Source organism: Suncus etruscus, chromosome 11 (assembly GCF_024139225.1).
Source record: "Suncus etruscus isolate mSunEtr1 chromosome 11, mSunEtr1.pri.cur, whole genome shotgun sequence".
Taxonomy (NCBI): Eukaryota; Metazoa; Chordata; class Mammalia; order Eulipotyphla; family Soricidae; genus Suncus; species Suncus etruscus.
Genome location: NC_064858.1, coordinates 2254934 through 2370000, shown reverse-complemented (window position 1 = coordinate 2370000; position 115067 = coordinate 2254934). Strand labels below are relative to the sequence as shown.

General features: G+C 52.6%; 2 protein-coding genes across 3 annotated transcripts; both read left to right on the top strand.

Moving 5' to 3' along the window:
* Positions 1-12573: 12573 nt before the first annotated feature.
* Positions 12574-34925, top strand: ALDH1A3 (aldehyde dehydrogenase 1 family member A3). 2 transcript variants are annotated; one of them, XM_049782691.1, is made up of 13 exons: positions 12574-12672; positions 20037-20141; positions 20564-20704; positions 22456-22585; positions 24441-24502; positions 24872-25000; positions 25211-25324; positions 27541-27643; positions 30074-30258; positions 30666-30830; positions 31467-31624; positions 33174-33248; positions 34838-34925. In XM_049782691.1, the coding sequence occupies exons 1-13, from the start codon at positions 12574-12576 to the stop codon at positions 34908-34910; spliced, it is 1539 nt and encodes a 512-aa protein (XP_049638648.1). In that variant the 3' UTR covers positions 34911-34925. The 2 variants fall into 2 exon arrangements, with proteins under 2 accessions (XP_049638648.1, XP_049638650.1); XM_049782693.1 differs by lacking the exons at positions 22456-22585; positions 24441-24502; positions 24872-25000.
* A 7454-nt stretch (positions 34926-42379) lies between these two features.
* On the top strand, positions 42380-100437 carry LRRK1 (leucine rich repeat kinase 1). The gene is given in 48 exon segments (XM_049782663.1): positions 42380-42454; positions 45434-45574; positions 51712-51860; positions 53258-53429; positions 55833-56012; positions 56617-56765; positions 65976-66166; positions 66168-66200; positions 66738-66865; positions 66964-67127; positions 67895-68032; positions 69394-69459; positions 69461-69481; positions 69483-69508; positions 70560-70633; positions 72033-72162; positions 72483-72595; positions 73608-73822; positions 74877-75041; positions 77074-77246; positions 77686-77695; positions 77698-77813; positions 77982-78001; positions 78004-78081; positions 78084-78139; positions 79371-79421; positions 79424-79509; positions 79511-79672; positions 79768-79882; positions 79884-79952; positions 80295-80338; positions 80340-80373; positions 80375-80407; positions 80409-80458; positions 81920-81926; positions 82858-82891; positions 82894-82989; positions 84400-84619; positions 85055-85221; positions 86452-86649; positions 90248-90525; positions 91458-91652; positions 93720-93868; positions 94370-94487; positions 95775-95891; positions 97302-98104; positions 98295-98393; positions 100081-100437. Coding segments are annotated over 47 exon segments (5967 nt in total). The 5' UTR covers positions 42380-42454; positions 45434-45477; the 3' UTR covers positions 100259-100437.
* The last annotated feature ends 14630 nt before the right edge of the window (positions 100438-115067 follow it).

Below are 115067 nucleotides of genomic sequence, written 5' to 3'. Positions count from 1 at the left end.
AGTGAAGTGAGAGCTCGTGTGTTGCCAGCCAGAACCCATGAGAATTTTGTGTGTCTGCTCCTACTGTTGTCCAAGAAAATTCGAAAGAGGACTGCTCATTTTCTGCCTATTATTTGATAGTAATAAAAGGGAAGAGTTGGGGCCGGAGAGATAGCACAGCAGTAAGGCGTTTGCCTTGCATGCAGAAGATCACTGGTTCAAATCCCGGCATCCTATATGGTCCCCCGAGCCTGCCGGGGGTGATTTCTGAGCGTAGAGCCAGGAATAACCCCTGAGCATTGCCAGGTGTGACCCAAAAACAAAAACAAAAAAGGGAAGAGTTTCAAGCTCCTGCTGGGGATCAGGCCCAGTTCTAGCATTTAAGCAAAAACCATCCCAGGCCTCACAGTGGACATTGTGTGGGCAGCAGGTGGAGTTTTTGACTTGAGTCTGAGTCCCAGGACTAGAGATCTGTTGTGGGAGCAAATGTCCCTGAACTGCAGGTGGCAATCGGCAACTTTTCTTTCTCCTGAGTCTTAGTGTTGCTGGTGTCCTTCTGTTGGTCTGATTCAGTATCTCTTGTGAGACACTGTCAGGAAGGGGGAGGCCAGGTGGCCGGATGCTAATGAGGCAGTTGTTCAAAATGGCGCAGGGCTGATTGTTCAAGATGACACTGGGCTGATTATCCAACATAGCGCTAGACTAGTTGATCAAGATGGCAATGAGCTGGTTGTCCAAGATGGCACTGGGCTGATTATCCAAGATGGCGCTAGGCTAGTTGATCAAGACGGCAATGAGCTGACTGTCCAATATGGCACTGAGCTGGTTGTCCAACATGGTGCTAGACTAGTTGATCAAGATGGCAATGAGCTGGTTGTTCAAGATGGCACTGGGATGGTTGTCCAAGATGGCACTGGGATGGTTGTCCAAGATGACGCTGGGCTAATTATCCAAGATGGCGCTAGGCTAGTTGATCAAGATGGCAATGAGCTGGCTGTCCAATATGGCTCTGAGCTGGTTGTCCAACATGGCGCTAGGCTAGTTGATCAAGATGGCAATGAGCTGGTTGTCCAAGATGACACTGGGCTGGTTGTCCAAGATGGCGCTGGGCTGATTATCCAAGATGGCGCTAGGCTAGTTGATCAAGATGGCAATGAGCTGGTTTTCCAATATGGCACTGGGCTGATTGTTCAAGATGGCTCTAGGCTGATTGTTCGAGATGGCACTAGGATGATATGATAGTCAGGCATGGCACTGAGATCAGTCATGAGAAATGACCTCCCGAAGGGCTGTTCCTGAGCTGGGGGAAGCCAGAGTTCTGCCCAGGGCAGTGAGCAGTGCCAGGACAGTGCAAATGTGGGAGCCAGGAGCTTTCAACCCATGTTGGCCTTTCTGGCCAAGAAGGAGCCCTGAGCACCATATTTCCAAGATGAAGGCAACTAGAGAAAGGTAGTGACCAGAGGCAGGGCCAGGCACACTCCCTCAGCCTCAGTGACAGCTCCCACTGCTCCATTCCAGCATGGGAATCTGGGCCCTGTGACTCATGAGCCCAGATGGGAACTTCCAGCCAGTGCCTCACTGACCCCGCCCGTAGTTCCTCTCTGAGGAATTCCCCTCTCTCTTGTACAGGTAAGACAGGAAGTGAGCCCACATGGGAGGAGGAAGTCGGGGAGGAAGCTTCCAGGGCCCAGAAAGAACCTGAACAGAAGTTTCCTTAGGCCACTAGCCTCTCTCAAGCCCTTTTCTCAGGAGTTTGGAAGCAGCCCCTGGCATGAAAGAATTTACATCCATGATGTACATCAGGAAATCATCCACTATGATCAGGAAGAGGTAGATGGGCCAGCTGCACCTCCCACTGCACCTCTGTGTTCCCAACCCCAAATAAGGCCCCTCTATCTTCAGGGGGTACCCCATTCCTTCCCTTATGAAGGTCAGCACAAAGGAAGTTGCTAGATCATTTGAGAAAAAGCTGAGGGGACCAAGCTGGACCATACAGTATATGTTCAAGACCCCAAGGCTTCATCTAAAAACATGGATGTTTGGGGTCAGAGGAAGAGCACAGCAAGGAGGGCATTTGCCTTGTATGAGGCTGACCTAGGTTCACTCCTCACCCTCCCATGTGGTCCCCTGAGTCTGCCAGGAATAATTTCTGAGCACAGAGCCAGGAGTAGTCCCTGAGCACCACCAGTATGGCCCCTAAAAAGAGGTGTTTAATGCTTCTGTTGGACAATAAATGCAGACCAGCCAGGGAATGAAAAGATGGAGTCTCTCTCCTGTTGATTGTTTATTGGGAGGAGGGGTACACCCAGGGGTGCTCAGGGATGACTCTAAACTCTGTGCTCAGGATCATTCTTGACAGTGCTTGTGGCTGTCAGGGTTCTAACATGGGTCAGCCATGTGCAAGGCCAGTGCCCTTTCCTGCTGGACTATTCCTCCCAAGAACAAGTTTCTATTTTTCCTCCTGTTCAGCTCTATGGTAGACACCCTTCTATTTCTCTCTTTTTCTTTTCCTTTTTTTAAAATAATTAAAGCACCATGATTGCAAACATGTTTGTAGTTGGGTTTCCATCATAAAAAAGAACACCACTTTCTTCACCAGTATAACATTCCTACCACCAATACTCCCCATCTCTCCCCCACCACCCCCTACCTGTATTCGAGACAGGCATTCAATTTCTCTCCCTCACTACCATTGTCATGCAGTTGTTAGTGTAGTTATTTCTCCAACTGTACTCACTACTCTTTGTGGTATGCTTCATCTCGTGGGCCGGTCCTTCCAGCCCTCGTCTCTATAAGGAGAAGGGTTTTTTGTTTTGTTTTGTTTTCATTCCTCTCTGGATGTTTAAATCAGAAGAATTCCAGTTTTTGTTTAGATGTTGATTTTATTTTATTTTAGACACTATGATGGACAATATTGATAACGAGGTCTTGTGCGTAAAGAAGCATCCCAGTATCAAATTCCCTGCCCAAGTGACTTTTCCCTCTCCATGAGTTCAAGTCTCCCATCCCACCCCAGTTCCCACCAGTCCAACCCCATACACACACACACACACACACACACACACACACACACACACACACACACACACACACACGGAGGAATAGGGTTCAAACCAAACACTAGTTCCATGTTTATACTGCCTCTTAGGAATTGTTATTCCATACTGTCTTTTAAGACACACAAAAACTCAAAATTTTCCTCTCCCTTGAGGAAACACAGTTCCCAAACTCGAGATTCGTTGTGCTCAGCTTGGAGGTGCTCCCAAGGATCTGACCTCCCAGCATCCTGAGGACCAGCTCCAGATCAAGGAGATGGACTTGGGGCTGAGTGGTTCTCTGCTCTTTGGGCATGTATGGCCCAAACAAGTCTTGGGTGTCTGAATTTATGAATAAGACTTTATTCAGACCAGCCTGAGGCAGGTCTGTCTTGGGTAGGTTGGGGTGGGGATGCTCCAAGGAGCAGAAATGGCTGATAGGGGACCAAAGTGATAGAACAGCAGGGAAGGAAGGTGTTCACCTTGCATGAGGCTGACCTGGATTTGGTCCTTGACACTCTGCATAGTCCCCTGTGTACTGCCAGGAGAGATCCCTGAGCATCGCCAAGTGTGACCCCAAAACTAAAAAAGAAAAAAAGACAGGGCAGGCGCTGGTGAGGTGGCGCTAGAGGTAAGATGTCTGCCTTGCAAGCGCTAGCCAAGGAAGGACCACGGTTCGATCCCCCGGCGTCCCATATGGTCCCCCAAGCCAGGGGTGATTTCTGAGCACTTAGCCAGGAGTAACCCCTGAGCATCTAACGGGTGTGGCCTAAAAAACAAAAACAAAACAAAAAAGAAAAAAGACAGGGCAGATAGAAGACAAGAATCATAAATCCTGTTGTCTGGACACAGTTCAAGCTGCATACCCCCACAGACATGAGAGAGGGGCCATTTTTGATCACTTGAAACCAATACAGTCTGTTACAATGCTATTGCCTGGCCTGGAGCAAGTTCCTTCATTTGAAATTCCTTCCTATGCAAATCTTTCCCCTTTGGGTCTGGCTTACATCAGAAACCGGGTCCAGAGTTGTCATCTAGCAGGAAGGAAATTGCCTCAAACACAGCAGCCCCTCAAACCGGCACCATACATGTCTCTCCTCAAACGCTACTTCAAATGAAGCCTGAGTAACAGCCAGGATGGTCTGCCTGAGCACAGCCAAGTGGGGGCCCTAAATCGTGATGACCAAAGATGAGAAGAAAAGGGAGCCTCTCTCATTGTTGGTGCAAATGTGAAAGGCCCAGCCACCGGTCAGGACAAACTGGAGGATATAGCAAGTATGGGACATTTTCTTGTACTGATCAGAGTCTTCCCAGCAACCCAGCAATTCTGCAGAAAATCCTCATGAGGGGCAGATACCTGACAGTTCTGGCAGTTCTGGCAGCTGAGACCTGGAAACAGCCTGTGTGCCCAAAACAGGATACATAATGTTGCTACTGCTCGATGATGGAACTCGGAGGCAGCCTATGGCAGCAGACATCAGAATCATTGAATTAAGGGGTCAGAGCTATAGCACAGCATTAGGGCATTTGCCTTGCATGTGGCCAACCCAGTTCAATTCCTGGCAGCTCACATGGTCTCCCAAGACTACCAGAAGCGATTTCTGAGCTCAGGAGTAACCCCTGAGTGCTGCTGCCGGGTATGACCCCCCCCCAAATTGGGGAATTTGTAAGAAGGGAAGTCCCAGAGGGGACAGCCGAGGGATGAACCATTGGCTGGTAACCTGAAATGATCCTCAGTGAAAGGCAGAACCCAGTGGTCAAGAACATTGTCTGGGATAACGAGTGGGGGATTATCCAAGCCACCCTGGGAGCTGATGGAGAGTCTTTGCAGTTTAGTGTCAAAGCCAAGGACAGAACAATGGTACACACACCCCCTGGGAAGGTCTATTTCTCAGAAACCGTCAGCCTGCATGAGGTGCCCCATTTCACAGAGGAAGCAAAGGGCTCAGAGGGTAAGCAGATGGCCCAAAGGGTAAGGCACAGGCTCTGAGTTCTCGAGTACACCTAACCCAGGTGTACCCCTCTCTTAACTTTCATGGTCCAAGCATGGCCTGGTGGGGTCCCCAAGTTGAAGCTAGGATATCCCAAATATCCTATTTCACTACTGAATCGTTGCAGCTTCTCTGCCAAATTTTTTTGTTTACACGTAAGAAAGTTTAGCTAATGTGTTTGACAATGTATATTTGGGTTGTGACCACCAGTTTAATATCTTGAATTTTGTTTTGTTTTGTTTTGGGGCCACACCCAGCGATGCTCAGGGCTGACTGCCCAGCCTCCCTCCTTTTAATCATGCTGTTATTACTTTAGAAATATTCATGAGGGGGGACCCGGAGAGATAGCACAGTGGCGTTTGCCTTGCAAGCAGCTGATCCAAGACCAAAGGTGGTTGGTTCAAATCCCGGTGTCCCATATGGTCCCCCGTGCCTGCCAGGAGCTATTTCTGAGCAGACAGCCAGGAGTAACCCCTGAGCACCGCCAGGTGTGGCCCCAAAAACCAAAAAAGAAAAGAAAAGAAAAAAGAAATATTCATGAGGGGCCAGAGCCATAGTACAGAGGTAGGGCTTTTGCCTGGCATGCAGAAAACCAGGAACAAATGTGGGTTTGATCCCTGGCATCCCATATGGTCCCTTGAGCCTGCCAGGAGTGATTTCTGAGTGCAGAGCCAGAGTAATCACTGAATGCTGCTGTGTGTGGTCCCAAAACAAACAAAAAATTCATGATTAAACTGTGTCTTTTGGGCAAGATTAGGGTGCGTGGGCTTGTCACAAATCTTGGACAAAGGGAATAGCCCAGGCCCAGGCACAGATGGACAGCCTGGGCCATGGCGGGTCGGGATGCTTCACCTCTCTCTGAAGCTGTGATGAGCAGCGTTGGAACAAAAGACGGATGGGAACCAGTTTGGGGACTGAACTAGACGGGCAAGGGCGTGGCGGCTGTGTGGGTGAACAGGCCCTTTATGCCGGTAGGAGTTCAGAGCCTCTCACCTGCGTGGGCTGGGCTGGGAGCGGATGGGGAAGTTTCTAAGACCTTCGGAGAAGAGAAGAGGCGGGGTTGGGAGGCGGCCCAAAGGGTAAGGCACAGGCTCTGAGTTCAAGAGTACATACAGCTGGTCCAGGTATATTCCTCTCTTACCCTTCATGGCCCGAGCATCCATTTCTCTGAACCAGCCTACCAGGCATTGGGAGGTCTTTACTCGAGAGTCACCGCAGAGTGGGAGTCACCATCCTGGTGACTGCAGGGGAAACTGAGGCACAAGTATTTAAAACATGAGATTGTGGGGCCGAACTGAGAGCACAGCAGGGAGGATGCTTACCTTGCATTGGCTAACTCAGGTTCGATTCCCGGCATCCCATAGGTTTCCTGAGCCTTCCAGAGGGATTCCTGAGCTCAAAGCAAGGAGTAACCCCTGAGTGAAGCAGGGTGTGTTCCAAAAACAAAAAAACCAACAAGAAATATTTAAAAACCCCATGAGGCCGATCTGTGCCTGGGTGGTGCTGTCCTGGTCTGGTCCTGTTGTTCTCCAGCATTCACACACCTGTTTCCTGCAGCCCTTACCCCAGGGAACCCCGGGTGGAGGGAACTCACCAGGTGAGAAGCTCTGGTACGCCCCTCCCGTCTTGGAACCCAGTTTAGGACCCAGGCCAGACTGAAGTTTGGGAGTTCCTAGTTACCCTTTAATGTGTCTTTGGGGAGATCCCAGTGATGACATCTCACGCAACTCAGACCTCTAGTGGCCAGGCGAGGAATCGCGGGGCACCACTGGCCTTGGGCAAGCAGGTGCAAAGGTTGGATGGGGTCAAAATGCTGAACCCTGCTCCCTTCCCTTCCACCCCGTGTCCTGCCTAGGCACTGGAAGAGGCTCGAAGCCAGTCAAAGCCTTGACTGCCCCCACCTAATGTTCAGCTCTGTTGTAAATGCTCTTTTTTTGGCGGGAGTCATACCCAGTGGTGCTCAGGGATTGGTTCTCCCTGGCTCTTGCTCATGAAACACTTCTGGCAGCTCAGGGGACCCCGCAAGGTGCATATGCACGTGATCTAACATAGGTCACTGGATATGCAAAATGTAGCCCTGAAGGGGATGGAATAGCATCCACTCCATGCTTCCGATCAGTACCCAAGCTTTTCTCAGCTGCAAGATGTGACCCAGTCACTTCACCAGAAGGTTCCCTAGAGTCAGGGGCAGTTTTCAAAGAGCCAGGACAGGACGCCCACGCCCAGCAGGCAGCATGGAAACGTACCCGGATGCGGTGGTGTCCCATTACTCATGGCTGATCACAGAAGAAGTCCTGACCTGCTTTTATAAGAGACGTTCTGATCACGGGGGTAGCTGACTAATTTTCACACCGCAAAGGCAAGACTTCAAGACACTCGTCAGGCTGCGTTCAGAGACCACAGACATCATTAACCCTCCCGGACCTCCCCGTCCTTGTGGCCACCCCGAGCCACCATCGAGGACAAGGTCCCTCAGTAAGGGGAAGGGGGAGCTTCTGATGGAAAAGCAGGAGGGAAATCTGTCACCGAGGCAGTTAGCTGGCTGTGAGAGGGAGTTGCCAAGCCTTAAAGCACTCAAATTAGTTTTCAAACATTTGGGGTTTGGCAAAGCGCATCTGTCTAAGCCCCCTTTCCCGACATTTTTATGCCCATGTGAATTTCCAGGGAAATTTAATATGTATGTTTCTGATTCACTGAGGCTTAACTCAGCACAATTGTTTGGGGAAGAGCCGCTTTGCATCCAAGAACCCTGTCTTTTTATTTTTATTTTGTATAAGCCCCCTTAAATGAATTTCCTTCTAACCAGGAAACTCATTTTTGTCTAGAATAAACTGAACTCAAACCTCACACGAATTCATGTTGTGTCCGGAACACAGATTCCTTGAATTTGGAAGGTTCTGGAACGTTTGCCCCTGAAAAAATATAGAGATGTGGGCATCAAGAAGGGGGAAGGTCTGTGAAGCTTCTTGACATTGTGTGAATTTTCAAATCTTTTTTTGGGGGGAGGGGTCGGAGGGGAACTCATCTGGTGCTTTCCAGGGGCTACTCCTGGTTCTGTGCTCAGGGGTCACTCCAGGCACTACTTGGGGAAACAGGGGTCTGCTTCGTGCTAAGCAAGTCCCTGTCCTGGTTCTCTGGCTCAAGTCTGACTTGTTAATCTCTGGAGACTGAGTTGTCCTGGCTTAGAATTTAGAGGACTTCCCCCAACCAGGTGGCCATGTTAGGTCACTCAGCTTTAGTGTTTTTCCTGGAGGAGTTGAAAAAGGGCTGGTGTTTATAAGCACATTTGGGGGATGGACTTTGTCCCATGAGACTCCCCTAACAGTCTCTTTCTTGAGGGGGGCCACACCAAGTGGCGTTCAGGGGTTACTCCTGGCTCTGCACTCAGAAATCGCTCCTGACAGGCTCGAGGGACCATATGCGATGCCGGGATTGGGATTCAAACCACCATCTGTCCTGGATCGGCTGAATGCAAGGCAAACACCCTACCACTGTGCTATCTCTCCAGCCCATCCCCTAAGAGTCTTTACCCCCGCCACCCCCTGGGGATCAAGTGGTCAATACAGGCCACTAATTCAATGGTGGGACTTGGGATCCCATTCACCGATCCTGTTCTGGCATGAGCTTTGTTTTTATTATTTTTGGTTTGCTTGTTTCGCTAAGAGCCTGAGCACAGAATGTTCAGGGCACTCGACCCCGTGACAAAAACCAAGTGGCGACGGTGATAAGAGTGTTGTAGCGGACTGAGTCTCCTATCCAAGGGTGACATCAGCACCCCCCTCGAGCAGGGAAGTTTGTTTTTCTAGTTCTGGGGGAATGAGGTGGAGTCCTTAAGTGGCCAGCTGTAACCTTAGGGCGAGGTTCACAAACCACACACAACTCAAGCTCTAAGATTGCCCTTAAGTAGGGGAACCCAAGGAAGGGGACGTGGGCAGAGTGGCTGCTGTCAGGGAACTGGGAGGGGAGTACAGGCTCTTATTCTATTTCTGCTTTCATGCCCTTTAAGGTACTTTGTCTGGGGGTCAGAGTGGTGGCGCAGTGGTAAAGCAACTGCCTTGCGCGTGCTAGCCTAGGACGGACCTCGGTTCCATCCCCCCCCCCCCCCCCCCCCGTGTCCCATATGGTCTCCCAAGCCAGGAGTGATTTCTGAGCGCATAGCCAGAAGTGATTTCTGAGCACATAGCCAGGAGTAACCCCTGAGTATCACCTGGTGTGCCCCTACCCCCAAAAAGATACTTTTCTGGTTGTCTGGTCATAATGTGGTTGCTGGGGCACTAGCCCTCACCTTTTTTTTTTTTTTTTTTTTTTTTTTTTTTAGTTTTTGGTTGTTAGGTCACACCTGGCAGCACTCAGGGGTTCCTCCTGGCTCTACCTCAGAAATTGCTCCTGGCAGGCTCAGGGCACCATATGGATGCTGGGACTCGAACCACCAACCTTCTGCATGCAAGGCAAATGCCTTTCCTCCATCCTATCTCTCCGGTCCTGCTTTTCTTTCTTTTTTTTTTTTTTTCTTCTTTTTTTGGGGGATGATTTTTGGGCCACATCTGGTGATGCTCAGGGGTTACTCCTGGCTCTGTGCTCAGAAATTGCTCCTGGCTTGGGGAACCATATGGGGCACTAGGGTATCAAACCGTGATCCGTCCTGGATCAGCTGCATGCAAGGCAATGCCCTACAGCTGTGCCATCGCTCTGGCCCCTGTGTGGCTCTTCTTGGCTTCTGTGTTCCACTCCCAACTCCAGCCTGTCTGACAGTTAACTTCTGCCAGGCCCAGATCCGTGTGTAAGGCCACACCTCACAGCACAGAACTGAACCAGAGGGGTGCCAAGGTCCGGCCAATCTCTGGTGCAGTTGCTGCTACCTGGATTGTTTCTCCTTGAGTCCCTGTGGAGGGGATAAGAACGTGGAGACCCCCCTTCAACCATAACAAGACTAGGTTACTCCAAAAAGTGACCATTCTGGGGCTTCTGAGCCACCTTCATCACTTCCCTTTGCTCTGTCTGACGGCAAGCTGACCTTCCATCTTTACCCTTGTTCTTTATTGGGGCTCATTCTAGACCTCTTTTGGGAACTCTCCCAGCAGTGCCCAGGACTTCTCCCCGCTCAGTGCTCAGGGGACCATGCAGTGCCAGGATAGAATCCTGGGATCCAACATACGAAGTCCCAGTGCTGATCCCCAGAACCTCTTCCCCCAACCCTCCAACATTTTCAAGGCTTTTTCCCTGGTCCCCAGACATTTCTACAGCATCTTCCCCAGCCCCCAAACATTTTCATGGCCTCTTTCCCAGCTCCCTGAAATTTTCACTCTGTGTGTGTGTGTGTGTGTGTGTGTGTGTGTGTGTGTGTGTGTGTGTGTGTTTCCAGCTCGGAAGCTGCACAGCCTGTCATTTCAACCTGGATCCTCCACCAGGCCCCAAGTCCCATCCATGGGACAAATAAAATCAATGTTTGGGGGCATTGACCAAATATGTTGACCAAGGGAAGCTTCCAGAAGTCAGAGAAAAAACAAGAGACCTGAGACTTCCCAGAAGGAACAACTGCCCTGGATGGGAGCTGCCACTGGGTTGCAGAGGAACAGGACGTGGGGGCAATTTGACCATGTGACAGTTTGTACGAGCAGGGACCCTGCAGGCTGAGCTGCTCCAGATTGTAAAACGGGGAGGAATGCAGTCAGGATGGGCCTCAGACCCTCTGCGAGAGGACATGCCCCACACCCCCATGCACACACACACACACACACACACACACACACCGGCTGTCTGATTCTTTCTCTGCTGGGAGGTTTGGGCAAGTTCCCGCGTGCCTCGGTTTACTCACCTGTAAAATGGGCCCAAGCATTGCCTGGTCTCTTGCCCTCAGGAGCACCTCGCACCAGGTCAGAGATGGCCCCAGAGTGGGCAGGTAGGCAGGGCCCTCTGGACATGCGCTGGTACCCGGTGGCCCTGGGTGGGGACTGTCCTCCTCACCCCAGGCTCCTCCCGCTCTCTAAAGGGACGAGCCCAGGCAGAATGAGAGCGCAATGGGGAGAACATTTGCTCTGCGCACAGCTGTCCCAGATTTAATCCCCAACGTCCCGTAGGGGCCTTGAGCACTGCTAGGAGTGATGCAGAGCCAGAAGTAACCCCTGAGCAAAGCCAGTTGTGGCCCAAAACCAAAATAAAAGTAACCAAAGGGGAAGAGTCCTGCCTGAGCTAACCCCTGCTAGCAATGACGCCATTCCCCCTACGAATCCCCCAGATCTGGGGAGAATGTTGGGATCGGCTTCTGTGCCTGCTTCAGTGGGGGGCCGATCCCAGGTCCCACTGTAGCAGGACTGTGGCAGCCACAGGGCCTTTCTGGGGATCATTTCCATAGAGTGGTAGGGACACGAACAAACACACACACACACACACACACACACACACAGCCCTCAGGACAGGGCAAAGGGCCTGTTGGTCATGAGTGGAAGCAGCCTGGATCAGACCAGACCACCCCCGGACAGGTCAGAGCCCTGAGGGAGACAGACAAACTGACAGAAATAGAGGGAGACAGATGGGGCCAGAGAGATAGTGTGGAGGTAGGGTGTTTGCCTTGCATGCAGAAGGACGGTGGTTCAATCCTGGCATCCCATAGGGTCCCCAGTGCCTGCCAGGGGTGATTTCTGAGAGTAGAGCCAGGAGTAGGCCCTGAGAGCTGCAGGATGTGACACAAAAACAAACAAAAATTTAAGAAATAGAGGGAGACAGAGACAAACAGGAGAAAGAAACAGGGAAAGAGACAGAGAAATCAGGAGAGAGAGGGGGGCGGGAGGGGAAGGGAGGGAAGGAGACAGACAGACTAGCAGACAAGCAGTCAGAAAGACAGACAGACAGACAGACAGACAGACAGACAGAGAAATCCTGGAGGGGAAGATGCGTCTGGACAGTCCCTCACCCCGGTCCCCTCCTCACCCAAATCCGTCCCAGCCCAGCCCAGCCCGGCCCGGCCCGGCAAGAGGCAAATGGGGCTGCTTCGGGGGAAATTCCGGCCGCGCCTTCGAGGGTGCAGGCTTGGGACTGGGATTGGAACTGCGGTTCGGGACCTGGGCGGCCGCAGATTCCGGGGCCCCCGTGGGCAGGCGGGCGCGAATCTCGGGGTCCACCTCTGGAGCGAGCGGGGATCCTGGGGCCCCCCTCTCCAGCAGGCGAAGATCCCGGGTGCCCCCTCTCCAGCAAGCAAGGGTCCCGGGGTCCCCCCCACTCCAGCAGGCAAGGATCTCGGGGTCCCCCTCTCCATCAAGCAAGTATCCAGGGGGTCCCCGACTCCAGCGGGCGAAGATCCCGGGGTCCCCCCTCTCGGGCGCGCTCCGCAGGTGCTGCGGGACTTCCGGGGCGTTGCGCTCCAGGGCTCCCCGCGGGGTCCGGCGGGCGGGCGGGCGCGCGGGGGCCGGGCTGGGGTGCGGCCGCGCCTCCCCTTCCCCTTCCCCGCAGCCAATGGGACGCCCCCTCGGGCGCCCCATCAAGCCATAAAGCGGGGCGCTGTCACCCCGGAGCAGCTGCGCCCGGAGCCGGTGGACACTCCGGGCTGAGCGCGCCGTCGCGCACCCGCGGTCATGGCCACCCCGAACGGCGCGCGGGACCCGGGGCAGCCCGCGGGGAAGGCGCCCGCCCTGCCGCGCCCGCTCCGCAGCCTGGAGGTCAAGTTCACGCAGGTGAGCGCAGCGCAGGAGCCCCGCGATTCCCGGAGCTGGGGACCCCGAGGCCCGCGCAGCCCCAGAGGTCCCCAGGTCCCCGGGGCGCGGGGAAGGAGGTGGCTGAGCCCGGGAGACCGGGGGCGCACGCCGGAGCCTCCCTGCACCCCTGGGTCTGACTCAGGTTTCGGGGGGACACTGCCAGGAGCGCGGTGCCAAGGTGCCCGCAAAGACGGGGTGCTCGAGCGCTTCTAACCTGGGTGCACCTTGATGCGTAAAAGTCGCCCGCGCCCTGGCCAACCCCGCAGTGTTGGTACAGCCTGGTGCCACCCCACCAAGAAGCTGCCTCCGGCCCCCCACGACAGGCTCAGACCTGGGGAGCCTCCCTGGACCGGGCCAGGGCTCCCTTGCGCGTCCCTCTGCACCCTGGCACAACCCCCTGGAGATGGATGGTCTTTGCGCCCAAGGGCAGAGCGGCACCGCTCTTGGGGCTGCAGGGGGGGACTTGAGGTGCAGGCCGAGCAGTCCAGGGCCTTTGGCTCTCCATGCCCTTCTCGCTTTCCCTTTTTCTTCTCCCTCTTCCCCTCCATTCCAGCTGACTGCCACTGGCTTAGAAAATTCCCTGCCCTCACCCCCCCCCCATCAATTTTACTTTCAAAAGTAGCAATTACGTCTCTCAAATCGTTTTAATCAGACGGAGAAAGTGGCGGGCCACTCTGTGTGGCCTTCAGATTTCGGGGGGTTCTTGGCACTTGCTGGCGGCCCCGGGAGCTCTGATCACAGGACTCGCAAATTAACTGTTCTCAGTCTCTGTAATCAGCGCTCAGGGCGTTTAAAAAGACTGTTTCCTCGGTCCCCATCAGCCTCCCAGAGAAATTCCAGCGCCAATTGTGGGAAGTGTGTGAGCGGCGCCTACAAAAGTTGGGTAGTTTTGTTTTTTTTTAAGACTTTTACCACTGGTGTTTGAGGCTCCATTTGAGTTCTGGGGTTCATAAGCTGCCCCTGATTGTTCTGAGGCAGGGTCGAGTGGTCTGTGGTGAGTCTTGGTTGTTCCAGACCAGGGCCTGAGGGTGCCTGGGATAACCTGGAAGTGATCAGGGGGGGACCCTGGGATGCCAGTGTGAAGACTGGCAGGCTGCATGCAAGGCTAGTTAGTGCCTCCGTCTCTCTTACTGTCTCTCAGGCCTTTAATTCTTTTTTTTTTTACATTTATTATTTGTTTATGTTTGGGGGTCACACCCGGCAGCTCTCAGGGGTCACTCCTGGCTGTGCTCAGAAATATCTCTTGGCAGGCTTGGGGACCATATAGTATGCCTGGGATCCAACCTAGTTCAGTTTGCAAGGCAACAGCCCTATCGCTGTGCTATTGCTCTGGCCCCCCTTCATTTCTTTTTGACAGATATTAAATATAGCATTTAATATAGATATAGATAGCATTTCCTGTCTGTTTTTGAGTCCCTCAGTGGGAAGTTAGTCTTCTACACTAAAAAATCAAAATGTGGGGGGCCAGAGTGATAGGATCATGGGGCAAGGAGGGCTGTCTTGGCCTTGCAAGCGGCCAACCCAGGTTGGATCGCCATGTCTCCCGGCCAGCTCTGAGATCAGAGCCAGGAGTCACTCCTGAGTAGACCCAGGTGTGGCACCAAACTAAAACCCCATTGTAGGTGAGCACTGACCTGACAGTGCTCCAGAGCTTATGTCTGCTTAGTGTTCCAGGTCTTACTGCTGGCAAGCTCAGAGTGACCTGAGGTCTGGGCGGAACCTAGGTCTGCCTCCTGCCAATGGTTCCATCCAGCCCTCGAGGTTCCATCCAGCCCTCACGGCTTTTCCCAAGCAAGTTCGTGTGTGCTTGGACTGCCAGAGAAGCTCCCTGCTGACCTGTCAAAGTTGCTTCCTTCCGTGTCCCAGGACAGGGAATGGATTTGGCAAGGAGGTGCAGACAAAGCCATAAACCTGCAAAGCCAGGGTCCCTCTGCACCCCCTTCCAGGATTCTGAGCCCTCACTCTAAGAGGTTCTGGGAAGGGGGTGGGACCCTTCAAGCTCTGGAGCAAGCAGCCGGAGTACAGCAGGAAGGGCATTTGTCTTCCATGCAGCTTACCCGGGTTCCAGCCCCGGCATCCCACAGGGTCCCTCAAGTATAGTTATGAGTGATCTCTGAGCACAGAGCCTTGAGTCAGCCCTGACCAGTATAGGTCAGAAAATTTCTAGAGGCGCCGGAGAGAGAGCACAGAGATAAGGCATTTGCCTAGCACGTAGCCAACACAGGACAGACCCTGGTTTGATCCCTGATATTTCATATAGTCCCTCGAGCCTGCCAGGAGAGATTTCTGAGCCCAGAACCAGGAGTGACTCCTGAGGTCCACTGAGTGTGACCCAAAAACCAAAAAAAGAAAAGAAAATCTTTGGGACAGGGTGCTTAGAGAGCCCCTTCATGGAAGGGCAGAGGAAGGAGTGGGAGGAAGGGGGACCCTGGGCAGGGCAGAGTGTCAGGTGGGCCAGTGTGTGTGTGGGAAGATAATGTTTGTCCTTCTACAAACTTGACTCCTGGGGCCGGAAAGATGCCAAGAGCAGCCACTTTGTGTATGGAACCCCCACAATTTGGAATCCCTGTGGCTGCTAGCTGGACCCCCAAAGCATACAGCAAAATCCTGAGTCAATATGGTCTTTCTGTTAAAAAAATAAGACGGTGGTGTTGGGGCATCTCAAAGGGAGTGGGGGCTGCCGCTTCCCAGGTCACTCCAATGTCTCCAAGGCTGACTCCTCTTTTGAAGGTTCATTTTATGGGAAATCATTGTTGTTGTTGTTGTTGTTGTTTGGGGGGAGTCATACCCGGCATCGCTTAGAGGTTACTCCTGACTCTACGCTCAGAGTCTCTCCTGGCAGGCTCGGGGGACCATATGGGATGCCGGGATTCAAACCACCGTCCTTCTGCATCTAAAGCAAATGCCTTACCTTCATGCTATCTCTCCGGCCCCTGTTGTTGTTGTTGTTGTTGTTTTTAATTATTTCCTTTTTATTTTTATTTTATTTGGTGTTTGGGTCACACTTGACAGTGCTCAGGGGTTACTCCTGGCTCTGAGCTCAGATTACTCTTGGCAAGCTCAGGGGACCCTATGAGATGCTGGGGATCAAACCCAGGTCGGCAAATGCCCTCCACGCTGTGCTCTTGCTCCATCCCAGTTTTGCTTTGTTCTCACATGCAGGACCCCCATCTCAGAGGCTCTGCCCTCAAACTTCGCTTTAGGGAACCTCCCTTCCTCTCCTTACCGAATTCCTGTCTCCAGCAGAGATTCTCCCGGAATATTTCCCAACCCATAAAAACCCTATTTCCCCCTCCGAATTTCCTTAAAAGCAAACGAGCTCAGCACACAGTCAGGGGAGAAGTAACTCACTCGTGCGCCCTCCAACTTTCCTCCCACCATTTCCTCAAAACTTTTCTGGTCACCCTGAGCGGGTTGCTGGGCCTGCACAATCCCCTCTGCCCCTCCTAATTTGGCAAAAGTGATTTTTCTCTCTCTTTCTAAGAGGCCCCCCGATCCCCGAGGCTGGCAGAACACATGTTTTGAGCCTGAGACCCCATTTGGGGCTCTGCATCCCTTGGCAGGCATGATTCCTTAACTTGGGTCTCAGTGGGGACACAGTGAGCTTGAAGAAAAGGGGGCACAGCTACCTGGGTTCCCGCTTCATGGTTTTGTGGGCCCTGATGGGCTTCTTTTCCTGGAGAGGCCTGCAGGGAGGGGGCCATCTGCAAACAGCTCTGGGAGGTTCAGTCTGGCCTCCTAGCCTGGTTTCTCTTGTCTCCCCCACCTTCTCATCTTCCCTGCCCCCGAGATGGACCCAGTCAGCAGTTTTCCCTGCCAGTCTATTATCTGAGCCACGAAATTTCATCCCAGGCAGCTCACCTAACTTCTCGCCGCCACCGTTTCTGCCGCTTCCCCCAGTAGACTTGCTGCCTGGTAAAAGGGTGCCCTTGGGTTTGGTTTCAGCAGAAGAATTACCTGTAATTGAGCCCAACTCACTGCTCCCTTCCCCGGGCCCCTCCTGCCCGAGGCTCACTCAGAGCTTCCAGAAATGCAGCTTCTGAGCCGACTGTCCCCCACTTCCCCTAGAAGCCCCCCCCCACTGTATCCCGCGTGGGAGTCCGTCCCCTCTGTCCAGGAAGAGTCGTGGAAGTGGTTACGGCCAACAGCGGCTGCAGGGTCTCTGGGGGGCTTTGCAGGAAAAGTGAGGGGAGAAGGCTGGGCAGGAAGCCTCCTGCACACTGGCCCACTGGGGGACATGGGAGTGAACCCTGGCAGGGCACGGAGAGATCTAGAAGCAGCAGCCGGAGGCAGGTGGGGGTGGCTGAGCTTCCTCTGGGCCTGTGGTGAAGGTTCTCTTATGGGCTCCGTCCAGCCCTTCGAGGCCACCATGCAAGGTTGGGACACGGTGTCCTCTGCTCTGGCAGCGGGTGTGGAGTTTATGGGTCTGGGGAGAAAATGCAGCTGTCAGGAACATGAGCCCATAGTGGGCCCCATTTTCCCTTTTCTTTTCTCTCTCTCTCTCTCTCTCTTTTTTTTTTTTTTTTTTTTTGGTTTTTGGGTCACACCCGGCAGTGCTCAGGGGTCACTCCTGGTTCCACGCTCAGAAATCGCAACTGGCAGGCATGGGGGACCACATGGGACGCCGGGATTTGAACCTCTGTCCTTCTGCATGAAAGGCAAACGCCTTGCCTCCATGCTATCTCTCCGGCCCCCTCTGTCCCCCTTTCTATCCCGCATCTCCATCCCCCCCATCTCCATTTCTCCATGTTGCCTAGAGCTCCAAGCACCTCAGGGGTGGCTCATGATCCCCGTGCCTCAATGTCCAAACCGTCATAATCTTGCAGCTCAGAATTCACTGATCCAGCCCTGGCACCGAGTGATGCCAGTCGTGGCTTGGGCTTGCCCTTGAGCACTTTTGAGGGACACCTCCCTCTAGTAAATTAATTTTGCTTTATCTGTCCCTACTTTATTCCCCAAAGCCATCTTTTTAAAGAAAGTCTCACTTTTCAGGCAATTCAATGTCGAAGAAACAAAGGGAATAGAGTTAATGGGCCACTGGATAAATAACGGCTTCTTTTTACTTTGCTTTATTGTTTTCTTTTTTCTTTTTTTTCTTTTTCTTTTTTTTTTTTTTTTTTTTTTTTTTTGTTTTTTGGGCCACACCCAGTGGTGCTCAGGGGTTACTCCTGGCTGTCTGCTCAGAAATAACTCCTATGGGACACCGGGATTCGAACCAACCACCTTTGGTCCTGGGTCGGCTGCTTGCAAGGCAAACGCCGCTGTGCTATCTCTCCGGGCCCATATTGTTTTATTTTTTCAAAAAAATTTTAGTTGGGGGAGTTTGGGCTACACCTATATGTGATCAGGAACACTACTAGCTCTGCACTCAGCGATCACTCCTAGTGGAACCTAGGGGATCCTATGGGGTGCCAGGGATCGAACCTGGGTCAGCCCAAGCTCAGTAACTGCCCTGACCTCTTCACTCACCGTCCAGCACATGATGCGTTATTCTTTTTGTTTTGTTTTGTTTTGAGTCACACCCAGCAGTGCTCAGGGGTCACTCCTGGCTCTATGCTCAGAAATCGCTGCTGGTAGGCTCAAGAGGGGACCCTATAAATACACTATGGCATTCGAACCACCGTCCTTCTGCATGCGAGGCAAATGCCTACCTCCATGCTATCTGCCTGGCCCCTGATGTCTTATTCTTGATTCCTTTTTTCAATGTGTTCTAGACATGAGGGGTGGAGGGGCTCTGACGCAGAAATGTCAGTTCTTGGGTTCTGCTGTTTCTGTTGATATCATCAGAACATTCCCTCTTCCTGGTATTGATCTTCGTATTCCAACACTTTTTTTTATTACACTCCACAGGAAAATTGCCATTTGTTTTGAAAATTGCCATTTTAAAGAGTGTAAATTCTGATGGGTCGATGAGGCTGGTTTCCTGATGATCCATAGGGCAGCTGGAGGTTGGAAGAAAAGTGGGCACTTTACTATTCATCTTCCCCCAAATCTAAGCATTTTACTCCATAACTTGCTATTAGCTCTTGAGCTCAGCTGAGCCTCTGCTAACCCATGCCGTTACTTTAAAAAAAAATGAAATAAAAAACAATGCTTTAGGGGCTGGAGAGGTAGCATGGAGGTAAGGTGTTTGCCTTGCATGCAGAAGGATGGTGGTTTGAATCCTGGAAACCTCATACAGTCCCCAGGCCCTGCCAGGAGCGATTTCTGAGCATAGTGCCAGGAGTGGCCCCTGAGCATTGCTAGGTGTGACAAAAACAATCAATCAAACAAAAATGCTTCAAAGCTGGGGCCATAGCATCACAGAAAGGGTTGCATACAGTCAACCTGGGCTCGATCGCCTAGGGTCTTCTGAGCCCACCAGGAGTACTTTCTGATCTCAAAGCCAGAAGTAACCCCTGAGCACTGCTGGTGTGGACCCCCACACCACCCCCCAAAAAAGAAAAAGCTTCAGAAAAAGTTCAAACAACTGCCATTCTGTTAGGAGAAAAGAGAAATTCCTTGCAAATGGGTGAAATGAAGAAACTTGGCTTTGGTTTTTGTTTCGTTTTGGGGTCACACCCAGAGGCACAGAGGGGTCACTCCTGGCTCTGTGTTTAGGGATCGTCACTTCTGGCAGGCTCAGGGGACACTGTGGGATATCAGTGACCAAACCTGGGTCTGTCATGTGCAAGGCAAATGCCCTTTCCCGTGTTCTAGCACTCCAGCCCAAGTGAAGAGATAAGACTTCATTTCTAGGGCTGGAGTGCTAGCACAGTGATAGGGCGTTTGCCTTGCATGCTGCCGACCCAGACACACCTGGGTTCGATCCCTGGCATTTCATATGGTTCCCCGAGCCTGCCAGGAGCAATTTCTGAGTGCAGAGCCAGGAGTCATCCCTGAGCACCACCAGGTGTGGCCCCAAAACAAAAGACTTCGTTTCTGAGCAGGTCCCCCTTAGATATGTAGTAGCCCCTTCTCCCAGGTCATCTCTGTACAGTGAGGCTCTAAGGACTTATAGGAGAGCAGGGTTCAGGGATAGGGGACACAGATGTCACTTAAGTCTTCTTGGCCTGAGGGAATGACAGGTTTTTTTTTGTTTTTTGGGGTTTTTTTTGTTTTGTTTTGTTTTGTTTTTTTTTTTTTTTTGGTTTTTGGGCCACACCCGGTGTTGCTCAGGGGTTACTCCTGGCTGTCTGCTCAGAAATAGCTCCTGGCAGGCACGGGGGACCATATGGGACACCGGGATTCGAACCAACCACCTTTGGTCCTGGATCGGCGGCTTGCAAGGCAAACGCCGCTGTGCTATCTCTCCAGGCCCAGGAATGACAGTTTCTATGTCACCTATTTCCCGCCCTGCTCAGATCTTCATCAACAACGAATGGCACAAATCCGAGAGCGGGAAGAAGTTCGCCACATACAACCCGACCACACTCGAGAAGATATGTGAAGTAGAGGAAGGAGATAAGGTGGGTTTGCTGACCCCCTCAGAGGGGCTCAGTTACAGGGAGCAGCAGATTAGGCAGCGGTTCCCATATAGTATCCCCAGCCTGCCAGAAGCGATTTCTGAATGCAGAGCCAGGAATAACCTCTGAGCACTGCTGGGTGTGTCCCAAAAACCAAACAAAAAATTATAGAAAGATGTGCATCTTCTGAGGGTCCAGACTCAGGCTGGGAGGGCGAAAAGATGAGTCAGTGAAGAGGAGAGAGAGAGAGTGGGAGAACAGTTCTGAGCTGCTCAGGTTCCATTCCTGTCCCCCAACACTGCCCAAGTCCAGCCCTGCTCTCCCCCGCCCGGCACAATGCCCCCAGACTCTGCCTTCCTTCCCGCATCTGGTCACCACAGCAGATGCCCCCAGGTGACTCTGCTCTGTCGTTCTTGGCCATGCAGGCTGACGTGGACAAGGCGGTGGCAGCGGCCCACGAGGCCTTCCAGCGGGGCTCCCCCTGGCGCAGGCTGGACGCCCTGAGTCGAGGCTACCTGCTGCACCAGCTGGCCGACCTGGTAGAGAGGGACCGCGCCCTGCTGGCAGTGAGTACCGTGCTAGTGTGCCCGGGGACAACCATCACCTTCTTGGCAGCACAATCTGTCCTGGGGGTCCCAGAGGACTCTCTGCTGCCCTCTGGGATCCCAATGGTTGGGACCACAAATGGGGAACTGGGGGGCTTTTGTGCCCTAGAAATGGGTTGACTCTTACTTCTAGGTTTGGTTTATCCTGGACGAAGGGCGGAGGGAAAAGCCCTGAACACTGTCCCCTACTTTCCTGTCTGCTCAGAGGCTGCAGGGATGGTGCTGGGAGCACGTGGGACTCCATCTATGCCCCTGACCTTGAGCTCTGTGGCCTCACGCTGGCACTTCCAGACAGAAGCAGATGTGGAGGGTCAGCCCAAGGGGATGACGGGCCACTCAGTCCTTGTGCCCTGTGACAGCCACATCCAGCAGGGCTGGGTTCTGGGGGGCAGGGGAAGGGCACTTCCTGGGCGGGTTCAGCACAATCTCATGGGGGCCTCAGGGTCTGGGGACAAAGGGATCTCTGAGCCCCCTGGAAAGAGACAAGAATCCGGCCATTGTGGGCTCCACTCTGCCCTCGGCGGGGCCGGAACACCCACCAACAGCTGTCTGGGGACCATCACGCCTTTGTGCAGCCTGCAGACCTGCTTCTTCAGGAAGAAGCCAGAACCTTCCAGAGTTTTCTGGGCATGCACACAGCCCAGTGGGGTGGGGGAAAAGGGGAAAGGCCACGGGATAATGGTACATAGTCTCTCATGAGACTTCCCCCATCCATCTTGCACCCAGCGCAGACCATTCTCAGAGCCACTACCAGACCAGAGGAGCTTGGAAGTTAAAACAGTCCTTTGACTCTGAGCTTTCTGGCCCCTCCTCTCCCCTTCCCTTTCCTTTTCTTCTCCCTTCATTCCTTTTTATTTAGGGCACCCACTTGGTGTTGCTCAGGGGCTACTCCAGGTTCTGTGCTCAGGAAGAGCATCTGACAGTGCCCAGGGAACCACACAGGACTGAGGGTCAAACCAGAAGCCTTGAGTATATGAAGCCTGTGCCCGGCCCTCTGAGGCATTTCTTCAGCTCCAGATTTTTTTGCAATGTCTTGGAGCGGTGGGGCTGGGCACCCTGGGTTCAATCCCTGGCATCTCAGGGTTTCCTGCACCTCTAGGAGTGACTCCCAAACAAGAAGAAATGACAGGGAGTTTTTTTCCCCAAGAAAATAGAAGCACAGGGGTCATACAGTAGTATGAGGTTAGGGTACACCCTGTGGGCTCCCAAGCCCAGATTGACCACTGGCTCCCCATAACCCTAAGCATTGCTGCTTGTTGGGGATCTGAAGCGAGCATATCCTCAGGGCCTGCACTGACCACTGACTGGCCAGCACAGTCCCATAAGAGCAGTCTTGGGGGGCACCCTGAGCAATGTGGGGTGGTACTTACATGTGTGCTACAAGCCCACCTTAGAACCCCCAAATCATCAGAGCAGAATCTCCCTTTCGCAGATACGCGTGATAGGAAAACACCCTAGATGGCCAGAGCCATAGTGACAAGAGGACCTGGAATGCTAGCACAGCAGGGAGGGCGCTTGCCTTGCACGCAGCCAGCCCCGTCCAATCCCCGTCACCCCTAGGGTCCCCAAGCTTGCCAGGAATGATTCTCAAGCGCAGAGCCAGGAGTAACCACTGAGCATCACTGAGTTTGGCCCAGGGGAAAGAATGTTGTGAGCAGTAAAGAGGGCAGGGCAGGGCAGTGGGCAGTGACGCTGACCCCACCCCTCCCCAGACGCTGGAGACCCTGGACACCGGGAAGCCCTTCCTTCATGCATACTTCGTAGACCTGGAGGGCTGCATCCGGACGCTGCGGTACTTCGCGGGCTGGGCGGACAAGATCCAGGGAAAGACCATCCCCACTGGTGAGTGACCCTCCAAGGGGGCTTGGCTTCCCCTCACACCCCCTCCTCACACACCCATCCAGCCCCCAGAAAGATACTCCGCAGGAGGATCCTTCTTCTAAAGACACTTGCTTTAGAAATTGGTTTAATAGGGGGCCGGAGTGATAGTACAGCAGTAAGGCAATTGCCTTGCATGGGGCCCACCTGGGATGGACCCAGGTTTGATTCTAGGTATCCCATAAGATCCTCTGAGCCTGCCAGGAGCAATTTCTGAGTGCAGAGCCAGGATTAACCCCTGAGCATCACCAGATACAGCAAAATAACGGAAGGAAGGAAGGAAGGAAGGAAGGAAGGAAGGAAGGAAGGAAGGAAGGAAGGAAGGAAGGAAGGAAGGAAGGAAGGAAGGAAGGAAGGAAGGAGGGAGGGAGGGAGGGAGGGAGAGAGGGAAGGAAGGAAGGAAGGAAGGAAGGAAGGAAGGAAGGAAGGAAGGAAGGAAGGAAGGAAGGAAGGAAGGAAGGAAGGGAGGGAGGGAGGGAGGGAGGGAGGGAGGGAGGGAGGGGGGGGGAGGGAGGGAGGGAGGAAGGAAGGAAGGAAGGAAGGAAGGAAGGAAGGAAGGAAGGAAGGAAGGGAGGGAGGGAGGGAGGGAGGGAGGGAGGGAGGGAGGGAGGGAGGGAGGGGGGGGGAGGGAGGGAGGGAGGAAGGAAGGAAGGAAGGAAGGAAGGAAGGAAGGAAGGAAGGAAGGAAGGAAGGAAGGAAGGAAGGAGGAAGGAAGGAAGGAAGGAGGAAGGAAGGAAGGAAGGAAGGAAGGAAGGAAGGAAGGAAGGAGGAAGGAAGGAAGGAAGGAGGAAGGAAGGAAGGAAGGAGGAAGGAAGGAAGGAAGGAAGGAGGAAGGAAGGAAGGAAGGAAGGAAGGAAGGAAGGAAGGAAGGAGGAAGGAAGGAAGGAAGGAAGGAAGGAAGGAAGGAAGGAAGGAAGGAAGGAAGGAAGGAAGGAAGGGAGGGAGGGAGGGAGAGAGGGAAGGAAGGAAGGAAGGAAGGAAGGAAGGAAGGAAGGAAGGAAGGAAGGAAGGGAGGAAGGGAGGGAGGGAGGGAGGGAGGGAGGGAGGAAAGGAGGGAGGGAGGGGAAGGAAAAGGAAGGAGAAGGAAGGAAGGGAGGGAGGGAAGGTGGGAGGGAAGGTGGGAGGGAAGGAGGGAGGGAAGGAGGGAGGGAGGGGAAGGAAAAGGAAGGAGAAGGAAGGGAGGGAGGGGAAGGAAAAGGAAGGAGAAGGAAGAAGGGAGGGAGGAAGGAAGGAAAAGGAAGGAAGAAGGGAGGAAGGGAGGAAGGAAGGAAGGAAGGAAGGAAGGAAGGAAGGAAGGAAGGAAGGAAGGAAGGAAGGAAGGAAGGAAGGAAGGGAGGGAGGGAGGGAGGGAGGAAAGGAGGGAGGGAGGGGAAGGAAAAGGAAGGAGAAGGAAGGAAGGGAGGGAGGGGAAGGAAAAGGAAGGAGAAGGAAGAAGGGAGGGAGGAAGGAAGGAAGGAAGGAAGGAAGGAAGGAAGGAAGGAAGGAAGGGAGGGAGGGAGGGAGGGAGGGAGGGAGGGAAGGTGGGAGGGAAGGTGGGAGGGAAGGAGGGAGGGGAAGGAAAAGGAAGAAGGAAGGAAGGGAGGGAGGGGAAGGAAAAGGAAGGAGAAGGAAGAAGGGAGGGAGGGAGGAAGGAAGGAAGGAAGGAAGGAAGGAAGGAAGGAAGGAAGGAAGGAAGGAAGGAAGGAAGGAAGGAAGGAAGGAAGGAAGGAAGGAAGGAAGGAAGGAAGGAAGGAAGGAAGGAAGGAAAGGCAAACGCCCGCCCTGCTCTGCTATCACTCCAGTTCCTCTTGTCAGCCGGCCCCTCTCACCTCTCTTGCAGACGACAATGTGGTGTGTTTCACCAGGCACGAACCCATCGGGGTTTGCGGCGCCATCACACCTGTAAGTCCTAACCCACCCGGCCACTCCCGGGGTTCTGGGGTCCCTGGGGGCAGAGAGAAAGAACCAGGAAGGATTCCTGTCAGAGTCTTCTGAGACAGGTCATCCCATGACGTGCTCAAACCAATCACTGGAAGTGCCTCAAGCCCCAGAACTTGAGGCCAAGGGTCTCCAAGACCTTGGGAGAGGAGGATGCAGCCCTGATCGCTGGATCCACTTTGCAGCCAGCTCAGACAGGATTGCACTTCTATGCGACCTGTGACAGTGCTCTCCTAGGCTACCCGTTAAACCCCAAACCTCGAGGAGCATCCTGTGCGAGGGGAGGGTCCATAATGTAGGGCAGATCCCCCCATAACCTCTGACCCTTTGCAGTGGAACTTCCCGCTGCTGATGCTGGTGTGGAAACTGGCACCGGCGTTGTGCTGTGGAAACACCGTGGTGGTGAAGCCAGCAGAACAGACGCCCCTCACCGCGCTGCACCTGGGCTCCCTGATCAAGGAGGTAAGACAGCGAGAGCCCTGCAGGGAGGGCACCGGCCTTGCACGATGCCGTTCGGGTTCCAGCCCTGGCACCACGTAGGTTCCCACAAGCTCACCAGGAGTGATGTCTGAGCACAGAGCCAGGAGTAAACCCTGAGCATTGACAGCTGGGTGGACCCTAACCCCATTCCTCCCTTCACCTGTCTCTGCCCGGCACCATCTCCTTTTCCAGGTTGGGTTCCCACCGGGCGTGGTGAACATCGTTCCTGGCTTTGGGCCCACGGTGGGAGCCGCGATCTCTTCACACCCGCAGATCACCAAGATCGCCTTCACAGGTTCCACAGAGGTGAGCAACCTCACAGCCTCAACCCAGACCACCAGCAGCTGCTGTGGCGACGGGACCGGCCTGTTTCCTTCCCTTGGAGCATGGCCTTGTTGTCTGTTTCTGCAGGTTTTGAGGCAGGAGCTGGCAGTGAGACGGGAGGTGCAGGCTCTGCCTCGAAGGGGTCTCAGTTCTGCATGGAAGGGGGTCTCGTCTCTATGTAGTCACCACAGGGTCCTTGAGCCAGACCCAGGAGTGGCCTCTGACTCTCGAAGGCCAACTCAGCATGCCAGAATGCCCTGGGTTGGGTTGGGTTGAGTTCCAGCCCACAGGGTCCAGAGCATGATGGGCACAACCGTGGGGGTCCTTGAGTGCTTCTGGGGTGGCCTGAGACATGTGGATGGGACATCCCTATCTCCTGAGCACCTCCAGAAATGTCCCCTGAAACTTACACATCAAAGAACCCAAATGCAGCCCATGGCTATGACAGCTACTGTGGGAGAACAGATGGGGAAGCCTGCACCTGCCCACTCTCCCCAGGCTCCTCCCAGTTCCTGGGTGCTTCAGCGAGGGGCAACCACCCCACCCCCTTGAGACATCACCAATTATGGGGCATACCTCAGGGAGAAAGGTTTCAGAGGCCCCGATCTTGGACCTGGGGCCAGCAGGTAGAGACGACATCTGTGTTCAGGCGCCTTCATTATGGGATGCTGCACCCAGCCCCTGCTGGGCTGGCTCAACTGCCCACACAGAACATTCGAAGACCGCTGATCATGCCACTTGCTGTGCCCATCCTTGGTCCCCTCCCACCCTCTTTACCCACTACCCCCAAAGGAGTCCATTTCTTTTTGGTCTATTTTGTGGCTGGAAAAGAAAGGCATCTCCAGAGCACTGGGGTTCGACTCAGAATCTGGGTGTCCCCAACCCCGTCCTTCCCACCTCCAGATCTTGAGATACTAAGTTTTTCAAGCTGGAAATGCTTACTTTGGGGCAGGGGCTCAGTCAGTGTTACCTGGGCAATGCTACCATCTGGGAAAGGGGTAGTAGAGGTAGGGTAAGTTAGGGTTAGGGTCAGGGTCAGGGTGAGGGTTAGGGTTGATTAGGCTTAATGTTAAGGTTTGGTTTGGAGCTAGGGTTAGAGTTAGGGTTTGAGTTGTTTAGGGTTAGAGGTGTAGGGTTTGGGTTTGAGTTAAGGTTAGGGTTTGGTGTCGGTTATATTTTAGGGTTCTTATTAGGCCTTGGAAAGGGTGGATTGGATTAGGGTTAGCGTTGAGTTGTTTCAGTTTAGAGCATTAGGGTTAGTGATGGGGTTAAGTTATGTTTTAGTGTGTCTGGAGAGATGGCTCACCAGTAGGTCACTTGCCTTGCATGCAGCCAACTCGGGAAGAAACCAGTTTGATTCCTGGCATCCCATATAGTACCCCAGCCTGCCAGGGGTGATTTCTGAGTGTAGAGCCAGGAGTAATCCCTGTGTGCCACTGGGTGTGGCCCAAAAATCAATCAATCATTCAATCAATCAATAAAGTTTAAAACTAGTTATGTTTTGGTGTCCCTATTAGGTCTTGGGAATTGTTGTGTTAGGGTTGGGGTTAGAATTAAGATGATTATGATCAATGTTAGGGCTTGAGTTGAAGTTAAGTCAGGGTTTGGGGTAGATTATATTTTACAATCCCATTAGGCCTTGGAAAGTGTTGGTTAGGGTCCGGGTTGAGTTTTTCGGGTTAGAGGATTGGGGTTAGTCATGGGGTTAAGTTTTGGTGTCCCTGTTAGGCCTTAGAAAGTCTTGCATTGGGTTAAGTTAGGGTTAGGGCTAGTGTTTGGGTTGGGGTTAATCTTTTGGTGTCCCTATTAGGCCTTGGGAATTGTTGGGTCTCTCTCCAGCCGTCCTAATCTTTCACCCAGCCACAGCACAAGCCCAGTCGCAGGTCCTGTCCAAACTGAGCCCTGTTACTTCTCCTGTGTCCCCACTCTTCTGAATGTCTCTCCATTATCCGACCCCCTGCTGGCCCGGGGCCCCTGGGAGGCTGATCCCCTGGTTAGCCATGTCTAGGAAAGCTTCCAATCCCCACACCCCCAGTGAGACAACTTGCACTCACATTTCGGTGAGCTCCATCTTCTGGCGGAGCAGGATGGAGAGACAGGGGTTGGGGCCTGGGCACATTCCCCAGTTGGCTGCCTCTGGGGCTCAGCTAGCGTGTCTGGGTCACGCCGCCATCTCATCTGCTCCGTTTGCTCCTGAGGTTGGGAAACTGGTGAAGGAAGCCGCCTCCCGCAGCAACCTGAAGAGGGTGACCCTGGAGCTGGGCGGCAAGAACCCCTGTATCGTGTGTGCCGATGCTGACTGTGAGTCCCCCAGACCCTGCGTGTCACGGGGTAGGGCTTGGGTCGGAGTTAGGCTTCGGTAAGGGGTTGTGCTTAGGGTTAGGGGTTAGGTGTTAGTGCTTTTGGTTAGGGTTAGGTTAGGATAGGGCTTAGGGGTTAGGGTTTAGTGTTTATAGTTAGGAGTTAGCATTTACGGTTAGGATTATGGATAGGATTAAAGATTAGGGGTTAGGGGTTATCACTTAGGGTTAGGGTTTGGTTACTTTTTAGGGTTTAGGGTTAGGGTTAGGGTGAGGTTGAGGGTTAGAGTTAGAGGTTAGCTTTTAGATAGGCAAAAGCACATAATTCTCTGTGTCTTGGTATCTTCCTGTCTCTGGCCTCTCCCTATCTCTGGATTTTTCTGCCTCTGTGGCCTCTACCTGCCTCTCTGAGCTCTGTCTCTCTGTCTCTGTCTCTCTCTGTCTCTGTCTCTGTCTCTCTCTCTCTCTCTCTCTTTCTCTTTCTCTTTTTCTCTCTCTCTCTCTTTTCTCTTTCCTTGTCTCTGAACTCTCTCTTCATCTCAGGATTCTCACTGCAGTGTCCTTTCCTGGCCACCTCATGATTTTTCTCTGCACAGTCAGATCTGTGCCTTCAGCACACCCCAAGGCGTGGTTTTAAAGTGCCGCTTTTCCACCACCTCTGTGTGCCCCTAGGTGTATAGGAAGAAGTCTATTAATTCAGGTTAACATGGTTTTTAGTTGGCACACAGAAAGGGGCACAGGGAGAGGCAAGAGCTATGGCGAGACCTCCTTGGTCTGCTGGATATACGTGGTCCCAAAACTGAATAAGTCTGCTCCTGCTGAAGAAAATTTTGTTCCTGGGTCACGTTGATGTGTTGAGATGTGGCAGGAGACTAGCGGTGGAGCTGAAAGAGACCAAACCCCACTTGAGGCTGGAGTACGTGCCTTCGTGAATAATCCCAGTCTGGATCCCTATTGCCTGCAACCACCCCAATATTGTTGGGAGTAACCCCAGAGCACTATGTCAGGAGGAGGAGTAGCCTTCATGTATACCACTGGCTCTGCCCACCCTTTAAAAACAGAGAACCCCAGAAACAAAGAGTAGTCTGTCCTTCCCCAGAGTGAACCCCAAAACTCTATATCTTCCAGCCCTTTTGTCCTTCCACACATAGTGAACCCCAAAATCTTTTCATCCGCCAGCAGAGTCCCCCTCACTGGGGGTGTCACTGGTCCCATGAGGCTGAGTCACTGCCTTTGGTTGGTGTGAGTTGTGGGGGACAGTACCCAGCACTGCACTGTGGGCACAGAGATATGCAATGAAGGGTCAAACCCAAGCATGAAAGTCCCGAAGCCAGGCACACCCTGTTTAAGCCTGTGGTCCTCTCTGGTACCTGACACCCTCTTTCCTGTAAGAGTTCTAAGAAGGTCGGAGCGATAGCACAGTGGGGAGGGCTTTGCCTTGCAAGTAGCTGAGCCAGGTTCGATTCCTGGCATCCTCTGGGGTCCCCCAAGCACCACCAGGAATGATTCCTGAGCCAGGAGTGATCCCTGAGCATCACCGAGTGTGGCCTAAATTCTGAAAGAAAAGAAAAAGTAATGGGCTAGAGAGAGAGCACAGCAATAGGGCATTTACCATGCATGCAGTCAACCTGGGATGGGCCTGGGTTCTATCCCCAGCATTCCATAGGGTTCCTCGAGCCTGCCAGGAGTGGGTGTAGCCTCCAAAAAATAATAATAATTCTGAATACCCAGAAGGTGCAGATCTTACAGATCTCATGCAGGCCCAAGTTTGATCCCCCAGCACTGCATGGACCCTAAGCATTGTCGCAAGGAGTCCTGGTGCCCCCCCCCCCAAACTTGAGATTTAGAGGGGACTGGGTTTGGATTGGACATTCTGGCCTAATTGGCTGAGTTGGCCCTAAAGGTCACCCCAACCCTCGGTACTTCCTGGGATGACTCCTTTGCTCCGCACAAAGTTCAGACCCTTTCTCTGTCAGCACTTGCTGAAAACTCGTCTCTGGCAAATAAGCCCCCCAGAAACAAAGGAGATGCGAGTGCCAGGGCCCATGGAGTGGGGGGCACCCCAATTCTCTGGGTAACTAGCAGAGCTGAGGACCAGGAAGTCCTACAGCCTGGTTCGATTTGACCCCCCAGTTCTTTTGTTTGTTTTTGGGCCACACCCTACAGTGCTCAGGGGTTACTCCTGGCTCTATGCTCAGAAATCACTCCTGGTAAGCTTGGGGAACCATATGGGATGCTGGGAATCAAACCAGGTCAGTACTGGATTAGCCGCATGCAAGGCAAATGCCCTACTGCTGTGCCATCGCTCCAGCCCCTGACCCCCCAGTTCTGTGGTCCCGAGAGCACTTCACACCCACAGAGGGGGTGGGCAGCTGGGCTGAGCTGGGCCTGTGCTGACAGGCACATCCCCCCTTGACCCTTCACCCTACAGTGGACCTGGCCGTGCAGTGCGCCCACCAGGGAGTGTTCTTCAACCAAGGCCAGTGCTGCACGGCTGCCTCCCGTGTCTTCGTGGAGGAGCCGGTGTACCCCGAGTTTGTCCGGCGCAGCGTGGAGTATGCCCAGAAACGGCCCGTTGGGGACCCGTTTGACGCCAAGACAGAACAGGGGCCACAGGTAACTTGATGGTCGCAGACCGAAGAGCTCAGAATGAACAAGCAGGTGCCAGGGATCAAGCCCAGGGCCTCAAGGACTGCCAGGCCCTTTGCACTATCTCCCAGGCCTTTTGTTCCACCCACAAATTCACTGATTCAGGAGTAGGAGACACCCCGTGCCTCTCTCTCTCCTTCATCCCACTTTCTGCACTCTAGCAGCTGGGCTTGTCCTGAACCCAAATTTTCAATCTGTGTCTGGGGGGACGGAATGAGTCTTCCCTGACCAGACTCATTTCCGTTCTGCTCTGGAGAGCTCGGATGGGGAGTTCTGAGAGAGATTTACCTCCAAACCCATTTGACCAGACTGGGCGGTGGGGACTCCCTGAGCCCCAAAGGAGGCAGTTGGACTTCCTACTTGGTGCTTTGCAGATCGACCAAAAGCAGTTTGACAAGATCCTTCAGCTTATCGAGAGCGGGAGGAAGGAGGGTGCGAAGCTGGAATGTGGGGGCTCAGCCATCGAAGACAGGGGCCTTTTCATCAAGCCCACAGTGTTCTCCGAAGTCACCGACTCCATGCGCATTGCCAAAGAGGAGGTCTGAGGGGCCGCAGGGACAGGCCGGGGAGGGCTTTGGAGTTCAAGTAGGAGTTTTCTCTGGATAAGCGAAGTGTTTTGCTTTCTCATGCTTTTTCTTTTTCTTTTTGTTTTCTTTGCTTTCCCAAATGCCTTTGGGTATTTGGGGTAATGTACACCCTTATTCACTCCCCCAGCTTCTAGAGAACCCCAGGGTTTATCCTGAATCTGATTTTCACTCCTTCATCCTGAGGATGAGGTGGGGGAAAGACACTTCATTTTCTTTTCTTTTTTTTTTTTTCTTTGGGGGGGGGGGTTGGGTCACATCCGACAGCGCTCAGGAATTACTCCTGGCTCTACGCTCAGAAATTGCTCCTGGTAGGCTCGGGGAACCATATGGGATTCAAACCACTGTTCTTCTGCATGCAGGGCAAACACCCTACCTCCATGCTATCTCTTTGACCCAGACACTTTGTTTTCTATCTCCTCCTGCCTGCTGGGGTTGGCCTGTGAAATTTTGCCAAAAATCTACTCCTGGGTCTATGGCCCGAAGTTGCCTCCAGTCCCATAATCCAGGGCTCTGTGTGGCGCTGCCTGTCGCAAGGTGCCTGAGCTGGCTGGAACTCTCCTCTCACGGTCTCCTTCGTGTCTCTGGTAGATCTTTGGGCCGGTGCAACCCATCATGAAGTTCAAAGACCTCGAGGAAGTGATCCGAAGAGCCAACAGCCTGGAGTATGGACTCACGGCCGCCGTCTTCACCAGGAGCCTGGACAAGGCACTGAAGCTTGCTGCCGCACTGGATTCGGGCACTGTCTGGTGAGCGCCGGTGGCCCCAAATCTCAGCCCTTGGGGTTCCAGACACACCACAGCCCAAGTTCCACCACAAGCGCCATCCAAATGGTTGCTGGGTAATTTTTGGATTTGGGTGGTTTTCGTTAGGTTTTGGGTTTTGGCCTTTGGCCACTCCCAAGGATGCTCAGGGGTTACTCCTGGCTGTGTGCTCAGAAATTACTCCTGGCAGTGCTCAGGGCGCCCTGTGAGCTGCCAGGGATTGAACCCGGGTTGACTTTGTGCAAAGCCAATGCCCCCCCTACTTGTCCTATCACTCCGGGTCCTTGCAGTTCAGTTTGAATTTTATTTTATTTTGCTTATTTGGGAGCCACATCCAGCAGTGCTCAGAGGTTTCTCCTGGCTCTGTGCTCAGAAATTACTTTTGGCAGGCTTGAGGGACCCCATGGGATGCTGGGGATCAAACCTGGCTTGGCTGCATGCATGGCAAACACCCTCCCTATTGTGATATCACTCCAGCTTCTCCAGCCTGATTTTATTTACTTATTTATTAACTTATTGGTGGTTTTTTGTTTGTTTTTTTTTTACCACACCCAAAGGTGCTCAGGGGTTTCTCCTGGCTTTGCACTCAGAAATAGCTCCTGGCAGGCTCGGAAGACATATGAGATGCAGGGAATTAAACCTAGGTCCTTCCCAGGTCAGCGGTGTGCAAGGCAACTGCTGTGCTATCGTTCCAGCCCCTAATTTTATATCTTAAAAATAATTTTATTATCAGGCCAGGACAGAGCACAAAGGTTAGAGCTGTCTTGGCGGGCACCAGCCGGGTCTATTCCAGCACCCCGTGGTCCCCTGAGCATCTGATTTGCTCTGGAGGCCCCAGCATGACTGTGGTGGTGGAGATCCCCAGCCCTGCAGAACCCTTTGAGTGGTGCCGGGTGTGGTCCCAAACCAAAAATAAATTTGCAGATCGATCAAAAGCAGTTTGACAAGATCCTGCAGCTTATCAAGAGCGGGGAGAAGGAGGGCGCTGCATCCTCCGCTCCTGTGCTGACTGGTGACCCAATGGGCCGGAATTGTGGCAGGATGCCTAGATACCCGGGCACCATGTGAAAGCCCCAAAATACCTTTACAACAATGGCTGTCACTTGTTTCTACCTATTCCCTCTCATTCCTTATTAACATGTCAAACAAAAGGGATTGGCGAGATACCTTAAAGGGCTGGAGTACCTGATTTGGGAGGGTCCTGGGCTCAGCTCCTGCAGCCACATGGCCCCCTGAGCACCTCCAAAGCCCCAAAATATAAAATTCCAGGGGCAGGAGAGATAGCACAGCAGTAGGACATTTGTTCTGCTCGCAGCCAACCCAAGAAGCACCCGGGTTCAGATCCCAGCATCCCATATGGTCCCCCGAGCCTGCCAGAAGTGATTTCTGAGCACAGAGCCAGAAGGAACCCCTGAATGCAGCTGGGTGTGGCCCCAAAATAAAAATAAATAAAAATAAAAAGATAAAATCCCACCAAAACTTGGCAGAAGCCACCCTGCAGGGCCTGTAACTGCTACTTCCCCTCTTTCCCCAGGATCAACTGCTACAACACCATCTACGCACAGGCTCCCTTTGGTGGCTTCAAGATGTCAGGAAATGGCAGAGAACTGTGAGTTCTGGGGGTGAACTGGGACCCGCCACAGATTTACACAGCCTGGTTCCTGGGCATGACTCCTCTCCGCTCCATTCCCGTCCCCTACCCCAGTTTCCTCCATTCACCTTCTCATCTTACTCACAACTGGGCCACAGGACTCTTCTTGGCCACCATCACCTGGGACCACACTCAGTGGTTCTGTGACATCTGCCTGGGTTGGAAGGGGACAAGTGTGCGGGGCCACTCAGGACATACAGTGGGTCCCACCAACCCCGGCCCTGGCCAGAAAGAAGGGCCCCCTCCGCAGTCTAGCCCAGATCTCCAGCCCTGTTTGGAGCCCAGCATGGCAGATGCAAGCTTCAGCCTCTCTGTCCCACCCTCTGAGCTCTGCCTGGCCCTGCTTTCTCTGCCTCACCCATGCCAGTGTTGGCAAAGGTGCCACACACAGAGGCTTGGCCTGCAGAGTTCTCCCTCTCCCTGAGTTGGTTCTGAGTGCCTGGCCTCAGACTGAAACTTAAGCACGACTTACACCCAATTGTGACTTGCACGTACCATATTTTTCGCCCTGTAAGATACACCTGAACCTAAGAGGCACGTAGTTTTTAGACGAGGAAAATGAGAAAAGAAATCTAAAACAAAAGGTGCAATGCAAGATGCCATCAGGAGGTGGCAGCTGGGAACAACCAGCTTTCGAGGCCAAAGTATATTTACAATACAGGTCCACAGCTGGTTACCTAACCTTTACTTAACCTTTTAATTTTACATAAGAAAATAAAAGTACATTTTTTGGTTTTGGGGCCACACCCGGCATTGCTCAGGGGTTACTCCTGGCTGTCTGCTCAGAAATAGCTCCTGGCAGGCACGGGGGACCATATGGGACACCCGGATTCGAACCAACCACCTTTTGGTCCTGGATCGGCTGCTTGCACGGCAAATGCCGCTGTGCTATCTCTCCGGGCCCAAAAGTACATTTTTTAAAATACATTTTTGTTAATATAAAAAAGTTCCCTGCATTCAGGCTTCAGTTCCAGATGGCTTCAGTCCATAAGACGCACAGACATTTCCCCCATCTTTGAAGGTGGGGAGTGGAGAGTCTTATGGTACGAAAAATATAGTAATCACCATTTAGACTTAATAGTGACTTAGATTTAATCATGACTCAGAGTTAAGAAAAGAAGTTTTTTAATTAATTCATTAATTTTATTTATTTTTGGTTTGGGGGCCACCCCTGGCAGCACTCAGGGGTTATTCCTGGCTCTGCACTCCGAAATCGCTCTTGGCAGGCTCGGGGACCATATGAGATGCTGGGGATCGAACCCATTTCTGTCCTGGGTCAGCAGCATGCAAGGCAAATGCCCTATCGCTGTGCTATCTCTCTGGCCCATATTCAGATTTAATCACGACTAGGGATGTGTCTGTCTAGGACTTGGGTGCCCAGTAAACTGTCTTTATTTTGGGGGAGCTACACCCTGGCGATGCTCAGGGGACCCTATGGGCTGTCAGGGATTGAACCCAGGTCGGCTGCGTGCAAAGCCAGCGCCTCCCCCACCCCCGAAATGTCCTATCATTGTCCATCCCCTAAACTGTCCTTTTGGTGACCGCAGGGGTGAATATGCTCTGAGTGAATACACGGAGGTGAAAACCGTCACCATCAAACTGGATGACAAGAGCCCCTGACTAGGGGTCCCCGACCTCCGGCCTCCAGCACTGAATTGTCAGCAGAAGGGGTGCAGGACATGCATGGGCCTTGACACGGAGCTGGAGAGGGATTGTTTCTGCTGATCGATGACTTGTGTATAAAAGTGCGGCCCTGCTGGAGGTGAAGCTGCCAGGGTTGCTCCTGCCTCCCCCATCAGACCTGGTCACACTCGCACCCCGTCCTACCACCTGCCTCACCCCATTTCTGAACAGGACTGTCAGGAGCTCAGGGCTTTGCTGACAATGAGCACCATTCGCCATATCCAGAAACCCACTTCACAGTCTCCTCTCCCTCACCGACTCCAGGGCGACTTAGGAAAAAGCCCCAGCAAGTTCTGGAATGTTCTGAGAAATTGGGCTTGCTGGGCAGAAGAAATCCCACCTCCAAGGACCCACCTCAAAGTACTGAAACTGCAGGAAGAAATGCGAACAGAGCCCTTTCGGGGGGCTGCGGGTGAATAGGAGTTTCAGAAACCTTGATTTGGTCTAAGAACCTTCAAAAGCACAACTGACCTTGGAGTTTGGGCCAAGACTGCTGAGTCACCCGGGGAAGGTGTTGGATCCCCAATCTAGGGCAAAGCTACCCTCTGTCCCCCATCTTCCTCCCTCCACCAAGACACTTTCCGAGGCAGCAGAGGGGGCTGGTTCTGGGGTTCTGAACCTGCAGAACCCAGATGCAGACTCTAAGACCACTGAACTCCCCTTTGGACGAGCATAAACTTTCAGCTTCTTGCTAGCCCACCACCCACTTTCTCCTGCACCCCAATTTGATTTTCCACCGAAGGCTAGTAAGACCCATTCATGGGACAGCCTGGCCCACTGCACGGGCCTGACCTTGGAAAGGCCAAAGTTTGACACCAATGAATCAGCTGGAATGCGACAAGGAAGCGGGCTGCTTATTAAAGGGAAAATTGAAAGCGCTTTTAAACAGGGGGCCAGAGTCCAGGTATAATGGTTGGGTCATTTGCCTGGCACAGGGCCAATCTGGCTTCAACTGCAGGCACCCCATATGGTCCCCCCCAAGCCCAGTAGGATTAATTCCTGAGTGCAGAGCCAGGAGTAAACCCTGAACATTGCCGGATGTGATCTCCTCCCTAAAAGTGCTTTAAAATAGGCCAGACTGTCATAAATAAGAATACAGCAAAAAGTTCATCAGGAAGCTCAGGTTTTGGGGGGATTTAGTTTTTGTTATTCTTTTGGTTTTTGGGCCATGCCCGGTGATGCTCAGGGGTTACTCCTGGCTATGCACTCAGAAATCGCCCCTGGCAGTCTCAGGGGACCATATGAGATGCTGGACCCAGGTTTGGCCACATGCAAAGCAAATGTCCTCCCTGCTGTGTTATGTGCTATCGATTCAGCCCCCGGAAGCTCAGGTTTGTTCCTTGGCACTGAAAGGTCCCTGGACTGCAGCAGGGTGTGGCGTGAAAATTACAACTACCACTAATAAAATGGACGAGGCCAAATGAATCGTCATTCTCAGACCTTAACTATGAGTCATGGGTTCTGTGTAATAGCACTTCATGGAGAATTAAATTGTGTTTAAGAATGAAATGGGGGGGCCCGGAGAGATAGCACAGCGGCGTTTGCCTTGCAAGCAGCCGATCCAGGACCAAAGGTGGTTGGTTAGAACCCCGGTGTCCCATATGGTCCCCCGGGCCTGCCAGGAGCTATTTCTGAGCAGACAGCCAGGAGTAACCCCTGAGCACCGCCGGGTGTGGCCCAAAAAAAACAAAACAACAACAACAAAAAAATAAAGAATGAAATGGGAGGAAGGGAGGCTTTAAGAATATCAAGTTGGAGGGGCCGGGTGGTGGCGCTAGAGGTAAGGTGCCTGCCTTGCCTGCACTAGCCTTGGACGGACCGCGGTTCAATCCCCCGGTGTCCCATATGGTCCCCCAAGCCAGGAGCAACTTCTGAGCGTTACCGGGTGTGGCCCAAAAACCAAAAAAAAAAAAAAGAATATCAAGTTGGGGCCAGAGAGATAGCATGGAGGTAAGGCATTTGCCTTTCATGCAGAAGGATGATGGTTCGAATTCTGGCATCCCATATGGTCCCCTGAGCCTACCAGGAGCGATTTCTGAGCATAGAGCCAGGAGGAACCCCTGAGCGCTGCTGGGTGTGACCCAACAAACCAAAAAAAAAAAAAAAAAAAAAAGAATACCAAGCTTTGGGACCAGAGCAGTGGCGCAAGCAGTAGGACGTTTGCCTTGCACACACTAACCTAGGACAGACTGCTGTTCCATCCCCTGGCATCCCATATGGTCCCTGAAGCCAGGAACAATTTCTGAGCACACAGCCATGATTTCTGAGTAACCCCTGAGCATCACTAGGTATGGCCCCAAAACAAAACAAAACAAAACAAAAATAATATCAAGCTTTAAGGTCAAAGAAATGTTACATCCAAAGAATCATTAGCCAGATCGGGGCCATCATTCTTGTCAGAAACAAAAAGTTGCGGGTCCGACAGGCACTCCTCTGTCGCTCACGTCTCCAGACAGGACTCAACTTCATACACTGAATCACCAGGATTTTCCCTCCAGTGATTACCGACTGACATTCGCCTCAGCCATAGTAGAGCCACAGGGTCTGCTCAACGATGGATGCCCTTCCTATGAAAATGCCCCTTTATTTATGACCGTAGCTCATGTATCTTTTTATAGTTGCCAGCACACAGAGGTGGCGTATTTAACCTTGTGTGATATGCTGTATTTAGAGGAGGGAAGCGATATAGCTGCAGTAGGGCCTTCTTGGAAGGAGGAGGGGGAGCTACTGTGCTCGGAGGGAGCAGCGATTGATTGCCCTGGGGATTCTGACTGAAACTGCAGGGAGCCATTTGCAGCTTTGCAGTGACCAGATAATAAAACTGGTTATTTGGAAAAATAAAAACAACAGTGGTGCTTTGATTATTTTTGTTCGGGGAAGGGGCCAAGAAAGTTTTTATTGAACTAAACTTGTTTAGAACAATGTGGGAAGGAAGAAAGAGAAGAAAGTCACCTTCAAGATTGCACACTGTGTGTCCAGGTGGGGGGAAAGCAAACAGCATGATGAGCAGGCAAGATGCGTGTTCAAGGGCAAACACAGGAGGGAAGGAGTGTTGTGTGAGTGTGAGAGGGTGCGTGTGTTCGTGTGTGTATGAATTTGTGTGACTGTGTGTGTATGCATGTATTGCTTTTCCATTTTGTGGCCAACTTTTCTTGCTCCTAAAAGTGGCTTATAGGGCCAGAGTGATAGCACAGCGGCAGGGTGTTTGCCTTGCAAGCTGCTGACACGGGACGTGTCTCAGGTTCGGTTTCCTGCATCTCATATGGTCCCCCAAGTCTGCCAAGAGCGATTTCTGAGTGCAGATCCAGGAGTAACTAACTCTTGAGTGCCACCAGATGTGACGCCCCCCCAAAAAAAACCAACCAACCAAATAAATAAATAAGTATGTAAATAAATAAAAGTGCCTTATAGGGGACCAGATCGATAGCACAGGGAGGGCATTTACCTTGCACACAGCCGAGCTAGGCTCAATCCTGGCATTCCAAGCCTGCCAGGAGCGATCTCTGAGTGCAGAGCCACGAGTACCCCCTGAGTGCTGCCAGGTGTGGCCCCAAAACAAAAAATAAACAACAACAATAACAACCAAGTGGCTTATAGGAAGGAGTCCAAGTGAGAGTGCAGCAGGGAGGGTGTTTGCTTTGTACACAGCCAAGCTAGGTTCGATCTCTGGCATCCTATAGGGTCCCTCTGAGCCCGCCAGGAGTGATGCCTGAGAGCATGTAACCCAAAACACACACACACACACACACACACACACACACACACGGCTTCTAACCAGGCTGACTCACCAGCTAAAGTTCATCTTCCTGAGCTCTCGGCTAAGCACGATCCTCCTGGGATCTGCCACGACCCTTGAAGTGTCCTTCAGACCAGCGACTTGGTCCCACTCAGCAAGCCAAGTTGCCTTAGGCTTCTAACCTGCCTCAATCTTTTTGTTTGACTTTGCAGTGAAAAGGGACCCACCAGGCCTGTGCGTACTCCCTTGCCTGGACGCTAGGTGGCGGGGCATCCCGCCCTGGACTCTCCAGCCAACCCCAGCCACAGCCTGAAAAGGTTTCTGGCCTTTTCCTTGGGGCCAAACCACCCTTCTCTGGGTGCCAGCCACCGTAGGGGCCTGCAAAGGGCACCTGAGCCCATGTCCCCTCCCCAGCTTTCTCTTTCTCTTTCCCAGGGGCTGGTAGATGTGCTTGCTGTGTGGACCAGGAGGCTGAGGGTCCATTTGAAAAGGGGCCTTTAGGATTTTTTTGTTTCAGAAATATTTAAGATGAGGATTTTAATATACAAAGATACTTTTGCAGGAGAACGCAGTGAATTTTCTGCATTGTGTGAAATGATTTTTATTGAAGTCAAGTGGCAGTTCAAAAGAAGCTCAGCAACAGTTATTTTCTGCTTAAAGTAGAAATTACCACATAATAGGGCGTTTGGCCAGGTACAAAGACGACTGAACCCATGGGGCCGGAGAGATAGCATGAAGGTAAGGTGTTTGCCTTTCATGCAGGAGGTCATCGGTTCGAATCCCGGCGCCCCATATGGTCCCCCGTGCCTGCCAGGAGCAATTTCTGAGCCTGGAGCCAGGAATAACCCCTGAGCACTGCCGGGTGTGACCCAAAAACCACAAAAAAAAAAAAAAAAAGACGACTGAACCCAGGAGGGACCTGGGTTCAATCCCCGGCATTCCATAGAGTCCCCTGAGCCTCCCAGGAGCAATTTCTGAGTGCAGAGCCAGGAGTAACTCCTGAGCACTGCCAGATGTGGTCCCAAAGCTAATAATAATAATAATAATAATAATAATAATAATAATAATAATAATAATAATAAATAAAATATTACCACTTTAGTTTAAAAAGGTAACCTTGCAAAATTTCAAACTGATGCTCCCATTATTTCCAAAACATAGTCCTATGTTTTGATAAAATACTGAGTGCCACTTTATATCCATAAAGGCAAACAGCTCATCTCTATGAAAAGAATAATGTGCACTAATCATTGTAACTACTGTTTTCCTTCAAGTGAATAAAAGTTCTAATTTCATTTGAATTTGAAAATAAATTGTGTGCTTGGTAGAGGAGGGTTAACTAAGGAAGGACTTAGCCTAGTGCTGAGGTTAAAATCCTAATTCTCGGGGGCCAGAGAGATAGCATGGAGGTAAGGCGTTTGCCTTGCATACAGAAGGATGGTGGTTCGAATCCCGGCATCCCATAGGGTCCCCCGAGCCTGCCAGGAGCGATTTCTGAGCATAGAGGCAGGAGTAACCCCTGAGCACTGCCCGGTGTGACCAAAAAAACAAACAAACAAACAAAAAAACTTCTAATTCTCAGGGCTGGAAAGATACCACAGAGACAGGGCGTTTGCCTTGCAAGCAGCCAATCCAGGACGGATGGTGGTTCAAATCCTGGCATCCCGTAGGGTCCCCTGCCTGCCAGTAGCAACTTCTGAGTGCAGAACCAAGAGAAACTCCTGAGCATCACTGGGTGTGACCAAAAAAAAAAAATCCTAATTCTTTATTGTCTTTCTTTTATGTCAAAACTCAGGTTTCTTTCTTTTTTTTTTTTTGTTTTTGTTTTTGTTTTCGTTTTTGGGCCACACCCGGCATTGCTCAGGGGTTACTCCTGGCTGTCTGCTCAGAAATGGCTCCTGGCAGGCACGGGGGACCATATGGGACACCGGGATTCGAACCAACCACCTTTGGTCCTGGATCGGCTGCTTACAAGGCAAACATCGCTGTGCTATCTCTCCGGGCCCTCAGGTTTTTTTCTTTCCTCAGATTTTTAACATTGCTGGTAGAAATTATGTTCCAGGGTTTCACATGAAAAAGTAGAAAAGTATATATAAAAACATGAAATATAGGGGCTGGAGCAGTGGCATTAGAGGTAAGGCATCTGCCTTGCAAGCACTAGCCTAGCAATGACTGCAGTTCAACCCCCCGGTGTCCCATATGGTCCCCCAAGTCAAGAGCGATTTCTGAGCTCATAGCCAGGAATAAACCCCTGAGTGTCAACGGGTGTGGCCTCCCAAAAAAAAGAAAGAAAAGAAACATTAACTATATTGCGTAAAATATTCTACAAAAGTTATACACTAAAATTTTCAAAAGATTAGCCATTAAAACTAATTTTCTAAGGGAAACTTTTATTTTACTCAGAAAAAAATTGATTTTTTTTTCTTATTAGTTTTGGATTAGAAATGGCATCTGTTTTGTTCTCACAGTGTAGTGGGTTTGTTTCCTCCTGTTGTTTCTGTACGAAAGAGATAGTTATATATAGGATCATGTATTTTTTTCCATGTGCCAAATGGGAATAATGTTTATTTGGTGATCATTATTATTATTATTATTATTATTATTATTATTTTGGTTTTTGGGTCACACCTGGCAGCATTCAGGGGTTCCTCCTGGCTCTACGCTTAGAAATCGCTCCTGGCAAGCTCGAGAGACCATATGGGATGACGGGATTAGAACCACCATCCTTCCTTCTGTATGAAAGGCAAACACCCTGCCTCCATGCTATCTCTCCGCCCCCCCCCACTTCTTACTTGCCGAAACTAACTTCCTTTCTTTCTTTTGCCTACTCCAAACTAACATTTTTCTTTCTTTCTTCTTTTTCTTACTTGCTTTCTTTCTTCATTCTTTATTTCTTTTTCTTCTCTTCCTTCCACCATCTTTCCTTCCTTCCTTTCTTTCTTTCTCTTTCTTCTTTCTCCTTCCTTCCTTTCTTTCTCTCTTCTTTCTTTCTTTCTCACTTTCTTTCTTTCTTCTTTCCTTCCTTCCTTCCTTCCTTCTTCTTTCTTTTTCTTTCTTTCTTTCTCTCTCTCTCTCTCTCTCTTTCTTTCTTTCTTTCTTTCTTTCTTTTCTTTCTTTCTTTCTTTCTTTCTTTCTTTCTTTCTTTCTTTCTTTCTTTCTTTCTTTCTGGCTTTTGGGCTCACCTGGGGACTCTCAACAGTTCCTCCTGGTTCTGTAGTCAGAAATCGTTCCTGATGGGCTCGGGGGATTATATGGGATGCCAGGGATTGAACCCAGGTCGGGGTTGGCAGGGTGCAAGGAAAAAGCCCTACTGTTGTGCTGTCTCTCCAACTTTTTTATTCCCTGCAGCAACTTCTCTGCCTTCACACCAGCCCAGGACCCAAGGCAGCTGGGAACCCTGCAGCCAGTCTTGTCACTGGAGATGGAGCTGGGATAGACCTGGTGGGGGGAGGTCGAGGAGGATCCAGACCCCAAGCATCTCTTTGGAGGGTCCCAGGACGCTGAGGGCTCCAGGGCACGGGCCAGAGTCTGATGGCAGAGGCTCAGGCCCCTTGCTTGAGGCTGGGAGCAGGCCAGGATCCGATGGCAGCAGCCGGGCTGGCTGTCAGGGGCGGAGGAACCAGCCGGCCCGCCCCCAGGATTGAGGAAGTGTCTGGGCCGGGCTGGGCCGGGAAGCGCCAAGACCGGGGAGGAGGAAGGACTGGGGGGTCCTGCCACCCTGACCCCCCAAATCCCGACCCCACAGGTGAGCTCATCCAGCGTCCCAGCTTCAATCTGCCACCGTGGCCCTGCCCAACCCGATCGATCCAACCCACCCGTGGGTGTGAGTGGCCTGGAGGGAGGGAGGGAGGGAGGCCCCAAAATTCGGCCTGGGGAGGCCAGAGGGATGGAGGACCCGGGAACGGGGAAGGAAAGTGCTCGCTGCCCTCTGCCACCTCCTCCGGTGGGGACTGCCACCAGGAATTCCTGAGCTTCTTTCTGTATGTGTGTCTGCAAAAACTTGTACATGTACGTATGTGTGTCTGTGTGTGTCTGTGTGTACACCTCTGTGTATGTGAGTGCTGGAAGGGTCCTGAGGACACAGTGGGGGTCCATGCCGGCACCACCTTTCAGGGTTTGCTTTTTGCTCAGGTGGACGGATTCTAACTCTGATCTGCCACAGATTTGGAAGGCGATCAGAAATGTGGGGGTCGGAGGGAGATGCCCATGGAAAACCAGGGAGATCTGGTGAGGGAGCACCCCGTGTCTGGGGGCTGTTCCTGGAGGAGGCGTTGGGAGGGCTGTCTGGGAAGTTGAACTCAAACCCTTCGCCAGCTTCTGGTCCTCACCTTTGGTTTCATCCTGAGAATCGAGCACCCTTTAGGCTTCAGCAGCAGCAGGCATGGGGCCTCTCGGGCCTCCTGCCAGGAACCAACAACTCCATCAGAGCCTCAGGCCTGAGGGTGCCAAGAGCCCCCCTAAACTGTCAGCAAGGCTTGTGGGGAGCCCAAATGTGTCCCTGGTCATCCTCTCCCCACTTTTCACCTCTCCCGTGACTGCTCACTGCACCAAGACTCTCATCACCATTTCTTGTTTTGTATTTTTTGTTTTGTTTTTGTGTTTAGGCTTTTTGGACCACATTCAGTGGTGCTCAGGGGTTACTCCTGGCTCTACACTCAGAAATCATTCCTGGCAGGTTCAGGGAATAATATGGGATGCCGGGAATCGCACCCAGGTCTGTTCCAGGTTGGCCACATGCAAAGCAAATGCCCCACTGCTGTGCTATCTCTCTGGCCCCTGTCTTGTTTTTTTTTTTTAATTTGAGGGTCACAACCTGGCTCTGCCCTCAGGAGCACTCCTGGCAGTGCTCGGGGGACCTGGGATGCTGGGAACCGAACCTGTCGCCCTGGGCTGGCAAAGGGTAGATATGTTAGATGGATGGGTCTCAGAAGTGCTGTCCTCTATTGAGTCTAGGGGACTCTTGTGGTCTACATGGGTGTGGTCTACATGGGTGTGTGTGTATGGTTCCTTTTCCCACCCCAGGGGGGCCCTGGTCCCTCCCCAGCCACCTTGGATGGCTGGTTCTCTAGTCCATGGCCCCTCTGAATTCTCTCTGTCCTTCTGCTCCCTGCCTGCATGCTTTGTCTAGGCAGTAGTACTGCAGGCACCTTGAGTCCACCGTGTCCTGGGCACCTCTCCACTGCCGCCAGCTCCAGACCTAGTGAACCCAGGGCAGCCTATGGGACTCCAGCTTCCTCTGAGACCATCCAGCACCAAGCTGGTGTGTGGGACCTTCCCCACCAGAATGGAGTCCCATCGGAAAGAAGCTGATGCCCAAGGCTTCCAGACCTGCTTCCAGCATCTTCCAGAGCTCTCAAGAGGGGGGGGGGGAGTTCACAGTGCATTTTTTCCTGCCTGCAGCTATACACTGATTAGACTCTGCTGCTCCAAATATTCCTGGATGTGTCTCGGGGGCCAGGATGGTGGTCATGGTGGCGCAGTCAGAGTTTCCTCCTCGGATTCTGGGCAATACTGGTGCCCAGGAATCACTCCCTATGCCTGGCCGGTATGATGCTGGCAGTAGCCACACACACACACACACACACACACACACACACACACACACACACACACACACACACACACACACACTGCACGAGTTGCCCCACAAATCAGGCCAGGAAGCCATTTGTATTACAGGAGGGGACACGCTAGAAGCCACAACTGACTGGTGTGAGCTCAGGCAAAAGAGCCGGTCCCCCTGCTCAGAGGGGTGAGTTCCCTGTAACTCATCCCACAGAGACGACCAAGCCTGGAACGGGGCCTCGTGGCCACAGCCAGGCCTGCTGAAGTGGGTTTTCAAAAGGAAACCAAAAAAGAAAAGAGGAACGAGCCTGGCGGGCAAGGGTGGGCCTAGTGTTGCCTTTTCTTTTTTTAAACTGAGAATTAAGTGTTCTTAGGGTCAGACATCTGCTCTGAGAAGGAACAGCCAGTGGAAGGATTCTCTGGTTTGTTGTTTTATTTATTTATTTTTTTAACCATACCAGGTGGTGTTCAGGGCTGACTCCTGACTCTGTGCTTGGGGCTCACTCTTGGCAATACTTGGGAGCCCATATAAGATGCCAAGGATCAGGCAAGCCAAGATTGGCCACATGCATGGCAAGTGCTTTCCCTTCACTCCCATGTGCTCTCTCTCTCTCTCTCTCTCTCTCTCTCTCTCTCTCTCTCTCTCTCTCTCTCTCTCTCTCTCTCTCTCATTTAAAACTGAAGTTTCAGCAAAACATCTATCTACAGTGGGAAAGGGTCTGGCAAGGTGTGTGTCTGTGTGTCCATTGTCTATATATATCTGTGTCTGTGTCTCTGTGTGTCTGTATCTGGCTGTGTGTGTGTGTGTGTGTGTGTGTGTAAATACCCTTAGCCAGTATGCAGGCATGAGGACACCCCAGGACTCACATCTCTGTGTCATGTCAGGTTGGAGTCACCTCTGGAAAAAGGTGATGTGGTGATTGCTGATGGCAGATCTTTCCAGACTCCACTGCAGGCTCTCCCTGCCCAGAGTGTGTAGGTGGGTGGGTGGGTGAGTGAGTCCCTGGAGCAATGCTGCCTGCCCGCAGCCCCCAGTTCACCCTTTGTGTGGGGAGAGGCTCTAGCTTTCAGGTGCCATGGAGCACTTGGAGGCGGGAGGGACTTGGTGGCCGCAGCAGGAACAGGGCTGGGAGCTCCTGACGCCTCTTTTCCCCAGCAGGAAGCTGAGTCCTGCCCACCCATGAAAGCCTGGCAGTGGGCCCGATGGCTGGCACGTCAGAGCAGCCACCCAGCATGTACTGGTGTGTGGGGCCAGAGGGGTCTACCGTGTGTCCCGAACATGCCATGGAGACTCAGGATGGTAAGGACAGTGCTGGGTTGGGGTGAGGGGGTCACTGGGCTTTGTCCAGCTCCAAGCTGGTCTGCACTTTCCCTTCTAGAACAATTGGCAGGATCGAATGATAGCACAGCACGAGTAGCACTTGCCTTACACACAGCCAAACTGGGTTTGATCCCCAGCATCCCACATGGTCCCTCAAAGCCATCTGGGGTGATCCCTGAGGGCTGGAGCAATAGCATTCGCCTTGCACGCGTCCCATCTGGAGAGACCCAGGTTCGATCTCTGTCAGCCCATAGGTTCCCCCAAGCCTGCCAAGAGCAATTTTTGAGTGCAGAGCCAGGAGCCCTGAGCACTGCTGGGTATGACCCAAAAACCAATAAATAGTAAACTGATTGGAGGATGAAAAGATAGAACAGTGGGGAAGACACTTGCCTTGTACATGGCTGACCCAGGTTTGATTTCTGGCAACCCCTTTGGGTCCCCCAAACCTGCCAGGAGCGATTCTTAAGGGCAGAGCTAGATGCAAGCCCTGAGCACCATTGAATGTCAAATCAAAATAAATACATATATTGATTGGGGCTGGAGTGTCCAGAGAGATCCAATTGCTAATTAACAGACATGGCACATGGTCACGGTCATGAAAGTGGACATGGGCACAGGCCTGGTAAAATGGAGCTTCCAGACTACAAACAGTGGAGGGTAGAAGGGACACCACTAGAAGTTGTCCAGGAGAAGCTTGCTACCTGAGGACTAAGGGATCCACACGAAGGGCCCACATGAAGCCTGGAGGGAGGAAGGTGGCTTTGCCCACCAACGTTTCCTTCGTGGATGCAATATTAAAAGTATTTGTATGAGGATTTTCTTTATTAGTGGTAGTTATGTGGACTAGATATATTTGGAAGTTTCAAAGGAAAGATGAGACTCATCACTGAAGATAATATCTGGAGGTATCTCAGCTTCTCTCAGAATCAGATTTCTTCACTGTACCTACTTGTCTCTCTGTCTTTTAAACAATAGTGGTAAGATTTAATAAAAGAGTCAAAAAATTGATTGGCGGGCCAGAGCAATGGCCTGCCAATGCTAGGGCGTTTTCACTGCATTTTGATCTTCTGGCATCTCATATGATCCCCCAAACCAGGAGTGATTTCTGAGTGCAGAGTCAGGAGTAACCCCTGAGCATCACTGGGTGTGATCCAAAAACAAAAACAAAAACAAAAACACATTTATATATGTTTTATAATATAAACATTATAAAAATATAATATAAACATATAAAGCAAAAAAAATTTTTTTGTTTTTGTTTTTGGGCCACACCCGGCATTGCTCAGGGGTTCCTCCTGGCTGTCTGCTCAGAAATAGCTCCTGGCAGGCACGGGGGACCATATGGGACACCGGGATTCGAACCAACCACATTTGGTCCTGGATCGGCTGCTTGCAAGGCAAACGCCGCTGTGCTATCTCTCCGGGCCCTAAAGCAAATATTTGAAAAGGGAAAGAAAAAAGAGAATTAAGTATCTCTGGGTGGGGGAAGAGAGGGAGAGAGAAAGAGAAAGAGAGAGAGAATGTTTGCTCTAGAGGCAGGTAGGGGAGGAGGCAGCAGGGAAGATGGGAGAGAAACTGGGGACATTGGTGGCCGGAATTGTGCCCTGGTGAAGGGTGTGGGACATTGTGTGATTGAATCTCAATTAGGAACAAACTTTGTAATTAAAAATGATATAACTGTATTATGAATAGCCACGTAAACCAGTGTTATAAAGTAATTTTTTTAAATGTATCTCTCAGAGGATCAAAGCGATAGGACAGTGGGGAAGGCATTTGCCTTGCATGCCACCAACCCGGGTTCAATCCCCAGCATCCCACAGGGTTCCTCAAGCACCCCCAGGAGTGAGCACTGAGCACAGAGTCAGGAATGAGCCCTGAGAGTCACTGGGTGTAGACAAAAAAATAAATTTTCTCCCCCCAGAGCCTCTGACCCCAAATGCTGATGGCTGTTTAGTTAGCAAAACTCAATGTGTTAGCACATCTTGGTGTATTGGTTAGCACATTTTGATATATTAGTTAGCACGTCTCAGTGTAAGTTAGCATAGCTTTGGCATGTTTGTACTTGGGCTCTGGGACTTGGTTCTTGGGCTCTGGGACTTGGTTCTGTTTGCTCAGAGCGACCCACCAGATGACACATGCTCACAAACTGACACACAGTTGATACACAGGCTGACACGGCTGGTACATGGGCTAAGATATGTTCCTAACTCATGTACCAGGTCTGAAGGTCTCAGAAGCCATGTGTTGATTCTGAGGCCTAAGGCCCAAGTGTTTGACTGTCAGTGTTGTCAGCGCTGTCAACTTTTATGTTGAATATCTTTTTCCCGAAAGCAATCCACAGTTGCTACCTCAGGTGGAAGTTTCCAGAAGATCCCTTTGTAGCTAATTCAGATTATGAGATGGGAAAACAACCCTCTGTGACGGGACTGTTCAAAACCACCTTTGTCCCGAAGAGGCGCTTTCCTATTTTCTGCTCTCAAGTGTGTGATCTGGAGAAATGTGACAAAGGTGGCAAGAGTCTTCCTCCTGGGTTTGCACCCACTCTGTACCCCCCTCAGCACCAAGCAGCCCCCACCTGTGTGGGGGATAAGAGTGGACTTGGGGGCTGCCTACTGGGCCCAAGTCAGTGATCTCATGGGGGCCCCAAGCCCCTGCCCCAGCCCCCTGGAAACCCCTGGAGCAACTTTTGGTGCAAAGATCAGGAGCCAGAGAGATGGTTTGTACGTGAGTGCCTCTGGGTCACAGCTCTGGAACCTCAGGATCCCCTAAGCAGCCTGGGAGTGATCCCAGTCTCCTGCACACTGACTTGAAAGGAGCTGTCCCTGAGCACCACCTGGCATGGCCACCAAATCACAAACAAACCTCAGAACCAAAAAAGCCTTTTTTCAACTTCCAAGTATCGTATGGGACCAGATACAGATTGGACAGGTTTGAGGTAGGGTGGGGGGCTTCGTGATTTTCCATACCCCACCAGGTTTTGGGGTGAAGGGCCTTCTGAGCAATTCTCAGGCCTCTAGGGGGCAATCCTGGTGGTCCCTGGCTGAAGGGCTGAGTGCCTGGGAGTCCCTGAGTGACAAGAGATGGAACTTGGAGCCTCAGGCCCTGTAATCTGTCCTGCCATTGTGCTGTCTCCCCACCACACCCATTGGAGCTGGCAGTCCCCGGGAGCCCTATGGGGTGCCAAGAGCGAACCTGGGTCTGTTGCATGCAGGGCAAGCACTTCCCAGATCGGTTTGGGTTCATTTGGGGGGGAGGAATAGAGGGAGCACCACAGTTCGCCAACTGTGATGCTCAGGGTTGACTCAGATCACTCAGTCACTCTGGATGGAAGTGAGGGACAGCCATATGCTGTGCTGCCACACGGACCCTCATAGCTCGACCTTTAATACAGAGTGGAGGGCCACTATGTGTGGCAGTCATGGCCAGGGGATCCTGGGAGTCTGGTCTGTTCCAGTGTGCTCTGGAAGCAAGTTGGGACCTCGGCCCGAGTTCAGGATCTTGGAGCCAGCGTAGTGAAAGGAAGCCCAGCGACACCTTTGGTTTGACAGAAGCTCGTCCTTGGATCTTGTCGGGGCTGAAAAACCTGTCCCACCGCGCAGGGTAACTCCCAGGAAGGCAAAGGCAGGCGGAAACTTCCAGAAGGTGCCGTGGAAGAAGGTAGAAGGAACAAGGAAACTCGGGCTCCTGGAGGACCAGAGGTGCCTGGGCACACGCCGCCCCAGGGGACCCCCTTTACCTGGAGCCTGAGAGTTGCTCAGAAATAGCCGCCTGCATATCAGCACCCTGGCTCAAAGAAGGAACATTCTAGAAGGTCTTCGGATCACAGGTTTTTACAAAGCCCTTTGATGCTCTGCTGGGGCCTCTCCTCCTCTGCAGTGGCACATCTGAAACACTGTCCTTGGGGGCCGGAGGGAGATCTCAGCCGGTAGGGTCTTTGCCTTGCACATGGCCAACCTCAGCATCCCATAGGGCTCCCAAGTCTGCCAGGAGCGATTTCTGAGCACAGAGCCAGGAGTAACCCCTGAGCACTGCTGGGTGTAACCCCCAAAACAAAACACACCTCAGTCCTTGTGGACATCTTTTCTGCCTGCCAGAAATAGAGGCAGGAAATGGGCTGGCACAGGAAGTGCCCGGTGGCTATTTGAGGCTGCTGAGAGGTGCTCATGGGTGCTGGGGCAGGTCCCAGTTCCATACAGATAAGAGTGATCTGTTTGCACCCCCCAGACCAGGAAAGAGAAGCAGGTGGGGAGGCTGGCACAGTCCTGGGAGAAACCCTCTGGCTTGATGGGCAAATGTTTAATGTGGCCTCAGTCTTGGGCTGATTTGTACTTGCTTGCTTCTAGTGACTGGGAGCTCATTTCCTCTCCAACATCACCAGGTTTTTTCCTGGGTGGTTCTTGGCAGTTGGTGCTGCCCATCTGGGGAGCCAGTGCTCCTGACCTTGCCTGCCTCACCATCTGCACTAACCAGCATCCCTTTGCCTCAAATCTGAAGTAACGAGAAGGGGGTGCCCTTACCCCCATTTATCTAACCTTGTGCCAGCAGAGTAAGCTACCAGCCAACATTGCAGCCTCTGCCCTAGTCTGTGGATTGACCCTCAAGGCTGTGTCCCAGGCCCCGCTATGGCCAAGACCCCAGCACCCCACATTTTAGACTCCCGATCTCCTGCCCCAACACACACACACACACACACACACACACACACACACACACACACACACGCACACACACACACACACACCAGGTGATCCTATGTTTTGTGGCCTGCATGTGCATGGCTAGGCCCTTCTATGGCCCAGAAAGGAGCTTGTTATTATGGCCCCCTGTCCTCGTCCCCACCTGACTGGGCATCATTGAACAATCCCAAGGGCTTCCTGGCTCTCCCAGTCCCCCATTTTCAGCTCCATAGGAACCAGGCCTGGAAAGAGCCTTGATTGTAGTTTTTGATTTTGGTTTGGTTTGAGGGTTTTTTGTTTGTTTGTTTGTTTTGTTTTGTTTTGTTTTTGGTTTTTTTTTTCTGTTTGTTTATTAGCTTTTGGGCCGCACCAGCAGTTCTCAAGGCTGACTCTAGGCTCTGAGCTCAGGAATTACTCCTGACAGTGCTCGGGGAACCCTATGGGGTTCCAGGGATTGTGTGTCTCTACTGTGTCTTGTCTGAAGTTTAATCTTGAGTGTACCATGCAGTTTTCCTCCTAACTTGTATGTTAGAGTCTTACTTTTGCTTTTCTTATGGGGAGGGGGCATATTGACTTCCCCCAACCCCGTGCTCAGGAGACTGAGCAGTCCAGAAAATCATGCCTGAGGCCCCTCAGGTCAGACTGTGTGGCTCCAGGAGCCTTTTGGGGGACAGGGTCTGGTTTTCCGTGTGCCAAGCTGCATACCCACTTCCTACCAACTGCATCTTTCCCTCAGCAAAGCTCCTTCAAACAGCTGTGAATTCCATCCACTCTTTCCTCACCATCCTGAGGACTCCAAGTTCCTTCCTAGGTTGTGACCGGATTGCCGGTCACTGAACAAGGACATCCAGTACGGGCTGGGCCGGGCACAGTCAGAGCCACTGAGGCCCTCAGTTCTGCCCTGGCTACTGGCCGGGCACCCAGGGTCCATTGTGTGTGTCTGGCAGCAGAGGTCACTTTGTCTTTCACAAACCAACACTCATGGCAGGAGACGACATCGTGTGTGGGTTCCTGTGCACCCTTGGGGGGCCCTGAGAGAGCCAAAGATCCTACTTGAGGCCCCTTTCAGGCCAAGTCATCCCTGTAGGTTCCAGATCTGTCCACAGAAGTTCATGGCAGCTTCCGGATTTTAGGGCTTTGTTGTTGTGTTGATTTGGGGACCACTCCTGGCTCTGTGCTCAGGGCTTACGCCTGGCTCTGTGCTAGGGGCTCGCTCTGTGCTCATAGATCACTCCAGGGCTTTGTGAGTGGGGCTCCCTCCAGGTTCTGGAGCCCTAATGCAGTGCCTAAGCCTCAGCTCTATACCAGAAACCCCTTCCATGGTGGGGGTGACATCGGTCTTTGCAGTTTTTCTCTGCACAGCATCCAGGGGTCTGTAAGACGGCCCCCTCTTCGTGTGCAGGAGGGTGACAGAGTGACACAGTGTCTCTTCCACCCCAGGAACCATGGACATGAGCCCAGGCAGTGGCCCTGCAGCGCCGTGGCCTGGGGTGCAGAACATTCACGCCGCCTACAAGCAGGGACAACGCTGCCGGGCCAGGAGCCTGCTGCAAGCAGCCTGTGAACAGGGCCTGACTTCTCTGGGAAAGGTGAGGCCCCCTTGCCCACCTCTCGCCTGCTGCACCCTCCCCCGACAGTGCTCAGGAAACCCTATAGGATGCTGGGAATCGAACCCGGGTTAGTTGGGCATTTCAATCGCTTCCAATCCTGAACTAATGTAACTAATGTGGAATTGAAATATGGTACAGGGAGTAAGGCATGGATCTTGCATGCAGTTGACCGCAGTTCAACTCCCCAGCACTGCTACGGACCCCCAAGGACCACCAGGGACAACTCCTGAGCACTGAGAATGCCCCTGAGGACTGCCGGGTGTGGCCCAAAGACAAAAAAGAAAAGAACAGGAATAACAGTCCAGTTCTTATTTGGTTTTGGTTTTGTACTTCATTTTCTTTTTCTGTTTTTGGGCCACACCCAGCAGTGCTCGGGAACTACTCTTGGCTCTGTGCTCAGGAGTGATCCCTGGCAGTGCTCAAGAGATCAGATGTGGTACAGGATTTGAACAAGATTTTGACCAGGCAAGAGCCTTCCCTCCTGTGCTCTCTCCTCCTGCCCTCCATGAGGAATCTGTTTCTGTATGTGTTTCTTTGCAGGATTTGTTAAAAGTGTGTGATTAGCACAGATTTAGCACCTCTCTGTGTCTTCAGAAATCTAGTTAGAACTATGGGTCCGGAGCAGTGGCACAAGTGCTAGTGTTTGCCTTGTGTGCGCTAACCTAGGACAGACTGGGGTTCCATCCCCGGTGTCCCAATGGTCCCCTGAGTCTACCAGGAGCGATTTTTGAGCACAGAACCAGGAGTAACCCCCTGAGCATCACTGGATGTGGCCCAAAAAGCAAAAAAAAAAAAAAAAAAAAAAAAAAAGAACCCAAAAACCTAGTTAAAGCTAATTATATGAAGAGAGAGAGAGTGTGTGTGCGTGTGTATGTGTGTGTGTGCGTGTGTATGTGTGTGTGTGTGAGAGAGAGAGAGAGAGAGAGAGAGAGAGAGAGAGAGAGAGAGAGAGAGAGAGAGAGAGATCATAGTTTCATCCATCCCCAGTATCCCAATGGTTCCCAAGTACTGCCAGAAGTGATTCCTGAGTGCAGTCAGGAGTAAGCCCTGAGTATCAACCGGGTGTCACACACACACACACAGGGGAGGATGAGGGAGAAAGCAAACAAGGAAGGAAAGGATGAAGGAAGGAAAGAAAGAAAAAAGAAGGAAGGAAGGAAGGAAGGAAGGAAGGAAGGAAGGAAGGAAGGAAGGAAGGAAGGAAGGAAGGAAGGAAGGAAGGAAGGAAGGAAGGAAGGAAGGAAGGAAGGGGGGGGAGGGGAGGGGAGGGGAGGGGAGGGGAGGGGAGGAGAGGAGGGACTAGGGACTAAGCCCCTTGGCCAGCCCTGAGCCCTCCCTGCCCTTACTGCTGCCCGGCCCTTGTTCTTCTTGCCCAGCGCCAGCTTCTGAGCGTGTCTGCTGCCCACGGGGACCTGGACACGGTGCGGTACCTGCTCACACAGAGGCAAGCAGAGCTGCCCATGGAGCCTGCCGACGACAACCCGGCTGTGATGGCGGCACACTTCGGGCATGCAGCCGTGGTGCAGGAGCTGCTGGAGTCCCTGCCAGGTAAAGGCAGCCAGCTCTCGGGACGGGCACAGGCTGACAGTCGTGGGGATGGGCCGGCTCTCAGCCACCAGACAGCCCTGTGGGGCCACAGTCACCTGCTGTTTCTTCACCCTTCGACCCATACTCAGTCTAAAAGCCAGCCCAGTGGTGATGGTCCCTCATGGGTCTCTTGGTCAGCAGCACAATTTCTTCCGCGCTGTGAGGTCCCCACACAAACCTCTCCCAACCTGTTGGATCTGCCTGATGTTTGACAACTTGAATCAATTACTTTTTCTTGTCTGTTTGGTTGGTTGGTTTGGAGTCACACCAGGTTGTGCTCAGGGCTTGCTGATTTGTAGATCTTGGGATCTGTAGATATTCTGTTTGCCCAAAAATAAGACAGTGTCTTATATTAATTTTTCTCCCAAAGATGCACTAGGTCTTATTTTTTCAGGGGAAGTCTTATTTTTCCATGAGGAAGAATGCGGTACACATTTATTGTTAAATGAAAATAAAAGACATTTGGGGGCTGGAGAGATAGCATAGAGGTAGGGCATTTGCCTTGCATGCAGAAGGACCGTGGTTCAAATCCCAGCATCCCATATGGTCCTTCGAGCCTGCCAGGAGTAATTTCTGAGCATAGAGCCAGGAGGAACCCCTGAGCATTGCCGGATGTGACCCAAAAAAACAAAAATAAGTAAATAAATAAAAAATAAAGGACATTTATTACCCATATAAAGTACAGTAATACGGTAGTTGTCAACACAAATCAGACAAACTGAATCCTACAGATGGCAGTCGGGGCTGCCCAAGGAACCAGTTTATAGTAAATTAATTTTCATTCTGAGACAGAGCCTGGGGGGCCTTATATTCGGGAGGATGCCTTATATTTCGCCCAGAAGGAAACCTATTAGTAGGTCTTATTTTTAGAGGATGTCTTTTTTTTGGGCGGGGGGGGGGGGGCAGTCACACCTGGCAGCGCTCAAGGGTTCCTCCTGGCTCTATGCTCAGAAGTCGCTCCTGGCAGGCTCAGGGGACCATATGAGATGCCGGGATTCGAACCACTAACCTTCTGCATGAAAGGCAAACGCCTTACCTCCATGCTATCTCTCCGGTCCCCGTAGGAAGATGTCTTATTTTCAGGGAGACACAGTAGTTCTAGGTAGGTCTCATTTCACCTCGTGCAAGCAAGGGCTTACCAATCCCATGCCCCCACCCAGTACTATCTCTCGGACCCTTTCCTTTTGATTTATTTGGTTGGTTTGGGCGCCACACTGGTGGTGCTCAGGGGTTACTCCTAGATCTGTGCTCAGAAACCACTTCTGGCGGGCTTGGGGACCCTAAGGGATGCCGGGATTTGAACCACCCTCTGTAATGAATCAGCTGCGTGCCAGGCAAACAGCCTACCACTGTACTATCTCTCAGGCCCACAAGAGTTGGAATTTTTGAGTGGAATTCTCACATGAAATGAATATTCAAGTTGAATTTTTTCTCCTTGGATCTTTGGGGTGAACTCAGTCTGTAAAAATAATTCCCCATACTTTATCCACCCCCCAGGCAGATGGAGCCAATGCAGGGAGCCCTGAAGGATTAATATGCCAAGCCAGTCAGGAAAGAATCATGGAGTCAGTGGCTTCTCTTCTCATCTCCTGGTCTCTCTGTGTGCCAAGCCAAACCGACTTTTCTTTATTCGGTACAAAATTAAATGCGGGAAGTGTGGAATAAGATCTAGGTGGATTTTTACATAGCGAAAGGCTAGGTTTAAAGGAACAAATGCCTTAGTTCATCTTACATGGTCAAACAGAAGCTCTAAATTATTCTGCCATTGTAGCTTGTGGCAAAGCGGGGAGGACCCAGGTTCACTTCCGGCCTCCTATCAGGTCCCCTGAACCCTGCCAGGAGTAATCACTGAACATAGAGCCAGAAGTAACCCCTGAGCGCTGCCAGGTGTGGCTCCAAGACAAAGAGGACAGTGCATGTGAGGCCAGAGTGATAGCACAGCAGTAGGGTATTTGCCTTGCATTCGGCCAACCCGGGATGGACCCAAGGTTTGATCTCTGGCATCTCATATGGTTCCCCCGAGCCTACCAGGAGCGATTTCTGAGTGCAGAGCCAGGAGTAACCTCTGAGTGCCACCAGGAGTGACCCCAAAACTATAAATCAATCAATCAAAACAGTGCAAGTGCCATAAGGTTATGGCACCCCTTTACCTTAGCAGCCTTGGGCCCGTTAGCCATTTTCCCTCTGCTTCCTCCAGACCCAGCAGATGTAGATGGGCACAGGTGCTCATTAGGTTCTGAGTCGAAGCAGCGCAGGGTTCGTCCTCCAGAAGGATAGTCGGACAGTCAGCTTGAGCCGAGAGGCCTGGTCAAGGGACGGACGGACCGTTGGACAGATGGGGACTCTCCCTGCCCCTTCCCCCAGGCCCCTGCAGCCACCACCGCCTGCTCAGCTGGATGCTGGTCTTGGCCTGTCAGCGGGGACACCTGGAGGTGGTGAAATTGCTCGTCCAGACGCACGGGGCAGACCCTGAAAGCTACGCCATGAGGAAAAACGAATTTCCCAGCATTGAGCACCAACCCCTCTACGCGGCTGTCAAGTCAGGTGGGTGCCCCTTGGACTAGATCCCCCTCAGGCCTTCATGCCACCAGGGAGGGGGCACACATCACCAAGCCCCTCCTTTTGGGCACTTGCCTGGTGTGCCACTGACCCAGGTTTGATTCCCAGCATCCTCTATGTGCTGAGCTAGGAGGAGGCTCCCAGAACATTCTGGTATGAACCCCCCAAAAAAGCAATAGGGGGCCCAGAGAGTTAGCACAGCAGCGTTTGCCTTGCAAGCAGCCGATCCAGGACCAAAGGTGGCTGGTTCGAATCCCGGTGTCCCATATGGTCCCCGTGCCTGCCAGGAGCTATTTCGGAGCAGACAGCCAGGAGTAACCCCTGAGCACTGCCGGGTGTGACCCAAAAACCAAAAAAAAAAAAAAAAAGCAATAGGGCCATGCCTTCCCTCTTTCTGCTTATACTTGCTCCAGAGAGGGGGGTTTCAGGGTTTCAGAATCAAGGCTCACCACCACCCCCCGTGTGGCCCTGGGGACCCCCAAGGAGGTCATGGAAGAGGCTATGCTCTGCTCAGAGGCAAGGGGCAGTGTCTATGGGTCCAGCCTTTTGGGCACCCCGGCTGCTTGTCTCACCCTGGCCCGGTCCATAGGGAATGAAGACGTCGCCGTGTTCCTGCTCAGTCACGGGGCCTCCTTCTGCTCTTACGTCCTCCTTGACAGCCCGGGCCCCAGCAAGCGGCTGCTCCGGAAATACTTCATTGAGCCCAGCGGACTGCCCAGCAACTGTCCTGGGAAAGTGGTGAGTGCTGGGGGACAGAGGGCACCCTGAAAGAGATGAATGTGCTGGCACAGGTAAATGCCAGCAGGAGGGAGAGTGACGCTCGGCTGGTGAGACACCGGGACCCCGCCACTGCCCCCCATGACTGTCTGTCAGGGCCTTTGCGCTGAGGAGCAGAATGAGCAGCAAGGGGACTGGCGGTGTGAGTTTGTTCCTATTTGGGGAAACTTGGGCTCAGGAGCACCTGTAGACAGAGGTCACGGCTCTCGAACTGGCGACAAAGAGACAGAAATGGGAAATGCTGGGGGCTGGAGCAATAGCACAGTGGTTAGGCATTTGCTTTGCACGTGGCCAACTTTGGATGGACCCTGATTCGATCCCTGACATTTCATATGATCCTCCGAGCCTGCCAGAAGTGATTTCTGAGCTCAGAGCCAGGAGTAACTCCTGAGTGCCACCAAGTATGACCCAAAAAAACAAAAAGAAAAAAGAAAAGAAGAAAAAAGAAATGGGAAATGTTGAACGTTTTGATGTCCAGCTCGATGGTTGGGGACTAGAGAGTGATCAGACAGTGGAGTGGGCATTTTCCTTGCACACTGACAGCCCTGAATTCCATCCCCAACATCCCATAGGGTCCCCTGGACCTGCCAAGAGTGATCCCTAATGCAGAGTCAGAGGAAGGGCTGAGTGCCACTGGATGTGGTCCTAAAAAAAAAAAAAAAAAAACAACCAGAAATAGAACTAGACCATGGGCTGGAGAAATACTGTGGTGAGGGAGGTGCTTGCCTTGCAGGCAGCCAATCCCAGTTCGGCTGGCCTCAGGCATCACACTGTCCCCAGGACACAGCTGGAAGTAACCCCTGAGCAAGGCTGGGTCAGACCCAACACATCTCTTCCCTTAGTAATTCCGGGTTACTTGAAAGTTGCTGACAGTTTGTGAATATTCCCACTGCAAAAAAGAAATGGGGGAGCCAGAGCCATAGCACAGTTGGGATGGAGTTTGCCTTGCACACGACCAACCCAGGTTCAATCCCCAGCCTGCCAGGAGAATTCCTGAGTGCAGAGCCAGGAGTAAGCTCTGAGCACTGCCAGAAATGGTTAAAAACAAACAAAAGGAAACAACAAGTTTTAAAAGAATACAGACAAAGAAACAATGCATTAATGATGCTGTTCAGAGGCTGGAGCGATAGCACAGCAGTAGGGCATTTGCCTTGCACGCTGCCAACCCAGGACAGATCAGGGTTCAATCCCTGGCATTCCATATGGTCCCCTGAGCCTGTCAGGAGCGATTTCTGAGCACAGAACCAAGAGGAGCCCCTGAGCACAGCTGGGTGTGACCCAAAAAATAAAAGAAAACAAAAAAAAAATGCTTCTAGGCTGGAATAATAGTGGTAGGGTGTTTGCCTTGTATGCTGCTGACTCGAGTTTGATCCCCAGCATCCCATATGGTCCTCCGAGTCTGCCAGGAATAATTTCTGAGTGCAGAACCAGAAGGAACTCCAGAAAGCCACCAAGTGTGGCCCAGAGACTAATAATAATAATAATAATAATAATAATAACAAATGCTATTCACTTCTACTAAGTGACGGTGATTTGTTCCTGTGTGTCCCATCCAGAGTTCCAGGGAGTTCCAGGATGTCTGCTCTCTGACTCTCAGTACAACAGGCACAATCACATTAATTTCCATGTCAAAAACAAGACCAATGCTGTATTGTTTCTGTCACCGCGGCGTGGCTATGGCCCTTCCTGTGGGCACCACGGCCGGTCACTGCCCTGGGTGGCTGCACTGCATGGTGGGCATTTGGGTGCTGGGACCTATTTGCTCACAGAGATCACAGTGACAGACTGTTTAGGGATTCCCAAAAAGTTAGTAGGGCCTGTACTCTGACCAGCAAAATCCACAGACCTAGTCTGACACAAAATAATGAGGATCTTTGGGGGGCAGTAGGAGGCCAGGAGGTGGTGCTTAGGACTGATTCTTGGCTGTGTGCTAAGGAATCACTCCTGCTGGGGCTCAGGGACCCCTTAGCTTCTCCTTACCTTCATATTTTTTTTTTATTTTTTATTTTTGGGCCACACCGGGTGATGCTCAGGGGTTATTCCTGGCTATGCGCTCAGAAATAGCTCCTGGCTTGGGAAACCATATGGGATGCCAGAGATCAAACTGCCGTCTGTCCTGGGTCAACTTCCTGCAAGGCAAACGCCCTACTGCTGCACCACTGCTCTGGCCCCATCTCCTTACCTTCTGTCTCTGGTTCTCAAATAGCTCAATGCGTTCTCACAGCCATCTGACAGCTCCTGGCTTTTTTTTTTTTTTAATAATATATTTAAGCATCTTGATCACAAATGTATTTGTAGTTTGGTTTCAGTAATAAAAAAGAACACCCCCTTCACCAGCGCAACATTCCTGTCATCAGTGCCCTCTATCTCCCTCTTCCCCCACCCCTTGCCTGTCTTTGAGAAAGGCATTCTATTTCTCTCACTCATTACCATTGTCATGGTAGTTCTCAGTGTAGTTATTTCTCTAACTGCACTCACCACTCTTTGTGGTGAGCTACATACCTTGAGCCAGTCTTTCAGCCCTCATCTCTGGGAATTATTTCAATATCTTTTATTTTTCTTAAAACCCATAGATGAGTGAGACTATTCTGTGTGTGTCTCTCTCCCTCTGACTTATTTCACTCAGCATAATAGATTCCATGTACATCCATGTATAGGAAAATTCATGACTTTATCTCTCCTGATGGCTGTATAATATTCCATTGTGTATATGTACTACAGTTTCTTTAGCCATTTGTCTGTGGAAGGGCATCTTGGTTGTTTCCAGAGTCTGGCTATTGTAAATAGCGCTGCAATGAATATAGGTATGAGGAAGGGATTTTTGTGTTGTATTTTTTGTGTTCCTCAGGTATATCCCTAGGAGTGGTATAGCTGAATCATATGGGAGCTCAATGTCCAGTTTTTGGAGGAACCACCATATTGTTTTCCAGAAAGGCTGGACTAGATGTCATTCCCAACTCCTGGCTTTAACGTCTGCATTTTATCACTCACGGTCTTAGCATCTTTTAGTTCTTCCCAAAACTGGACTTTCCTCTTAGGTACATGGCTGAGCATTTTTCTGCAAGGTTGTTTGTCTTTTCCTCCTTCAGTGTAGACTTGAGATTGGGGGGTGGGGGTGGCAGAAAAGACTCACAAGCAGTGTTCAAGGAATCCTGGGGCCACAATCAGCGATGGGCAGTTTGGCTATGCTCGAACGGTGCTCAGGGAGCACTGTGAGACCAGGGCCCCAACTCGAGGCCTCACACTTGCAAGTCATATGCCTCAGTCCTCCCTGACCTCCATGTCTTGCTCCTCCCTCAGGGTCTAAGCTGCTCTTCTTTTTTCTCTTCATTTTCACTGATTATTTTTCCAGTCTGTTATTGTTTACCTTTCACCTTTATGGCATTTGAGGTATGTTAAAAGATATTTTCCAGTGAATTTTATATAATATTTTATATAATATTCCCTTAGAGTTCCTATGTTTTTATTGTTGTTGTTGTTGTTGTTGTTATTGTTGTGGTGGTGGTGGTTTGGGGGATCGGTAACCCTGGTGGCACTCAACCCAGTGGCGCTCAGGGCTGACTCTTGGCTCTATGCTTAAGGATCACTCCCTGGCAGTGCTGGGGCCTGTATGGGATGTTGGGGATCAAAGCCTGCTTGGCTACGTGCCAGGCCAGTGCCCTCCATGCTGTCCCATCACTTTGGGATTTTTGTGCATTTCTTTGCCTATGTGGTAGCTGGCAAGAATCCTTGCTTTGGTGTCTCCTTCAGTGGAGAGCGAATATCTGGTACAATCTGGGGTGTGGGATGGGCCACACCACCGTGCTCAGGGCTACTCACAGCTCCTGGTGCCAGACTGAATCTGAGTCAGCCACAGCAACACAAAGACCGTGCCTTATCCCTAGAGCTTCTGGTCCAGTGTTCTTTTGGTTTGGTTTTGGTTTTTGGTTTTGGGGCCACACCCGGCAGGGCTCAGGAGATGATTACTTTCTGAGTTCCTGGCAGGTTGGGGGGGACCCTATGAGATGCTGGGGATCAAACCCAGGTTGGCCTGCCACATGGAAAGCAAATACCCTCCCCATTGTACTTACTCTGGCCCCTGTGTGATTATGTTTTTGGTTTTGTTTTGTTTTGTTTTGTTTTGTTTGCTTTGGTTTGTTTTGTTTTGTTTTGTTTTGTTTTGTTTTTGTTTTTGTTTTTTTAGTTTTTGGGTCACACCAGGCGGTGCTCAGGGGTTACTCCTGGCTGTCTGCTCAGAAATAGCTCCTGGCAAGCACAGGGGACCCTATGGGACACCGGGATTCGAACTAACCACCTTTGGTCCTGGATTGGCTGCTTGCAAGGCAAATGCCGCTGTGCTATCTCTCCAGGCCCCACAAACCAAACTTTAACACATGACCATATGGGACACTGGGATTCGAACCCAACCACCTTTTGGTCCTGGATTGGCTGCTTGCAAGGCAAACGCTGCTGTGCTATCTCTCCGGGCCCAGTTGGTTTGGTTTTGGGTCACATCCTGCAGTGCTCAGGGGTTCCTCCTGGCTCTGTGCTCAGAAATCACTCCTGGAAGGCTTGGGGAGCCTTCCATATGGGATGCCAGGGATCGAACCCCATTCTGTCCCCCGGGTGGGGTGGGCCGTTGTGAAAGGCAAACACCCTACCACTGTGCTTTCTCTACAGCCTCCTGGTGTGATTATGGTTTTTTTTGTTTGTTTGTTTGTTTGTTTCGTTTTATTTTGTTTTTTTTGTTTGTTTGTTTTTCGGGCCACCCCCGTTTGATGCTCAGGGGTTATTCCTGTCTACGCGCTCAGAAATTGCCCCTGGCTTGGGGGGACCATATGGGACGCCGGGGGGGATCAAACCGTGTGGTCCTTTCCTTGGCTAGCACTTGCAAGGCAGACACCTTACCCTCTAGCGCCACCCTCGCCAGCCCCATGCTTAGGTTCTTTTAGCTCTCCCTTACAGACCTTCTTATGAATGCTAATGGTGTTTGGGGTGCAAACCTCAGAGGCTTTTCCCTGTTGAATAATGCAAAGTGCAAGCCATGTCCTTCGCTGTTGTTCCCCAGTTTCCCAGTTCCTTCTGTGGCTGATGAGGTGCTGCTCAGAATTTCGGCAGCTGACATATCTAGCCATGACGGGACCCTTGTTCCTGATTTGAAAGGTCGAAGCGTCACTGATTTGGGCATTGTCTGTGGATTTTTGGCCAAAACACTATCAGGTGGTTTCTGTGTGTTCCTTTTTTTTTTTTTTTTCTTTTTTTTTGGTTTTAGTTTTCTTTTTTATTGAAGTAGACATTCCGGGGGGCTCGGAGTGATAGCACAGTGGTGGTAGGGTATTTACCTTGCATGCAGATAACCCAGGACAGACCCGGGTTCAATTTCCAGCATTCCATATGGTCCCCTGAGCCTACCAGGAGCAAATTTCTGAGCAGAGAGCCAGGAGTAAATCCTGAGTGCCACTGGCTGTGACCCAAAAAAACAAAAAAATAAGGTAAAATAAACAAACATTCCCTTATATTTAGGGTAGGGTGGAGCCATCCCTAGGCAGTACTTGGGGCTGACTCCTGACTCTGTGCTCGGGGACCAAACCCTGTCAGCTGCATACATGGCAAAGAACCCCGCTGTGCTATCGCTCTGACCCCAAGTTTCGGTTTTTTTATTTTGGTTTGGAATCAGCCTCTGGTCCTGCTGAGCACTGCTCCCTGCTTGGGGGGATCCATAGTGCCAGGAATGGACTGGGGGACCTGCTCTCCCCATCCTCTGAACCCTGCAAGGTCTTCCCACACTTTTTTTTTGTTTGTTTTTTGTTTTTGGGTCACACCCGGCAGTGCTCAGGGGTTACTCCTGGCTCTACACTCAGAAATCGGGTCCTGGTAGGCTTGGGGGACCCTATGCGGATGCCGGGATTCGAACCACGTCCTTCCACATGCAATGCAAGCGCCCTTACCTCCATGCTATCTCTCCCGGCCCCAAAAGTTACTTTTCGTTGTTTGGTTTTGTTTGTTATTTTTTTGTTTGTTTTTTGGGTCACAACCCGGCAGCGCTCAGGGTTTCTCCTGGCCTCTCCGCTCAGAAATCGCTCCTGACAGGCTTGGGGGACCATATGGGAGTGCTGGGATTCAAACCACCGTCCCTTCTGCGTGCAAGGCAAATACTTTTACCTCCTTGCTAAACTCTCTGGCCCCTGAGCTTACTTTCTTTTTTTATGCTTGTTTGTTTGTTTTTGGTTTTTTTGGGTCACACCCGGCAGCACTCAAGGGGTTCCTCCTGGCTTTATGCTTCAGAAATTGCTCCCTGCAGGCCTCAAGAGACCCATATGGATGCCAGGATTAGAACACCGTCCCTTCTGCATGCAAGGAAAATGCCTTACCTCCATGCTATCTCTCTGGTCCCCCTTTCCCACGATTTTTTACCCTGTTTGAGCCTCGTGGGACAGGCACAGTTTGGGGAGGATCTTAGAGGCAGGCAGAGGACAATGTGACCACGCACACAAACACATATACTCAGACACACGTGCTCAGATGCCAACACACATCTGCTCACTCATACACAGACACAGATGCGCATACAGGCTCACACATGGGCTCACACACACTGAGATGCCTGGGTCCACATGCTCACATTCACAATCATACACGCACACGTGAAGCATGGTGTGCATGCTAACATGTGTATATGCATGACACACACATGTACTCACACACATACACACATGTACACATGCATCCGTGATCCCAGACTCTGACCCTTGGCCTTAGGGGTCTCCCAGGTTCCCACCTCTGTCCATCCCCTGTGCCCCAGTCCTGGGAAATCATCTACACACCCACCTTCTGCCCAAGGACCCCAGGGGCCTTTCTGTCCTCCCCCAGCTGTGCCCCTGGCTGGTCAACCCGGGGTTATATTTGATCCTGGGGGACTGGACTTAATGCCAAGGATGGATCTTGGGGCTTGTACCAGGCCCTCGCCCCTGCCCTTCCTGACTCATGCTTAGCTGTAGTTTTTTTTTTGTTTGTTTGTTTGTTTTTTTTGGTTTTTGGTTTTTGGGCCACACCCGGCGGTGCTCAGGGCTGACTCCTGGCTGTCTGCTCAGAAATAGCTCTGGCAGGCACGGGGGACCATATGGGACACCGGGATTTGAACCAACCACCTTTGGTCCTGGATCGGCCACTGTGCTATCTCTCCGGGCCCTTAGCTGTAGTTCTTAGTTTTGCTTTTTTGATTTTGTCACTGTGGAATTACAAAGTTAGGGGACTGGAGGGGGCCAGAGAGATAGCATGGAGGTAAGGCATTTGCCTTGCATGCAGGACAGTGGTTCGAATCCCAGCATCGCATATGGTCCCACCCCCTTGAGCCTGCCAGGAGCGATTTCTGAGTGTAGAACCAGGAGGAACCCCTGAGCACTGCCAGGTGTGACCCAAAAAACAAAACAACACAAAAAGTTAGGGGGCTGGATAGATACAACAGTGGTAGGGTGTTTGCCTTGCATGTGACTAACCCAGGACAGACCCGAGTCCAATCGCCAGCATCCCATAGGGTCCCCCAAGCCTGCCAGGAGAGATTTCTGAGTGCAGAGCCAGGTGGAACCCCTGAGTGCTGCCGGATGTGGCTCAGAAACAAATAAAAAAAAAATCAGAAAGTTAGGCGTGATGGAATTTCACAGTTCCCACACCGGCCCCTTCACCAGCGCCCCCACCCTTGGGCAGCTGTAGTTTTACTTCTCCCAGGGCTGAGAATACTTGCGTGTGAGAGATCCCGGGTTCAATTCCCAGCACTGCAGAACAACCCCCCAGCCTCCCCCAGGTGACTCATGGACAGCTGAGCTTGAACGCCCCTCACTCTGAGCACTGGGTCTCTGCCATTTGCGGGAGCCAGGAGCGCTCTGAACCACAAGACTGTGGTGCTTCTCTTCTCCTTTCTGGAAAATCAGCAGAAAGCGAAATGGCAGGACAAGCTCAGTCATTACAGTGCTGGGGCTTCCCCAGACCAGGTGGTTTCTCTGTTCAAAACCCCGCTGAGTGGATTTCCTGGGCTTGTAGTGGTCACATTCCTGGGACCTGCCCAAGCTCCAGGGATCTATCTGTGTCCCCACTCCTCTCCTGTGTGCAGACCAGGAAGCGTGAAGAATGGACCAGGAACCCCCGGTAAGTGCCCCTAGTCTGCTGGGGTGGACCTAGATTTGGGTCCCGGTTCAGATAAGAAGTCAGACCCCCTTGCTTCACCTGCTGTGGCCTGGATTTGTGCAGTCGCAATAATGTGCCCACATCTTGTGTCTGTTTCTAGGATCTCCCAAACCCTCTTGGGGGTCTTGGGATAATTCCCAGAGGAAGCGTTTCACTGGCTGGTGGCTCATTGGTGCTTCACTGCTCCAAGGCTGGGGATCAGTTCTAAACATTTTTTTATTTATTTATTTATTTATTTATTTATTTATTTAGGTTCTGGGGCTACACCTAGCAGTGTTCAGGGGTTACTCCTGGCTCTGCCCTCAGAAATTGCTCCTGGCTTGGGGGACCATGTGGGATGCTGGGGGGATCAAACCTGGGTCTTCCCAATCAGCCGCATGCAAGGAAAACTCCCTATTGCTGTGCTATCACTTTGGCCCATTTGTTTTTGTTTTTTTTTTAGTTGGTTTGGTTTTGGTTTTTGGGCCACACCCAGGGGCTCTCAGGAGTTACTCCTGGCTCTGTGCTCAGAAATCGCTCCTGGCAGGTTTGGGGGACCCTATGGGATGCTGGGTATCGAACTTGGATCCATCCCAGTGTGGTCGCATGCAAGGCAAATGTCCTATGACTGTGCTATCACTCCGACCCCTTGATCACAAGGTGCTCAGGGAAGGAGCCCAGAGAATGAAGTCATGCCCTCATGGGCACCCCATAGCCCTAGGTCCAGCCTGGCCTATCTGCCCTGGCCTCTCTACTGCCCCCACCTGGCGGGGTGGCAAAGTGCAGGAACCACTGGTACAGCAGGTGCTCTGAGCCCAGAAAGAAGCTTGGCAGCCCAGCTGTAGGTCGGGGGGGGGGGGGGCGTGGGGGGGGGCTCACCCAAACTTGAAGGACTCGGGAGCTGCTTCCCTGGCCCCGATTCTTCGTGGTGGAATGGCTGAGCTGTGTGCTCTCTCTAGCGGCCAGTTCACAGATAGCCACCCCCCTGCCCTGACCCACCTTGCTCCTGCGCCCCGTTTCTCTGCCCCCCAGCCTCTCTGCGTCAAGTGGGCAAACCTGAAGCTGCCGTGGGTGGACCTGGACTGGTTTCTGGACCTGTCGTGTCACATCACGGAGCTGGACCTTTCAGCCAACTGCCTGTCCTCGCTGCCATCCGTCATTCCCTGGGGACTCATCAGTCTGCGGAAGCTGAACCTCGCCCACAACCTTCTGGGGGAGCTGGGGGGTGCAGTCGTCAGACCAAATCCTCTGCACCAGGTGCACCCCAAGCCCTACACTTCCACCTGTGCCCCACTGCCTCCTTCAGGCAATCCAGATGGGCCCTGTTTCAGGGGCTCCCACACTCAGAACTTCGAGGGGATGACTTTCTTTTTTTGGGGGGTGTCTCACCTGGCAGTGCTCAGGGGTCACTCCTGGCTCTGTGCTCAGAAATTTCTCCTGGCAGACTCAGGGGACCATATGGATGCTGGGGATCAAACCCAAGTCTGTCCCAGGATGGGTCTGCGTGCAAGGCAAATGCCGGGGGGTGGGGGGACTTTTGGCTCTGTTCTGGGGGTGGTGACGACATCACTCCCCACTCGATGCTCTGGAGACCATGCAGGGACACCCAAGCCTGGGGTGCTTAGCCCACGGGGCTTCCAGGCCAAACAAGGAGGTTATGGAAAAGCCCAGTTTTACCCTGCTCATGGGGAGCTGTGGGGTGCTGGGGAGGGTGGGAAGGGGCTCCAGGAAGGATTGGGTGCCTGCACCCCAGCTGCTCTGAGAGATGTCTTTTGGGTGGGCTTCTCCCTGCAGACTCCTGGAACTCGACGTCTCCAGCAACCGGCTGAGTTCCCTCCCATCAGGCCTCCTGCACCTGTCCAGGCTACAGCGACTCGCTGCTTCCAAGAATTACCTGGAGAAACTCTTTGAAGAGGATGGCGGTAGGTGCTGCCAGGGACCCCCCGCCCTGCCCTCCCGAAGCTCTGGTCCTCCACCCGCCTGTCCTTCAGCCCCCTTGGTGTCCTTTGTTCGTCCCCAGCCACCAGCTGGATGGGGCTTCGGGCACTTCAACAGCTGGACCTCTCGGACAACAAGCTCAAGGTGCTGCCCTGCCACATCCTTCACTCCTGCAAGTCCCTTCAGTGCCTCGATGTGTCCAGGAACTACCTGAAGGCCTTGCCCGAGCCCTGGGCCTGCCCGTTGGTGAGTGGCACTGCAGGCCTGGCCAGCTTCGCCCTCACAGTCTTGCACAGACCTGGGGGGATGGCCTGGCCTCAGATGACACCGACCCAGAGCCCTGCAGGGTGTGGCCCTCAAACCAAACTTTATTTTTATTTATTTATTTATTTATTTTTGGTTTTTGGGTCACACCCGACGGTGCTCAGGGGTTTCTCCTGACTCAGCTCAGAAATCTATCCTGGCAGCTTGGGGGACCATATGGGATGCTGGGGATTGAACTCGAGTCTATCCTGGGTTGACACTGTCCAAAGCAAATGCCCTACTGCCGTGCTATTACTCTGGCCCACAAACCAAACTTTTTTTTGGGGGGGGGGCCACACCCGTCGGTGCTCAGGGGTTCCTCCTGGCTGTCTGCTCAGAAATAGCTCCTGGCAAGCACAGGGGACCCTATGGGACACCGGGATTCGAACCAACCACCTTTGGTCCTGGATTGGCTGCTTGCAAGGCAAATGCCGCTGTGCTATCTCTCCAGGCCCCACAAACCAAACTTTAACACATGATGTGGTGGGTTCCTTCTGGGCATGATGCTGCCACTTATCTTGGGAAGCAGCAGAGGGTCGGGGCACAGGGGTCCCCGAGGCTCAGCCTGCCAGGTCCTTCTCAGGGCACAGAGATAGTAGTTTGTAGCTTCCAAACACGGCTGGGATGGGGGGCTTTGAGACCCAAGCGGGCTGCAACCCCACACCCTGGCTGCTGTGTGGCTCACTCACACCTCCCCCTCATGCCTCTAGAGGAGCTGCCGAGCCTCCCGCAACGCGCTGGAGTCCCTGCCCGCGAGGATGTGCATGTTTTGGAAGGAGCATCTGCAAGATGTGGACTTCTCGGAAAACAGCCTAAGGGAGGTGCCCATGGGCCTCTTCCAGCTCGAGGTGAGCGCACCCCACCCTGCCCTCTGTCTTTTCTTCCTTTCTTTCTTTCTTTCTTTTTCTTTCTTTCTTTTTCTACCTTTCTTTCTTTCTTTCTTTCTCTTCCTTCTTCTTCTTTCTTTCTTCTTTCTTTCTTTCTTCTCTTCTTTTCTTCTTCTCTTTCTTCTTTCCTTCCTTCCTTCTTCCTTCCTTCCTTTTTTCCTTTTTCCACCTTCTTCTTCTTCCTTCCTTCCTTCCTTTCCTCCTTCTTCCTTCTTCCTTCCTTCCTTCCTTCCTTCCTTCCTTCCTTCTATATTTGATGCCAGGAATCAAGCCACTGTCTGTCCTGGGTCGGCTGTGTGCAAGGCAAACACCCTACTGCTGTGCTATCTCTCCGGCCTTTTGCTCTTGGTTTTTCTTTGGGTTTGGGTTTAGGGGCCACACCTGGCTGTGTCAGGGATGACTCCTGGCTCTGTGTTCAGGGACCTAACAGATGGGGAGCGATCGAACCTGGTTGGTCTATGCCAAGGGTCTCAAACTCAATTTACCTGGGAGCCGAAGGAGGCAAAGTAGGGGTGAGGCAGGGCGCATAATACTGAATATTCGCAATAAAAAATCGCATTAGTAAGAAAAAAATCGCAAAAAATCGCATTAAACATTTGCATACCCCAAACGGAACTGCTCAGGGTATGCGAATGTTTAATGCTATTTTTTTCTTACTAATGCGATTTTTATTGCAATTATTCGGTAAGCGAATCGCGAATACTGCAATATTTGAAGGTCGGCCACAGGCCACAAAACGTTGTACGTGGGCCCGGAGAGATAGCACAGCGGCGTTTGCCTTGCAAGCAGCCGATCCAGGACCAAAGGTGGTTGGTTCGAATCCCGGTGTCCCATAGGGTCCCCCGTGCCTGCCAGGAGCTATTTCTGAGCAGACAGCCAGGAGGAACCCCTGAGCACCGCGGGGTGTGGCCCCCCCCCCCAAAAAAAAAAACGTTGTATGGAGGGCCGCAAACGGCCCGTGGGTTGCGAGTTTGAGACCCCTGGTCTATGCAATACCTTGCCCTCCCACTGTCCTGTCTTTCTGGTCCCTGACTTTATGATTTGGAGGGGTAAATCCTGACTCTGTGCTCAGGGATCACTCATAGCAGGGCTCCTCCAGGGACCCTATGGGGTACCCGGGACAGAACCCAGGTTGGCCATGTGCAAGGCAAACACCCCCCCCCCTCCCCACTGTGCTGTCGCTCAGGCCCCTAAGATCCCAGAGGCTTTAAAGCACTGATGAGCCTGCCTTAATTGTGTCTCAAGGTCTCAAGGGTTGTGTCTGCTAACTTTGATGTGTACATGACCTGGAAGGAAACTGTTTCTGTCTGTCCCTCCCCTAGGCCCCTCTGTCCCTGCGTCTACAGGGAAACCAGCTGGGGGTCTTACCGCCCCAGGACAAGTGGACCGTGCCGGCGGCTCAAGACCCTGGGATCTCTCCAGAAACCACTTGGGCCAGTAAGGGGAGCAGTGGGGGTGGGGGTTTTCACTTCTGACAACTTCCAATATGGCTGCACTCCCACAGTGGAGTAGAACCCAGGGGGTCAGAGCTACCACCAGCAGAGGGTCCTGTGGATGGGGTCAGTAGGTTCCCAGTTACTAATCCCCAGGACTGGTCCCCACAGTCATCCTGATGTGTCTGGTTCCAGATGGACCCAGGCTGGTTGGACCTACCCCCATCTCTTTTATAACTTTACCCTCTTGTAAAAGTCCTTAGGGAAAGGGCTGGGAGGGGGCAGGGCTGGGGGTCCAGCAGAGGAATTCTGGGGAGATCCTAACTCAGCAGGGACTCCTGATAGCCATTGTAGAGATTCTGGGGGAAGCCTGGTCAAAAACTCTGTTCTGTTCAGAAGAATTTGCAAAGCCCTCAAATATGCCTGAATTGAACGAAAGAAATTTTCTGACCCCCATCCTTACCCTACACACATAAACACACACACACACACACACACACACACACACACACACACACACACACACACACACACACACGCATTTACCTCTGAAAGACCTGAGGCTGGTGGGCCTTGGAGACACAACAGCTCTGTGGACTCTCAACAGTGCAGACAAACTTCTACAGAGCATTTGAAAATGGAACTTTCTGTTTTTCTTTTCATTCTTTGGTTTTTGGGCCACATCTGGCGGTGCTCAGAGGTTCCTCCTGCTCCTGAGCTCAGAAATCGCTCCCTGGCAAGCTCTGGGGGAGCCAAGATCTTCCAGGATGCCCCAAGAAACCGATGCCTGTCCTCAGTGACAGGTTGGGAGAATAGAAATTAGCTGAGTGAAATGCGGTTTTATTTCCCCCGAGAAAAGCCCTGGAGAACGACCTTTAAGTTAGTAGTTTAGCTACTGGAAACTTCTACCTGCAGATAGTGTTTCCCCTTCCATCCAGCTGTTGGCACTGTCTAGTGGAGTCAGAGCGCCAAAGCTAATGTCTTTGCCCCTGCTTTTCCCCCCCAAATCAGACTTTTTCCCATTATTTCTGACTGGTTGATGTTTGCCCCTGCAGAAATGAAGAAATGAAGTCAAGGCGGATTTCCTTCTTCACCACCAGAGGCCGACAGCGGGCAGGGACCGAGACAGGTACGTGCAGGTCGAGGTCCGGCCCACACCACTGGGGGGCGCTTCCAGTATTGGGGTGTGGTCGGTGGGCGTGGTCCTGGGCCTTAAGCCCCGCCCCTAGTGATAAATTCTTCCCTCCTTCCTTTTTCTTTTCTTTCTTTTTTCCTTTCCTTTTCCTTTTCTTTTTTTTCTTGGCTTTATTTTCTGTGAATTTTTTAAATCTTTTTTTAAATATTTTTAATCTTTTAAAAAAAATTTTGAATCTTTTTTTTAAATCTGCTCTTTTTTTTTTTTTTTTTGCTTCTCTTGAAGCAAGAGAGTGGGTTGCTTGTTTTAGCTTTTGGGTCACACTCAGAGATGCTCAGATGGTCACCTCCTGGTAGTGGAGGAGAGGACCATGTTGGGGTGTCCGACACATATGGTGCCAGAATCAAACCCAGGTTGGCTCCGTGCAAGGCAAGTTCCCCTCCCTGCTGTGCTATTGGTTCTGGTCACAGGATAGATCTTAATGAATGCAACTTTCTTAGAGGAGCCGGAGCAGTAGCACAGCAGTAGGGCATTGCTTGCATGCATCTCGATCCAGGATGACCTGGTTCAATCCTCAGCATCCCATATGGCTCTCCTAGCCAGCAGCGGTTTCTGAGCACATGGCCAGGAGTAAACCCCTGAGCATCACCGGGTGTGGCAAAAGGAAGGAAGGAAGGAAGGAAGGAAGGAAGGAAGGAAGGAAGGAAAGGAAGGAAGGAAGGAAGGAAGGAAGGAAGGAAGGAAGGAAGGAGGAAGGAAGGAGAAATTTTATTAGAAAGATGTGAGGAGAGAGAAAAGAGGAAATACATGTTCACGAGAGAACATGGATCCAGATGGAAAAAAACAGAGCCTTAGAAACAGTAGGTGAGATACATCCCATGGAGGACCACAGACCGGACAAGGCAGCCTTGCAATGAAGTGTTGTTGTTGTTGTTGTTGTTGTTTGTTTGGGACAACACCCTGTGAGGCTCAGAGCTGACTCAGGTATCTGTGCTCAGGGGTCCATATAGAATGCTGGGGATCAGGGGCCAGAGAGATAGCATGGAGGTAAGGGCATTTGCCTTGCATACAGAAGGACGGTGGTTCAAATCCCGGCATCCCATATGGTCACGTGAGCCTGCCAGGAGCAATTTCTGAGCATAGAGCCAGAGGGAACCCCTAAGCACTGCTGGGTGTGACCCCAAAACAAAACAAAAAAAGAATGCTGGGGATCGAACTCAAATCAACCCTATGCAAAGCAAGTGCCCTCTTTGCTGTACTATCACTCCAACCCCTAGCAATGAATCTTGATCCGGGCTTGAACTCGGGTCCCCTCCACTGCCCCCAAAGCCCTTGAGCTCTGTCTGGTTCCAGGCCAGCCCCACACCCAGCACACTCTGCCCTTTCCTTGCAGCTTGTGCCCTGGAGTTCCCATCCTTCCTGGCCGAGTCCCTAGAAGTCCTGTCTCTGAGTGATAACCACCTAGACAGCGTGCCCCCCTCCGTCTGCCAGCTCCGCAACCTATCTGAACTGTATTTGGGGAAGTGAGTACCTAGGCCTTCCAGTCCTGGGATGTGAGCATGGAATATTCCGGAAGTTTCAGAAAAGGCCCCGCTGATTTCTGGGGGTGCCCAATGATGGGGTGTACGTATAACATTCCTGCCCAGCAGTGCTCTGAGTGGAACGTGCCACACCCAGGCGATGCCCAGATGCTGATCTAAAAGCAGTGCCATGAGCCAGGAGACTGGGAGGGAATTGGTGGAACCCAGAGGCACCCTCGGTCCCTTCTAGGGAGGGACGGGTGGTCGGCCTTGTTGAGGGGCCCCTGCCCTATCATGTCCCTCACGGTCCCATATGATCCCAGTAACCCAGGCCTTCGGGAACTGCCCGTCGAGCTGGGCCAGCTGAGCAACCTGTGGCAGCTAGACATCGAGGACCTGGTCGTCAACAACGTGCCCGCCGAGATCAGGAAGGAAGGTAGGGTCCGTCAGCCCCCCGCCCCAAAGTGCTGCTTCATCCTGGGGTCAGGGGACAAGAGCCACAGAGCACTAGGCTCAGCTCAGATTCCTGTGTTTGGGGAAGTGATGTGAGTTAGTGGGGGAGAATAAAGGAGCAGGGGAGGGATGGAACAACACACGCCCCCATACCTGGAAATCTGGTCTTGCATGGTTTTTTGGGGGTGTATGTGAGGGTCACACTGGATGATGCTCAGGGATCCCTCCTGAAAGTGCTTGGGGGGGGGGATCCTATAGGATGCCGGAGATAGAACCCAAGTGGATCACATGCAAAGCGAGTGCCCTTCCACTGTGCTCTCACCCCAGTCCCTGTCTTGTCCTCTTGTGCTTTCACTTCCTTTAGAAAATGCCCCCGATGGGGGGGCCGGGATGATAGCATGGAGGTAAGCATTTGCCTTTCATGCAGAAGGTCATCGGTTGGAATCCCGGCGTCCCATATGGTCTCCCCGTGCATGCCAGGAGCAATTTCTGAGCATGGAGCCAGGAGTAACCCTGAGCACTGCCGGGGTGTGGACTCAAAAACCCACAAAAAAAAAAAAGAAAGAAAATGCCCAATGGGGGGGCCTAAGAGAGAGCCTATGGGGAGGAGTGTTTCCCTAGCTTGTGATTCTTCTGGGTTCCATTTCCAGCATCCCATAGGGTCCCCCCAACCACCACCAGGAGGAATGCCCAGATTTGATCCCTGGCATCTCATAGCATGATCAGCTCTTGAGCACCACACCACTGAGTATGATCCAAACCACCCCAAAAAGGTCCACTGATGTGGGTCTAAAACCTACAATAATACCCCTCCCCTCCCAGTCTCCACTTGGCCGTCGTGTCTTCTGACTGTGACTATGCAGTTGGATCTTTCCCTGGCAGACGGCCCTGGATAGGACAAGGGTGTGCTGAGCCATGACCGTACATGCAAGCAGCTGGAGTGGGTCCCGTCTCGGTGCTGGCCACCCCTTACAGCCCGCACCCCGTGTCCCCAGGCCCCAAAGCTGTGCTGTCTTTCCTGCGGGCCCAGCTACGGAAGGCCGAGAAGTGCCGGCTGGTGAAGATGGTCATCGTGGGCCCACCCCGCCAAGGCAAGTCCAGCCTCCTGGACATTCTGCAGACGGGGAAGGTGCCACAGGTGCTGCCCAGTGAGGCCACCATCAGGACCACCAAGTGGGAACTGCAGAGACCGCCCGGCTCCAAAGCCAAGGTTAGGCAGGAGGGGCCCTGCCAGACCTTCCTTCCCTTGCAGACAGCCGGGCTGGGATTTTCCCTGGGGGTGAGGGAAGGCCTGACCTCAGGATGAAAACCTAAACCAAACCCTAATCCAAACCTACATGTTGTGATCTTAATCCCCCATTCCTCATTTTCTGCTGGGCTGGGATATTCTCTTTGGAAAAAGGGCAGCTCTACCTCAGGGTGCTATCCTAATCCAACCCAAATACTAACCCAAATGTACCCCAAGCCGAACCCTAACCCAGTCATAACCATAACCCAACCCTGAACCTAAAACAACAATAACCCTAACCCCTAACAAACCCTAATGCCAATCCTAATCTAACCCTAAAGCAACTTTGACCTAAACCAACCCTAACCCAACACTAGCCTGAAGCCCTAACATAATCCAACCCCAACCTCAACCCTAACCATAGACGGGTCTTAACCCAAAACCAACCATAACCTTCAACCTAACTTGATCCTAAACCTCAACCTAACCCTAACCTAACCCTGACCCAACCCTAACCCTAAGCCTAACCCAAATCTAACAAAAACCATAACCCTCAACTATACCTCAACCTAACCTTAACCTAACCCTGACTCAACCCTAACCCTAGCCCTCACCCTAACCTAACCATAACCATACCCTAACCCTCACCCTAACCCTGACTCAACCCTACCCCTAACCTTAATAGTAAACCTAACTCTAACCCTTAACCCTAACCATAGACCAGTCTTAACCCAACGCCAACTCTAACCCTCTACCTAACCCTAACCCTAACCCAACCCTAACCCTCACCCTAACACTAACACAAATCGGATCTTCTGTCTCTGACTTGCCCTCCTGCCAGATCCATCTGGGCCACTTGGAGGTTGGGTTGGGATGCAGATTTTGGAGTCCGCCCCTTCCCCTCACCTGTCTGCACTGGATGGGGACAAACCAGTGCTCCCAGATCTTACAAACCCTCTGCACTCTGGCTGCACCCCGGGGCTCTCCTGGGCTCTTGGACCCTGTCACTCACACGCCTCCTGACCCCGACGCCCAGGTGGAATCGGTGCAGTTCCACGTGTGGGACGTGGGGGGCCCTGCCAGCATGGCGGCTGTGACGCAGTGTTGCTTCACCGACAAGGCGCTCTATGTGGTGGTCTGGAACCTGGCTCTGGGGGAGGAAGCCGTGGCCAGCCTGCAGTTCTGGCTCCTGAGTATTGAGGTAAGGGATCCCAGGGTCCCTGGCCCCTCACACTGGCTCCCACCTCTTGGTTTCTTTGGGTTTTCATTTGTGTATTCCAGGGATGAAACCTGGGCCCCTTGCATGTGAAGCCCTATTCCCGGCTGTGTCTCCTGAACAGTGGGGGGGTCCCATGGAGGGTGTCCCCACAGCAAAGTTGTGGTTGGTTATGTGCTAAAGGTCATGTTCAACACCTTCAGTTTAAGTTCACTTCACTCTTGGAGGAGGTTCAGGGGTGCGGTTCCTGGTTTCAGGGCCAAGCTGATGTGAACCCAGACATGGTCTGATGGGCTGTCTAAAGGGATTAGGAGTTGCGATAGCGCAAGCAGAGAGAGTCTTTGCCTTGCACGCAGCCAACATGGGTTCAATCCCCCACATCCTATAGGGGAACCCCAAGTGATCCCAGAGTGCAGAGCCAAGAATAAACCCTGAGAATCTCTGGATGTGGACTCCAAATATTAAATGAATAAGTAAATAAAGGGGTTTGAGGCAACAGCACAGCACAGCAGAGAGGTTGTTTACCTCACACCCAACTGGAAATAGGTTCATTCCCAGCATCTCATCTGGTCCCTTGAGCACTGTCAGGAGGGAGTCCTGGGTACCTCCAGGTGTGGCCAAAGACAGCTAAGAGCTTGAGAGGTTGAGAGATCGCCCCAAGACCAAAGCTTACACTGTTCTGAATCAGGACCCCAGTACAGCCAAGTACTCCTGGGTTAGAATTGCATCACTGAGCCCAGCACTGAACACCAGTCATCCGACTGAGTGTAGCTGGGGATGGCCCTCCAGGCATTGCTTGGGAGACAACAAACTTGGGTTTTGGTGTGGGGGTCACCCAGAGCGCTCAGGCAACCAGGGATAGAGCTAAGGACAAACCCTCAAGCCCACTGCATGCGAAACAAGCACTGTCACCCTGGGACCATCTCTCCAATCTTGCAACAACTTTTGTTCTGATTTTCTTTGGGTCCATATCCAGCCGTGCCCTCCTAGCTATGCTCTTGAAGTTCAGGGGAAGCATATGTGATGCTGGGGGCCGAATCCTGGTCAGTCATGTGTAAGGCCAGCACCTTCTTTTTTTTTTTTTTTTTTTTTTTTTTGGTTTTTGGTTTTTGGGCCGCACCCGGCAGTGCTCAGGGGTTACTCCTGGCTGTCTGCTCAGAAATAGCTTAGCTCCTGGCAGGCACAGGGGACCATATGGGACACCGGGATTCGAACCAACCACCTTTGGTCCTGGATCAGCTGCTTGCAAGGCAAACGCCACTGTGCTAGCTCTCCGGGCCCAGGCCAGCACCTTCTTTTTTTTTGTTTTGTTTTGTTTTGTTTTTTTTGTTTTTGGGCCACACCCGTTTGACGCTCAGGGGTTACTCCTGGCTATGTGCTCAGAAATCGCCCCTGGCTTGGGGGGACCATATGGGATGCTGGGGGATCGAACCACGGTCCGTTCCTTGGCTAGCGCTTGTAAGGCAGACACCTTACCTCTAGCGCCACCTTCCCGGCCCATCCAGCACCTTCTTAACCCTTGTCCTACCTCTTGGCCCAGCAAATATTTGTTTGTTTGTTTGGGGACCATACCTGGCGGTGCTCGGTGTTACTTCTGGCTCTGCACTCAAATCTATCTTGGCAGGCTTGAGGGACCATATGGGATGCCGGGCATCGAACCCGAGTTCATCCCGGATCGGCACAAGCAAGGCAAATGCCCTACTACTGTGCTATCACTCCAGCCCCCAGCAAATGCTTTTAACTAAAGAGACAGTGAGCTAGGAAGTGGCCGAAAATGCACCTGATTTGTGTGCTGGATCCTATCCTGAGTACCACAAACCCCTGCCTGTCCCTAGAGCTACCCCTGAACCCTGAGTGGATTAGTGGCCCCCTAACCAACACCACCAGATGTGTCTCCAAGAAATACAAAAAGAAAAAGAAAAAGAAAAGCAGCCATGATGTGATAAAGAGCCAGCCCCCTTGCCTCGCTCTGCACCCCGACTGCTTGAGAGGGGCTCTAAGGCGGTTTCTCCGGCAGGCCAAGGCCCCCAATGCCGCGGTGCTGGTGGTGGGGACCCACCTGGACCTCATCGACACCAAGTTCCGCGCCGAGCGCATCGCCACCCTGCGTGCCTACGTGCTGGCCTTGTGCCGCTCCCCCGCCGGCTCTCGGGCCACTGGCTTCCCTGACATCACCTGCCGCCACCTGCAGTGAGTTCAGGAAGGGGCGGCTCCCTTACCTGATGCCTGCGGGGACCCCCTTTCCCCCCCAACTCAGCCAGAGCAGCGCCTGCAGGGAATAGGGGGGAGCACTGTAAGGAGAGCAAGAGTGGGGGAGATGCCCTGGCTGCAAAGGCAGCATAGGGGGTTGGAGATCCTTCCTGAACACTCGAAAAGGCCCCCCAGCACCCGTGTTCCCCAGCTTGGCTGGGCCCCCTCACCCATCCATGCACCTCCTTTTCCAGCTCTATGCGATGGGGTGCACTGGTGGGTGGGGGGGACAAACCCGAGGCTCCCAGGCCCAGCCCTGTCTCCCTGTGTTCCTGGGCCTCGTTCCCAGGGCTCTTGGCTTCAGGGGCTGGATGGATGGGGATGTGAAGGGGCGCAGTGTGGCGAGCCCAAAGCTTTCTCTCCCTCCTCCTCTGCCCAGTGAGCTCTCCTCTGCCGGAACCTGGAGGGCAGTGAGGGGCTGCGACAGCTCATCTTCAACATCACCTGCGTGCATGAAGGATGCGGGCAGCCCCATTGGGGGCAGAGGTTGGCCGGAAGGCTGGGTACGTCCTCCTCCAAATTCCCCACTACGGCAAGTGGCTCCCTGCGCCCCAGAAAACTCAGGCACTTGGCTTCTGGCTTCCTCCCGGGTTGGCCCTCGGGGGAGGGGGAGGTGGTCATGGCGAGAGGAAAGCGTCTCCTGTCCCACCTGTCCCTTCGCTGCCCTCACCTCAGGTTGCCCAGGAGCTACCTCAGCCGCAGGAGGCCGTCCTGGCCGAGCAGCAGCGGCGACGTCGGGGAGGACGCCGTGCGAGTACCATCACTGACCGGCAGCTGAAGAGCTGCTCCAGCAGACCCCGGACAATGACATCGGGGAATATGATGACCTGCAGGTCTGGTGGGTGGCCAGCAGGGGGTGGGCTTGGCAAGTGGGGGAGGCCCCTGTGAGTGGGCTTCTAACCACACCAGTGATGGGGTTCGGGGTAGGGGAAAAGGAGGGTGTTTGCCTTGTCACGAATATCCTGGGTTCCGTCCCCAACATTGCCCACTGGGGACCCCTCAGACCCTTCTCCCAGGAGTGACCCCTTGAGGCAGAGCGCGGGTATGTGGCCCCTCAAAAGAACTGCAGCTGGGGCCAGAGTGATAGCACGGCAATAGGGCGTTTGCCTTGCACGTGGCCAACCCAGAGCAGACCCGGGTTCGATCCCCAGCATCCCATAGGGCCCCCCAAACCTGCCGGGAGTGATTTCTGAGCGCACAGAGCCAGAACTGAGGACCCTTGAGTGCCGCTGGGTGTGGCGAAGGAAGGAAGGAAGGAAGGAAGGAAGGAAGGAAGGAAGGAAGGAAGGAAGGAAGGAAGGAAGGAAGGAAGGAAGGAAGGAAGGAAGGAAGGAAGGAAGGAAGGAAGGAAGGAAGGAAGGAGAGAGGGAGGGAGGGAAGGAGGGAAGGAAGGAGGGAGGGAGGGAGAGAGGAGGGAAGGAAGGAAGGAGGGAGGGAGGGAGGGAGAGAAGGAGGGAAGGAAGGAAGGAGGGAGGGAGGGAGGGAGAGAAGGAGGGAAGGAAGGAAGGAAGGAGGGAGGGAGGGAGAGAAGGAGGGAAGGAAGGAAGGGAGGGAGGGAGGGAGAGAAGGAGGGAAGGAAGGAAGAGGAAGGAAAGAAGAAAGGAAGAAAAGAAGGAAGGAAGCAAGGAAGGAAGGGAAGTGGGAAGGAAGGAAGGAAGGAAGGAAGGAAGGAAGGAAAGAAGGAAGGAAGGAGGAAGAAAGGGAGGAAGGGGGAAGGAAGGGAAAGAAAAGAAAGACTTATACAGGGACAGAGCAATAGCAGAGCCTGTAGGGCGTTTGCATTGCATGCATGCAGTTGACCGCCATGGCATAGGGTCCCCCATGCCTGCCAGGAGTGATTTCTGAGCACAGACCCAGGAGGAACACCTGAGCACCGCTGGGTGTGATCCCCCCAAAAGAACCATAGCTGGTGATGATTTGGGGGTGCAAGAGATGTCACAGAGAAAGAGAAAGTAGCTCCTGGGGAAAGAGCAAAGACCAGCATCAGCGATGCAGCTGCCACCAGCCCCTCCTAGCCCACACCCAGTGTGAGGAATGAGGTTCCAGACAGGAGCCCCATTTCAGCCGCTCCCACCTTCCCTCCACTCAGCCATCAGCTTCCTCATCGAGACGGGCTATCGCTGCTCCACTTCCCCGACACCAGCCGCGGCCTGTGCAGCCTCTACTTTCTGGACCCCATCTGGCTGGCGAATGCCTGCAGCGCACTTCCACATGAAGAGCCCCCGCTCCATGGCCAAGAACGGGGTTATCCGGGCTGAGGACCTGCGGCGGCTGCTGGTGGGGACGGGCCTCACGCAGCAGGCGGAGGACCAGTACTTCCAGTTCCTGGCCAAGTTCGAGATCGCCCTGCCAGTGGCCAGCGACAGGTGAGGCTCACCGATACAAGGGCCTGATGCCGCCCAAGGCAGGGTCCCGGGACCCCCTCACCCCTCACTGTCACCGCCCTCACTCTGGCTTCCAGCTACCTCCTGCCACATCTGTTGCCCTCCAAGCCAGGGTGGACACCCACTAGCCTGAGCCACCCCACGACCAACACCATCCAGCGGCTGTTCAAGATGAGTTTCGTGCCTGTGGGCTTTCTGGCAACGGTTCATAGTGCGAGAGCTCATCAGCTTGACCGAGATGGACCTCCAGGAGCTGCGGACGGTGGAGGTGGGGTATGAAGTGCGTGGAGGGGAGACAGGGGGGCCCCTCAGAAATCCAGAGGGGGAAGAGCATTGTGGGGCAGGCCAGCAGCAGGCAGGCCTGGGGGTGTTGAGGATGCCGTGGTCAGAGGGACCAAGGAACCAGCGCCCCCTGCTCACCATGTCCCTGCCCGGGTCCGTGTATTTTTTTTTCGAGAAGATGGAGCACTTCAGAAGTACCTATACAGTTCCAGTGATGACAGCCAAATAAGTCCTCCATCTGCACAGAATGGGGACAGGACTATTATTCCAGGCCTTCCACAGCCCTCCAGAACCCTAACACACCTTTGCTCCGGCTTTGCAGTTTTTCGAGAACACGAAGAACAGCAAGACCCGACACAGAAAGGTTTATTTACAGCTTCACCGGCAGCCAGCTTAGCAGGCTGTAGCACCTTCCGAGTGAGGCGAAACCAGACCGATCTACTGGCAGGAAGGCCTTCTGGTCACCTTTGATGGCGGTTATCTCAGGTGGGCCTATCCCTGTGCCCACGGTGCCATTCTTACTGTGAATTTCCCAGAATCTCCTCCAGAATGTTCTAGGAGCTCCCAGAATCTTCCAGAATCTCCCTCTGAGAAAGTTCCAGAAGCTCTCAGAATATTCTACAATCCCCCCCAGAATGTTCTAGAAACTCTCAGAACGTTCCACAATCCCCTCCCTAAAATGTCCCCAGAGTGTTTCAGAATCTCCCCCCGAAATATTCCAGAATCTCCTGGAATGTTCCAGAATGCCTTCTCTACCAGATGTTCCTTCCCAAAATATTCTAGAATCTTCCTCCAGAATGTTCCTGAAACTCCCCTTGCAGGGGTCTCCTAACCCCCCCTCCAGTTTAGGTCCATATATGCCCCCTTAGGTCACAGGGTCAACTCGTGTCCTAAGCAAAGGATTCAGGCCCAGTGGGAATACTTAGAACCTCCTAGCTGACCCCACACATCATGTCACAAATGTTTCTCCTGTGGGGAGACTCCCAAACGGTGCTCAGAATACCCAGGGGCCAGGCCTGGTGATGCTGAGCCACTCTAGTGGACATTGGCATGGAGACCACTTCCTGCAGATCTCAGGGTGCACCCAGTGCAGGAGGTAGAACTTCAGGCCTCGTATATGTAAACAAGGGGTGTTCTTAGGGGTGTCCTATAACCCTGAACTGTCTCCCTGTCCCTGTTGTTTTATTTTGGAGATATAGTTTGATTTTCTTGTTTGTTTGTTTTTTGGCCAGACCCGGTGACACTCAGGAGTTACTCAGAAATTGCTCCTGGCTTGGGGTATCCTATGGGATGCCAGGGGATCGAACTGCAGTCCGTTCTAGGCTAGCGTGCACAACGCAGACACGCCTTACACTCTGAGCCGCTGTTCTGGCCCCAGACATAGTTTGATTTTTAAAGTTATTTTCAAGGGGAGGATTCAGAAGCTATCCCTGGAAGTGCGAAGGGCTTAATCCTGGCTCTACACTGGGGGCTTGCTCCTGCTTGTGCTCAGGACTCTGCAGAGCTGTAATTAAACCCCAACTGGCCATGAGCAGGGCAAGCACCCTCCCTGCCTTTCTCCCCAGTTCACCTGATTTAGTTGTTTAATATGCACAAAAAATGATCTTACCTTTCCGGTGAGCTTTGGAGCCAGAGAGCTAGTGCAGGAGTGAATGTGCTGGCCTTGCCTGCAGCTGACCCTGATGTGACCCCTCAGTGCCACAAAGGGCTCCAGCCCACTGGTGTGACCCAGAAACTCTCCTTCCCCAACAAAGAAAGATTCCAGTGGATTTTTCTAGTGCCCTTCAGCTCTGCAGGGAAGGGAGGAGAGGGAAGGGAAAAGGAGGAGAAGGACAGGGGAAGAATAGGAAGGGAAGAGAAAGGAAGGGGAGAGAAGAGAAAGGAAAGGAAAGGAAGGGGAGAGGGAAAAGGGGGAAGAGAAAAAGAGGAACGGGGCCAAAGAGATAGCATGGAGGTAAGGCATTTGCCTTTCATGCAGAAGGATGGTAGTTCAAATCCCAGCCCTCTAGTGGCCCAAATCACACCCCAAGCCCTAACCTTCCCTTCCTTTCTTTTTCCTCCCTTCCTCTCCCTTCCCTGTTTTCCTTCCTTCCTTCCTTCCTTCCTTCCTTCCTTCCTTCCTTCCTTCCTTCCTTCCTTCCTTCTTTCTTTCTTTCTTTTCTTTCTTTCTTTCTTTCTTTTTTTTTCTTTTTGGTTTTTGGGCCACACCCGATAACACTCAGGGGTTACTCCTGGCTATGCGCTCAGAAGTCACTCCTGGCTTGGGGGACCATATGGGACGCTGGAGGATCGAACTGCGGTCCGTCCTAGGCTAGCGCTGGCAAGGCCAACACCTTACCTCTAGCACCACCGCCCCGGCCCCACCAGGGCTGATTTCTGAGCATAAAGCCAGGAGTAACACCCGAGCACTACCGGTGTGACCCAAAAACCAGAAGAGGGGGGGGGGGATGGAGGGAGGGAGGGAAGGAAGGAAGGAAGGAAGGAAGGAAGGAAGGAAGGATGGAGAAAGAAAGAAGGAAGGAAGGAAGGAAGGAAGGAAGGAAGGAAGGAAGGAAGGAAGGAAGGAAGGAAGGAAGGAAGGAAGGAAGGAAGGAAAACAGGGAAGGGAGAGGAAGGGAGGAAAAAGAAAGGAAGGGAAGGTTAGGGCTTGGGGTGTGATTTGGGCCACTAGAGGGCTGGGATACCCCTTGGGGTCTCTCTCTTACCCCTCCCAGTTGTTTGAAGGCAGCTGAAGGGCCCGAATTTCTCGGAGGCCCAAGAAACATCCCAGGGGCCACAGGACATCCTAGTCCAGCCTCCCCGTGAGGCATTACCCCGGTTGTGAGGTAGAGGAGGGGCTGGTGTGGTCCCCTCCTGCTGGAGCCCCTTTCCCTGCAGTTGTGGAGTCCTCGGACGTGAACTGGAAGAGGAAGAAGAGCGGCGCATCAAGATCATCTGCCAGTCGGACGCACGGGACTTCTCGGCCATGGCCTTCATCACGGACCACATCGTCTCCCTCATCGACCAGTGGTTCCCTGGTCAGTGAGGGTGTACACGGGGCACTCCGGGATGGGACACCCACGGAGGGACATGCAGGTGTGGGCATGGCCTTCTGGTTTACCTGAGTTTGGGGACCAATCTCAGCGCCCACACAGTCTTTGGATTTTTCTTTTCAGTTTTGGGTCACACTCAGCAGTGTTTAGGGGTTACTTACTCCTGACTCTGCACTCAGGGATCACTCCTAGTAGGCTCAGGGGACCATCTGGGGTACCAGGGATGGAACCTGGATCAGCGTCCTCCCTGCTGTGCTCCCTATGGCCTTGTCCACACTGTGAGGATAGAGCTGCTGAGTGCTGTAGTAGGGAACTGCCCGGAGCCCCCTTCTCCTCCCTGCTCATGCCTATCCACCTCCACTGCATCCCCAAGTCCCAGAAATCCACAATGGCATCTGCTCAGCCCCTTGGACTGGCAGGCTCACTGCCCATTCCCCAAAGAAGACAGGATGTGAGGTAAAGGGGGGATGAGGACAGCCCCAAGGAGACCAGCTGCGGGTAAGTTGTCTCAGTATTGCTGAGGCCATTTGGCATCTCGGACCTGTGATCCGCCGGCTTTGCTGCTGGGCCCAACTCACGTCCCCGCACCATGATGCCAGGAGAGAAAGAAATGGTTCCAAGGGCAAGACAGATGCTGGGACAGAGTGGCATATGGGAAAGTGGCCCAGAGGCACAGTTCAGGCATGCAAGTAGGACTTGGGTTCAATCCACAGAGGCTGTGTGGTGCCCCATTCTGCCAGGGTGCCCTTAGCACAGAACCAGGACTAATCCTTGATGGCCCCCCATGAAGCATAGAAAGAAAAGGCTTGGGCCCGAGCAATAGCACAGTGGTAGCACCTTTCCCTTGTGTGTGGATGACCTAGGATGGACCTGGGTTTGATCCCTGACATCTCATATGGTCTGCTGAGCCTGCCAGGGGTGATTTCTGAGTGCATAAGGAACCCCTGAATACTGCTGGATGTGACAAAGGAAGGAAGGGAGGGCAGGAGGGAAGGAGGTAAGGAGGGAGGGAAGGAAGGAGGAAAGGAAGGGAAGAAAAAGGCTGAGCAGGGATCTTGGGGGTGATGAGTATGGTGCCCAGTGTGGCCTGGTATTCCAGACCCCACCTGAAAGCCCCTGAGCACTGAGCCTAAATTCCCCTCTGACATCCCCAAAGTACCCCCAAACAGACACTTGAAGGCCTGAGTTGGTACCTGAGTCTCTGTCACAGAGGGGCCTTAGCCCTCATCACCCAGGGTCCCTGCGGCAGGGGCTGCTGGGAATGTCGGGGTCTGTTGACTGAGGGTGCAGGGGTGGCATAGGGCTGCTGTGGTCCCTTCAGAGAAGTGGACAAGCCCGCATCACCCCTGCTCTGGGGTCAGTTAGAGACGGTCACCTCCTCCTGGTCCCCCTCAGCCTTGACGGCCACAGAGAGCGATGGGACACCGCTTATGGAGCAGTACGTGCCCTGCCCGGTGTGCCAGGGCACAGAGGACACCGAGCAGTACTTCGACATGGCCGACTGCGTGCTCACGGCCATCGAGCACAGCGCCATCACGTGCCCGCGCCACCCAGACCAGCCCGTGCCGCTGCAAGAGCTGGTGCCCGAGCTCTTCATGACTGACTTTCCCGCCAGGTGGGCACCCCTAACCCCCTCTGAGCCCAGCCACTGTCTAGTTTGGGGGAGACAATGTTCAGGGAGTCCCCTGGGGCACTGGATGAGAGACCAGCTCCCGTCACCCTGGCTTTTGCTTTTCCATTTATCTATTTATTTATTTATTTGGTTTTTGGGTCACATCCAGTGGCTCTCAGGGGTTCCTCAGAAATCACCCCTGGCAGGCTCAGGGGACCATTTAGAATGCCAGGAATCGAACCTGGGTTCATTCTGAGTCAGTCGTATGCAAGGCAAACACCTTACTCTGTGCTATTGCTCTGGCCTTTCTGGTCTCACACTCCAGCTCTGGGATGGTGTGAAGCCAAGCTGGCTGTCCCTGCCCAGGAGTGGAAGGTTGGTGTGACTCCCCTCACTCTGGACACGTCCCCCACCCCACCCCACCCCGCATTTCTGCAGGCTCTTCCTGGAGAACAGCGAGCTAGAGCACAGTGAGGACGAGGGCAGCGTCCTGGGCCAGGGCGGCAGTGGCACCGTCATCTACCGGGCTCGCTACCAAGGCCAGCCCGTGGCTGTGAAGCGATTCCAGACCAAGAAATTCAAGAACTTGGCTGGCGCACCCGCAGGTATTCAAAAAATGGGGCTCCTGGGACCGGGAGCCTCCCTGCACTGTGCTGGCCAATGTTGGGGGAAGGGGCGAGGGAAGGCTGAGCCTGGCCGGGGACAGCTGATGCTTTGGGGGGCGTGGGGGGATTTGGTCACACTTGGCAGTGCTCAGGAAACCCTATAGGTCCCAGGGATCTAACCCCAGTCAGTCATGTGCAAGGCCAGTGCCCTCCCCACCATGCTATGGCTTCATTTCTCCAACAAGAAGACCCAAGGGCCTGTGGGAGCCTTGTTCTTGTAGGACCCCCCTCAGCACCTCCCCTGAAGGAGGAAGGGGTGGATCTCAGGCTGAGCAGTGAAAGCAGCCTAGGGTTCCCACCCACCCCCCAACTGTTGGCAGAAGGTGTGTCTCATGTCCCAATGCACCCCCACCTCAGTTCAGAGGGACCTAGCGTCCATAAAGGCCTGGCCCCTGGAGGCTGGTGAGCCCCTACCCGGACTTGAAAACTTGCAGACATGTTCCTAGGGCTCCCCCCTTTCTGAGCCCCCTGCATCCATCAACCCTCACGGGTCTTTTCCACCAGTGAGGGTTTGATGGTGTCTGTTGCTGCCACCCCGAAAGTGATTGGTGAGGGAAAGAAGTTAACAGGTTTCTGGGCCTGATTCAGGCCCACGGTCTCTGGTCTCATCCAGATATGCTGGTCACATCTGGGTAAGCTGATTCCTTCTCAGACTATACACTAAGGACAGAAGTGGGGGCTGGAGTATGAGGCGAGGAAGGTTGGGGTGATCTGGGCAGAGAGGACAAGGAGGTGTCTGTGTTCTGGGGACACCTTAGCTAGCCCATGGGACAAGAGTGAGCCCCACCCAGAGCTTCGGCATGCTCAGGTCTGGACCAGATTTCAGGCCCCTCTTCTGTACCCTGACTCCTTGCTTGCCTGGCCCGCCAGGAGGGTGCTTCTGTGACCCCCAACTCCTGAGCAACTTCTAGTCCTGGAGTCCCACTCCCAGTACCACCAGCATGCACCAGCCTGGTGCCAGGGATCCCTGGGAGAAGGGCCCAGCTACGGCTCTGCTGAGGAGCAGAGCGGGGAGAGGGCACAGGAGTCTGGGCCCCTGTGAGGGAGGTCCCAGCAACACCCCTGGATGCCAGTTCACATGCCAAGGCCACGCCAGCGCACCCAGTTATGCCCCCAGGAGAAGGGCGGTTGGTTGCCGGAGGGCCGGCTCTGGAGCCTCTCTGTCCCCAGACACGATGCTGCGGCACCTGCGTGCCTCGGTGGCCATGAAGAACTTCTCCGAGTTCCGGCAGGAGGCCAGCACCCTGCACGCTCTGCAGCACCCCTGCATCGTGGCGCTCCTTGGCATCACCATCCACCCGCTGGCCTTCGCGCTCGAGCTCGCCCCGCTGGGCAGCCTCAACACGGTGCTGGCCGAGAACGCCAAGGGTAGGGCCGGGGCTGGCACGGGAGGACAAGGGCCACGGGCTGGACCTGTGGGCAGGGCAGGGCAGGCCTGGACCAGTGGATGGGACAGGTCAGAGCTGGTGAGCGGAACAGATCCCCTGGCCTCCCTACATTGTTGGGCAGACTCACCCCAAAAAGGGAAACAGAAAAAAAAGTGTTTTGTTTCACTGGGACTCGCACCTAACAGTGCTCAAGGAATATTCCTGGGTTAGTGCTCATCTCTCACTCCTGGAGTACTGGGGTTTGAACAGGTTTGCCAGGGTTTGAACCTGGGACATTTTTTTGGTGGGTTGGTCCACACCTGGTGGTGCTCAAGAGTTACTCCTAGATCTGCACTCAGAAATCTCTCCTGGCAGGCTCGGGGGACCCAATGGGACGCTGGGGACCAAACCCAGGTCAGCCAGTCCCCAGGTTGGCCACGTGCAAGGCAAATGCCCTACCACCATGCTATGGCTCTGGCTCGAACCTGGGAGGGATTCTTACACCCAAATCCTGTTGTTGCTCCCTCTGAGGAAGCACATGTTCTTGTTGGAAGGTGATTATCCCAAATAGTTCTCGGGGGAGCCCCGGGCCCCTCCCAGAGACCCGAGGGCTGGAGCTTGCTGGATGCTGTGGTGCTAAAGGTTGTCTGGGTCACACCAGTGTGCTCGGGGAACTTGTCATACGAGACATTGAACTAGCGTGAGCTGAATGCAAAGCTTGCACCTCCCCCATTCTTCCTCCAGCCCTGATATGTGTATGTGTATATATATATATATATATATATATACACACATATATGTATGTAAATACATATTAGGACAATACCCAGCAGTGCACATGGTCATGGTCACTCCTGGTTCTGTGCTCAGAGGTCACTCCTGATAGTCTTTGCAGGACTACAAGCAGTGCCAGAGATCAAATCAGGCAAAGAAGTGCCTAAGCCCCTGTCTTAACCCTCCCTCTGGTCTCTATATATTTTTAATTTTTATTTTATTTTAATTTAGTTTTTGGGCCACCCCCGGTGGTGCTCAGGTGTTACTCCTGGCTCTGCAGTCAGAAATAGATCCTGGAAGGCTTTAGCGGGACTATATCGGATGCCAGGAATCAAATACAGATCGGCAGCATGTATGCAAGCTCTGTTCTATTTCCCCTATATATATATATATATTTTTTTTTTTTTTCTTAAGGAATCTTTGCTTTTACTTGCCTTTGTCAATACAGGCTCAATCTGTGTAAACCTCTAGGGGTTTTGAATCCGTCCTGTTTTAGAAACCCATCCCAGCCCTTTAGCTAGGAGCCACAGTGAGTGAAATTATCATGCTGAGCATTCCTAGCCTGAATAATAGCTCATATAAAAAGACTTGTCTTGGCTGCCTCTGGCACCCAGCAAGGAGAATTCTGGGAACTCTGAGGATGTGTCCATGGAATATCAAGTATTTTGTGGAAAGAGGGAAAGGCAAAGAAGACAGAGGCCGTCGACTTAACAGGCTGCTAGCAAGAACCTCAGGTTCTTTCCCCGCAGCACATGACCCTCCTTCAAGCACTAAGCAAAGAGTTGTCCCTAGTCCAAGGTATAGACCAAAATCAAAGCTGCAAAAGAAATGAAAATGAGTCCAGAATGACAGAACAGTGAATAGGGCTCTTGTCTCACATGCAGCTGGCCTGGGTTCGATCCCTAGTACCCCCAGATGGTAAGTACCCTGAGCAACATGAGGCATGGTTCCTGACTGCAGATCTCTGACTGCACACCCCTGAACACCATTGGGTGTGACCCAGAAAAAAATAGAAAAAATTTTGTTTTTATTGACATGCTTTGGATTGAAGCTATAGCACAGCAGGAAAGGGACATGCCTTGCAAATGCCCCATCAGATTCAATTCCCAGCACCCCACATGGTGTCCTGCACCCCATCAAGAATGATCTCTAGGGCCGGGCGGTGGCGCTAAAGGTAAGGTGCCTGCCTTGCCTGCGCTAGCCTTGGACGGACCGCGGTTCGATCCCCCGGTGTCCCATATGGTCCCCCGAGCCAGGAGCAACTTCTGAGCACATAGCCAGGAGTAACCCCTGAGTGTTACTGGGTGTGGCCCAAAAACCAAAAAAAAAAAAAAAAAAAAAAAGAATGATCTCTAAAAGGTCAGAGCAATAGCACAGCTGTAGGGCATTGACCTTGCATGCAGCTGACCTGGATGGACCTGGGTTTGATTCCCCACCCCCTTCCCTTTTGATCTCCTGAGCCTGCTAGGAGTGATTTCTGAGTGCAGAGCCAGGAGTAACCCCTGAGTACCACCAGGTGTGACCCAACCTCCCCCCCCCCAAAAAAAAATAATGATCTCTGAGTGCAGAGATAGGAATAGCCTCTGAGCACTGCTGGGTGAAACTCAAAAAAAAAACAACAACAACAAAACAAAACAAAAAAAAATCCACAAACAAAAAAAGCGGGCCCACTTGGCCAGAGAGATAGCACAGCATAGGGCATTTGCCTTGCAAGCAGCCAATCTAGGACGGACGATGGTTCAAATCCCGGCATCCCATATGGTCCCCCAGCCTGCCAGGGGCGATTTCTGAGTACAGGACCAGGAGTGACCCCATGCACCACCTTGTGGCTCAAAAACCAAATAAATAAATAGACCAAAAAAAAAAAATGGAGTGAAAAACTGAGGCTGGAGTGGAGAGGGCATTTGCCTTGCATGCAGCTGACCTAGGCTTGATCCCTGGCATCCCAAACGGACCTCCAAACCTGCCAGGAGTGATTCCTGAGCACAGAGCCAGGAGTAACCCCTGAGTACCTCTGGGTGTGGTCCAAACATTAAAAAAATAAAATAAAATGAGAGGCTGGAGAGATAGCACAGCAAGAGATAAGGTGTTTGTCTTGCATGCAGCCAATTCAGAGCGGATGGTGGTTTGACCCACTGCCCGAGTATGACCCCTCCAAAAAATGGGGCAGAAGTGATAACACAGTGGGCAGGGCATTTGCCTTGCATACAACCAACCTAAATTCAATCCTTGGCATTTCATATTGTCCCCTGAGCTTGCCAGGAGTGATTTCTTTTTCTTTTCTTTTCTCTTTTTTTTTTTTTTTTTTTTTGGCTTTCGGCTTTTGGATCTCACCCGGTGATGCTCAGGGGTTATTCCTGGCTCTGTGCTCAGAAATCACTCCTGGCTGTCAGGAATCGAACTGAGGTCTGTCCTGGATCAGCTGCGTGCAAGGCAAACACCCTACCACTTGTGTGCTATCACTTTGGCACTGCCAGGAGTAATTTCTGAGTGCAAAGCCAGGAGTAACCCCTGAGCGCCACCAGGTGTGGCCCCAAAACTAAAAAAATAAAAGAAAAAAATTAATATTAGGGCCCGGAGAGATAGCACAGTGGTGTTTGCCTTGCAAGCAGCCGATCCAGAACCAACGGTGGTTGGTTCGAGTCTCGGTGTCTCATAGGGTCCCCCGAGCCTGCCAGGAGCTATTTCTGAGCACACAGCCAGGAGTAACCCCTGAGCACCACTGGGTGTAGCCCAAAAAACAAAAAAAAAATTAATATTAAAAATTATTTTTTAATTAAAAACAAAAAGAGTGAAAAGTCACCGTGAAATCTTCTGTTCGCCAGACTCCGCCTTCGTGCCGCTTGGACATGTTCTCACGCACAAGATCGCCTACCAGATCGTGTCGGGCCTGGCCTACCTGCACCGGAAGAACATCATCTTCTGCGACCTCAAGTCCGACAACATCCTGGTATGGTCCCTGGACCCCGCTCAGCTGGTCAACGTCAAGCTGTCCGACTACGGCATCTCCCGGCAGTCCTTCCACGAGGGCGCACTCGGCGTGGAGGGCACCCCTGGCTACCAGGCCCCCGAGGTCCAACCTCGTGTCGTGTACGACGAGAAGGTACTGCAGCTTGGGCTCTCGCTGACCCTGTCCGCCAAGGGCTCTGGTGGAGCAGGGCACCAGTGGGCAGTGCCCAGGGCCCTCTATGGGAGCAGGGCACAGTAGGCAGCTCCCAGAATTCCCTCTGAGCTGCTGTCTGGACACAGAGACAGCAGGTGGAGAAGTTGAGTGAGAAACAGGTCATTGTGGGTCCCACAGAGAGGTGCAGGACACAGGACAGGGAGTGCATAGAATTGCCCTCGGCCCAGGGCTGATGAGGTGGCATTGGGCTTAGGACTGGAAAGTTGCATGCAGCCAGCCCTGCTTCTATCCTTGGCACCATAGATAGGACCCCTGTGCATCATTTAACCCTGGAGCCACCCAAATACCAGCATGGTGCTCTGGGTCATCCCCGGCCATCTTTTTAGATCCTTGTACTGACCCTGTGGCCTGGTCAGCCAAGAACTACCAAGAGGAACCTCACTCTGGCTGAGAGTCCCCAGGGACCCCAAGTGCTTCTTGAGGACCCCACAATCCCCCAAAAAATATTCCTGGACTCTCGGTGCTGACTGCAGCCCTCAAGCCAATAGAAAGAAAACCCAGGGCATGGCAGATGGGTAGACTGATGGGTGTGTGGGTTGGTAATAAATGGATGATGGTGGGTGGATGGATAGATGAGTGGGTGGATGGGTAAGTTATTGAATGGATAGACAGACAGATGGGTGGAGGATATGATGGATGGATGGACAGATGGATGGATAGGTGACTGAATGGATGGACAGATGGAGGACAGATAATATACAGATGACTAGGGGGTAGAAGATAACATAGTTTGTGGGCTGATGAATGAGGAGAGGCCAGTCTAAAGTGGCAAGATGGGAGAGGAGGTGCTGGCCGGGAAGGACGGCCACATGCCGCCTGCCCCTGTCCCCTTGAGGCCGGTCTGCCCACAGGTGGACATGTTCTCCTACGGGATGGTCCTCTACGAGCTGCTGTCCGGGCAGAGGCCCGCTCTGGGCCACCACCAGCTCCAGATCTCCAAGAAGCTGGCCAAGGGCATCCGGCCCGTACTGGGGAGGCCTGAGGAGGTGCAGTGCCATCGGCTGCAGGCTCTCATGACCGAGTGCTGGGACACCAAACCCAAGAAGGTACTGCCCACCAGAAGTGGGAGCTGAGCACAGGGACCCCTAGAGCGGGCCCAGGAGAGTCCCGGGCACAAAGTCAGAAAGAGGCTGAAATGCTAGTATGGACCCGAGGGACGACCCATCTCTGCTGGAGATTCATTGTTGTCCCTTCCTGGCGCTGTCACTGAAAGTGAATGAACTTTAACTGGCCCCACCCCCACCTTTTCTGTCCACCTAAAGGAAGCAAACCCCCCTCTTGGTGGCTGCGTGGTCACCCTGAAAGGCAGAGACAATGGAAGTATCTTTTTGTTTTTATTTTTTTTGGGGGTGGACCATACCCAGAGGCACTCAGGGGTTACCCCTGGCTCTGCACTTAGGAATCATTCCTGGCAGGGTTGGGGAACCCTATGGGATGCCAGATATTGAAGTTGGGTTGGCCCCATGCAAAGGTAAATGCCTTTCCCACTGTGCTATCACTCCGGCCCATTTTGTGTTTTTTTTTAAAGCATTGTGATTTACACAGTTGCTCATAGTTGAGTTTTTTTTTTGTTTTTGTTTTGTTTTGTTTTGTTTTGGTTTTTGGTTTTGGGACCACACCCAGCGGTGCTCAGGGGTGACTCCTGGCTATCTGCTCAGAAATAGCTCCTGGCAGGCACGGGGGACCATATGGGACACCGGGATTCGAACCAACCACCTTTGGTCCTGGATCGGCTGCTTGCAAGGCAAACACCGCTGTGCTATCTCTCCGGGCCCCATAGTTGAGTTTTAGACATACCAGTCCCACCCCCAACATCTACCTCTCTCCACCCATGTACCCAGAGTCCATCCCAAGCCACCACAATCCTGCCCCAGCCTGCCAGCATAACAGGCACCTTTTTTTTTTTTTTTTTTTTTTTTTTTTTTTTGGTTTTTGGGCCACACCCGGCAGCACTCAGGGGTTACTCCTGGCTGTCTGCTCAGAAATAGCTCCTGGCAGGCACAGGGGACTATATGGGACACCGGGATTCGAAGCAACCACCTTTGGTCCTGGATAGGCTGCTTGCAAGGCAAACGCCGCTGTGCTATCTCTCCGGGCCCCACAGGCATCTTTTAATACCTTTTAAATTTTGGTTGTTCAAGTTTGGGTCTCCGGATTTAAGTGTCTGTGTCCTGGACATTTAGTTCCATCTTTTGTTTAGTTTTGTTTTGTTTTGTTTTGGGGCCACACCCAGCAATGTTGCAGGTTACTCCTTGCTATGCACTCAGGAATCACTCCTGGCAGGCTCACGGAAACCCTGTGGGACTTCCGGGGCTCAAACCCAGGTTGGCCACGTGCAAGGCAAATACCCTCCCTGCTATGCAATCCCTTTGACCCAGTTCTGTCCTTTCCTAACCTCCCTAATGCACCCGAGTCCCCTTCCCCTTTCCCCGTTACTTCCCATCTGTGCTTTTCTCCTCCACTCCATTACTTTCCTTTTCGGAATCCTCTGGGTCCTTCTAGAAGTATCTCGTTAAAGCAGGGGGAGGTTTCCTCACTAGAAGCATTTTATTCCATAAATTCTTATTTATTTCATAAATAAAATACTAGGGAGCATTTTATTTCAAACCTTTTTTGTTTTAGTTTTTGGGCCACACCCAGCAGTGCTCAGGGGTTCCTCCTAGCTCTGCGCTCAGAAATTGCTCCTGCAGGCTCGGGGGGGCCATATGGGACCTGGGTCTGTCCCAGGTCAACCGCTTTCAAGACAAATGCCTTACCCCTGTGCTATCACTCCGGTCCCCTCAAACCTTTATTTTAGAGCCTGGTGAAAGGCACCTCTCCCATCAGAGTGAGGCCCTGGGTAGGATCCCCACAGCCGCCCGAGGACCTGAGCATGGTCTGTTTGACTCGGCTGGTGTCTGAGGTCTTACCCTGACATATAGCAGGAAGGAGATGTGCGGGGACCAAGACTGGGGGAGGGGATCCCCAAGCCCTGCTTGCTGATGGGGTGACATGAGGCGCACTCTGCAGCACCGAGAGTGCCAAGGCTCTAAGGGAAATTGGCTACCTCGCACAGCACGAAGCAGCTGGCTGGCCGGACACAGCCTCCCTCACCGTCCTGCCCTGTCCCGCAGCGCCCACTGGCCCTGTCCGTGGTCAGCCAGATGAAGGAACCCACGTTCGCCACCTTCATGTACCAGCTGCCCTGCGGCCGGCAGACCTTGTTCTCCTGCCCGGCCCAGGAGGGCACCGTCATCTTCTGGGACGGCAAGGAAGAGTCCCGGTGAGCCGGCCGGTTGGAGTGGGGGCACGTCCAGGGGGCCAAGATCCAGGGAAAAGTCTCACAACTGGGGGTGCAGACCTCAGTAAAGGCAGGATCTGGGGTGAGGAAGAGGGAGAGGGGTCACTGTCACCCCATGCCCAACCACTGTTTCAAAAAGCCATAACTCTGCCTTTGTTTTGTTTTGTGTTTGGGCCACATTCAGTAGTTCTCAGGGGTCACTCCTTGTAATGCTCAGGAGTCAGCTGTGGGCAAGGCCAGTGCCCTCCTGCTGTGCTGTCATTCTTTTTTTTTTTGGGGGGGGGGGACACACACCCAGTGGCACTCCGGGTTTACTCCTGGCTCTGTGCTTGGAAATTGCTCCTGGCAGGCTCGAGGGACCATATGGCTTGCCAGGATCGAACCAGGGTCAGCCACGTGCAAGGCAAATGGCCTACCACTGTGCAATCACTTTGGCCCCACTTACCTTCCCCTTCCACGACTCCTCTCCCCCTGCCCCTCCAGCAACTACACAGTCGTAAACATGGAGAAGGGGGTCCTGGAGGTGCAGCGCATGGGCTGCGCGGGCATGAAGCTGAGCTGCCAGCTCAAGGTGCAGACTTCGCTGTGGACTGCCACTGAGGTAAGCACCAGGCGGGGCCTCCGGGAGCTTGTGGGGCTGGGGATGGGAGTGCAGATTCCATGAGAAGAACAAGGGCCAGAATGGAGCTTGGCACACGGCTGACCCGGCACTGCCAGGATGGAGCCCTGAGCCCCGCTGGGTGGGCCCAAATCTCCACAAAAAATAAAATAGAAAAATAAGGGAAGGGGGCCTGGAGCCATAGCACACAGGGTAGAACACACACGGGGCTGACTCGGGTTCAATCCCCGCACCCCAGAGGGTTAGGGGTCCTCCAGGGAGCACCACGAGGGCTTCCTAAGCATAACTGGGCGCGGAAACCCCCTCCTCCAAAATGTCACAGAACTCAGATAAACAGGTCCAGATCTCAGCTCGGAGTTTCCAATAGGGTGGTGGGGTGGGATAGGGGCAGGTTGTGGGCTATATTTTGTGGGGGCAAGGGGTCAAGGAGTTAGGCCACACCAGGCAAGGCTCAGGGGTGACTCCTGGCTCTGTGCTCAGCAATCACTCTTAGTGGGGCCCAGAGAGATAGGATAGCGATAGGACATTTGCCTTGCATGCAGCCAACCCGGGAGGGACCCGATTCGATTCCCGGCATCCCCTATGGTCCCCCAGCCTGTCAGGGGTGATTTCTGAGCACAGAGCCAGGAGTAACCCCTGAGCACCACTGGGCTGAGTGTGGCTCAACAACCAACCAATCAATCAATCAATAAAGTTTTTTTAAAAAAAATCACTTCTAGGGGTCGGAGAGATAGCACAATGATGTTTGCCTTGCAAGTAGCCAATCCAGGACCTAAGGTTGTTTGTTCGAATCCTGGCGTCCCATATGGTCCCCTGAGCCTGTCAGGAGGGATTTCTGAGTATAGAGCCAGGAGTGACCCCCTGAGTGCTGCCGCGTGTGACCCAAAACAAGCAAACAAACAAACAAAAATCACTCCTACTGGTATTCAAGGGACAACTGTATGGAGTGCGGGGATCAAACCAGGGTCAACCATGTGCAAGGCAAGCACCCTCCCCACTGTGTCACCATTCGACCTTTCTCTCTCTTTTGTTCTTCAAACTGTTGGGTAGTTTTCAGGGTCCCAGGAAGAACTCTGGATAGGAAAAGAAGGGAACAGAGATGGCTGCAGGCTAAGTTCGAATTTAGGAACTCCTGCAGGAAGGGCAGGCACTTATCATCTCACGGGCGCCCCCTGCAGGAAGGGGAAGGAACTCTCTGGGGCACCTCCATATCTCACTGGCGCCCCTGTAGGAAGGGGCAGGAACTTCTCACCCTCTTACTCTCCTCAGGACCAGAAAATCTACATTTACAACCTGAAGGGCATGTGTCCCCTGAACACGCCCCAGCGGGCTCTGGACACTCCGGCTGTTGTCACCTGCTTCTTGGCTGTTCCCCTGATCAAAAAGGTGAGGGGTGTGACCCGGAGAGAGAACATAGCGGAGAGGACACTTGATTTGCATGCAGCTGACCTGGGTTCGATCCCCAACACCCCATGTGGTCCCCTGAGCACTGCCAGGAGTGATTCCTGAGTGCAGATCCAGAAATAATCCCTGAGCACCTCCAGGTGTGGCACAAAAACACATTTTAAAAATCGAGGAGGGCAGGGCTGGAGCAGTGGTACGGAGCAGTAAGGCGTATGCTTTGCCGGAGCTAGCCTAGGACGGATCAGGGTTCGATCCCCCAGCATCCCATATGGTCCCCCAAGCCAGGAGCGATTTCTGAGCTCATAGCCAGGAATAACTCTTTCGTGTCAAATGGCAGTGGCCAAAAAAGAGAAAAATAATTGAGGGAGGGGAAGTGGTGAAAAAAAATTGAGGAGGGAGGCCAGTGTGATAGCATAGAGGTAGGGCATTTGCTTTGCATGCTGCTGACCTGGGATGGATCTGGGTTCAATCCCTGGCATCCCATAGGGTCCCCTGAGCCTGCCAGGAACGATTTCTGAGCGCAGAGCCAGGAGTAATCCTTGAACATTGCTGGGTGTGACCCAAAAACTAAAAAAAAAAAAATTTTTTTTTGAGGAGGTAAATCCAGAATGATAACACAACAGGGAAGGCATTTGCCTTGCAGGGGGCTGACTTGGGTTTGATCCCATAGAGTCTCCCTAGCACCTCCAGGAGAGATCTCTGAGTGGAGAGCCAGGAGTCAGCCCTGAGCATTGCTGGGTGTGGCCCAAAAGCAAACAAAATATCTGAGGGCTGAGCCCGGAGAGTTAGCACAGCAGTAGGGCATTTGCCTTGCACACAGTCAATCCAGGATGGATGGTGGTTTGAGTCCTGGCGTCCTATATGGTCCCGAAAGCCAGGAGTAATTTCTGAGTGCAGAGCCAGGAGAAAACTCCTGAGCCTCACCGGGTAAGGCCCCAAAACAAACAAATAAACAATATATACCTAGGGCCCGGAGAGATAGCACAGCGGCGTTTGCCTTGCAAGCAGCCGATCCAGAACCTAAGGTGGTTGGTTCGAATCCCGGTGTCCCATATGGTCCCCCGTGCCTGCCAGGAGCTATTTCTGAGCAACGCCGGGTGTGGCCCAAAAACCAAAAACCAAAAACCAAAAAAAAAAAAAAAAAAAAATATATATATATATATATATATATATATATATATATACACCTGATGGCAAGAGGTTGCTAAGGGGAGCAGAGAGAGGAGTCCGGAGAGGGGGTGATAAGAGCTAGATCCTGTCAGCCCCCCACAACCCAGTGCTGGCCTTGGAGAGATGGGATGCTCCAGGGATCGCATGACCCCCACGATGGGTAGGGTGGTCCAGGGCAGGGCTTACAGGTGCGGTCAGATCAGCAGCATCCTGTTTCCCCAGAACTCCTACCTGGTGCTGGCTGGCCTGGCTGACGGACTGGTGGCTGTGTACCCCATGGCCCGCGGGGTCCCTGAGGACAACTGCTCCTATCTGTGCTCACACACGGCCAACCGGGCCAGGTTCGGCATCACGGACGACGACCCTCGGCAGCGCCCCTATCCCGTGTGTGCCATGGAGGTGGTCAACAGCGGTACCGAGGTGTGGTACAGCAACGGGCCCGGCCTGTTGGTGGTGGACTGCGCCTCCCTGGAGATCGGCCGGCGGCTGGAGCCCTACTCGGCGCCCGCCACCATTGTGGCACTGGCCTGTGGCTCCGACAGCCGTGGGGAGGAGGTGGTGTGGTGCCTGGATGACCGAACCAACACCCTAGTCCTGTGCCACGCCACCACCTACCAGCTGTGTGCCCGCTACTTCTGCGGGGACCCCAGCCCGCTCCGGGACACCTTCCCCGTGCGTCCACCTAGAGGCCCTGAACGCCCTCCGGAGCCTGAGAGGGAGCCCATGGCCGGCGTGAGCATCATGTATAGCGAAGAGCGGGGCATGCAGATCCTCAGCCACCAGGACTCACTCACCGACTACTGCTCTGTGTCCCCCTGTGCCTCGTCCGTGCCCAGCCGCACCCCCAGCTCTCCGGGGTCCCCCTGCCACCTGGCCCGTCGGGGCAGCTCAGACCAGCTGCCGGAGCTGGTGGCCGGCTCGAGCCCGGCTGAGCACGACCTGGCACCCGTGGACAGAGAAGTCTTCAGCCAACACCTACAGGCAGCCCACATCCTGCCTGTCAAGGATGTCATCTGGGTGGCTAGGTCAGTGCCTGGGAGAGCCCCTGGCTCTGGCAGAGAGGGTTTGCCATGGCTGGGCATTGCCAGGAAAAAATCCTGGGGGCTTCATACACCAGCTGGCGTGTTCTGCCAGTTGAGTCTCATCCCTGGATTTTGGGGGTGCTGCAATGGGGGATACCCCCAGAAAGTGGTCACACAGACATCTATTTTCTAGGCGTGGAGGTGACATTCTCGTCATTGGCCTGGAGGACACTGGCACCCCTCAGGGCCGGGTCATCGCCATCCTTAAAGCCCGGGAGCTGACCTCGTGCGGGTAAGACTGAGGGTCACATTGGGGCTGGAGCAATAGCACAGTGGTAAGGCGACCCAGGACTGATCTGGGTTTGATCCCCGGCATCCCATATGATCTCCCAAGCCTGTCAGGAGTGATTTATGAGCACAGTGATTTATGAGCAGAGACGGGAATAACCCCTAAGCACCACCAGTGTAGCCTCCAAAACAGAACAAAACAAAAAGACTGACTGTAATGCCTTTGGCGTCCAGCAAATATCCTGCACCATCAGGGACAGCCCGAGCCTACACCCTAGAAATGCCCTTGTGATGTACGGCCAGGTGTGGGTACAGTTCAGGCCAGAGACCAGCAGAGCAAGGGCAGGAGAAAGTGACACAAGGTGGGGGCACCCACTGTGGCCCCTGCATGGCCTCAGCACGAAGGCAGAGAGCAAGGGGGGGGGGAGGGGGCATGACCTTGCCAAAATCATGAGACAGCCCCACATACACCCACCTCCCCTAACACAGAGGATAGTCATGGCTTATCACTCTGCTCTCTCCGACTTCTCTTCACAGCATCATTGCTGTAGATCCGAGGCTTGTTTCCTTTGGTTCTGGGCTACACCCAAAAGTGCTCAGGGCCTTCTCCTGGCTCTGTGTTCAGGGGGCCAAACCCAGGTCAGTTGCATGCAAGGCCAGTGCCCTCCCTGCTGTGCTACCACTTCAGCCCCATATGATTCGAACCACCAATCTTCTGCATGCAAAGCAAACAGTTTACTTCCATCTCTCCATCCCCTATTTTTATTTTAAAAAAAAGAAAAAAAAAGAAAAAAAGGTAGGGGCTGGAGCGATTGCACAGTAATAGGGCATTTGCCTTGCATGCAGCTGACCCAGGATGGACCCAGCATCCCATATGGTCCCCCAAGCCTGCCAGGAGTGATTTCTGATAGCAGAGCCAAGAGGATCCCTGAGCGCTGCAGGGTGTGGCCCAAAAAACTCCCAAAAAATTTGAGGTGGGGGCTGGAGCAGTAGCACAATAGGAAGGGTGTTTGTCTGGCATTCGACTGACCCAGGTTCAATCTTGGGCATCTCATAGGGTTCCCCGAGCCTGCCAGGAGTAACCCTAGTGTGGCTATTATATGAAGATTTTAGTTTTTTTTTTGTTTTTGTTTTTTTTGTTTTTGTTTTTTTTTGTTTTTGTTTTTGGGCCACACCCGGCGGTGCTCAGGGGTTACTCCTGGCTGTCTGCTCAGAAATAGCTCCTGGCAGGCACGGGGGACCATATGGGACACCGGGATTCGAACCAACCACCTTTGGTCCTGGATCGGCTGCTTGCAAGGCAAATGCCGCTGTGCTATTTCTCCGGGCCCGAAGACTTTAGTTTTAACTGTGTATGTCTGAAAATCCAGGTGTACAGGAGACCAGAGCTATATATACCACAGCAGGGAAGGCTCTGGCCTTAGGTTCACTCCCCAAAACCCTGAGCCTTGCCAGAGTGATTCCCCAAAGCACAGAGCCAGGAGAGAGCCCTGGGCACTGCTGGGTGTGGCCCTCACCCAAACCCAACCACTCCTGGTGTGACAAATACAGTGAACTGTGAGTCCCGCCCAGGCCACTCGCTGGAGGCTTCTGGTGTGGTCAGCACATGTGGCTTGCTCCCCAGGTCGGGCCCAAAGAGTGACAGAGCCTGAAAGGGTGCACACAGGCCTGCTGACCCCCTCTCTCTGTAGGACGCTCGTGGACGCGGCCGTGGTGGCCAAGGACATGGTGGTGTGCGGCTTCCAGACCGAGAGCTCCGAGTGGACCCTGGCCGTGTGGCGGGGTTGGGGCAGCCGCGACTTTGAGGTGTTCTACCGCTCCTACGAGGGGCTGGGCAGGCTCGAGGCCTGTCCCCGAAGGAGGCGGTGACTTCTGGCGACTGATTCCTCTCAGAGCTCTCCAGAATCAAGCAGGTGCTGCTAGGATGGACCAGCAGCTTTCACCGCACTGTGGTTCAGGTGTCCCCCTCACCCCCAAACTACCTGAACTCCTGCTGGCAGGAGACAGGGACCCCACAAAGGTGGGATTACACTAGAGGCTCTCAGCTGGGTGGGAGGACAGCCTGACTCCTGCCCCTTTCCAGCACACACCCCCTCTCTGATTTCACCGGCTCCCAAGCTCATTGGGCCCAGAAAGATGAGGTCCTTCAGCTTGGGAACGGCCAAGCCTTGGGGGACATCACCCCAAATGAGGCGGGAAGGGGCCCCTGCCCTGCGCACTTGGACATTCTTTGCTGAACGAGAGGGAAGGAGTGACCGTGGCTGGAATCCAGCTTGGTGTCCACAGTCCAAGTAGTGGGAAGTGCTGCCACCCACTTGTCTGCACAAGTTTGAGTCCTCTTATTTATCACTAATTCAGCCATACTTTGGCCTGGTGCCAAGCGTTGGGAAATGACACGGGGTGGGGAGGGTCCAAACGAACACCTTGATGCCCGCCTAGGACAGTGCACGCCCCTGTATATGGGGTATCCAGGTCCCAGGAAGCAGAGGGTCAGTGCTTGGCCCACACAGCTGCCTTATTGGCAAGTGAGCCCTGAGCACCGCTGGGTGTGGCCCCCAAACAAAAAAGCTTTATTGGGTCACCCCCGGTTGTGCTCAGGGGTTACTCCTGGCTCTGGGCTCAGAAATCTCTCCTGGCAGGCTCAGGGGACCACATGGGATGCCGGGGATCGAACCTGGGTCTGTCCCAAGTCGGCCACGTGCAAGGCAAATGCTTTACCGCTTTGCTAATCTCTCTGGCCCCCACAGAAAAGATTTTAAAGATGGGGCACGGGGGTGGGGGCAGAAGATGGCAGACCAACCACACACGATCTGGGGGCAGGGGCAGAGGGCCAGTGGGGTCTTGGCTTCAGATAGGACCCTCTGGTCAGATGGAGGGTGACCCGGATCCTCGTACCCCAAATAAACATCCTTTCCAGTATCCCAGTGCCTCTGAGTGCTGCAGGGGTGGGTTCACAGGCCAGGGACCACCCTGCACCCACCCACCCCAGAGGGAGCTCCCAGGCTGCAAGTACTTCCTGCCTACATCTGTCACTGCTGTGTAGACCTACTAGAACGTGTAGGCCTAACACCACCTGCTCAGACACCTCTAATGACCAAGGCATCTTCTTTGGTGTGCAGACATAGCGTGGCCTCCCACGCAGCCCCCATGCCCCATCATCACTAGCCCTTTGGTAGTGTGGGTGTGTTGGGGTGCAGGAAATCCGCCAACTCCCCGACTTTCAGCAGCAGCGGTTGCTGCTGTGCCCACCACCAGAGGGAGCTCTGGCCCTCCAGCACCCTCAAGTTTCCTGGGGAGAAACCCCAAGGAAGAGAATTCACCCTCCAGAAGTCACAGGGCAAGCAAGCCAAGCCTAGGGTCTGGCAGGAGATGGGGTGCTGCCTGGCCTCACAGGATGTCTCTGTGTTGGGGTGTGGGCATGGTGGGGGATGGGTTCAATCCATGGTGGACACGGGGTGGGGGTGGGGGGTCCGGCATGTATGAGGCATGAGGAATACATGGGGGAATCCGGGAGAAATCTTGTTGGTTTGGTTTTTGGGCCACACACCAGTTAAACTCAGGGGTTATTGGCAGGCTTGGGGAATATGGGATGGTGGGGGTCGAACCTGGGATCAGCTGCATGCTAGGCAAACACACACACACCTGCTTGCTCACGCTCCAGAGGAAATTTCGTGGTGATTCAACAAGTAGCCAGAGAGACACAGAGAGGCCCTTACCTTACATGCAGTCGACCCAGGTACCGTCCCCGAGTGCTGCCCGGAGGGACCCCCTAAGCACAGAGTCAGGAGTCAGCCCTGAGTACCGCTGAAAGTGATCCCCAAAACCAAAGATTTAAGAAGCCTAAGAACCAGATGGTGCCCAGGCTGTCATCACCTCCCACCCACACCACAGGCTTTTGGAGCACAGAGCTGGGAGTCACAAATACACAGGCTCACACAAAATAAAAGTCCAGTGGGAAACGGCCGGCCAGGACACAGCGCAGTGGCCAGAGCTCACCCGCCCCCACCCTGAAGTTGGGAAACAAAGCCCGTCCCAAGCAGACAGCCCCAAACGTGCCCTCGCCAGGGGCGACCGGCAGTCCCGTGTCCTGGGAAAAAGGGTCATTCAATCCCTCGGAGTGGGGGTGGGGGGACTGGGATTTTTCAAGTTTGATTTCTTCAAAGCCTGAAGCAAAACTGCTTTTTAAAATGCTGCTCCTAGACTCAGCTTCCCCCCGGTGGACTGGCAGATGCAGCCAGGGGGGTCGTCTGCCAAGGGACCCCAGCCCCCCACACCCACACCTGGCCCCCTGCCCAGCGACAGAGCCAGTGTGTTTTGCCCTTCAGCAGCACCCTGGGAGGGTGGAGGGGTCAGCAGGCGGGGTGGTGGTGGTGGTGGTCTGCCCCAAAGTCTCTGTCTCCAGAGTGCGAGGGACCTTTGTTGTGATGGGCTGGGGACTGGGGGGGGGGGGTGGCTAGCCAGCTGCTTCAGGAGAGATAGAGATGAAGCACTAAGGGCCAGAGCAGTGGGCCTGGCCTTGTACCCAACCACCCTAGATTTGAACCTAGCATCCCATACGGGCCCCCAAACACCACCAGGAGTGAGCCCTGAGCATGACTGGGTGTAGCCCCCAAACCAACAAGCAGGTGAATAAGGGTGTGGATAGATACACAGTGGGGAAGGTGCTGGGCTTGACCCTGGTACTGGTACGGTTCCCGGCTGGCCTCATGTCTGGTCTCCCCGAACACGGCCAGGGGGCACTCCTGAGCCACCTACCAGGGCCATCCAGTCCTACTCTCCAGCACCAGCCAGCCATAAAAGGGGCCCCTTTACATAAGACCCTATCATGATTGGCTGCTGAGTCTATAAAACCCACCCCTGGGTTGGCACTTGGAAGAGACAGTTGGATGGTCCCAAACCCAGCTCTCTCTCCCTTTATCTCTCCTCTGGCTTAGAGGTTTATCAGAGGTTCAGCCCCCCAGCTGGCTGCTGGTGGTAGGGGGTGCCCCAAAGCCCCTCCTCAGGTTGGACTCTTTGCTAATGCAGATACTCCGGAAGCCTGTGTAACCACGAAATTAGATGTTGGCTACCGAAGGTTCTAACCAGAGATGACAGATGGAGGAGAGGCAGCGGTAGCAGGAACCCAGGGTGTCCTCACACCCTTACTTCAGGGCTGAAGTAAGCACAGCCGGGTTTGAGCCCCGGCATGCCCTGTGGTTCCCCAGCACAGGGCCAGGAAGTGAGTGTGAACCTCAAAACCAAAAGCATACAGACAAAGAAAAAAGCTGAAGGGGCCAAAGACATGGCACAACGGGTAAGGAAGTTGCCTTGTAGGCAGCCAAAGTTTGCTCCTCAGCATCCCCGTAGAGTCCCCCAGAACTTCTGGAGGGATCTCTGAGGACAGAGTCAGGACTAAATCCGGAATACCACCAGGTATGATGGCCCAAAAGCCCAGCCCTTGTCCTCCCTTCCCCAAAACAGTACCATCACTGCTGATACCAATTTTTTTGTTTGTTTTGTTTTGGGGTCACACCCAGCGGCGGCACTCAGGGGTTACTACTGGCTCTGCACTCAGAAATCACTCCTGGCAGTCACATGGGACCATATGGGATGCCAGGGATCGAACCACCGTCTGTCCTGGGTTGGCTGAATGCAAGGCAAATGCCCTACATTGGTGCTATCTCCCCAGCCCTGTCACTGCTGATATATTTAATGTAACTTTGGGGGGGTGGTGATGACACCCTTTTATAACAGTAATTGGACCAGGGGCTGGAGAGATAGCATGGAGGTAAGGCATTTGCCTTTTATGCAGGAGGTCATTGGTTTGAATCCCGGTGTCCCATATGGTCCCCCGTGCCTGCCAGGAGCAATTTCTGAGCCTGGAGCCAGGAATAACCCCTAAGCACTGTCGGGTGTGACCCAAAAACCACACACACACACACACAAAAAAAAAAAAAAAAAACAGTAATTGGACTGGAGCATGGCCTGGATGTGTTCCTCCTGTCACGGACATCTGTCCAGGTGTTTAAGGAAAAACCTGGCAGTTGGCAAGGGCGGGCAGGATGGAGACCAGAACAGAGACTGTTGGGCCCACCGTGGACCAAAGGCACAGGCCCCCTGCCCAGCCAGGCCTGAGATTAAACATCGGCAAGATGCTGCTTGTTCTGTCTTTATCCCTCCTTTTTCTCTCTCGAACCAGGAGCTACAGGCCCCCTCCTTATCCCAAGCACTCTTTGGCCCATCTCTCTCTCTCTCTCTCTCTCTCTCTCTCTCTCTCTCTCTCTCTCTCTCTCTCTCTCTCTCTCTCTCTCTCTCTCTCTCTCTCAACTGCTGGGGAGTGGTGGCAGACCTCAGAAGATGAAGTGGGGGGTTGGAGTGGTGGTGCAAGTGGTAGGGTGTATGCTTTGCACACACCAATCTAGGAAGAACTGCGGCTTGATCCCCCAGTGCTCCATAAGGTCCCCCAAGCCAGGAGCAATTTCTGAGCACAGAGCCAGGAAGAACCCCTGAGCGTCACTGGGTGTGGCCCAAACCCCCCCCCAAAAAAAGAAGAAGATAAAATGGGGAAATAGAACACAACGTCTTTTCTACAACTCTCTCTCCCAGATGCTCCAGCGGTGGGGGTCCAGGTACACATCACTAGGGTGTGGTCCACGGAAAGGGCTTTGCCCCCCACCATGGTCTTGGTTCTCCGAGTCTCAGACTGGAGTAGTCTCAGTCCCTGTCTGTGAGGTGCCGGCAGCCAGGCAGGCAAGGCAGTCCCTGGCAGACGTGGCTCTGGGCTCTGCAACATTTCTTAGTTTTATCACTTCCTGAAGGTGCCCGGTGCCCAGTGGCCAGCTGCCAGCCTGCTTCCTTCCTCATACGACTTTTGAAATCCCTTTTGAAATGGAGCCGGCCCAGCCCAGTCCTACTAATCGTGAAAAGTTAAACCCCAGTGGTATTCCTGGGCTTATGCTTAGGGATCAGCAGTGCTGAATGCGGGGAGGGAACCTGGGTTCGCCAAGTGCAAACAAAGCCAGCTACCTGACTCACCCATGGCCTTACCTTCCTCTCCCTCGGGCCTGAGACTTCTTTAGTTTTGGGGCCACACCCTTTGGAGCTCAGGGTTTACTCCTGGCAGTACTCGGGGACCCTATGGGGTACCAGAAATTGAACCTGGGTCAGCATGTGCACGTCAGGAGGCTCCCCCCACGGTCCCACACTACACCCCCAATGGGGGCTTTTGGTCTCTTATTTCAAAGCATCAGCATTCAGCTCCCAGCACTTGGGGCCCAGCAGGGGTCCTTGAAGAAGAAGGTTCAGAAACAAAGACCCCGGGCAGTGGGGTGGGATGTGGGGAGCTATAGCCGAACAGCTTGGAAACAGCTGCTGGTGGCAGGAGCCCCTCGGGCCTGGGGCATCTGGGTGCTTGCCTGGTGCAGTTCAGGAACAGAACAGCTGGCAGCCATGGGAACTTTGCTGAGCTGGGGAAGCAGAACTTGGCGCAGTCACCCAAACCCTCCACCCAGAGCACCCAACTTCCAGAAACTGGCTGCCTCTCTCTGCAGACAGGCCCTTCCAGCATCTTCTGTCTTGCCCTCCACGTCCCTCACTTGTTACAAACTCAGCGAGTGTTAGATCAGGTGGGCGACATCCCAGACACTGATCTGCCCTCAGCCCTCTGCTTTCCAATTCCTCAAAAGAATAGTCAACCCCCACCTGTTTGTTTTTGTTTTTGTTTTTTTTTTCTGGTCACACCCGGCAGCAGGGGTTACTACGCTCAGAAATCACTCCTGGCAGGCTTGGGGGACCATATGGGATGCCGGGATTCGAACCACCATCCTTCTACATGCAAGGCAAACGCCCTACCTCTATGCTATCTCTCCGGTCCCTCCACCTGTTGTTTTAATATAAAATAATGAGTCCTACTGTTGGTGTGGGGATGTTGAGACCTTTCTCAGCTAGCTGGGCCGGGCTCCTGCTGCCCCTTAAGCCCGAGGGTCTGAAAACTGCAGGATAAAGTCAAAGAGACTCCCAAAGCAGTCAGATGAAGTTCCAGGAGCCAGCCAGCTTTATTTCACGGCCCTAACCTAACATCTACATTTCCTCACATGGCTTCTCTGCTAGGCCTTTTCCTAGCAGCTACTTCTCTACTCCTTCTGGCTCTCTCGGCCTCTTTCTCTCTTTCAGCTGCTTTTTCCAGGCTTCCTTGCTGACTAACTCCCTTTGCCGATGTTCAGCTGCTGATGCAGGATCTGATGCTGAATTTCTCTGCTGAATCTCGCTGCTAATTCTGGCTTCTGCCCCACTTCTCTCTCTGACTCTCCTTTTTAATCCCTCTCTCCCCCCAGTCACCCTCCTCTACCTGCCCATTCCAGGTGGGGAGGGAATACCCACATTCGCCACGTTTTTTTGTATTATTACAGAAGCATTACCGACAAGTCTAGAACATCCTAGTTTCTTTTCATAAGCTTCTCTAAACAAAATCACAAGAACATTTCTGCAGATAGAACAGTTGGAAAACAAACTGCTACGTAAGATACACAATATAACATAGCAGTTGGGAAACATTCTCTAGGATTGCTGAGAACTTTCAAAACTCTGACATTCATTTCCCAGAATTGTGCAAACAGATCTTAAAGTTAGATGCAAGACTTTCTGTTTGCAGTGGGGCTTAGAACAAAACAGTAAAATCCATACAGATAAAATACAATGAGTGATGCAAATAGGGTCAAAAGTTTTAACCTGAACCAAAGTTAAGATGCTGGAAGTCCTGAAGAAACAGCTGCTCCTTTATTGGTCTTCAGCTGGTCTTGGATCCCACATCTTCTCCATCTTCACCTCTGTGTTAGGCTGCCAAGATCGTCTGGGCTGGAATCCGGGTTGGGGGGAATCTATTCCTCTGTGCCCCGAGTCCCTTTCCAAGGAGATTTCTTTCCTGCTTTTTTTCAATTGGTGACCTCTGTTGCAGTTTGGGAGGCCGTGGTCCTCGGAAAAGGCACCTTTGGTAGAAGAAAGGTGGGGGACCTAGGCCTCTGCAGAAATGTTCTTGCTTTTGTCTTTTTTTTTTTTTTTTGGTTTTTGGGCCACACCCGGCGGTGCTCAGGGGTCACTCCTGGCTGTCTGCTCAGAAATAGCTCCTGGCAGGCACGGGGGACCCTATGGGACACCGGGATTCGAACCAACCACCTTTGGTCCTGGATCGGCTGCTTGCAAGGCAAACACCGCTGTGCTATCTCTCTGGGCCCCTTGCTTATGTCTTTATGTTTATGTCTTTATGTCTGTTAACCGTTAGAACTAATCCTCTCTTCTCTCAGCCCTTACCCTTCTCCATACAGAAATCCCCTCATCTCCTCCAGTTATCTCCACCTTCCTCAGCAGTAAGCTTCTGGTTTCAGCCTATTGAAGAGATTCACATCTTGCAGAGTTCTGCTAGCCAGTCACACATAGGAACCATTTGCTCAGACTCCTTAAGATTACATTGTTAGCAGAAATCGGCTTTCCGGATTCTTAATTCCAGAATTTATTCAATTGGACTCTAAGAAGATATTGACTTCTGTGTATATTTTTCATATGGTTGTATTTTTATTTGTATTTGCCTTTACTTTCTATTTTCTTATAGTTTTTCCCCTGTTCTAAAGTAGAAATCTACTTTAGATTTTTTAATTTTTTAATACTTTTGACTGAAAACGTGTTATTGGTTTTCGTTGGTTTATCATTATTATCTCGATTTCTTTTCTTTATATTTTTTGGCAATATTTTTTGCATGGGCAAATTGAATCGGAAAAATATGTAGGTACAGAATAGGAGTTTCTATCCACTAAGGATGGAACTTCACCTATTTTCTTGGAACAGGAAGGTCCTTTACCTGAAACATTTAGTCTTGGTTAATTGACTTGAGCTTCCATCACTCCACAATCGGCCAAACTCCCCTATATATTGTACCTCATTTCTGATTTATCATGGAATTCTGCTTGTGTTCTGGTTAAGAATGAAGAACTTGGGCCCGGAGAGATGGCACAGTGGCGTTTGCCTTGCAAGCAGCCGATCCAGGACCAAAGGTGGTTGGTTCGAATCCCGGAGTCCCATAGGGTCCCCTGTGCCTGCCAGAAGCTATTTCTGAGCAGACAGCCAAGAGTGACCCTTGAGCACCACCGGGTGTGGCCCTAAAACCAAAAAAAAAAAAAAAAAAAAGAATGAGGAACTTGAGAAATCTTTTTTTCTTCAGTGCCAAAAACCTCAAGTGTCCATTGGTGAATTCTGCAATTTTCCTTCAATAACATGTGGAGGTACATCTACCATCTTCCAGGATCAGGCTAAAATCTGTGCCTTACATTTGACTCATGTGCTGCCTGAATTGTGACTTTATGATAAACTTCATCTTGCCTGCTGGGTGGACTGCCTTACATCTAAGGATGTAAAGCCTTCCTTTCTTCGTGAGTTTTCTTTCTTTTTTTTTTTTTTTTTTTTTGTTTGTTTGTTTGGTTTTGGGTCACCCTAGCAGCACTCAGGGGTTACTGCTGGCTCTATGCTCAGAAATCGCTCCTGACAGGCTCAGGGGACCATATGGGATGCCGGGATTCAAACCACCGACCTTCTGCAAGAAAAGCAAATGCCTTACCTCCATGCTATCTCTCCAGCCCCTTTCCTGAATTTTCTAATTGTGGATTTTCATGCGATTCTCCAATTGCTTCATGGATCTTCATATTCTTCCAAATCTATAAACTCTGACTCTGATTGGCCTACAGAGGAGCACTTTATGAGAACTTTTTCATAATGTACAGTGGGGATTCTGAATTATTCTGGAGCTTGTTGTTGGGTCCTTGACTCATGCTTTAGGGTAGGAACACCCTGTTATTATGCCTAAAGGTTTCTGTTTACATTTTTCTTTCTTGATGCACCTATGCAAATTATTGCTATTCATTTATATTTTTTCCTTTGTATTTTTGGGGCCTATTGCTTGCTTTCTGTTATTTATTTTAGAGAATTAAAAAAGGGGAAAGAGGGGCCAAAGAGATAGCATGGAGGTAAGGCATTTGCCTTTCATGCAGAAGGTCATCAGTTTGAATCCCGGTACCCCAGATGGTCCCCCGAGAGCCTGCCAGGAGTGATTTCTGAGCATAGAGCTAGGAGTAACCCCTGAGCGCTGCCGGGTGTGACCCAAAAACCAAAAACCAAAAAAAAAAAAAAGTGGGGGGGGGGAATAGGGGCCGGAGAGATTGCATAGCAGTAGGGCATTTGACTTTCATGTGGTAGACTCGGGACGGACACGGTTAGATTCCTAGCATCCCATATGGTCCCCAGCTTGCCAGGGATGATTTCTGAGTGCAGAGCCAGGAGTAACCCTTGAGAACAGCTGGGTGTGGGCCAACAATCAACCAATATATGAATAAAATTAAAAAAAAGGGGGGGGAAACGGGGCCGGCGAGGTGGCGCTAGAGGTAAGGTGTCTGCCTTGCAAGCACTAGCCAAGGAAGGACCGAGGTTCGATCCCCCGGCATCCCATAAAGTCCCCCCAAGCCAGGGACAGTTTCTGAGCGCTTAGCCAGGAGTAATCCCTGAGCATCAAACGGGTGTGGTCTGGAAAAAAGGTGGGGGGAGTAATAAGTAAATTGAGGCCTTTTGAAGTGGTCCCCACTTGTTTCCCATGTATTACTGTATCTCAGTCAGTTGGTATTTTCCCCTCCCCTGGGGGAGGGGCTTGAATTTTGGAACTGAATAAATTGAAGGCAGGAGAGCTGAGCTGCCATCTTGGTTTGTGGTTCAGTTTTTTTGTTTTGTTTTGTTTTGGTTTGGTTTTTGGGCCACACCTGGTGGTGCTCAGGGGTTACTCCTGGCTGTCTGCTCAGAAATAGGTCCTGGCAGGCACGGGGGAACCTATGGGACACCGGGATTCGAACCAACCACCTTTGGTCCTGGATAGGCTGCTTGCAAGGCAAATGCCGCTGTGCTATCTCTCTGGGCCCATGGTTCAGTTTGTTGAAGCGACTGGCTCGTGGGTGAACAGTTTGCAGTGTTTTTGTTTTTGGGTCACACCCGGCAGTGCTCAGGACTTACTCCTGGTTATATGCTCAGAAATCTCTCCTGGCAGTCTCGGGGGACCTTATGGGATGCTGGAATTCGAACCACTGACCTTCTGCATGCAAGGAAACGCCTTACCTCCATGCTATCTCTCCAGCCCCGCAGTGTAAATGTTCTTGCCTGCTATTTCCTCAGTATTCTGTGTGGATTAATTATTTCCTGAGAATTATCAACGTACCATCTTCTTCTGTACTCCTCAGATAGGGGGTGTAGTGTGTCTTTTTTTGCTTGACAGGGTTGCCCCGCACATGTTTTTAAGGAGTTTTACATGGTAATTAGCAAACAGGTCAAAGCATTTTATAGGTTGTACAAATTGTATGAGTTTAAATTTTATCAACGACAATCTCAGAAAATGGCAAAAATCCTGCCCCTTCATGACCTAACAGATGTTCCACCCTGAGCCTGATGTTTTTCCTGATAAAGGTAGTCCTCCCAGGTGGTCCCTAGGTGTGTACTGATTTGGCTCAGGGAAAGTCCCTTGCTGGCAGGGTGATGGTACCCTGTGCCAGAGTGGGTTGTGGGCTTGACTGTGGGGAGGTCGTGAAGTTATTTTGTTAAAGGAAATCTTCTAGCAAGCTAGTGACAAAAGCAAGAACAGCATTAGTCTTAACTATTTTTATGTTTTCTATATCACTTCATATTTGTTTTTTGTTTGGTTTTGGTTATTTATTTATTTATTTATTTTGGGTTTTGGGTCACACCCGGCAGCGCTCAGGGGTTACTCCTGGCTTTATGCTCAGAAATTGCTCCTGGCAGGCTCGGGGGACCATATGATATGCCGGAATTTGAACTGCAGTCCTTCTGTGCCTAAGGCAAATGCCTTATTGCTGTGCTATCTCTCCGGCCTCATCACTTCATATTTGTTATGCTGTATTTCTTTTTTTTGGGGGTTTTTTTTTTTTTTTTTTTTGGTTTTTGGGTCACACCCGGTGGTGCTCAGGGGTTACTCCTGGCTGTCTGCTCAGAAATAGCTCCTGGCAGGCACGGGGGACCCTATGGGACACCGGGATTCAAACCAACCACCTTTGGTCCTGGATAGGCTGCCTGCAAGGCAAACGCCGCTGTGCTATCTCTCTGGGCCCTGTTATGCTGTATTTCATAGTGCCCTGATTGCCTCTTGAAACTGCTTTATCTCTCTGAGCTGGCTAGCTGGGGAGTGATGTCATGTACTTAAAACTTTTTAGCCAGCAAGTGACAAAAGCAAAAATAGCATGTTCTTGACTCATAACTACTTTTACCTAACGTTTTACTCTTAGTTATTAAGTTATTTTTTTTAAGGGCCCAAATGTCTTTTTCATCTCTTTCTTAAAGATCCTGTTATTTCCTCAGTGTACATCAAATGAGCAGGAGTAATTCTTACCTCCTTGGGCCAGTCAACCAGCTAGCCTAGGGTCCCCCCTGGGCAGTGAGGCTCTGCCTGCCTGTCAGGGGTTCTGAAATAACTTGCTGGGGGAAAAAATGATTTTAAAGGCAAGGAGGGGTTTTTTCTAAGCTGTATGAAAAAGGGAAAACACAAACTTTGTAAGAGGAAAAACTAGTTTTTTGTTTACTATATTATTCTAAGCTAACAGCCTAACTCTACTATTCCTAAATACTATTATTTCAAGCTCTCAGATAAAACACAAGAACTCAGAATTAAGCCCAAACTTAAATGTCTGGGCTCAAGGCCACACTTTTTCAGCTTTACTTTTATTTTTTGGTTTTTAGGTCATACCCGGCAGCACTCAGGGGTTCCTCCAAGCTCTACACTCAGAAATCGCTCCTGGCAGGCTCAGGGGACCATATGGAATGCCAGGATTCGAACCGCCAACCTTCTGCATGCAAGGCAAACACCTTACCTCCATGCTATCTCTCCAAGGCAGACTTTTTCAAAATCAAACATTTCCAAACTCAACATTTCCCCCCTTTTCTATAGGAACCATTCCAATCATGGAATGTGGAGCGGCTGTTGCAGGGTCAGGCTTATCCCATTACATGGGGCCATGTATGGCTGAAGGAAGCCTGTGTTCCCTTGGCGGGATCTGAGAAATTTCCCCAAATCGGGCTAAGGCCAATGGGGGGTTGCTGAACAGGGAGGCTCAAGCTTTCAGTTTTGTCTGACTCCCTAGCCCTACAGGTCCGAGGAAGTGCTAGCCAGCAATCGACGATAACCCAGTTAAAGGGCCCCGTTGGCTTTACCAATAGGATATCCCTTTCTCTTTTGGGAACTTTGGGACAACCAGACCTCAACCTAACTCTCAAAGACCATCTATTTACACCCACTACAATGAGAGCAGAGACAGAGAAGGGAAGAGACGAGACAGAGATGTGGGTCAAGGTGTAAGTCTAGTGTTGGGGAAGAGATGGGGGTGAGAAGCTGTGCGTAAATATCCCTGGGTCACTGCCCAGGACTGTCTCCCCGGTCCCTCTCTGGCCCACAGGCCACTGCTGGTGGCAGAAATGTCCTACTGACTACAGAAAAACCACTGAAGCTTTCGGTCACCAGCCTGGCAGGAAAAAGGTCGAGAACTCTCCCTGCTCTGGCCAAGGACTTTTTCTTACCTGGGGAAGACAATTTTCTCCCACTCATGACTTAGAAGGGGCCTGAGCGACAGAGCAGCACAGACGGTGCCTGCCTTGCATGGGGCCGACATGAGTTAGGTCTCTGGCACCCCATAGGGTCCCTGGAGCACTGCTGGGAGTGATCTTTGAGCGCAGAGCCAGGAGTCAGCCCTGAGCACTGCTGATATGGCCGCCAAACCAAAATAAATGATGCAAAGAGGCTGAAAAGCTAGTCCAGCGAGGAGGGCCGTGTGCACAGCAATTCCCCCGCACAGGTTCAATCCCCAACAACCCTGTGCCGGCCAGGAATGAGCATCGAAGGGGGTAGTTCAAAGAACAACAAACAAGAGATAGCACAGCAGTAAGGTGTTTGACTTGCATACAGCCCACTCGGGACTGACCCAGCATCCCATATGGTTCCACAAGCCTGCCAGAAACGATTTCTGACGGTAGAGTCAGGGGAGGAACCTCTGAGTGCCATCGGATGTGGCTCAAAAACAAAACCAAAAACAAAACAAAAACAAAACCAATGGATAGAAGCGTCAGGCCTGCAGATTGGCCAGAGCTCAGTCTTCAGACGGCGCCCTGAACCCTGGCACGGCCTGGCAATGTCCTCACAGCTCCACCGGGCCCATCCCCATACCTTCCCGGCTGAGCTGTTCTTGTCTTCCCACATCCCCCAAGGGAGAGAGAAAGAGAGGCTCTGGGAAGGGACTTGGCAAAGGGGGACTTGAATGGGGAGCTAGGTCAGCTGTAGCCCCAGTGTCCAGCCCCTGGGCCACAGGAGGGCCTGTCCCGGCACCCCTTTCTTCAGCCAGACTCCCTCAACCTGGGCCTGGTTCTCCAAATCCTGGCCTCAGCCCAGAGCTTACTTTCAACAGAGGGCAGAGGGCAGAGGGCAGAGCCATTCTCTGGAGACTGACAACCAGCACAGAAGTCTAGGGGCAGAGAGATAGGATGAGGCCTTGCAATGTGGTGGCCTCTAGTTTATTTTCTGGCACTTCACAGTTCCCCAGAGTAAAGCCAGAAACAGCCCCTCTTTGAGGTGTGCCCCCCCCCCAAAAAAAACTCAAAGGAGCCTTCTCAAGGCCCCTGCCTGCTTCAGGGACCCAGAAAGACCTCCCCACGACTCTGGACCAACTCCTGACCAGCTCAGGCCAGGGCTCCACTCAACCCCCAGATACCAGCAGTGCTCACTCTGATGATCCTGGACACCCCCCATCTCAGCTCCTGCTATCCATCCAGAGTCAGGTCCCCCACTGGGATCAGCCCCTCGGCCCCTGGCCCCTGCACTGGCTACAAGACAAGCCTGAGAAGCCCAGAGCAGCTTGAGAGAGAAACACACCCAAGGGATGGGACAGCAGGGAGGGCGTTTGCCTTTGCACACAGCTGACCCGGGTTCAATCCTCAACATCCCATAGGGTCCCCCCAGAACCTGCCAGGAGTGATTTCTGAGCAACGAGCCAGGAGGAACTTAAGCGCTGCCAGGCGTGGCCCTGAAGACAGTTAACAGCAGGCTTGAGAAGGGGGTTTCCAGGTGGCCTGTCCTCCTCCTCCAGGGCTGGCAAAGGCCTTTCGGGAGAGGGGGGCTGAGCAGCTTCTCAGGGCGGAAACCAGCTGCAACTTGGGACCCAGCCAGGGCCGCTTCGCAGTCCTCCAGGGACTCCCCTTCTCACTTCCCTGCCAGGACAGAAACGAGACCCTCCCCAGGGGCCTTGGGGCTCGGAGCTCGGCGCCAGCGCTCTGGTCGTTGCCTGTGCAGGACACAGCCGGCAGAGGCCCCAGGAACAGCTGGGGCGGAGGGGGACAGCAGGAGAGCAGGGACAGCAGGAACATTTGGGCCCTTGAGCTAGGCCGAAGCTGCTGCCGAAGCTTCTTACAAACTCCCATGGGGAACCAGAGCCCCAGCAATTGTTCTGCCAGAGGATTTCCCCTCCCCAGGGCTTTCGGAGGCCAAGTGGCTTTTCTGTCCAGCTACTCTCCCCCGGTTAAGGGGTAGAGCAGAGAGAAAAGATCACTCATCTTCACAGTCACCGGGATTGAGAAAAAAGTTCTTGGGAGGGGGGTGGCAGAGCAGTGGCACAAGCAGTACTGT

Coding starts and splice junctions, on each gene's coding strand:
- ALDH1A3 (XM_049782691.1), top strand. CDS start 12,574: ATGGCCACCCCGAACGGCGCGCGGGACCCGGGGCAGCCCGCGGGGAAG. Junction 25,001..25,210: donor TGGGCTCCCTGATCAAGGAG/GTAAGACAGCGA, acceptor CTCCTTTTCCAG/GTTGGGTTCCCACCGGGCGT. Junction 33,249..34,837: donor TCAGGAAATGGCAGAGAACT/GTGAGTTCTGGG, acceptor TGGTGACCGCAG/GGGTGAATATGCTCTGAGTG.